We start from the raw sequence: 125,808 nt of genomic DNA, 5'->3' as shown, positions 1-125,808 counted from the left end.
GTCATAGATATGACAAGCTACTGAAATCCTTGCAGCTGATTGGCTGAGAGCAAATTTGTCATAGAAATGTGGCAGTTGTCACTGATGACAAGTTTTATGAAACGGGCCCCAGATGATACTCGCTGAAGAAAACTACCTATCTGTTCCAGATTGGCTGGGCGAATTTGGGCAAACGGCGGACGAATAAAAAACGGACACACAACGACAAAAACGATCGAACAGCCAATGTTCAACGAACACAGAGCGTATTGTCATACGCTTCGTCATCAGCTCAATATTTTGGATGTAATTGGTTACGACAATCTGCGAGCCTTTGCGAATAGCCAACGAATACAACGAATGTCAAACTGGTCACGAACGGCAACCAACGAATTTGTGCGGATCTCCAAATTTTCGAATTCATCGGGCATTCGTTGTCTCGATCCGCATTAGTGTGACTACGGGGCCTTATGGAGCAGGGGTACGATGTCACAATTATGTTTGTGCTTTTTCACAAAGAGACCAAAGAAGCAGTGCGCAATGTCACAATATTGCTTTATGATGTCACTAATAATTGCTTTGTTGTAAATTGTTACATCACAGAGTTAACGATACTGAGTACTACGCGAAGCATCCGAATAGTGCAATGTCAGAAGTGCTTTGTGATGTCACAATCGCTTATTTATGAGAAATTATTTCACATCTTGCAGAGAGATCGTGGGAAGCGGCGCACGATGTCAGATCTGCTTTGAGGTGTCACAGTTGTTTTGTAACATATTTTTTTTTCTCACAAATCGTGAACTATTTGTAAAAAATGTCGTCATAAGGAATGACGACATTTTCCAAATGATATACAATGGAGTGTCAAAATTAACATTCTGAAATAGTTGAAAAAAAATCCATAAACAATCATTTGAAGTTCTTTCAACCAATCACAAGAGATTCAATTAATTTTGATCCAAAATATAATAGAAAGTATATACATGTATGTCCTATAATCAAATGAAGCTAGAGGATAATTTTTGTTTATCCAAAATATAAAGGACAAAAACTTAAGACGATGATTTCGCTTCACATCAACGTAAATTGTTACTGCAAGCCTTGTTCCATTAGTACTATACTGCAGATGAGATAAGACAAGCTTTATCTTCGCCGCCATTGGGCCTAATGAAACTAATGTGTGGTCGTTGCGACCAGACTTTTTTTCTTTTTCAAATGGTATTTCATTTTCTTCCTCTAGCTATACATTCACAATACACGAAATAATACATTCTCAATACATGATACATGAAATGGTTATACTATTTATAAAACAAGACAAGATCATCGATACAGAACTGTATACAAAAACACTTCATTGCATCACTCAATCATCAAGAAAGAAAACACTCATTATTTTACTCTATTTACCGCTTGACTCAATTATCGGAAAAACAACCCTCACAATATTACAACCTAGATGATCATAACAATACACTCAAACTTATACATTTGAATCATTATTTTCCTCCCAAACCAAATAGGCCTGTAGTAGCTTACATTCGAAAACGAGGAAGATGTGAAATCATGTTTGCTGCCAGCTACGGCAGTAGACAAGTACACTGCTAACCGAACCAATGACGCGTAATACTATGGCGCATGCACACGCGTTGATACAATGTGTATGTACACCGATTATACTTGAGATACAGAGCAGCTGCAGAGCGCGCTAGCGGCAGCAACAGACGACGGGAAGTGAAAAACCCACAAGAAATATTTTTCTTGACTACAAAACTATACTAAAAAGCACAGTGGATACTGTGGGAAGATTTGGATTCGTCTAGCAGCATTTTAGCAACTAATTCCCACCATTGGCTCCATAACGGGCTCGCCGTGCTAGGTTGACGGTCTTGCATGCATCCACCACAGCGAAGTTTGTGTTTACGTAATGTCATCGATGGCCATCATCAGCAGATCAGCTGGGTAAACTTGTGACAGTGATAACCACGCACAGCTCAAGTCAGTGATTCATGAAACAATAGCCAGAGACAAGATAAACGACATCCGACATCGACAACAGGCAAGAAGTGACTTTTCATTTCGCTTTCATATTTGGAAAAAGGGCAAAAAAAGTTTGGAAAGAGTTTTTGAAGTTTTATTCTTATTGTATTAGGGTGTGTACAGTTCTGGTCGAGGTGAGGATCTGCTTAATACGTTTTGCGAGATATTCAGAAACCACTCTATGACTATGAGATGTCAAAGAGCATGCAGTTCTAAGGGGTATCAAAAGTTTATTCGATGAAAATCGGTTTTGAAATGGCTGCCAAATAACACGCAAAAGACGAGGAGTGAAGCAATATGGATGCTTAACAGTTACAGACCTGATTTTAATCACAGATTTTGGTGGGTTTTTGACGTAATTTAAAAAATAAAAAAAAAATCGCATAAATTTACAGATTATTGAATGAATATCATAGACTATGGGGATTCCTTATATTTTAGTTTTCATGAAGGAAACGTACACCCACCGCTGAAAATGACAACGACGTACACGAATAGGGTAGACGTGCAGCCGCTGTTGCTTCGGCTGCATGTATGACCAGAACTGTACACACCCTTTAAAGGGACTGTACAGTACTGGTTGAGGTGGGGATTCATGTTTTGACTGCCATTCAAATAACGCGCAGAAGATGAGGAGTGAGCAATACGGACGCTTACAGACCTGATTTTAGTAACGGATTTCGGCGAGTTTTTGACGTAGTTAAAAAAAAAAATCGCATAGGGCCTACCAATTATTGAATGAATATTGGGGATTCCTTATATTTTAGTTTTCTGCAATTAATAAAGATATTCATGAAGGAAACGTACACCCACCGCTGAAAATGACAACGTTTACTATAGGGTAGATGTGAAGCTGCTGTCCCTTCGCGACAGCGGCTGCGTGTAGTTTGGGCGTACATAAAATGCTACCATGGTACTTCCCGTTGAGCATTCGTGGTAGTTCGTTGATTTTGTGAATCATCGCATGATCTACTCCGAAAAAATTCAACAATAAGGTCTGGATACCAACAAAACACCAAATTCAACTCGACCATCAGCAAAATACGATGTAGATGAGTGGTAAAAATCATCCTATTGGTAAAATCAAACAAAATAAAAGGCATTTTAATGTGATTTTGCCGTCAAAAGCAATGGTCCTATACATGTACAACGTAAAAACACTGTCAGACTGCTGTGCTTTGCACAGCGGTCTGATCAGGCTAGGTCAATATAGCTGGTTGAGGTGAGGATTTAGCTTCTAACGTCTTGCGAGATATTCAGAAACCACTCTATGTCTGAGATGTCACTTAAAGAACATGCAAGACTAAAGGGGTATCAACAGTCTATTTGATAAAAATTGGTTTTGAAATGGCTGAGATATCCCAAAACAAGGTAAAACAAAGAGATCGTAATTAAAGGTGTGGCCTGTCACCTTTTATTATTATCACTTTTTTTTTGATATCTCAGCCATTTGAAAACCAGTTTTCATCACATAAACGTTGAATCCTTAAAATTACGTGCTCTTTCATATTTCATAAGACTAAGGTTTCTCATTATCTCACCGAGGAATGTTCAAGACATGAATCCCCACCTCAACCAGTACTGTACAGTCCCTTTCATCGCACATATTCCATGCCATTGGCATTGCATTGTCATTGATTGGTCCATGCACATGCAAGATTGCAGTGCAGTGCAGTATACCGATTAAGTTTACCAGTGCATTTTCTATTTCATTGGACATTGGTATACATGTAGACCCTACAGTACATCTAGAAAAGCTCTTTAAGTTTTTAACATGACTCGGGAGGTCCCACACAACATTTGTGACCCACTACAACAAAAGGATCCTAATGCCGCTGACGGCTAAGCCGAGAAAATTGAGTTTGACTTTGAAGTCACATCGTCAAAATTGGTCAAAACAACCGGATTTAATTTTTTTGGCATAATTCTGTACTCTATCATCTGCCGAAATTTCGAAGCTAAATGATCAAAGCAAAGGCAAGAAATCAGCGTTTTTCTGGGTCATGATTTTCCGACTTTCAACGTAACCAAAACGTGTCCAAAGATTTGGATTTGTTAGTGCCGCAGCTGGACTCCGCCCCTAGCAATGAGGGAGTGATCTTATTGGTCAGTGCGAGGCATCCTGGTTACTGATTGGTCGTTCATAGACTACTGGCTCTGAGCTTGAATGAACATCGCGGAGGTTGCTAGGAGCATACCTTCTATTGTCAAGTGGTGAAAACTATCTCGCCTCCCCTTGATCATGATAGCATCGAAGAACTTTGAAGGCGTTTTTCTCGAAATTCTGATTTCCTCAACCACTTGACATGCGCTAATCTCCGCAACCGAGTACTTTTATGAGTTGTGCTGTATAATATGAAATTGAAGTAGAAGAGTAAGGGAATGATGTCATGCAATTTTCACAAAATTGTCCTCCCCCGACTTTCAGATCCTTTTGTTGTAGCGGGTCACATTTACATGTATGTTATCCTGCTAGTAACACATATTCCCAGATCCCATTGACATCTGCAGGGGTCGCACTTAACTTTTTACTGTATTTTGGCTAGCCAGACGGACTAGTAACTTCAGAATTTTTCAATTTTTAGCTAGTCCGATGTGATTTCGGGTGGCCAATGGCCAGCGGACCATTGCCAATTTCGAACCCTGCATCTGCCCACATAACGTATAGAATCTACTTGGGACTAGATTTTTGAACTAAAATATCTTGTCTTCAACGGGTTAATGATGTTTATCACATATTGACAGAACAGTGTATTGTACGTCAAAAATGAGTGTGCATTGTTCTATTGTTTACTTTGACTTATATTCTTTGTCATGTTTAGTTCTAATTGCAATTTGTGTGAAGTCTCCATTAAAATAATTTTGAGTGTTTTGATTGTATACTGTTTTATGACTTTTGCATAGATTTTGGAACCGTACTTTGAGATGTTAGTTGCCATGCACATGGGCCTGTATACTTAGTGTGGAATATACCGTCGATGCATCACTTAAGACAAGATGAAGCTTGTAGTGTACAAGCATCTGATGATGGTAATATGTTGAACCAAAGAGCTACATAACTACCCACTTTGGATGAACCTCCAGAGTGTATGACAGCTGTAAAGAACAAAAAGAATGAAGCACGATGGACAGCAGAATGATTGACAAAAGGGTTGTACTTGGATCAGATACTTGTAAATCGTGAAAATGAAAGTGAAAGTTTAGTTATGTTTATCAGTATTGTCATGGCAAACATTTGATGATATTTGGGGCATAAACAAAGAACTGCACTTCACTGCATTGTTTGTTTGGCAGACATCATGAACAAGATTGACTCAGTTTATGATTTCCTTATTGAATGGTCATGTTGTACATTGTAGATCCTATATTGCTGTGACATAGGAGGCAACACTAACAGGATCCCAAGATAGAGGTCCCTTTAAAGCACATTGCTCTAAATAAATGCTTTTCAGTCTGCAAGAAAGTTATTTAACTGTTGTACTAGTGCTTGACGGATCTGCTTCGCTTCTTGCAAAGAGCCAACTTCACCTTGATAATATACTCTGCTATTAATAAAGGCTGAATTGTCAGTTGGCTCTGTGTGTAGTGCATGAGAAGGAATACACAACTTTATCATTTAGGGAATTGCATCTTTGAAGATGATTTGTTTAGGAGCCAGTCCATACAGGGAAATTCCAGTGTGCCCAGCTGAAAGTTAGTGTGAAAAGGAGTAGTGAGCAAAATTTTCTTAGCACAACAATGAAAATTTAATCAAAATCAGATAAAAATATGGAAGTTAATTAAAGTTTTGCTAATTTTTCAGGAAATAGTTCTTGAACAGTCTGAGTCAGTATGAATATATGCAAATTTAGAGAAGTGATGATGTCATCCCCTTGCCACTTGCCATGTAAATTTCTACCAAAATTCTGCAATTTTCTGATTGTAAAATTCCAACCATGCATGATGCAAACATTGCACAATTTTTCATTCAACACAAGCATGCCACAGTCTCAAATCCTAACATGATATCTAATTGATCATTATTCTATTAAAGTTACATAATTCATCCAGGAATAACATCACATTTTACGCTTTGATTTATACACATACAAATGTAACACTAACAGAAACATTGAATGTAACACTAACAGAAACATTGAATTTTCTTCTTTGTGTTGTTGTATTTGATCATTGGAAAATTGTGAGGTGATGACATTGTCAGCTCTGACTGTTGGCAGATGTAACCTCATGACAAGAATAAGAAAGGCTGACACAGTGTCTAGATTTCTTTGAATATGTAACACCCTTTTGTGTATCCTTCTACATGAACATGAATTTTCAAACAATCAGTATTCACATTTCTGGCTGTCGCTAAAACTAACATTGTCAAAGAGCTTGAAATCATATGAAAGTGAGTTCTTAGTGTATAAACATGCATTGTTGTTCCAAACCACTGCAGTGAATGCCTGTGTTATTGACACAATATAGTTTCAAACCACAGAATGTCTCCTTTTAAAAGGGCCTGTGATATGACCTAAAACTTTTCAACAATACTGTGCATTGCTATTGGCAGTTCTTGTACAATTGTGAAGTGAAATACAGTGTTTCCAGTGTGTGTGTCTCTGGACTCTACGTAGCATGTGATGGCTTTAGTGTCACATGGTCCCTGACAACCTCTTGTTTTATCTGTATGATAACATCCTGTGGGACAAGGCCGCTTGGCAAACCGGAGAATCACAACTACCTTGACTTCCCGTGTTAGTTCTTCGCTTGGAGATTGTGGCAGGACAGAAGACCCACACCGTACTATCTGTGTATCTAAGGTCCCAACCTTCACAAGTGTACAGTGGATACAATACTGTAGCTCCAACATTGTTTTAGGCTGTAGGTCATGTGACACGATGGAGGTGGCTCTGTCTCATGTGATTGCGTAGATTAATGCAGTGCTTTGTCACAGGGTAAGGTGTCATCAATCCTTTGTATAATATTCTTGAGTGCTGTCTGAGTATACTTATCCCCTTTTCTCTGTCTCTCTCTTTCTATGTATGCTCTGTCAGAAGTGTACATGTCAATTTTTTTTTTTCAAATATGACCAATTGACACTAATGTGTGACCCATCACTGAGAAATCTGAGCCTGATAAATTGGTTAATAAAATAAACATTGATCTTCTGATTGTGCTGATCACCATTACTGTAACCCCCTAGTCTCTAACCTTTCAAATGAATACCCCACTTTATTTCTTGAAACTTAACCAGAGGAAAAAGCAAAAATGACCACACTAGATATGGCCAGCAGTACGTGAGATACACATCAGCGTGGAAGTGAAGGTGCAGAGAAGTGTACAGGAGATGAAACACTCAAATGCAAACTGTGGTCAATTCAGAACAAAAACAGTAACATGCTTCATAGAAACACTAAATACCAAATACATGCACTTTGTCACATTGCTGAATTTCAACATGGGAGGTAAAATTATCCTTTTTATATTTGAACAAAGAGGAAGTTTTATTCTTTTTAACCTGCTTATTTACACCATACCCAATTACATTATTTTGCAGAATTTCTCATTATACCCCCGCCAAACGAAGTTTGAAGGGGGTATAGGAATCAGCGGACGGTCGGGCGGTCGGGCGGTCGGTCCGTTGCAAATCTTGCGTCGCGAACTACTTCCTCAGTTTTCAACCGATTCCCATAAAACTTGGCACAGATGTGTGCCTTGGGTTGTAGATGTGCAAGACATATTTTTTGACAGTACCCAAAAGTACGTTGCCATGGTAACGGCATATTATGGGCAAAAATGGGTACAAATCTTGCGTCGCGAACTCCTCCCACATTTTTGATCAATTTTTATGAAATTAGGCACAGATGTTCATCTGAATATGTTTATGTGCAAGACACATATTCCCGCAGTGGCAAAAAGTGTGTTGCCATGGTAACGGCATGTTATTGTTATTGGTAAAATATAGGGCAAAATGCTTCATGGCAAAACTGCTTCATCAGTGTTCTTCCAATTCTCATGGAATTCATATTGAATGTTTGTCTTAGGATATAGGTCAGCATGACACATTTCTTGACAGTGACAAAAGTATGTTGCCATGGTAACAGCTCACATATGAGCAAAAATGATGGAAAATTTTGTGTTGCATACTACTTCTTCAGTTTTTGCCGAATTTCCATGAAACTTGGTACAGATGTGTGCCTTTGGTTGTAGATGTGCAAGACGCATTTTTTGACAGTACCCGAAAGTACGTTGCCATGGTAACGGCATATTAATGGCAGAAGATCAAGGAAAGATCTTGCGGATTTAACTACTTCCTCAGTTTTTTGACCAAAGCTTATGAAATGTGGCACACACCTTGATCTTGGTGGGAAGATGTGGAAGACATATTTTTCGGACGTGTCGGAAGCTGCGTTGCCATGGTAATGGCGTATAAATGGCAGAAGATCAAGGAAAGATCTTGCGGATTGAACTACTTCCTCTGTATTCGACTAAAGCTCATGAAATGTGGCACACACATTGGTCTTGATGGGAAGATGTGCAAGACATATTTTTTGGACGTGTCGGAAGCTGCGTTGCCATGGTAACGGCATATTAATGGCGAAAGATCAAGGAAAGATCTTGTGGATTGAACTACTTCCTCAGTTTTTGACAAAAGCTTATGAAATGTGGCACACACAATAGTCTTGGTGGGAAGATGTGCAAGACATATTTTTCGGACGTGTCGGAAGCTGCGTTGCCATGGTAACGGCATTTAAATGGCAGAAGATCAAGGAAAGATCATTCCTTGGGTAAGACTGTCGTCACGGGGCGGGGGTATTAATCACCTTCAGTGATATTTCTAGTTTCTTATGCCTGTGACTGTCAGAGCATCTAGATGAAGGGCCAAATACAAGTATTCACTCCAAGACAGTTAAAACACACATTTCTGTGGTATGTGGCAATTGGAAATGTAAACTTCATCTACTGTGCTTACCCATTATATTTCACACATGACATGTTGCGGTATAGCGTTTCAGACTATCATCAATGCTATGATATTGAGAGTGACTGAAACCCCCTTCTTTCAATTGTGCACTTGCAGGACCATGGCTGAAACGGACAGTCTGCTCGAAGATGTAGACAACTTCAGCAGCAGTAGTAATGGTCATGTCCGTGGTAATCCAGCAGTCTCCATCAAATCAGGGAGAGCAAGAGATGCCGTCTACGACGCCTCCCCACCCGATGCTCCAGTAGATAGGTGAGTTTTGATAGTTAATGTGTTTTCTGTACTACAGTCTCTAGAACATATGGGGTACCAGCTAATTTGACACTCGCACCTTTTAAACTTTTGATTGGATGGATTTCAATATGTGCACTTCCTGTGAATGTGCCTGAATGAGGATTTCACCTTTGAGGTTAAGTTCTAGAGTTAGTTGAGTTAAATCATCCTCTCAGAGACTGTATTCCATGAAATGCAGAGTGCTGTAGGCCTAATACCCATTTTTTAAAACATATTCTTTTTTTCTTGTGTCTGTTGACATGATATGAAATCCACACATAAGCAGGGTCACTTCAGCTGAAAGTGAAAACTCCCAGGTATGTCAGTATGTGATAGATACATGTTTCCTTCACAGGTCATTAACCCGTTGAGGTCGAGTTCTAGTATACTCGGGCAAGTGTCTATGGGAAATGCGTGTTGTAGTAAAATCAGTCTGTCCTCAACAGGTTAATCATAATCATATATTCAAATATTCTGACAGTTATACCCAACTTTTTGCTGTACTTAGGCATTTGTTTTGAGCAGCCATGACTATATTTCAAATTTTAAAACCTTGACCAATTAAAGGACAAGTCCACCTTCATTAACATAAGGATTGAGAGAATGTAGCAATATTAGTAGAACACATCATTGAAAGTTTGAGGAAAATCGGACAATCCGTTCAAAAGTTATGAATTTTTGAAGTTTTTGTGCAGTCACCGCTGGATGAGAAGACTACTGCAGTGTATGATGTCACATGCATACAACAATATAAGGAAAATATAAAGAGAATTTCACAAAATTTCATCTTTTGAAAAAAGTAGACATTCCCTTGACTCATTACTGACATATGTTATGGGTAATATTATCCCCATTGTCAAGGGCTCTTTTATTATGCGAAAAAAGTGAAAATATGTTGAATTTTCTTTACATATTCTTTATACTGTTGTACTCATATGACATCACGAGCCTTAGTAGTCTCCTCATCCAGTGGTTCCAACACAAAAATTTTAAAACTCATAACTTTTGCATCGATTGTCCAATTTTCCTCAAACTTTCACTGATGTGTTCTACTAATATTGCTGCATTCTCTCAGTCCTTATGTTTATGAAGGTGAACTTGTCCTTTAAACACAAGTATTGTTTAGGCAGTGATATTTATGAGTCATTGAAAGTGAGTCTCTGATTAAAGAGCAAATTCAATTGTGCAATTTGCATGTACATACATTGTGGTATACAAAGTAAGTTTTGCGGGAAAATTATTATTACTAAGAATTCAAGTTAGAAAGGAACTTAAAAACATGGCAACTTTTCTGAAACATGGACTCCCTCACGTACCCTTTTTCTACTACAGTCATGTGTAACATGTCAGTGAGCTGTAAATTTCTGCAGGTCAGCTTGTGTACAAATACCGGGATATCCATAGATGTATAGTATGCTAGTAAAGCTAGTATTCTCAATCTTACCATAATGGCATGTCAATGTGACATGCAGGCTGTGATGTGTGATAATTGTCTGAGAAATCTGTTGAGAGGATGATTGTTGCTATTGCCAAGCTCATATGTGCTTCTCCTTGTACAATTTGTAGGTACTTCTTTGTGTATGCAGTATTCTACACCTTTGGAATGTGCTCAGTCCTTCCGTGGAATATGTTCATCACTGCTAAGAACGTAAGTGACAAGGCAGTTCATAGTGCATCATTATTTTGTTGTACTCATGATTGCAATGAATAACGTAGTTATACCATGTTGCTATTAAGAAAGTCCTCATTCTCTAAGTGTGTGATTGTTTGTGCGCTAAGCTTGAAGTCTGTTATCTGGGGTCCGCTCAAGGGTCATAGAAGCTCTGAAGATCTACAAGATTGTAGATGTTCTCTTGTGCTCTCTTTGCTCTTAGTTTGAAATATACAACCAGAGTGAATGAGCTGGAATGCAAGGATATATAGTAAAGCTTGTGGATGTATATGTGACTCATACTTTCTGCATGTCAAATCTTTGGTGTGGTGTTTAGAATGTCTGATGGTGGTTCAAGATATGCAGATCCAACTGGTTATGATTGTGCAAACAGCCGTCAGTTTTCTCTTTCTCTAAATGCACTATGATGTGTAGCAGCAGCAATTTAATTTTGCAGGTGATGGTTGATTCATGAAGATCCTGTATTGTAGATAGAAAAGGGAAATAATCTGGCAAAATCCATTCAAAGTACATACGTTATGCAGAGTAATATATTTAACCAAGGAGGTTCAAAACTTACGATCTCAAAGTAGCTGTTTACTGTTTAAACAGGTGTCTGTCTTCAATGATTGAACCAAAAAGATTCCACAGGTGCATTTGCGCCCTTGATGATTGGGTTTCAATACCGCATCTTTCTGGGCATTGTGAAGATTTGTATAATGCTCACATAATGTCTGGTATATTTTTATGTGTTTATTTACATAATTTCCTACTACACAGCATGAAAAAGTCTATCCCATCCATAAATATGTGCAGTGTGTCTGAGCTGTCTGTTATGTAAGTGTTTGAAACTGTACCCTCTGATTGGTAAACCAATTTTATCACTTTTCTGATTGATTCTGAAAGATGAAACTGATATGGTATAATCTGTGAATAGTTCTTCATAAATTAATGTATCAGATTATTGTCTAGACATGTCCAGTCTAGTGATTTTAATGTTAATTTCAATAATCTGTGCACAATTTTTATTCGTGCATCCCCATGTCTTTACAAGTGTTTACCGCTGATCTTTTGTAAGTAGGGAGGGCGAAATGTAATTGCCATCGTAAAGACATATCTGTCTTATATTGTGGCTGATCATTATGCAATGAGACATGAAAATTGTCTTCCTGTCTGTAGGGCAGATCTAGTTTGATGCATTGAGTGGCAGCATCGAACATGGGTTCAAAGGGAATAAGACTGCTGTGACTCCATCTCTTAAACATCCTTGGAATGTCTAGTGTGTGTTTTTTGTTAAATTTAACCCTAACTAGGCCATCGCGTGAAACGTTACGCGATGTATAGCTATCGCGAAAAGCTATCGCCAGGATGTTTCATGACTTTTTTCTTTCGAGTCTCCAGCATCTTTTGACACCAAATTTGCGATGCCCTGGCGCGCAGTTCTGAAGTTGTGCATAAATATGTACATGCATGCCAGACCAAAAATTGCTAAAAAACGTGAATTCGTGTACAATTTCAATGCAAACTGTGTTTACAGGCAAATTTCATAAAAGCATGATTATTTTGGGGTTTTATTGAGTAAAATCAATAAATAACATATTTTCTTGTTCGGAACAATTTTGCAGACGAATTTCATCGAAAAAACGATGAAAAACATAAAGTCGAAAAAACATAGAAATACATAAGAAATTAAAAAAACATAAAATACTTAAGAAATTTTTTCTGACTGCACAATTTTTTTCTCTTACATTTGCTAAGGACACTAAAAAGAATATAATACACAAAAAATGTGCCTGTTTTGAGCTGTATTTAGTGATTTATTCCAAATTGTCTGATTTCATGCATCATTATGCATAAATTAGCATAATTTAGCATAAATGATAATTCTTTAAAAAATCAACTTCACGGTACTTTAGAATACGTCATAGGCAATGTGTGTGCCAATTTTCGATCTGGAGGGGGGGCGCCTGGGAGGCCCCCCCATCATCTACCTAAATAGCCCGGCCTAGTTAGGGTTAATGTTGCAATCGATGAACATTTTCAGGTGCCATTTTGGCACACCAAAACCCGCCGTATCATCTACCTAAATAGCCCGGCCTAGTTAGGGTTAATGTTGCATTCGATGAACATTTTCAAGTGCCATTGTGGCACACCAAAACAGAGACTCCAACCCCAAGCACCTTCTGATCTGGAGATTCTCCCGCCTGAAACCCCTAGCAAACGGGAGACTCCAACTTGATGTGCGCGAAGCGTATATCATGAGCACGAAGTTCCTTGCGGCCGGGGTTCAGGGCCCGCTTTTGACCCTGGAAGCTCTAATGATTAGGGTTCTTGATGCTCTCTCGTGCTATCTAAGGCTTATTTTTCAACACACGAAGACAAAAAATAAGAAATCATTTCAAGCGGGAGACACAGAGCCAGGGCGGGAGAAATTAAATCTCAAGCGGGAGAACGGGAGATTTTGCAAATATGGGCTTTCAGCGGGAGATCTCCCGTCAAAAGCGGGAGAGTTGGAGTCTCTGCCAAAACCCTTGCAGACCACCCTATGTATCTCCTGTGTCTACAAATCGATTGCCTTTCAGTACTTTGACTTCAAGTTTGCACCAGCCGAAGAAAATACGACAAACACCGACACTGGCATAACGGCTGGCCCTACCCTGAAGCCTGCAACCGAAAATGACCTTGTGGCCATGTATGAGGCATACTTCTCAGTTGCTGCACAAATCCCAAATGTTCTCATTGTATTGGTGAATATGGGTATCAAACATAGGTGAGTCATCCTTCCTATTTAATAAAAATAATGATAGTGGCTACTTGTATTATAGCGCACAGGTCCAACTTTCAGTGCTCACGGTGTTTCAAAAATTAAAAGATAGATATATACAGTATGTACTTGTTCAAACATGACAACAGAAAAAAAAAGGCAAACAACAAACGAACACATACCAGATAAAAAAATACAATTGTTCCGAACATTATAGATAACAATTATACTAGTAGTCCTCAGTGTGAGAGGAACAGATACGTTTTAAAGACTGTGGGATTTGAACGTTTCTGTAGATGACAGTTGCCAATAACTGAATAGGTAATTGATTCCACAATTTTGGTCCCATAACGGAGAAAGCATGATTGCCCCATCCATGTTTTACTCTGAGTGTTTGGAGTAACAATGCATCTGGGGGGCGTTTCATCAACGAGTTCGTCGGAGATTTCACCGACAAATTTGCTATCAGCCAATCAGACCAAGGATTTCATTAGCTTTTAACAGTTGTCAGTGTAAATCCTTGCGTCTGATTGGCTGATAGCAAATTCGTCGGTGAAAACCTCCGACGAACTCGTTGATGAAACGCCCCCCTGATGATGAACCTAGGCTTCGTGTCAGATTGTATTTTTTAACACAGTCACATAGGATAAGGGGGGGGGGTGGGGATGAGGAGAAAGAGTGAACTGAATGATGTACTAATAAAAGAATCTTGAAAATAATCCTTTTTTCTACGGGTAACCAGTTTAAGGAAGGGAGAAGTGGTGATATGGAATCAAACTCATTAGTAAAAGTTAACAACCGGGGAGCAGAATTTTGCAACCATTGAAGTTTTGTGACATCTTTTTTTTTTTTTGGAAAATTACCCAACAACGAATTCGAAAAATCCAACCAAGAAGAAATCAAAGCATGAATAAGTGTCTCAGCTGCAGATTTAGACAAATATTTCCTTCTGAAACTGAAATTATGCAACTGATATATATCGAACATTCCACTGAATTTGAGTTTTTCAAAATAATTGAAAAGAACAGTTTTCAAACCGGCTGAATTAAGATATCTGAATTGTATGTGTGGATGATGTATAAACATATGTAATCCAGTGTTGTTTGAATTGATCTTTTGTAGTGTCTTTTGTTGTGCAGTTATTACCAAAAGTTTGTTATCACTGATCCAGATTGTACTGCACAGCACTTACATGTAGGATTGTATTGTTTTTAATCATTTTGCCTTCCTTACAGAGTGACCCTAAAAGTCCGAATGATAACATCTTTAACAGGGATGCTGGTCATATTTACATTTACAACAGTGCTCACAAGAATAGATACAGAAGACTGTAAGTACAGAAAGCTTGTATACTGTAAGTGATAACTTTTGCCATACCTGTCACCTGCCCAGTGTTTTATGGAAATTTGATCCTTTGTATCATATTACTTATAAACAATAGAATTTCCATTCAGAAACTTCTTCGCAATGAAATTGGCCTTTTTCCCCAATTGGAAAAGTCATTTTCTGAAACAAAAAAACCATCACCCGTAGGTCTTATAATTTGTCTACGTTCTTGCCACATAATATTAACCATTGTTATACCCCTGCTGCACGTAGTGTGAAGGGGGTATAGGAATCACTGTGATGTTGGTTAGGCGGTCGGGCGGTCTGTTGCAAAATCTTGCGTCGCGAACTCCTTCTACAGTTTTGAAGCAATTTAAATGAAACGGAGGGTAAATGATGATATTGAGGTATAGATGTGCAAGACATGTTTTTTGTGTTTGTCGGACAATGCATTGCCATGGTAACCATAATTTTACCAAAACCTTGTGGATTGAATAACTTACATAGTATTTAAGCAATCAATTTCAAAATTGGTATCTATGATGATCTATAGGTGTAGTTATGCAAGACACTCTTTGTGTTTGTACTCGACAAAGCGTTGCCATGGTAACCGCATGTTTTCTTCGAAATCTTGTGGAGTGAACAACTTCCACAGTTTTGAAGCAGTTGAAATCCAATTTGGTCGGCATTATGGCCTTGAGGCGTAGATGAACACATAATTTTTGTGTTTGTCGGACAAAGCGTTGCCATGTAATCATAATTTTACCAAAACCTTGTGGATTGCATAACTTCCACATCATTCAAGCAATTAAGGTCAAATTTAGTATGTATGATGATCGGGAGGTTTAGTTATACAAGACACCAATGTGTTAATATAAGAAAAATGTGTTGCCATGGTAACCACTCATTTTTGTATCAAATTGAACCATTTAATCTATGAAGGTGAAATTTGGTGTGTATGATGCTCTTTAAGTGTAGTTTTGCAAAATGTCCTTTGTATTTGTATCGGACAATGCGTTGCCATGGTAACCGCATTTTTTTAAAAAATCCCGTGGAGTGAACTTCTTCCACGGTTTTCAAGCAATTGAAACCAAATTTGGTAGGCATTGTGGCCCTGAGGTATAGATGTGGGACACATAATTTTTGTGTTTGTCACACAAACGGTTGCCACGGTAACCACAATTTTACCAAAACCTTGCAGATCGAATAACTTTTCCATCATTCAAGCAATTAAAGTCAATTTTAGTATGTATCATGATCTAGAAGTGAAGTTTTGCAAGACACCAATGTGTTAGTTTGAGGAAAATGTGTTGCCATGGTAACCACTTATTTTTGCATCAAAATAAACCATTCACGCTATGAAGGTCAAATTTGGTGTGTATGAAGTAGTTATGCAAAAAGTGTAGTTATGCAAAATGTCCCTTGTGTTTGTGTCAGACAATGCATTACCATGGTTACCACACTTTTTACCCAAACCTTGTGGAACTCAGTTTCAACTCTGTAATTGTACAGTAAACTAAAATTATTCTGTTTCCAATTCGACAAGTGCACAAACTTGGTATTAACGTCATTGCCCTCATGACATCACATACTATAAAGCAACAGTAGGGGCGGGGGTATTAATCACCTTCAGTGATAATTCTAGTTCAAACTATACACTGCTGTGAATATGTTTGGGATATGCAGCTTACTGTAAAGGGTAGGAGAGATACTGGTACTGTGTTGCTTGGCAATGTTAGCACTTTTTACAATGCAATTTATTACCACAATGTCGTTAGCATAGAGCTGTGCATTTTTAACAGTCAAGAAAAAAAAAATTTAAGGGTGTACCAGCTGTTCATGCTTGGCTGTAAAATGCATGTGACGCTGGTAATGGGTTAAATTCTACCTTATGGTTATATCTTGACTCGGTTTTCATTTATTTTAAAGGGCAGTACAAGAACTAGATGCATGTTCTACTCAGTGTTGCTCACACAAAGTTTGTAGCATTGCTGCCGACCTTGTGCAGAAATGTTACGCATGACCCTTCAATTAAACGTTTGATCGAGCAGTGATTAGTAGGCAGCATGACTTGTGAGCTGAGTACATGTTGCAAAAAATGAATGAATTGTCGTATTATGACCTGAATATACACTGGCCATTAGCCGTATTCTTTAATCTGTCTTATTATATTGTGCTTGATTTGAAAGTGTCCTTGTACGTGGCCATTTATGTATTGAAATCAAACATACTGATATAGTACATGTATGTCTGGCTTCCTTTTCCAGGGCAAACACAGTTCTTCATTGTCACCTTGGTCAGTGTGGTCGTCATTAATTGTAAGTAAAAAGACATGGATTTTTTGCTCTGATCTTACTCATTGCAATCTGCCAATACCTCTGTGACCTTGTCATCGTTTGTGCTCTACACACATCTTACTCTGCCTGTTCAATTTACTATAAAAGTTGATATTTTTGCATGAGTGATTTTTTGTGCTCAGCTGGGTAAGATGAATTTCAAATGTTTCTGATTCTGTGGAATCAGGACATTGTTACTGGAACATATGGCATGCAAAAATATTAGCGTGCTTTTTTTTTTGCACTAGTTTCTGGTAGCATGAAATGCTTGAAAATTTACCACACCGCGAAAGTTTCCACTTTTATAGTAGTTCAGTGCAGTTCAGTTCCAGTCAATCAACTTTACAGAACTTTGTGAAATTTCCATCAGGTAGATGCATATATATAAAAACATGAACAATAGCGTCAATCATGGAAACTAGTAGGGATAATAAAGCATTGACTTGGTTATCTGAGACATTCCATGGAATTCATCAGAACTGCTTTTTTCATTCTGTCATCTGGTACACCTGTAGGTTTTGTGTAGAGTCTGCACAATGGTGACTGTCTTGATTTATTCACTTTTCACTCTTTTTTGTTCTTATTCATGTTATTTTACTGACGCACTATGATTTCCCACCGAGAAGTGCAATATCGTAACAGTGTGAATTCATTACAAGGCTCATGTCAAGTATAAAACTGTGTATGCCATTCTGGGCCACCTGCAAAGGACATTGAAGCAAGAAGAAAATGGATGGAAGTTTTAAGTGCAGAAAGAATGATATCTCTGCTTTGGTTTTCATGAATTGTGTTGGTTCAGGTTTCAGTGGGATCTTCCAAGGCAGTGTGTTTGGTCTAGGAGGGCTCCTGCCAAAGAAGTACACACAGTCTCTCATGGCCGGCCAGGGCCTTGGCGGAATACTGCCAGCATTGGTCTCAATCATCTGTATAGCAAGTAAGTAAGTAAGAGGAGAATAGCCTCAAAATACACCCAATCCATCTTTGTTGTCATTTCAGTGGAGCACACTCTGCCTATCAAAAACAAAATTCCACATGGGACAAAAAAACAAAAACAAAAACAAAAAAACAGAAAGATGATGTGATGTTTTTTTTTAATAAGGATGTGTTGCTACATCATATATGTTTCTTTCTATACAAAGGCAATGTTTCATTAAAACCGGGACCTTGTTAGTTTGTGTTGTGTAGGATGCTATCTCTGAAACCAGAAGCTACAAGCTCAAAATAGTGATACCATGTAAATTGTATGAAATAAAAGGAAGAGGAAATGTCAAGGAAAGAAATGAAGTCCTGTCTAACAATATGTAGGCAAATATCACTGGACTTTGAAAGAAATTTTATGAAAGATCTGCAGAGGATTATGCTCCCTCATAAAGCGCATTTATTAACTGATTAATTCATCTGGTATGATAGTGACATTTTTTCAACTCTGACGACTGTGGAAAGCCGTTGTCAGAATCTTACCAATCTCTATGCCTTGGGATGTAATTTTTCCATGTCAAAACTCTTGTAGAGAAGTGAAGCTTGTGTTTGCAATGAAATACAGTACATGAACCAGGTATATGCAATAGAGAGACTTAGGACTACTTTTATGTTGTTGTATCTGGTATTGCTTATCTCTGTGAGTATCACAGGTATGAAAAGTTTACTTCAAATTGATTTTTATAAACTCTAAGGGTGTATTAAACCAAGATTCCAGAAGTGTATTATATATGTATATGTGGGTATGGGATGCAATATGTATTTTAAGAAATATCTCATCATGCTCTGTATCCGAGATACATGCCGCTGTCTTGATGAGCCATCCTTGTAAATTCCCAACTGTGTACTCTATTGCGAGCACAAAATTTCTTGTGTTTGCAGCAGGAAAGTACATCTCTTTCGTTGTTGCATTTCCATAATGACTTGTTATGCATGATTGTGACATTTCAGTAATCTGTCTTCTTGTGAAAACTGTACAGGAGACTTCTCTTAAAGGCATAATTTACCATTTGCAGATGAAAGCATTAGTGCTTTAAAATAGTTCTAAAATGTGAGTTAGGGATAGAAACAACCACTGTCAAAATTTGAATCCGTATAATCGATGTTAAGTGTTGTTAAATACACAAAATGTGAACAATAGTTATAATAAAAATGTTTCCAGACTAAACCGTATACAGTTATGGTTTACTGAGAAAAACCCTGATATCTCCTTATATTTTAGGTTTTATTACAAATATTTCATATGGTAGGGTGTTTTATGATACAACAGACCTACACATATGCATCAAATGTGATATCTTGAACATTTTTGAAATCACTGCTCCCAAAGGTAAACTGGACCTTTAATTTCCCCTCAATTTCTATCAAAAGATGGCATGAAATGTTAATTTGTGTCACACTTCTGCCTCAAATGGTGCATTTAGAAGCAAATTGAAATATTCTGTAGATTTTCTGTTCTGTGTGAGAGCTAATGTAGTTTTAGACCAAAAGACTGCAGTTAATCTAGAGAATGTTGATGATTCCCCAGTGAAAATTCTGTCATTACACTGCTAGTTGCCTAACATTGATTGTCATTTGAAAGTAGATTGAAACCATTCTGAATGAAACCCCATGCTCACAAAAATGTTGGACTGATGAATGCTGCTAACTTATGGGAATGTTTGTCATATTGTTTAGGACTAATAATTTCCTCAGAACTACAATGTATCCAAATCATTGCACTGAATTACAGTGTATGAGTCAAATTGACACATAATGCCTTCCTTGTTCCAAGTGAATACAAATATGCCCCAGATGAATGCCACACTGTGAAGGGAAAACCCCCTAGAACAGGTTCCGCTATCTTGTTGGTGGCATATGAATTTATGTTATGATAAGCATTTTGCTTCTGTGTTTGTAAATATGAGGGTTCCCAAACTGCTTTGATCACTCTTTAAACATTTTGTCAGTGTAGCATTGCAGAGATTCGAAGAAACACTGCATACTATTAGATGACTTTGCTTCCTTTTTGTTAGTGTTTCATTTTGTGTGTGGATACGTTAATACACATTCGGAAACAAATGTATGGTTGAAGAATTGTAGCATATCAGTGTGAGGATGAGTGGCTTTCTGAATGATTTATAGCTGTTTCGACCTGCCACCACCACTATCGGGTTTACAGAGCAAAGCATATTTATCAGGCTTTATGGCTACTTGCATTTCTTTTCTTCATTGTCACCAGCTATTGAAGACGTCTCACTTATAGGATTTGTGTACTTCCTGCTTGCCGTTCTCTGCATATTTTTCACTTTCGCTGCCTACCTCGTGCTACCAAGAAACCAGTTTGCAGAGTACTATCTCAACAAGCAAGGTAATCATGAAATTCCACACCGAGATATGACAAGTGTTTTTTTTTTTTTTTTTTTGTCTCTTTCATCTTCTTTGTCTTTGTCTTCATCTGTTTTATCTCCTATTTTTGTCATCTCGTTACTTCTTGTCCCAGGTTCCCCACCAGATAATGTCATGGGGCACTGCTGCCCCACTGCCCTGTGACTGGATCTGAGGTTTCACCGAGAGTGTACAAAATAGTCTTTCAGTCCAATAGTTATTTTCGTTTGTTGACCTGAATTTTGCAATATATCTACAGCATGGGTATAGAAAATAGCGATTAACACAGAACCTGCAACCTTATCATCTGTTGAATTGTTGCAACATTTGCAACAATTCAACAGATGATAAGGTTGCAGGTTTCCGAGATGGATTGGGCTGTATTTCTTCAGTCCATGAGTCCCCCCCCCCCCCCCCCCCAATAAGCAAAGTCTACTTGATCACTTACAAAAATGTCTTTCAATACTTGGAATGTAGTTTGCATTAAGTGGTTGTTGCTATGTCAGGCAAACCTCGGGCAAGCTTTCAATTTGTCAAGAAGAACCGTTGTCAGAAAGGCATGCATAAAATTTGATTATGGTAGTAAACCTGTCTATTGTGCAGGTTTTTTCTTGCTTGTTCACTTTGTCTGCAACATTTTACTTCCCATGATTTCAGGTCAGCACTTGAAAAAGAAACAAATCTGTCAACGCTGGGTCAAACAGCAGGGGATTAGCTCATGTGGTAAATGTGTTTGCAGTTCTGGCCCTTGGCCATTTGCACAATAAATCTCTTACGATCTGTTTTGCCCTGCACTAAGTAACAACATTCTCATGTCTGAAATATTCTGAAGTAGTTTCTTATGGTGATGGCTACTGAACACTATTTGAAGTGTCCTCGTTCTGTAATATGCAAAGCGCACTCATAGCTGTTGGCAAGTAACTAGTACTTAAAGCAATAATGATGTGCTACTACGTACTGACTTCCCACCTTCCAGATGAGTATGTTATATGGAAAATATGTGTAGAGAGATTGCTCAACTTTTGGTGACTTTTCTGTCCTTTCCGTCAAAATGCTTTCTCCCCAGCCTCTGCCTCCAACTCCTCCAAGTTGATGTGAGGGGATTCACTTTGAACCAATCATCAAATTCATAGTCTTTTGCTCCCTCACTTTCTCCTTGCTCCAAATTCATCTATTTTGGACAATATATCAGCTGCACTGCTGTATCGAACCCTTCAGAAGAACTGGGTATCTACACTCTCTCATGCTGTGGTTTTAAGCAATTTGGCTTGTCCATCCCAGTTTTGTTCTGTGATGTCTTTTAGCTCTTTACTACCCTGGGCTATCAGGGACCGATAGTTCAGTTGTACATGAATCATTCAGCAAGTTATCTTTAATATTGGAGGAGTGTGTAAACTGAGTCACAAGACTTCTTAGCAATCAGTCATAGTGGTTTCATCCCTTCATACTGGAGGAATGACTTTCTTTGATTCAAAAGAATGGGGAAAAAAAAAGGAGAATGTTCAACACAAGTTTTCATCATCTGAACGCTACATCGTGAGTGTGATCACCAATGCTATTACCAGTGGTGATTGCTTGATAGATTCATGCCTCTCTCTCTCCCAGCAGCGGTTCTTTTTGCACCTTGCAGTAATTTACCCTCACTCCATCTAATTCTTAGTTGCAATTTTGACCATGTGGAATTACAGACTCGAGGGGTGATTGCAGTCGCTCTTCCTGTGGAGTGTGAACATGCTGTGTTTTGTCTCCTGAACATTATTAACGATTTGGTATATAGGGGGTTATAGAATTATTAGGGGGAAGTTTCACATGAAAATTGCAACAGTACCACACCATGACAGTCATCTTTTTTCTCATAAAGTGATCACTTACATAATATCCAACCAAATCTCAAGACTAATCAACTGCATGATTTCCAGACTTGATGCATTTGCCACGTGAATCAAAGTACTTGAGGTGCTCTGTAAGTGTTGGAACAACTGGCCGAAAGATGTTATAATCATCAAAATGTATGATCATAATCTGTCTGCCAACTTAACCCTAAAGGGGCCGGGCTTTTTTGGCTATGCTCAGGCCGGGGGATGGATTCCGCCCCCCCCCCTGAGATCTCAGCCATCAGTGGCGCGATCGCGATGAAAATTTGCATGCGTGAGACCCGCGTCATAATCTACAAGATTGTGTCATAAGATTTTTTGAAACAATCAATTTCTAATTTTGATTAATTCATTATGCAAATTAAGCTCAAGATCATATTTTAGCCTAATTAAAAGCATTGAGAGTCTAATTTTTGGTCTGTAAATCTGTTGCAGCATATTCAACGATTGTACATCACAAAAACTTCCAAAATTCATTTCAATTCTTATGTATTTTATTGTTTTCAGAATTTCATACGTATTTCTTTGTTTTTCAACTTTTGTTTTTTCTTTGTTTTTTCATTGGAAATTGTCACTGACCACTTTTCTACCATAATTAGCACAGAACTAATCAATGAAAGTGATTAATTGTAAAAATAATCAGGTTTTTATGACTTTCACGACAGAGCACTGTTTTCCATAGGAAATGTACACAAAATCACAAAATTGTGCCCGTTTTGGGGCGACATTCCGTTACAAAAATGGGCGTGGCTTCGCAAAAGTACGCGTGGACGTCGCAAATTTGGTCTCAAAAGTTGCGCGAGACTTGAACAAACAAAGTCAAGAAGCCTCGCGACGAGGCCTTCTCGCATAACAGAATTATAGCGCGAAACGTCGAGGGGGGGGCGGATTCCGCCCCCCCCCCCCCCCCCCCCCCCCCCCCCCCCGGCCCTTTTAGGGTTAAGAGATAAGCGTCGATCTGATGAAGGTTTCCCTCAAGAATTTTTTCAAAAAGTAGCTATTATGAATGACAAGCAGAGTTGGTATGGTACCGTGACATCACAGCTGTGAAATGCCTCATTAGTGCAGGATGAAGTCGGACAGTGAAACAATACCATGCTATGAACCAAACCTTGTAATGAAGCCTGCGGCCCTGCGAAAAAAAAAATTAACAAGAATACACAACCAGTGAATAGAAAGTGAATGTTGTCGAACGAGAAAAGAATGGTCATGACAAACATATCTTGTGACACTCATGTAACACTTGTCAGTGTTTGCAAAATGAAGATATTTCAGTTTCAATGTCATAAAAAAAGCCCTTTGCCCTCCCTCCCTCCTTCCCTCCCATCTGCTTCCCCCATCTCTATGCAGGTTTGATGAGCAAATACTAAGCCAGTAATGCGTAAAGCACCAAGAATCATGCTCTGTGACATTGCTGTGCTCACTCTTGTTATCGTGATTCTGTTTGAAAACTACAACCTTTTGTGGCGTTCTTTAGACTTAAGTCTGTAGCTGCCTAAAAGCTTGCAGGTGTTATGGAATCTCAACAGTGTCATTATGAACTTATTTGTGTCGACATCCATGTCGTACTTCTGATTTGTGAGCGCACATCTTGTTAATGATCTTTTTGGGTACATGCGGTAGAAGACTAAAACTGCTTAACCGTATGTGGTGGAAAATGTGTATATTGCCATGGTGGTGTCCACAGGGCAAGAAAGATTGGGGGAAAAGCCTGGTAAATCAAACATTATGTGCCAAGATACTAATAGGTGTAATTTACGGTACCATGTATTTTCTTCAGCAGTCAGTTCATCCTTCCTGCGCTTTGTTTTCAGATTGGCATGCATCATATCCCTGATCAGCATAGATGTCGGAAAACTAATAGTCTATAGTCTATGAATAGCGATTACCTAATCCTAATATCTCTTGTGCACCAGGGTTTTCCTGTTGGAAAGAAGCACGTTGCTACCTTTGAGTGGGCTTTCTAATCTAAATATTGAGAAGGCAGGTTTGACTGTGACAGGCTTTATAGAAAAGCCCTCACTGTGAAACTCAAGGTAGATATTTCTGTTTTAGATTACTAGAAAATGCTTTTTGAATCATTTCCTGTACATACCAGGTGTTAATGTATCAAAGAGTACATGTCAATATGCAAATTTATCAAGAATACCGCTGTTCAAATTGAATTCAACAACTGTGACAATGATATATCATTTTCGTGAATGGTAGACATGTTGGTCCCACATGCTGTTGTTTGTGCTGTTTTTTTGTTTTTGTTTTGTTTTTTTTCACCTTGTCGTGCAATGGGCACTGTAATTTGCATCAAGTATCCCAGGTCACATGATCAGGAATGTGTGAATATGTGACATCAGACTTTCATGAAGGGTAGCGGGAATTTTAGTAACAAAATGCCATCAAATTCCTCTTTCTTTTTTGCTCCTTCTGTCCTCATTAATGTTCTAGTTACTACAGAGGTTGATAATGTCGGGAATCTGTCAAGATCCTTGAGCAGCAGCTTCGAAGAGAAAAAAACCCCGAAACCACCATTTTGGTTCATATTCAAGAAGGTATGATCATGTGATTTCCTATACATCTTTTTACTTTAAGTTTAATGTACCCTTGGTTTGTCCTTTTTCCATGGCAGAATGACAGTCTCAATTTAGCACTCCATGGGCATGTTAATTCTACATCTCTTATACTCTATTTTTCCCCCTTCTTGTGGCAAATGATGGTAGCCAATCTTCAGCTTGATAATGAGGGTGTAAAACATTGATATTTCGAATATAAGTTTGATAGGTCAAAATCCATCCTTTCTATAAGAGTTTAAAGTTTTGACTAAAGCACATAGTAAAAGTGTATTGATTGCAAATAGTAACAGCAGGTTTTGTTCAATCTATTTCAGATATCTAATGCCTGCATGCCACTTTAACTGTGTTTGTATCAAACATTCAATGCGTGAGTGATGTAAGAAATAATTGCTAATAATTTGTGTGAAAGGAAGATCATTCAGAAGGACTTTTATCATGACAAGACAATCACAAGATTATGTGTACATTAGTCTGAAAACAGTGGGGTCAAATAAACACATGGTGTGCCAAACATGTTACTAGGAGAATTGATAAACTACTAATAAGACTAAAGAGCTGCAGTCTTTCAAGTATAACCATCACAGACCTCCCAAACATTCTGTATTAGGAGGAAAGAATATGAATTTTGACCTTTCCCAGCCCTTGTTTGTTTGTTTGTTGTTTTTTTTTATGATTCCACTACACACTCTCTATGTATAGGGACTTTTGAGCCAAATTATCCCTATTTTTAAGTTAAGAAAAGCTGGGAGGTCTGCTACCATCCAAGTATTTGGTATCATATGTCATACTGTCATAGAAAGTATGTGCCCTGTATATAACCTGTATATAGTGACCACCCAGGGGAAACAAAAAAGTGGCCGTTGTAGACAGGTGGCTGCTATAGACAGGGTTGTTAACATGGCTTTTCTCTTGGGGGGATTTGTGTTTTAGTGGTCGCATACGGCAGGTGGTCGCTATAGATGGTGGTCGCTATAGACAGGTTTGACTGTAGTAAGTATTTTAGAATTCTGAGGTGCTCAGCTTTGATGTTACGGCTTTTTCCATTCACAGATCTGGATTCCGGCTGTCATGGTTTTCCTCACCTTTGCTGTAACACTGGGCAACTTTCCGGCCGTTGTATCCCAGATCCATCCAATGCATCATTCAGAGTTTACAGGTAAGGTTACAGTATAACCGTTTGCAGGTGAGATTACAGTATAACCTGGTGTATGATAAGTTTATATAGAAATGTATTCAGAGAGGAATTCTATGAATCTTACGATTTTGTATTTTGATTGATTGATGAAGTCATATACAACAATCTTGTTTTGATATGGGTCGTGTAGAACATTCCAAAGTATGTGAACACCCTGGTCAGAACCTTGATAAGACCATTTATTGGAGTAGTATGGAGTTTAGAGTGTGTGATCATATATTTTTGTTTGTTTGTTTGCTTGTTATTGAGAGAGATCAAATCTGAATGATTACTCATATGAGATATTTGTCTCTCTTATAAGAATATGCATTCACATACACCTCAGTCTCTCTGTAGGTGTATTTGTCTATCCACCTGCCTGATTTTATTTGACAGTATGTGTGTGTGTGTGTGTGTGTGTGTGTGTGTGTGTGTGTGTGTGTGTGTGTGTGTGTCTGTTTTCTCGGAGAACAACAAAATACATCCGATGAACTTTGGTCAGTCCTAGCAACTGCTTCCCACAGATCAGAACACTGTTGCAGGTTTTTATGATTGCGAAAGTAATTATTTGCCAGTTTATGCTGTGCTGGACGAGGTGTTAAAAATCTTCATAAGTAATTGAGAGATCGTTATTTTAGTTTAAATCCCACATTGGAAGTGCATGAGCTCGAATGCGCGATACCAGGTTGTGTGTCTCACAACATGCAGTTGTGCACATCTCTTTCAAGCAAGCCTGAAAATACAAGAACGTGAAAAATTTTGCTTCCTATTGGTTATACTGGTTCATATTTTGATTCCGCAGAACAAAAAACTGTTGTTTCAATAGGGCTGACGGCATGGTTGAAAGAGATGTGCACAACTGCATGTTATGCAATGCTTAACCCTAAAAAGACTGGGCTATTTTGGTAGCTCGAAAGACTGGGGGGGGGGCCTAAAGGGCCCCCCCTTAAGATCTCGGCCGTGGATCGCGCGATCGCCGCGGAAATTTGCACAATGGTAGTGTGCGATGTAATCTACAAGATCGTATATTTAAATTTTACAAAATAGTCTTCTTTTATTTTATTTTGATTAATGCTAATTTATGCGAGAAATCAGACTCTTTGATCTAAATCAGTAAATAAAGCTCCAAAAGTGCTCATTTTTGGTCTAATTATTCTTTGTGGCATTCTTTGCAAATATACTTGAAAAAAAAAATTCGGTATCAAGATTAATTTCTTATTTATTTTATTGTTTTATGAATTTCTTATGTATTTCTTTGTTTTTTCAACCTTTTGTTTTTGTTGTTTTTTTTTAACAGAATTTGTGGCAGACACTTTCTGAAGCATAATACTCCTAAAACAAATTAATTTTAGCCATTGAGAGTAAAAATAAGCATATTTATATGAACCATGTGAAAAAACTCAATTTGCATTGACTTTGTACACAAAATCACATTTTTGAGCCATTTTCGGCCTCACGTGCATGTACAAAAAGTTATGTAACTTCAGAACTGTACCCCCGGGCGTCACAAATTTGGTGTCAAAATGTGCGGGAAACTCGAAAGAAAAAAGTCATAGAGCATCGCGGCGAGAGCATTGCGTGTTGCAGAGTAATCGCGCGAAATGTCGAGGGGGGGGGCCTTTTAGGCCCCCCCCCCCCCCCCCCAGTCTTTTTAGGGTTAACACTTGCACCAGTCTGAAGGTCCAAGACCGGTAAAAGTCACTGTTGGGCCGGTAGCTTTTCAGGAATTGCCAAATTTACTGGACGTGACCGCAAAAAAAAATAATTGAAAATAACAATGCCGGGGCTAGTTAAGAAAAGAACAGGATCATCAAATATTAGGTTTTGACTCTTAAAAAGGAAAAAACTGGATATCTACTAGTCTGAGAAGGAAAGGTCAGACCAGTAAAAAGAATGGGTTAGTGTGCAACCCTATGTTATGCATGCAGAATGTTTCAGTAAACATACAAGTTACTTCACCACTTGCTGTATGAGAGCAAGTAATGTGTGTTGATAAACTTGATTACCTATTAAAAAAGATTCAGTCACTGTGCCTGTCCATGATTTATAATGAAATCCACAAGTGTCCTGTGGTATCAGTTCAATTAAATCCAGGTTATACTGTAAAAGTAGAAATTTTCACATTGTTGAAATTTTCGCACATTTCAATGCGCGCATCTAGCCTGAAATATAAGAATGTGAACATTTTTGCTTCCTATTGGTTATACTGGTTCATATTTTGATTCCGCAGAACAAAAAACTTTGGGAAATTCACTTTACCCGGCCAAGCACGAAAAACTACATGCGTGAAAATATCCACTTTTACAATACTGTCATTATGCTATTAACTTGTGTGTGTGTGTGTGTATGTATACTTATGTGTTTTTGTGTGTGCATGTATGTACTGTATGTATATACACTCAGCAAAAAAAGAAAGTAAACGCTTTTTCAAGTTATGATTTCTCATTGAATATTTGGCTGAAAGCCGATGTATTATATACCATATTAAAGGTAATTTAATTGGCTATCGACCTGGTAGGTCATCAAAAAGGGAAACTTAACGCATGAGTGAACACCATTGTTTTTCTCTTCCAGGGCACAAAAGTAAAAATTGTAAAACTGAACAAGTTGTCATTCATGCGTATGTGCTCTTCCATAGAACAATAAGAACAAACAACAGATTTCACACAAAAAGAAACATGAGTTAAGTTGCAAAAACAAATCTTTGATCTCTATGGTATCTTTAAAGCCCAAAAGACCGATGAAGGCTAAAAATAATGGAGGAAAATAAAGCATCTTATGTCAAATCTAAACTCAAATGAAATGAGAGAAGTAATAATTAACAAAAATGCTACAAATTTGAGCTTTTTCTTTCAAATTAGGAAATTGTAAATAATATTTGGTTCTTGAAATTGTCACATGGATTTTAAATCACTAGTTTAAAGGAAATAAATAAAGAAATTCTGCTCATTTAACCATCTTTATGCTTTTTATTCCCTATGTCATTTGAAGTTTGACTTGATCGAAAATTCTTATTTCTCCCCTTTAGTTTCCCACTTTGTTTTCTTATAGGTAATAAAGGGATAAAGAGAACAAAAAATTATTTTTCCTATTTCATTCATGTCTCTCATTGTGTTAAACTGGTCTTTTGTTGTCAATGTTATCGTGAAGAGAATTTGCAAATGAAAGAGAACATGTCAATTTTTGCAATTTTTGATTTTGTGCCTTGGAGGACAAAAATGAATGTGCTCACTCATGCGTAAAGCTTTCTTTTTGATTAACCCATGAGCTTAATAGCCAATTAAATTACCGTTAATATGGTATATACTACATTGATTTTCATAAAAATCTTCTATGAAAAATATGACCTCGAAAAAGTGTTTACTTTCTTTTTTTGCTGAGTGTATGTATGTATGTATGCTTGTGCTGTTTAATTTTCATACGTCAGAATTGCCAAGTCAGATGATACAGCTTTAGCTACACACTGCAAACGGAAACATGGAAAGACAAAGCTATAAAAGAAAAATGTAAGAGAAAAATCTTGAAAATTTGATTGTTTCAAATCTATCTCAGATTTATCTCAAAGATGTATCTTTAAACACATGTTTACCATGGAAGCTGTTGACACTATTTCTATGTCTGATTGTTTAAAATCTATCTCAGATTTATCTCAAAGATGTATCTTTAAGCACATGTTTACCATGGAAGCTGTTGACACTGTTTCTATGTCTTTCACTTCTTCACAGATGTATACTTCACACCCATTTTTTGCTATCTATTATTCAACACAATGGACTTCCTTGGACGATCCGTCTCAGTCCTACAAGTTGTAAGTAGAGTGATCAAGATTGTATTGCGTGCCATGATGTCTCCTGTATTTTGTTAAATGAAGTCAGGTCTTGATTTGCATTACATGTTTAACCCGTTGAGACGAGTCCTGAGAATACTCGGGGGGGGGGGGGGGGGGGGGGGGGGGGGGGGAGGGGGTCTATGGGAAATACATGTTATAGGAAAATCAGTCCATCCTCAACAGTTTAAGAGTGTGTGATGGAGATGATTTGGTTCTCCAATGCATGTTATAGAACTGTACAACCCGAGAAAGATGGTCAGCAGCTCTGTGGGGCAGACTGCTTTTTTTTGTTTTTTTTTGTTGTTGTTGTTGAGAAGACTAGTCCACAGCTAATCCCCAACAAGCCTTTCCGCGTGAAACGGTAACACACTGTGGAGTACTCATTCCATCCCTGTAATACCAACTCTGATTTGAGCAGTGTTAAAAATCATTGACTTTTCATTGTACACATTGGTCCATTCACATTAACCCTTTATGTGCGTTGAGTGTTGATTGGCACAGAAATCCCCATAGCATTGTATACTCTGTCCAAAGTCCATGGCACAGAAAGGGTTAAATTTGTTTTGCTCTTGTAAGCAATGTCTGTTCAGTGTTTGAAGCTTGATTGATAACAATCATATATTGTATAATCTGTACTCCATAAAAGATATTTGGTTCACATTCCTTGGATTCAAATAGAAACTAGAAATAGGACAGATTGAGGAAATAGCAGGGTGCTGGATGCTTCAAAACTGTGTGTCAGAGTGCTTTCTTAGGTCAGTTTTATGGGAGAATGGCATCATTATGTGTGTTAGGTTTTGAAATTAGATATCATTGTCAGAACCATAGAATATCTAGCTTTCAGTGCCTTTCATCAGTATAAGCTGCAGAGCCACTACCAATGCCTTAATTGTTGCCTTAAAAGGGGACAAATCCTGTGGAGAATTCTATTAATAAGTGAGAAATCCAGCAACTCACAGACCTACTACACACTTTTGTAAATGTTGCTTCTTTGAAGAATTTGTTATCCATGATGTTTTATGTCTATTTGTCATTGACAAATATCCCCCTGTATATGATTAGTGATCAATAAAATTCAAGTATAATATGTGAACATTCATTTAACGATGAATGGCTACATGCAACTACAAACGTGTTGTAGCTGCATGCATAAACCATCTGTTTGCCACTAAACAGCAGTAACAAACAGTGATGAGCTACATAATAACAATATTTGTATGGCTCAACTCTTACTCCTTTCCTTTGGTCAATCAGCCGGGTCAGAATCGTATGGGCGTGCTCAGTCTGCTGGTCTTGCTGCGGCTGGCGTTCTTTCCGCTGTTCGCTCTGTGCAATGCCAGCCCTGCAACGAGGTACTCCGAAGTGGTCTTCACGCACGATGCCTACCCCATTGTCTTCATGATTTTCTTTGCATTTTCTAACGGCTACCTGGGGTCACTCTGCATGATTTATGGGCCGAAGTAAGTGGAAGCTCTCTTGATCACAAACCCCAGACATTTTTATGGTTTTGCGCTCTATCTACTTATTATGATTTTTACTATTAATTGTTACGGTTTCATAGTTTAGAGAGGGAATAATCGAGCTCTTTCATTTGAGTCATAAGTTGTTTGCATGTTAGTGTTCATTTCGATAGCAGGATTTTTCAGAAGCTTATAAATCACTAAATTTGTAAGTGATCCTTAAATTGGCAACATGTTCGAGAAGAACTTCGAGAAGAACATTTTATTAACAACTGAGATTTGAACTTGTACGGCCAGGATTGCTTAAATGTCAGCTTAAGCTCAACTTTGGATAAACTTTGCTGGAAAAAAAAACCAAAAACAAAACAAAACACTACAACAACGACGATGGACCAGACAGAGACTCTGATAGAGATTTCACTGCATTGATCTTTCCTTTCACAGATTCGTGGAGTCAAAGTACCAGGAGACAGCAGGGAACATGATGGCATTCTTCCTGGTGCTCGGTCTGGCCACGGGCTCCTTCCTCAGCATTGGTGTCCTCCGGCTACTGTGAAGGCACCCATGGATGAAAGATATATTCCATGTGTGTAGAGGCAACTAAAGCCTTTTTTTTTTCCCTTCATTTATTTTCTAATGAAAAAAAAAATATCAAAGGAAGATCTCAGGAATTAATCTGTAGGAATTCATCAAGAAATAGAAACTTATCTTCGATATAGGAACTCTCCCCCACCCCCTTAAAAAAAACAAAAACACCACACAAACAAACACCAAACTGATATCTGCTTCTCTCTGGAAAATTAAATTCCATTTTATAGTTAATATTTAGTTGTCTGTGGTTGCTGCAGTGCACTTACAGCATTGTGGCATTGAATTTGTCTGAGTTCACTTCCTTTTGTTGTAAAGAGGCTTTCATATTTACCTTTGCTTGGAAATCTGTTTTTTTTTCTTCTTCTTCTTCTTCTTTTTTTCCCCTCTGCCCATCAGGGTTGCCATGGCAATGTGTGTATGGATTGTCCATTAGTCTGTCTTTTTGTCCCACATCCTCAGTATTGTCAGATAGAAAAGAAAAAGCTGCCCAATAAATTTTCATGGTACTTGGCCCGGGTATGGTACATGAGGTGTAGATTTTGGCAAAATCCCTTGGGGTCAAAGATTTTGATTACGAGTCACTGAACATTAGCTAATAATGGTATTAATAATGGTAATATTGGTATATTTTTTTACCGTGACTTGCTGTCAGAGTGTCATGTGGTAGTATCTAGTATCATTTGCTAGGGATGGTAAAAATAATAGGCAATCATTTCCATGAAAGTAAAGGTATGTAAGGTCAAATGTCAATTGTCAAAGGTCACTTTTGAAATGAAAAAAAATTGTCATTTCCTGTCATTACTTCTCCTCAGAATGTCAGGTATTGAGGTAAATTGGTGGACAGGACAGAAATAAATCAACAGTCACTTTCCCAAAATGACAGGAGTGAAAGGTCAAGGTCAAAGGCCACCAAAATGTTCCCAAAATGTAATTTTTTGGCCGTATGTGCCATCTGGTTCGATAGAAATGTTATGTGGCGTATGGAAAGTAATGATTTAGAAAACATTTCCTTTTCTGCAGAGATGGTTGAAGGTCACATCTTCAGCTGGTGGTCAAGATTAATGAGTGGTCATTGATTTTTTATGAAAGGTCATGCAATTAAAGTGATAACGTGAGAAACTGCCCACTGTCCTTGATTCTGCTGAAGGCTTCCTAAAAACTTTTATAGCTCTTCACATCTAGCTAGATAAGGGAATACCAAAGTCTTCCTGTTTCAGGAATTATTTTTGCCCATGGAGTTGCATGCCACACAAAAACACACAATGTCTCTCCATTGCTCTTCAGAAATGCATGCTCTTTGACATATCATAGAGTGGTCTCTGAATATCTCGCAAAACGTGAAAAGCTAAATCCTCACCTCGACCAGAACTGTACACACCCTTTAAAAACCATGACAATTACCGTAGGCCTACCTTGTTATAAGAGGGTTTTACTGTATCTTCCACTGTACAACACAAGATGAGAGTCACTTACAGGGATATTATACAGGTGACTCTCATAATAATGAAGTCCCTAGAATCAGCAGTTTTCTTTTTTCATACTGAAATCAAGTTATAACCGAAGAAATAAAATATGAAGAGTTTGTTCGCAAAAACCGGTAAGTCCATTTTTGAAGATTTTGGAGTACGGTCTCTGTCATTAAGTACAAAATAATACCTTTTAAATGATATATTGGTTACTACATATAAAGGTACATTTTTGAAGTTACTGTCAAAAGAAGCAAAAATTGTCTAATTATTCTCATTAATTTTTCTTGACCTTTAATCACAAATATCTCCATTTGGCAAATATGGACTTATCGGTTTTTGTGAACAAACTCTCCATATGTAATGAAAATATGCATACCATACTCGCATTGCGCTGCATCTTGTTTATTGTACACATCATACGCGTAAAGGCAATGTTAGATGCGTTACTATCTCATTACAGGTAGTTTTGTTTAATCTGTCATGTGAGAGAGAGCATAAAGTTGTTTGTACTCTCACGTTTAGAGAGTGCAAAATGGGTGCAAAATTGAAAACGTATGTACAGAAAGTGATGAAGAAGAGTGTGGGACAAATTTTATATTCACTTGCCATCTGAATCTCATGATTATGTAATTTAATATATTAACACTTCAAATAGCTTTGTGCAAAGGCAGCTCGCTATAATTTGAGGACACACACACACACAGCAGTGGACTCGCATACACAGTGCACGAGAGGTGAGCTCCGATCCAATCACTGTGTGGGTGCGATTTCACTGCTCGCTGTGTGCGAGTTCATTGAGAGCTACCTTGACAAAAGGTTACACTTCAAGTGACTTTTCGTGCACCCATTTTGCACTCTGTAAAGTGTAAAAGTAAAAACGGTTTTCATGGTCTCTGTGTTGTAAGAATTTTTGAGAGAATTTTACTGCACAGACTGTGCAGTTTAGGATTTCATGTCTTTCCTTCTCACTCCCCACTTCACTTCATATGAACCAATCATCAAACCATTTGAGACACACCTCTTCTCTGCTCAGGTGCTAACCTGATGCATGCATTCCATAAGCATTTCACATGTCTTTCCCTGTCTGTTCGGTCTCTTCAGGTTCAAATCATAAACTGCACACTTGCACATGGCTACATCTATGGTACATTATACACTTGTATCACTTGACATTACACAACTCGTAATTCTTCTCAGAAACGATATGGCACAGGGAGCAAATTGAGCAAATTCACTGAAATGTAAAATCTTCGCCTACAAAAGGATACTCTGTAAATGTTTGTTTTGCCATGTAATTTCGTAAGTAATTCGCATTATGTTATGATGGAGCATATTGTGTTTTTCTTTATAGTATAATATGTACTAGGAAATGACTTCCATGTAACAAGAATTTTGCAAAAACCATGTTCTTTGTGAACAAATTATACACCATAGACTTAAAGGGGATGGCTAGTAACTGATCCATGGGAATCAGTGGGAATGCTGTGGGATGATTGTTCCAATCCTTGTGGGATTCATTTAAGAGTACATTATGTATCTATTGTTGTGTGAAAATTATTTGCTTCAGAAAGGTCGCATATTCAAGTAGTGTGCAGTTTAATGTTTCCAGGTTAGCATGCCTGTACAGTGACGGGGCGATGTGTGATGCAATTACACAACCTCTTGGTTCCTTGATTTTGTTCCAACACACTATGTCTGGACTATGTCTGGAATGAAATGAAATACTGCTTTTATGTTATATGCCTGAAACTGTTAATGCCACAATTACATTTAACTATTCATTTGATTTAAGCTTGAAAAACTTTGAGCATAATTAAAAAAAAAATGTTTTTACTGTACTGAACTTCATTTATAACTGCCATTTCATTTAAGAGAGAAAAAACTGGTGGTAATTATCTACAGGTAGTACAATAAATCACGTGTAAGTCTTTCAATGTAGTGATCCATGTGTGTTGATTTGAAATGATAATTCATTGTACCCGGCTTAGCATTCTAAACTGCTACTTTATGTGCACATTTTTTTGTTCTTTTGAGGTTTGAAATGAACTTTTGACATAGTATGATTGTTTTAATGCATTTGCCAGTTTCATATGAAATTTCATGAAAATCTCTGAATTGCAATGGTTTACTGTTATGTGCCAGTACACACCCATATACTCATGTGGAGTAGATGCAGAAAGAAAGGAGAAAAGTCGATAACAGGGATACCTACATTCATTTGCAATTTTTTTGTGGTTAAAAATTAACTCATACTTGGGACTGATGTTGCAATGAAACCATTGTGTGTTAAAACTGCCCAATACCTTTTGAGAGCAACTTTTTTTGAAGAAAAAAAAAAATCTATCTGGGCTTCTTATCATCCCTAGGTTGTTGCACACAAAGTGGGCTGGGGGAGCAAACCTGTGCTCATGCTGGGTCTTCTTTATGGAACTCACTCCCTCAATTGATTAACCCACTGTAGGCTAGTCCCAAGTATACTCGGGCAGGTGTCTATGAGAAACGTGTGTTACAGGTAAATCAGCTTGTCCTCAATGGGTAAGCAGTTTTGTTGTACATGTATTAAAAAAAATAATAATTTCAAGAAGTTCTTCTGTTTAACCGGTCTACAATACATGTAATTGATTACCATTATATTCATGATATATGTACTGTACTGTTTCACTTTGTCCGTTCTTTTGCGTGTGTAATTCATATTTTGCATGAGTTGCGCCTTCAGCACTTAATGATTGAGGATTTGGTGCCTTATTAATTCCATTATTGTTACTCTCATGACATGTGTATTAGTATTTTTCTATCATTGGTGATGGTAGCACTGTGTTTGAATGTGGAGTTATTGTGCTTAAAATCTATGAAGACTTCTTGATATGCTGTTTCTGAAAGTTTGCCCTTTGACATTTTCATGCTTTTAAATCACTCAAAAAAAAAAAAAAACCCAACAAAACAAAACAGAAAGAAAACAAAACTTGCCTGTACCCATTGCTGCCACCATGCCTGTGTACAAATTACCAATAGTTTGTTTTGCATAGAAGTAAATAGTATATTAATAACCATAAGAAAATACTAATATATGGATGCAGCATTTTACGAGGCCAAAACAGTACGCAACATGCTGAAATTACTACTACATGTACAGTAATTACTAAATTTTATGAATAGTTTGGAGCTACATGTACCCCTGTGCTGGAAAAGTTTCAGTTTATTTTTAGATTCCAATGAACAGTACCATTTCTACACTTTGATAAGACCACCCTGAGAATTATCTGTGATCAATTATTCAATAATAAAACAAGGCCTTGGACATGTTGCAAAAATGATATATGGCAGGTGAATGAATCCCTGGGTATAATGTGAAGACCACTCGCCATTTTGTTTTTCAAGCATAGTTGCCTTCTTTTTGAACATTTAACCTGGTGTCCTTTCGGGGACACATTGTCATTTACATCTGATACACAAGTGTGGTTAGCTCTTGTTGAAGTACAATTATCACACTCGTAGGTCTTACCTCTATCCAGATGCCTAATTGTCTTTGATATATTACACATGCTTCTCCACTGTTCACTTCCCAGAAGAGTTTGCAAAATGAATGATAGTGCCATTCATACATTCACCCAAAGCTCTGAGAGCCCAGGCCAAGAGATACATTATACTGGCAAATGAATACACAACAGTGACAATAAACAACTCGCAGTTTCACTATTAAAACAATTAGTCATATCAAATAGGCAGACTTTTATGAAAGTAATTGAATCTAGTTATGCATTATGAAAATTTAGAGTGCATAAAAGGTGTGACACATGTTTGCCCACAGAAAACTGATAATGCATGCACCATGACAAGAATGTGTAAGCAATGCCTATTTTGCACTTGTGTAGTCCATGCACTGAATGATAACCATGGCTTTGATGCTCACTACCTTTACGGAACTTGGGCCGTCATATATATATATATATATATATATATATGAACCATATACATGTACAAGATACTAAATATTTTTGAAATAATGCAATGCAATGTACTGTATACTATGTATTTAGACTGTAAATGTATATTCATCTCAATATGTATACATTGTACTTACTGAATATTATAAATAATAAACTTTTAATGAATACATGTGTAAGTAAAAAGGACAATTTGTTTTGTTCTACCAGATGCCCTCTGAGTAAAAATGCTTGATCTCTCTTTATGTGCATGAATAACATGTACAAAATCTGATTTGATTTTTACTTGTGTTTTACACTAAACACCGAAGGACCAGTTTCTTGCACGTTAACATCTGTTCACCATAGGATGCGTAAAATATCACATGGGTGTACATGTTTGAGATTAAACTGTCAAAACATGGTACATGTACTGCTGGGGATGATGGAGACTAGGCAAAGAAACACAGAAATGGTTAACAGCTACCATGGGCAGTTGATTTTTTAGACGGATAGCCACGGATAGTTTTACACTTTAATGCTAAAGTTATATATTTTTGGACATTAGTGCACTCCCGTTATAACAAACAGTTACACTATACATGTGTAACAAAATTTCAGATACAATGAAGTAGAATTCAGGGCCCAAAGTCACCATCACAATATCTTTATACACTTTATTTGTTGGATTTACAATGTACAGTATAACAAAATTCGTTATAATAAAAGAAAACTGCCGGTTCTGAGGACTTCATTATAACGGGTCACAGAATATCCCTTACAATGCGATGCACAGTTAAATTGTGGCAATTGAAGAGGTCACCATTTTATGGAAACATTGGGGTTTTTTGCCCTTGTTTTGTTTGTGCACAAAGAGATCGTTTCACTGAAGTATAAGTGACTTTAATCAGCTAAAAAACATGAATTCTGAGCACCGAGTCTTACTCATGTTTGTTTGTCTCAGGATCTGTTTTGTAAATAAGACACAATCTTTCACGAACTCCCAATACATTCATTCTCAACATCCAGACTGAAAATAGCACACAAAACAAAACTAGTCTCTAGCTCTAATGCAATTTTATTGAAGCCAATGGCTGAATCTTATCGAGACCAAGCAAACAAATCTTCAATTAATCATCAATAAGGAATACAGAGTTTCACAAAACTGAAGTAAGACATAAACATTGACCTTGTCCATTTACTTAATTACCTCCGCCAAGGGAGGAGGTTATGTTTTCGTTACCGTTGGTTTGTGTGTTCGTTTGTTTGGTTGGTTGTTTGTCCGTGTGCAAAATAACTCAAAGTAGTTAACGAATCTGGATGAAACTTGCTGGAAAGATTTAGAATGATACAAGTAACAGATGATTAAATTTTGGTAGTGATCCGAGAATTTTGGGGGAATTTATGAAGGATTTTTGACATTTTGGCAGGTAGGGTCAATAACCTTGGGAGTTCAGGCTGCGCCTATTGAGGTTTGCATGCGCGCACTAAAGTGCGTGCTCTAGTTTCTGCTAGGTAGGGCGAGGTGCGCCGCGCAGCTGAGGGTTTATGACGTAACAAAGGCTTCTATACACTGTATTGGGAAATCGGGCGATTTTTCAGCATGTATACCTATGGGTGGAAATCACTGATCTCTATGAAAGAGCCCAAAGAGCTTTTAAAATCTCTTTGGGAAGAGCAAAATCACCGGTGGAAAGTAGCTGCTTAGCGGAGCTCTCAGAGTGCTCTTCTAGTTTCATCTAATTTTATTTTAACCGGTTGAGGATGGGCTGATTTTGCTACAACATACATTTCCCATAGACATTTGCCCGAGTATACTCGGGACTTGTCCTCAATGGGTTAATTTTTATTATTTTTTTTAATGTCCCAAGTTAAGTTTCCCTACATTTGTGGTTTTGTGGCAAAATATTATCATAATACACGGCATAAGCAAGTTTTCTCTTACACATTGGTTAGAATATGGGCTACAAGACTAAGCAAGTTTTCTCTTACACTTTGGTTAGAATATGGGCTACAAGACCAGACTGGTTTTAGTAATGAACTCGGTTCATTTCCTGATAACAGCATGCCTTACTTGTTCCTGAATGGATTCCTTAAGCGTGTTACCTTCAATAAACCAAACACTATAGAAAATGGGTGATGAAACTATCCCTTTTTGGTTCGGCCTAAATGACCTTTAATTGTCAGCGAACAGTACTAACTATGCATACTGTGGCCTGAAGAAGTAGAAGAATGAGAAAAAGACTGAAGTGGGTATCTCATTGGGCTGGAGACTAGTTGGGGACATGTTGGCAACTCAAGCTTCCCTAGTCGCAGAGATATCTCGGCGACGTCTCCTGGAATGTAGCCGAGTCCCAGGAGAGTCACAAGAGAATCGGACACGTTCAATTTCTTTCAAGTCTCCAGCAGAGACTGGAAAGAGTGTTGCAGAAATGTCGCACAGTGACGTATCCCACTAGTAGCAGCCAAGTCACAGAGAGTAATTTCATTCACAACTTCTCCACGACTTTGCGGGGACCTATTGGCAAACTACCAGAAACATTGCTGAGACATCTCCGTGACTGAGAAGACGTCTTGGGAGACTTTGCGGTGACATCTCTGCAACTTCCGGATGGATAAATCATCACCTTATTTGTAGATGTCTCTGAAGTAGCTGTGAAGTTGCCTTTGCAGTGAGAGTGCCTTCATTTTTGTCTTTCAAGTCACAAGAATCACGGCAGTTGCGACAAAGTTTCCTCCAATGAGATATGCCCTGTATGTGACAACACAGAGGCAAAGGGGATGCATGGCATGAAAATGACCCCCTTCAACTCCCCCTACGCCATTCTTGGTACAATACTACAAATACCTAAGCTGTCACAGTGGTTTTTGGTTTTTTTTTTGAGAGAGAGAGCTTTCGATGGAGCTGGTCCAAAGTCCAGCTGTGCATGATTTTGATCTCGAGGGTGGGCTCTCCTCGCAAAAGATCCCTGTTGCATTGTACGCAAAGCCTAAAGTCTCATCAACACTGCCTGCAGTTCAAGTCACATTATCTTTCCTCTGCTGTCAGTCCAGTAGCCACCTTGGCACAAAAGAAGTATGCTTGCAATGTCTGCATATGTTTTGTAATCCAAGCACTTGAAAGATGGTGGCGAGTATTGCAGGAAAAACAGCATCAGCGCCTGAGAAAACATGCTTCCACAGCATCTCCCACCATAACTTGCTTGACCAGTCATTTAGAATCTCGGGAGCAGGCTCATTTCTTCCGGTTCTTGGAGCTGCCCGACAGAACATCCAGGAACTTTCCTCTTGTCATCTCTCTCGCTGCAAGGTTGACACAAAGAAAGGACAGTATCATATGGAATGTTGTTACTTGAATTACACGATGACTGCTTCTGCTTGTGAATAATTCACCAAATAAATGAGTACTGGGTAATAAACCAAAGGGCCTTTCACAGATGCAGTTAATGTCAATATACATGTGTTTATGCTTATAACTACATCCATCCCCTGAAGAAATAAAGGTACGTACATAAACTGGGGGGACTTTTCAATTGATTATCTTCTTGAATAATTCCAGAATTGTTCATTAAACAAATAAAAATATTTAGAAATATATAAAATATTGTATAATATATATAATATATGAAATACATAATATATTATATACTATATTATAAAAATATATTTCAATTCAACAAATACCAGAGCCGTGAAAATAATAGAAAACATGGGAATAACAGATATTGTCGAATGTTTTGAATTCTGTAAAAGTTCTGCTACGTAGGCTCTGTCAATAACGTAAGTGGTATCGCTGACACTGCTCAAGCAATCCTGCAGTTGTACCGTAATTGTGATTTTGATAAATTTTGTCAGGCCCAGTAATGGCTTGTAGTCTGAATCTCTATCCACTAGTAAATCCAGTTAAAATTCTGTGCTTCAGTGAAACGAAAACCAAACATGGATTCTGCAATTTCTGTGATCTCAGTAAAAAATGAAGAAAAAGAAAAAAGCATTTCAGTCTATCCATGGGGATCTTTGGAATTACATGTATTACAATAAAAAATGCAACAAAAAAATAACAATAGAAAAACTTCTGGCAAACAACATACCTTCATCCAATCCGAGCTGGTATGCTAGATTTTGTAGACCTTTCACTTTCTCCATCAGGTTAGCTGTTGTAAGGCTTCCCAATTCTAGCACAAGAAAATGAAATTACACAAGAACAAAATCATCACAAAACCGGATGCGTCAGAGGAATTACTAGCAATACAACACACAATTAACCTCTTCACACTGCTCTATAATATTGTGGACAGATGTACATTTGAATAACAAAAATATGTACCAGTAGGCATTGCTGAAGAGCATAAAAAGTATGTTAACTGTGGGATTGGTGCTATCATAATGTAAGATGTTCAAAATGTATTGTACCATACAGAATACAGGTAACTCCCCTTTACATTCAGTACAACAAATTTTTCAGGACTGGCAGTTTTCTTTCGTTATATCCAAATTTTGTTATTGACGAACAATAAACAACCAGCATATAAAGATATCAATTACAATTTTGGAGCCCAAATTTATAATCTGTTGTCACAAAATTTTTGTCATCGCCGTGTTTGTCATAACAGGAGTGCACTATATAGTACATTAACAAACAGCTATCTCCATAATTTCTCACAAGCACTTTCTCTTTCAATTACATTGCTGACATACAAAATGGCTCTCTTTCGAGTTCCTTTCATCATTAGGATATTTCTCATTTCTGTAACCATAATTAATAACTAACAGAGAGCCTCTTCATCTGGGCAATGATGCAAATCTCAACTGTTAGCTCAATGGAAGAGGACAAAATCCCTGTATCTGGGAAAGTTTAATTGGGACACAGTTAGCTGCTGTACATAGCAAAAACAACAAGTTTATTAAACACGTTCAGCAAAATATTGAAGAGTATGACATCATCATGCCATTATTCTCTCTTCAGAGTGCTTACCATTCAGCATGTCAATATCATTCTGTTCAAGATCGGCTTCCCATGGTGGAGAATTGGCATTATTAAAGGGCTGAAAGAAGAACAGAAGTTAATCATGATGAATGCCACATTCTTTACTAACCAGCAAATTCATTTCTCACTATTAACTGCAATTTCTACTTTTAAATGTTTTTGAGCAACATCCTCCATTTGCAAGACTGCTAGGGGGGTTTTGATCAGGATTGGACTGATTTATCGTAGCTTGAAGAGATGACTCAAATTTGATCTCATGTTACAAAACAAAATTATATTTACTATTGTAAGCAAAGAATTGGGTGCAGTACAGTAAAAGATGTGAGGTAATGACTTCGTCAAGTGTGCTAATCTGGGTATATGGTTGAGACTAAATATTAGTGTTTTGCGAAAAGCAAAAAAAAAAAAAAAATGGAAAATGGAAAATGGAAAATTGCATAATACCCTTATTTCGGGTTCAGTTTTGAATGAAGCATCTTACACATTTATTGTGACATACAATAAATGCCTCATAATAGCAAGAATTCAAAGGAATATATCACTACACATGCATCACATAATTCCCCATCAAGAAGACATGATTACACAATAGAATAACTATACTTACACTCTTGATGTCTGCAAAGTTTGAAACACCAGGAACTGAAAATTAAGATGGAAAAAGTGAAAAGTTTTTATTTGATTACTTAGACCCCGTTTAAAGTGAATGAAAAGGCCGTGCTCGGCCGCGGCCGAGGCCGGCCTTTTCTCACTGTAAATGCAAACTGGGCCAAATGCAGTATCAAATTTAGTCTGGCTTCCAGACCCTCTGCCCGTACTATTTCGCTATTCAGGATATTGACTCCCTCACCATCAAAAACTAATATAGTTTAAGGTGGTTTTGGCCTTTGCCTTTGGCAAAGGCTGCGACTTCGTCACGGGGCGGCGACTTCATTGCTGCGGAGTCCAGTTGGCAAAGGGTCTGGAAACCAGACTGTACCAAATTGCGACTGGCGCGCTCCCAATAATAGTTGTTTGTTTACAAGCAGAGCACCACTTCGACAAAATATTGAAAGGTTTGAATTAAAATCCCGGGCCGAGCCCAGCACCGTAAACGGACAAAATTGCGGGGCCGAGTACCGCAATTGAGGCCGGGCTCGGCCGCGGTTCGGCCCGGCCCTGCACTGTAAATGGGGTCTAAGTGTCCAAATATAAAAATATTATAACCAGTCAAAAAGACAAATAAAGAAAAAAGGCAATGTAAAATTCTTGCACATAGTGTTACAGTACTGTTGCAGTCCTATGTCATAATATTGAGCATTCCTAGACTTGAATGATTTTACATTGTACCTACAGAATTTTGCACAGAAAGCATACTAGTACATCTGTATTACAATTGTACTAGTACATCTGTATTACTACTTGTACTGGTATTTACAGCTATCTTGACTACCTTGTTGCAGATAAATTTAACTGCTACAGTGTATCACATAAAACAGGCCAAGAGAATGGCACTGACAAAACTGATTTGACAAAAAGAGAGTGAAATGACATACATACTAAAAGCAGAGAAAACAACACGAAACATCTAAGACTCAAGCTTTATCACATTTAGAAGCTAAACAATCACTTGGTGGATCAAGCAACCAGTTTCCATACTTACTCTGCTCTGGCCAAAGCTCTGGAGAAGTTCGGTCTAGCCTTTCAAAGCTCAGCAGCGTAGCCTCAAAGTCTGTTAAAACAGGGAATTAAAAATTTCATATTCATTCATTTCCCAACTGAAGAATGGAGAAGTATGAATGTCAATGTCATTACATAAACTAGTGTTGTACAAAAGGAGACTTTAGTATCAGTATTTTTTTTTTTCAATTGCTGGTGGCAATGCATGGCACAATGCATCATCATCACACATGCTGCAAGTGGCACACGAAGGATCTGGCCTAGCTAATACAAACACCAATGGGATACACATAAAGATTACAGACTAAAAAAAGTGTCTTCGAGACCGAGTACAAAGATATTCAGTTGACCCCCTATTAAATCCTAATATTCTAGGTTCTAGTAACGTCACTGTAGATCTAGTGACCTTTCTCAATGTCGATGGTCACGTTTCTTTTGAAACTGAAAGGCAGACAATGCCCCCCCCCCCCAGCATTAAAAAAAAAAAAAAAAAAATGTTGCGTTTCACTGGTTCAATACAGATACCCTTCATCGTTGACATGCTGGTAGAATCTACTACTATACGTGATTGAATCTAGACTCTTGTGCCAATAACAGTTGTGAGTGTGACTGGTGGTAGTCTGTTTGCTTGTTCGTTTTCCATCAAGTTTCATCCTCTACCTGTCTGCTGAAACAAGATTTCAGTTCGTTTACAACTTTCCATGTATGGTTGGACCTACATGTACTACTCATCAACCGCCTAATGTTCATTTGCTTAATAAGAATATTTAACACTGAAATTCACATAAAAACTTGACCTACGTGACTGAGAAAAGCCAGCACTATCAAATGCTGTTGTTCCCTTTTCAATTCGAAGTTTCAGTGCAAAAATATCGCCGTCGAACTTGCGTGGCCTCTTTTCAGCTCCCTGCGGTGCCACTCCTTATTTAGATCGACCGCTGATTTTGCATTGACAATGCACACAAACCGAGTTGTATTGAACACCGTGTTGTACGAAGCCGTTTAGAAACTTTCATAGACATTATATTACGATTTGGTAAATATATTCATGCGAAATTTCGTCCTTGATTCAAACCATTAATGAACAGAGAATTTTCGCGTTTTCCCACACATCCTCACCAACAGTCAAAGCCAATCCATTTTTATGTGCTCTGCGCGCAGTGAAGTGCGTTCTAAGCGTTCTGTGCGCCAATACTACGCGGTCGGTTCCAACATAAGGGTAGGCAAGGGCAGTCAATATGTAGTAGGGTAAACATACAACAGTACAATAAGAACCCACCTCCTAATGTTAGATCATGTGATGTAGATAGATGTTTCTAGTTCTACTAGTTCTAAAGTTCTATTAATGGGTGCCATTCCTTTCTTTTGCTTATCTGAGTAGGCCTAGACTCTAAAATCGTGCTTATGATACGTGTATCATTGTATGTACAAATTGACAGGGAGGTGATTTTGCCTCACCTCCCTGATATTGACTAGAATTCTAACTGTTAACGTTAGATCTATTCTAGGTTTTTTTTTTTTTTTTTTTTTTTTTTTTTTTGCTTTATCATTATGTCATAAAGTGGGGAAAAACACATCACATAATAATCAATAAATAGAAACAACACATAGCCCGACCAGCTCCAGACGCTGTGCGAGGTACAGCGAATAACAACGTTTTCAACATAAACAGGTAGAAAAGGGAGCGGAGGTGGAAGCTTTTTGAGGAAAGTAAATCTCCATTTTCGGAATACAATCAGCGCCCTCTCTGCTCTCTGTCTCTCATCACACGGTGCTCTACATCCACTCCCCAAACATCATCCGTGTTGAATGCCAAAATGGTAAATGGGTTAATTTACACGAAGTTTTACAATGAAAGTTCAACTCTGTCTAATCTCTGACATACCAACAATCACGTAAAATATGACAACTTATATCAAGGGAAATTTGTTAGCTCCTTACGATACGTATATGGTGCGAAATGAAACACGAAAGATCTACTCAAACTCAAATTTACCCGCACTGGGCGACGCCATTGCCATCTTTCTGATTCTGAAGGATATTTTGTAAGAAGGCCCCCTCTCTTGTCGACTGTCTACACACACGGTCCAGTGATCGTGAGCACAGAACTCTTACACAAGAGTTCTGTGATCGTGAGTGTACCGGCATACAATACACTGTACATAGATACTACAGTACGAGTAGGCCATATACTAGTAACTCACGGCTTTCAATTCATCAGCGGACGGCCACGGCAGCGGAGCGGCAGTAACTGGCGGCTGTCTCAGTGTTTTATACTGCCTTGACGAGGCTTTCTACGACGACTCGTAGAATGGAGTCGAAGAATGATTGTCACCGATTAATGGCAGGTCGAGTTGAAGATGCCAATGAGGACACTTTCCAATCATTTCATCGAAACGTTACAGACGCAGGAAATGAAGAAACTGCACTTCTCTCTGCTTCCGTACAGGTACGACTTGTAACAGTCCCACGAGTTCTTATCCGTGCTGCGTATTGTCTGGCCTTTCTGTAGCGAATTCGGAATACAACACGAACAGTAAATTTAAACTAAGTTAAACTACAGTTAGCCTACGTGCAATATGATCGTGAGCTAATGAGGCGCTAAATTAAGAAGTCGCAAATTGTTGATGTAAGCAATTTTTCGCATCGATGTGTCTTCTGTCTTCATATATCACGGTGTATTCATCACTCCACAGCTGTTCATATGGCCTGGCATGATCTAAATTAGGCCTAAAAAAGCCCTAATTAGATCTATATAGTCTAACACGTTAGCGTTAGACATGATAGAAAAGATCTAACGGGGGTAACGTTAGTCCTGACATGTTAGCCTAGGCCTAGCTAGATATAAATTTTAAGCCTTTCCCAGTTTCTCCTGGTTTATTGGTAAATTAACGCTTTCAATTGAAATGCAATGCCAATAATGAGCTTGAGCGCAGCTTGAACACTTGACTTGAATTGAGTTGTGTTTCTGTGATGGTGAACATGGCCGGCGGAACCGGGGGGGGGGGGGGGGGGGGATGTCGGGCCCCCCATTTTTTTTTTTTGCACCATACAAAGGAATGCATATTAGTTGTCCCCACTTTGCCCCCCCCCCCCCCCACACTTTTCTTACCCGGAAGTGCGTCTGCCGAAGTGGCACTAGAAAGAATAAATAGATAGAAATCTTGAAGTGTGAGCATGGTAAGGTTATATTTTTGCACTGAACCCTGGTTTTTTTTTCTTCTTCTTCTTCTTCTTCCTCTTCTTCTTCTTCTTCTTCTTCTTCTTCTTCTTCTTCTTCTTCCAAGTTAGTGCATCCCTCTTGCAGAGTATTGTCACACTTAATTGCTTGTCAGCTGAAGAAAAGTGGAATGAGAAAGATGAGCTGAAGACCTTTTTTTTTTTTCTTTCTTTCTTTTTTTGCTTGTCAGCTGAAGAAACCTGGAAGTGGCACCAGAATTCAGAAGTGCACTGAAGGCCTTTTTTTTTTTTTTTTTTGCTTGGTAGCTCATGAAACCCGGAAGTGCCCCCCCCCCCCACTTTATCTGTAAACATTCCGACAGCAGTGGTGAATACTGTACAGTTATAATCATGATTCATGGTGAATCATGATGTTGATTTACATCTATATATCAATGACTATTAATTTAGAGTTTTAATTTCAGTAAACTGGCCGAGAGGCTGAACATGAAAGCCAAGTGTAGATCCAATCCTTGTATCTTAGGCAACTGGATCAATTTAGACTTACACGTATACATGTATCTTGTTGGATCAGTACTTCTTTGTTAGCAGTAAAATCATTTGACTTTTAACTTATCCCAAATTATAGTGAACATATTCCTTTATCTGTGATGCTGATGTTTAATGACCATGGTTATTTACAGGTTGGTACTTGGATCATAATCATTGTTTTGTTGGCACCAAATATAATTTGCATTTGTAATCAAAAGACGAACCTATTAACCCGTTGAGGACGGTAGGTATTGCTGGGTTGTCAGACAGCATAATTGACAGCAGCCAGACAGTAAAAATACCGAGATATTGGAAACCGCTACAACGGTTTGATTTTGCTACAACACGCATTTCCCATAGACACTTGCCCGAGTATACTCGGGACTCGTCCTCAACGGGTTAAAGAAAATCCAACAAGTTAGTTTCATTTTGCCTTTAAAGGTAATTACACTCAAATAAAGTTCTAGAGGGCATACTATAAACCAGAAAATTCCTGGCATGAAACTGTCACAAATTGGAGCTTACAGCCATTTTCATTTGGCACCATGAAGCTTTCACAAATTGCCATTGGCACTGAATACATTGTGTAGAAAAGAGACTTTTTCTTGCATTTGATTTTCGTAAATCTTGGTAAAGTTGGCTCCTCGTGAACTTTTCGAAAAGTTTTGTGCACGCAAAAGTGTCTGTTTTTACAGTATTGTCAAGTGTCATTCACCATATATTTCAAAGATTTATGCCTGGCCCAAGACCTTAAAGGTCTGGGGCCAGGCATAAATCATGTTGTACAGTGTCGGGGCGATCGTTAACGATCGCCCCGACACTGTACAAGCATGCTAACCTGGAAACATTAAACTGCACATTACTTGAATATGAGACCATTCTGAAGCATATAATTTTTCACACAACAATAGATACAAGCTGTATATCATTGATGTACTCTTAAATGAATCCCACAAAGATTGGAACAATCCTCCCCCAGCATTCCCACTGATTCCCACTGATCAGTTACTAGCCATCCCCTTTAAAATAGCCCTTGGCCTTATTTGTGCAATCTCTTCCTGATGACAGGAAATTGGTTTGGAGAGGGTGAAACGTCCTGTTGCAGGCAACACTTCTTTTGGCCTCTCTGTCTTCAATCTCATGAATGCCATCCTGGGCAGTGGTATTCTAGGATTGCCCTATGCCATGGCACAATCTGGGATCATTCTCTTCAGGTATGACATTTTTGTTCATAATTCTTTCTTATTTGGGGTCACTATTATGACCATAACAATTTCCTTCTTTGATTTGGCCTTCATTTTCTGTGTGCAAGTAGTAATGCAGGCAGTGCTTTTTAATGCAGGGTAGTCATGATTTGCACTTCAGTTTATGTGTACAAATTTCTTTGTTTATTTGAAATGATGATCAGCAAAGCTATGTTGCAGTGCTTAGAGAATCGGTATGTGACTCAAAAGTTTGGAGGCTATTTATATTTACCTTTGAAACCTTTTGCAAACATCAGATAACGAGGTATAAAATGTGTGTGCCAAAAAAGAGGCAAGAAATGTGTTTAATATATTTTCTGTTATGGACTGGGGATAATTTACCTGCAGTTAAATGAAAGGAAATATTGAAAAAAAAAATGTTCCAGATAAAAAGGGTAACTTATCAATCTTCATTTAAAGCAAAAGTGTCCATGCTTTGATATTAATATACTACAAAATAATTTGTTATCATTTTGCCCTAAATATAATCCAAATATAGTCATCCACATATGATAAACAAACCCAACCTGTAGTGCATCTAACTCAGCTTGTCACTTTTTGGGATTTAATATGAGTTAATGTTGTACAGAGGTCTGCTGTAACAGCTCCCAGGTTCAACCCCTCAAATCAAGGAAACAAATCAGCAAACAAAAGCAGTCTCACACATAGCCTTGTTGTCATATCTTTGTATTGCATACTGTGAATAAAATGTGTTTACATTTTTCCTGGCACTGCTGCCTTACCTGATAAAGGTTTATATTGTCATAAGTCCCAATTGTTGCTGGGTCCATGCTGCTTATCTACAATGTACACGATTGTAGAGCAGGAACTATCCATGATGCTGCACATGGTCATTTTTACATTGTGTATGGTGGTGATAGAGTAGGACTTCATTTTCAAAGCCCAGACCAAGGTCATATATTGTATGATACACAAAGAGCTCTCATGAAGTGGGATCCAGATCGTCCTTTGACAGGTTTCCACCACAAGTTTGTATAGTCAATTGCCATGAAGTCAGAGTTACAATAGAGTAGAATACAACAGAGTTGCAATTAATACTCTTATTTTTTTCTTTTTTCTCTTTTGATAGTTGTGCAAGAAAGCAGCCATGGAGTAATTGAGGGATTTTGTTTTAAAGGAACACAGAACAAAGGCATGTTTTAGAGACCAGGCTTTTCGCATTATCTATTCACTGTATTGCCCACCTTTACTCTAAACCAGGCTATAAAGGTTTGCTCTCCAAGTCCAATGTCTGAAATGGCTGCTTAAGTACATGTATTTGATTATCACACTGTGTTGTACTGATTCAAGGGTGTTTCATCTCATGAGATGAACAATTTCTTGCACCTGCCTCTGTGCCAATTCAATGTTTTACAAGCTGATCTTGGCTGTGCATATCATAGATAAATATTGTTGTGTTGTTAATGCCATGCCAAAACACATTGCAATAAATTATATTTTACACCCAACAGAAAAGAGATCGAGTGCTCTGTAATTACATCTTTCACAGTACAGCAACCAGAAAATTCAGTGAACTTAACAGTCAGATGTACATGTATGATAAGAAAGTGGAATGACCCTCTCAATGTTAGAGTATCAGCTAATGTTATGACATGTGAGCTACTCAACATAGCCACCTTCTCTTTCACCGTAGGCCTCATTTACTGAATGCACATATTGTCGTCTGCACAGCAGGATGACCCTGGCAGGAAATTTCATCCCGAAATCAATCTGTTTGTGACATAATTTGATAGAGTTTTGAAAGCTCTTTCATGTGATGCAATCATTTTGTGTGTGTATGTGTGATTTCAGCCCACAAGCCTTAGAACCCTTCTGCTGGCTGGGGAGGCTGAATTGGTATCATGGTGGCATGAGGAAAGGAGACAATGTACTCAGAGATATTTACGGCTTGTGTTCCATGGAAGGAATGCAAGTACTGCTACATTTTGGGAGAAAAAAAAAAATTATATTTGCAAGATGTCATGTAACCTGTACATGATATCAATTTGCAGTGTCAGCTGACCAAAACACATCTATCACTGTTGCAGAAAGAACTGTACACATATTATTTTGAAGTGTAGATTTGTTAACCCCCCCCCCCCCCCACTTTCAATATCATCTATATTGATAAATAATTCTACAAGTATATCTGGATTGACAATTGTCAATCAGCTTTGTAAAAACATCTTGATGGAAGAATTTCATGAATTTGAATATATCTGGATAGTTCAACATTTGTATCCCCTCTCTCTACCTCCCTGCTCTTACAAGTTGTTTTCACCTTTCATACATAGGTAATGCACAACTTGTAGTCAGTCATGCTGCAAACAGACCTTCAAATTGATTAAACAAAGTGTGATATCATAAGGGCCGCTGTTATCAGACAAGAATCGGGTATGAGACAGGTGGCTGTGATCTCAACCTTGCTTCCATTCTTGAACTCCCTGGTTGTTTCATGCTATCACTGTAGCTTCCCATGAAAACCTTGTGTATAGCTCAGCCCTACCATACATGCAGATGCCATTATAATCAAGTTCAAGTTCAAGTTCAAGTTCCAAGTTTATTCAAAGTTTCCACAATACAAAAATTACATAAGAACAATAATATGTAACAAGGAATACATTGTTGAATATATGCGATTAATACAATTTGCAGAATATTTGAATATAATCTGTACTATTTGCGACTCTCAGTTCTACACTGCAGGTGTATAACTTTCAAGGATGCTGCATACATAGATATGGGGGATATATTTGTTATCTCAGATGTTATAAGAAAAAAAAATAATATGGTGATGATAATGATCTTGATCCATTAGAATCAGGCAGTGTTGAGTGGCGTAGATAAGTACATTGTAGATGTGCCTTGTACCTGAAAAGTCTAGGCTATTGCAATTATGTTGAATAGCTCATAACGAAATGATTCAGACATGAAAAAAATAATACTCACATGACAAAAATCACATTGAATGACTTTGAAAGAATGACAGTGGAATAGAAGCACTGTATTTGTTTTTGTTCCTGTGAAAACAAATAATTAAGTGTGGTGTGAAAAAAATCAAGCTTCTTCCTTCACATTAACCATTGTTTTCCATCTCTGTACAGTTCTCTTTCTTTCTTTCTTTTTCAGTTTTATGTTGATGTTTGTGGCAGTGACAGCCAACTACTCTATCCACCTCCTGCTCAAGATGTGTGAGCTCACAGGTCACAAGTCATATGAAGATATAGGTCACAGAGCTCTCGGTGTCCCAGGCAAGGTTAGCTCTATGTACTTCTCAAGATGCTTTATCACTATTCTCAGTATGATGGAGTCAAAGGGGGCCTGAGCTTTTGAGTCTATAGCAGAATCCTTGTCAGAGGTAAAATGACAGACAAGTTGGGAAAGCAAATAACACAATGAATTGTAAGGAGCAAAAGGGATGAGTTAGAAGTCAAAGGCAGGGGGACCAACAATTAACCCTAACTAGGCCGGGCTATTTAGGTAGTTGATAGAGCCGGGGGGGGGGGGGGGGGGGGCCTCCCAGGCTCCCCCCTCCAGATCTCGGCCGTCGATCCTGCGATCACCACAAAAATTGGCACACATATTGCCTATGATGTAATCTAAAATGCCTCAAAGTAAATTTTTCAAAAAATTATCATTTATGCCAAATTATGCTAATTTATGCATAATGATGCATGAAATCAGACTGTTTGGTATAAATCACAAAATAAAGCTCAAAAGAGGCACATTTTTTGTCTAAATATTCTTTTTAATGTCCTTAACAAATGTAATAAAAAAAATTGTGATATCAGAAAAAATTCTTAAGTATTTTATTGTTTTTTAAATTTCATATGTATTTCTTTGTTTTTTCGACTTTATGTTTTTCATTGTTTTTTCGATGAAATTTGTCCTTGACATCGCTCCGAACAAGAAAATATGTTATTAATTGATTTTAATCAATAAAACACCAAAATAATCATGCTTTTATGAAATTTGCCTGTAAGCACAGTTTGCATTGAAATTGTACACGAATTCACGCTTTTGAGCAATTTTTGGTCTGACATGCATGTACGTATTTATGCGTAACTTCGGAACCGCGCGCCCGGGTGTCGCAAATTTGGTGTCAAAAGATGCGGGAGACTCGAAAGAAAAAAAGTCATGAAACGTCGCGGCGATAGCTTTTTGCGATTGCGATACATCGCGCGGAACGTCGAGGGGGGGGGGCCTCGGAGGCCCCCCCCCCCCCCCCCTCCGGCCTAGTTAGGGTTAAGGGAGGGAGATTAAAAACGAGGGGATGAGCAGACAAAGGCAGAGGTGGGCCGGTGATGATTCCAAGGATTATAGAGGGCAAACTTTGACTTCTAACCCACCTGTTATGTTTGCTTTGTCTGGGCCCCTAGCCCTCCTCTCACTGTACTTGTTGTGTGTCATCCTTATACATGATTGCTTTCCATACTTGTTTGTCACTTTGCCTCTGACAAAGATTCTGCTAGCATCAAAAGCTCATCAGGCCCCTTTTGACTCCATTTTACTTCATTTGCTTGCACTATTGGATAAGCAGTTTTCAGCAGCTTTTTTTGCTTCATTTACTTTTAAGTATAGTTCAGTCTTGTAGCAGTAAGATGAGTTAACATTCCACATTATAAGACAGTAGGTCAATTGTTGCCATTTTATGTCATACTAACCACTGAAAACAGGGTTTTGAGGGGTTGTCCGAGGAAAGATTGCTGGATGTGATTAGTGTTGACATGCCTTGTGATAATACAGCTACTCACATCAATATTTAGAACTATCAATAATGAATGAGCATGCTTTGAGATGCCACCTCTAACATATTGATAATGATAATAAATGTTTGCATTAAAAAAAAATTAACTTCACTGCCATTTCCCCCTCCTTTCTTTCTGTTTTTATTCAATTCAGCTAATGGCAGCCTGCTCAATTCTTCTTCAGAATACTGGAGGTATGTTTCGTTGTTTGTTTGTTCTTGTGTTACTCCATTGTGCAGAACAGTTGCATTTTGATACCAAACACAAGACCCACCAAAAACAGCGGGGCAATTACGTATGTATTTGAGAGCCTTAACAAGTTGATCATTCTACTAAAAAAAATATGGATGAATAAGAAAAGGGCATTACTTTGTAGTGTTACCCCGTCCCCGCGAGGGTAAGGGGAAAATATGATGAGTCTGGAATAAAGGAGAGGAGGCAGTCAGTTACTGTTGTTGGTGAAAGTCTCATCAAGCATAATGATCAAAATTTATTTCAAAGATTCACTGAACATTTGTCCAAACATGTGAATCCATCATCACTTTCAGATCATATCTCTTCATTTCTTTGGCTTTACCAATTATAACACTCAATCAGGAGTCATCACAATCTAACCTTATGTTCAAGAAAAATCATATGTGTGACTCTGATCGTCTTTCTACTCATGACATGATAAGGCATCTGAATTATACTTGACAAAATCCTCTTTACAAAACAAGTACGCACTAACGTCTACGAACTACATGTGTATCTATCATAAATGTCTTAACTAATGACACGTAGCCTTCTGCCTACGATATCTCACAATTACTTTACAAAATACATCCATTTCTAATTAAAGCAAAAATATCTAATAACCTCAATCTGTTACTGTGCTCTGTGGTACTTGATATGAGAATCCAATACAGAGATCAACAACATACCAAAAACCACTTAATGTTAACTTCAAATCCTATTATAACTATCCGTAATCTTCATTATACCAATATCAATAACCTTAATTTAATTATCACAATACCATTAAAATATAATAATATTCTTCTATTTATTCTCCTTTACATAACATCACAACTAAATACACCTTATTATTATCATTATTTTATTATTATTATTATTATTATTATTATTATTATTATTATTATTATTATTATTATTATTCGTATTCTAATTATATCTGTGACATATATTCAATTCGTCCACAGTAATATATATGTATCCCGCTTTAACCAAGGACTCTAATCTCATAAAGCTAGTGATTTCAACCTGATATTGGAACAGAGTTTATCAACACAATTCGGTCCATTTGTAATTTAACCTAGCACATTTAATCGTTCCGAACAATGTTCACTATTTAACAACAATGTAACACTAACATCTGAAGTTTCTAAGAACTCGAAGGTGCTATACCTATGCTCAGCTTGTTATCTCTCAGACACAACTTGTCCATTTACAAACATGGAGCTACGAGAGAGAGAGAGAGAGAGAGTAGAGGGAGAGACATAGATCAGAGAGAGAGCGAGAAAGGGTGAGATGGAGGGGAGAGATGGGTAGGAAAGAGAGAGAAAAGGAGAGAGGGAGATGGAGAGAGAGGAGAGAGCACAGCTTGATGTTCCCTTTGCTTGCAATATAGGGTACAACTTGCCTTGTATCATATATACACTGTACTCCTCTTTCTGTTCTCTTCGTTCCACTAATTTTCTGACTTTCTCGGCCAGTTGGTGGCTTACAGCTAACCTACATGTAAGCAAGGCATAAGATTATTCACAAGATAACTTTCCAGTGGCAAGGCACTCTTTCCTTGCCTGCTAGAACCACAAGCTCAACAGCATCTCTTCTTGCAGGCATAAATGCAAGTGTGATTACATAACCACCGTGGGGTGGAGCCCTCTGTTTACCCGTACTCCAACCCCATCTAATTCCAAAGTCCTTAAAACAAAGAAACCAGTGTCAAGGCAGGAAGTGCTTGGCCACACAGCCTTATCTTTATGGCTGCCGCCGCTGGGGCGGGCATTCATGCAGCTGTATACAGCTGGCTCCTTTGGTTACTTCTTAACGGTTAACTTCATTCTATGCACTAAATGTGAACGTGCCACTCTCACTCCAGCATAGTGGCTAATACTACATGGGTGTTGTTCACACGTGCTATTTAAGCAGAACTTCCACATTGCTCTACAGACTAACTGTCTCAGCTGTACATATATAACATATAACATTTAACATAATTAGATGGCTGGAATATAACCTAATCATTTCCAGCTCTACATAGATATGTTTACCTCATCTCAGTAACATACAATTATATCTCCTTCTTCTTTTGTTTCCCCATTCTCTGTATATCACTGCTACTTCCAGTTACTACACCGATACTCAACTAGAACTTTGCAATAACATCTCACTCATTACACGCACTCATCCATTTACACAATAACTTAGAAATACATATCAACTGTTATACTTCATGACACTTTATATTACTTTGATCAGGAAATAATGGGTAGGAAAATATGTTTCTTACCTGGAATAAAGGAGAGGAGGCAGTCAGTTACTGTTGTTGGTGAAAGTCTCATCAAGCATAATGATGTTGACCCACCGGAGTTGACTGGCTCCTTCTCTCTGGAGTTAGGTTTGGATTACTCCACTATGGAATGGGGGTGTTTGGAACTTTTTAACTTGGAGGGAAAATAACTGTTAGCTTGGATTTTTAAAATTGGGGTGCCCGTTTTTCACTCTCCAATCTCACATGAAGTATTACAAATCAAAAATATAGGGGTGCCCAATCTCAGGGCCCTTACATCAGTATGTGGTATACCTACTGTGTAGTACCAAAGAGGATCAGGGGATGGAGTCACAGGCACAACAGTTTTATTCCCTTTGAACCAACTTTGATATTGCCATTAAAAAGTACCTGCAGTATGTGTCAAAACTTGATTTGCCTTGCTAGTTACAGATAGTAATTTCTTTTTGCCATCCCTTAAGTAAAAAATGAGTGGTACATAACAGTAAAGACATTGGAATGCACAAATAAAAATCACACAAAGATTGATGAAATCAAAATCACAGTGACATGTTGTCTAAGTGTACTTATCTGGACACATCCAGGCACTAATTTGACATCTTGATTGAAATTATAAACAGCTATACTCTGAATGATTATCATATATCATATTAGTATTATTGACATTTAAATCAATTGGAAAAGTGATAATTTTGGCTTTCAAGGAAGGTACAGTTTCAAACATTCTCACAACAACAGATCTCTGATTACTCACTTTTGGACATATTTCTGGATGGGATTTACTTGAATTGTATTATGTTTCATCATTAGGTAATATTTCATTTCATTGAAGGATTAAACAAACAAAATATACCAGACATTATATAGCTCTTGAACCTACTTGGTAGTAAAGTGTACCACGCTGACATTGATTTTAACTTTGGGGCATTTTTAGAGTACATGTATGAATTCGGTAGTCCTAAAGCTGTTAATGTGACTTCGTTACTAAAGTAAGCCCTCAAATTGGCAAGAGCACAGCTTCTTTATGTGAGATTCATACATCACATGGTATTGTGTCTTTTCTTCTTGTTCATGTCACAGCAATGTCCAGTTATCTCTTTATAGTGAAAAATGAAATGCCAGCGGTGATTGAAGCATTCACACATGAACATTTTGACCGCAGGTGAGTGACAGTTCAGTGTAGATTATTAAAGTATAGCAGTTACAGATTGTCTTGTTATCCTATTATTTGTGCATTTTCATTTGGCATATTTGCCTGTAGTCCTTTTTGTCTTTACCTTAATAGTGAGCAGTTGTATCAAAGACATAACCAACTCTGCCAGAGGCACAAGTTACAAAAGAAATTCATCATTAATGCATTTTGATTGTCACTATAATAGTATTCATATCTGTACCTTTATGGTAATTGCTATCCTTAGCAGGACGTAGTATGTGTGGGATGGTTCTTCTCGTGTATTAAAGCCTTACAATCGTGGTGAATGGTTTGTGCGGCACGGAGACGAACGCAACACGCTGCCTCCCCCCATTCTGTATCAAATGTCGTGACACTGAATGAGAATAGCGCTGGCTCAATGGGTCAGCGAACACACGCTGGGCTCTAAATCACCTGACCCAAAATGGCTGTCCGAGCCACGAGAGCTTCCGATCAGTGCCGAATGGACGCACACTCACAGTGCGCATGCGCATGAAGAGAGGCCAAAAGAGCCTTGCGTCTTTTGGCCTCTCTCTTCCAATCACCACAGCTCGCGGTCACAATGTTTGTGTATGATGCGTACACACACACACGTGTCAGTGGCAGCACTGTCCCCCACGTTAAATGGATAGCATTGCAGTCTGGCATTGTGCAATTGCATGCACAAATTTCGTTCGTTCAGAAGAGTTACACAATAACGTACCATTAGGGGTGACGATCGTCCAACTTTAAGTAAAGGTAACGTTGACTAGACAGAAGCTCACTTCAAAGTACAGACTAGAGAATGCTCAATGAAAAATGATGAATCTGAAACATCTTTGATCATAGTATTTTGTCACAAATGTAAGTAAAGCAGACTGTACCAGCTGCACTTAACCAAAACAGTCGGTCTCCATGCAGAATGGTAACCGTCACTATTTCTAAGTCCAGGGCCCCATTTCATAAAACATTGATATGATAGCGACTCTTGCTGGAATGGCAATTTGTCAAAGTAACAACAAGAATCCAGCTTTATCTCCTGATTGGCTGTTGCTATTGGAAATTGCCATTCCAGCAAGAGTTGCCAACCTAAGATCTTTTATGAAATGGGGCCCAGTTGTTTTGTTTTGTTTTTGTTTTTGTTTTTACTTAAGATTGTTTGTCTTTCTGCGTCTATATAGTGCCTGGTATCTGAATGGCACCTACCTGGTCCTGCTCATCGTCGTAATCGTCATCCTCCCCCTGGCTTGTCTGCCCAAGATTGGTTTCCTTGGCTACACGAGTGCCTTCTCCATCCTCTGTATGGTCTTCTTCACAGCAGTCGTAAGTGTTGTACCCATCATGCAGCTAGCTTCTCCAGAGTTACACACAATGGACAGATTCCAAATCTCACCAGGTCTTCGAAACCCTCTGTACCAGACATGAGAAAGGGAAGGTATTTGTTGGCAGCAATGGGCTCATTCATTTTCTGTCAGAGGGGAAAAAAAATGACACACATTTAAGCAATCATAGACAAAACATACAGCGCGTAGTAGGCCGTAACAAAACTTGGAGGCTGTCCATAGTGGGACCCGACAGCAAATATGGCATGGCCTAGCTTGACCAGATGCCTGTCAGGATGGCATCTGGTAGCTACATGTCCACTGGAGCGAGGACTGGAAGGAACAAGACTAGCATATAAAGAAGGAAAAACAGGAGAATATCTCTCCTACTCACGGCGCACTACGTTTCAGACAAACTGGGCCGCAGTGGCTGCATGGAACATGGTGTAAAATGTAGGATAAGCGAATTGCCAGTTGGATGGGGGATCTCAAACATCAATACACGCTGCCATGATTTTGTAGGTAGGAATGGGTAAGGGTGAGTGCTTTTCAAAGATTTTAGAGATAGTAGAAAAGACTTTGAATCAGGGAAGGATAGCCGGTAAACTAATCTATATTCAATGGAATATTCAAACTAGGAAGGGAATGCTGTCATAAACTTGTTTTGCAGAGTTAAAATGACTTTCTAAGTGTTTATGAATATCATGTTGTAACGATTGAATTGATAAAACAGTATGGCCACCATGATAACTAGGAAGATTCAACTGTATGGGACCTACTTTTTGCCAAGATCCAATGCACACGCTAAAATTGCAATCTTTCAGATCATCTTCAAGAAGTTTGGTTTTCCGTGCCCCATCCCGGTGTACCCGGGACATAATTCCACTGGGATGGACTTGGCAGTGATGTGGGACGGGCACAGTGTGGCCAGAGAATTTGCAGTCCAAGCCTACCAGGATCACAGGAATGCCTCAGAGTGTAGGGCGAAGCTCTTCACGATCACCCTGCAGGTAATGCCGTATTGTCATTTAGTTTTGCCCCTTTGGATGATAATGTCTGATGACCATCATGATGATTATGACTGCATAGTAAGCATCCAGTTTTGATGTCCGACATGCATCATGTAGATAGTCAAATCAGGACTGCCACATTCGAACAAGACCTGTCAATTCTTTTATCACAAATCCACTAACAAATCTTTGTCGTTTCTGAGTTCAGGTTTTTACTTAAATGTCCATAATTCTCATTGACCACTCCTTAACTTGTTGAAGACTAGTCCCGGTATGCTCGGCAGGTGTCTATGGGAAATGCATGTTAGAGCAAAATTAGCTCGTCCTCAACTTATGAGAAGAATGCCTTTTATCACAGTTGATTTGACGGCATACTTATGTAGCGATACATCTCCAATGTGGCTTTGCAGTTGTAGGACCTATACCTTGTAATTGAGATCCATTGTAACTTAGTGTCTGCTCCCAGAATGAGTAGATTTTATGCCTTTGTTGGATCTAACAATTGATCCTGATGATGACAGAGTGACATTCCAAATTTCTTGATTAAAGGTGAAATGTGGTTTCTATTTGACTGCAGAAAATGTTGGTCTGTGCTCTAAAATGGGCTGATAAGCATAAGAAATGTGTGAATTAATGCTGTGACAACACAATTTTAGTTGGGTAATTACAACAAAAATGTGAAATATCACCTAAAAATCTCAGAGCATTTCTGCTTGTGGTTTCTACATGATGGTTTATAATCAATTACATCGATTTCAATATATTGGACCATAGCAGTATCCATCGAGTGAGAGTGAATTGCATGCAGCTTGTTACATTTAGCTGCATGCAATTCAGTACTACTGCTAGGGCATGTTTTGATCATCATGTACTTGTGAGGCTCTGTGTACCCGCTTCTGAACGGGGAGAGCGCTTCAGGAACAGAACTCGGGTACACCGACTTTTATTATCTCACCCTTTTGATCTCTAAATACTCCACAACAACTCATTTTGCTAGCAAGTGACTTCAGCCTGACAAGTTTCTTGGCAGAGCCTCTCAATGTACTGCAAGCAAGTTCCAAATGGTGGAAGATGAATTTTTATACCTTCTGAGAACTACACTGTATGTTTTGTCAGTGAACATAGTAGGCTATTCCATCTTCCATCTTCCTGTAGCACATTTGTACGTAGTATTTTCCTTTTTTTGTTTTTGTTTTTGTTTTTGCAGACAGCATACACCATACCCACAATGGCATTCTCCTTTGTGTGTCACACTGCAGTTCTACCAATCTATGCAGAGCTGTCCAAGTAAGTTTGGATTTCTTTACAGCCAACCTTGAAAGTGGAACTTTCTCTTGAGAAGCAGTATGGTCAGTTTTCTGCTTTGCTACTTGGTTAACAAGCATTGCATTGTCATTTGTAACACAATCAGCTGAAAGTAAAATTGAGTAGGATGTAACCCCCACATATTGCCATGTGATATCCTAAATAAAGCTGAGCATAGAGATTTTATATTTAACGTGCAGTTGAGTTTAAACAACATAAGACAAGTTTTATAGATAATGGGTGTTTTGACTGACTTGTTTGTTGTATTTACACAGGCCAAGCAAGCGGAGAATGCAGAATGTAGCCATAACATCCATCGGTATCTGCTTTTCCCTGTACATGATAGCGTCGCTGTTTGGCTATCTAACATTCTATGGTGAGACCTGCTTCCAGCGTTTTCTAGTACAGTCAAAGATGTGTAGGGCAACCACTGAATGGAAACTGTAGGGCACTAGGCTTTAAAGACAAAAGGTCACTGTAGACAGGTTGGCAGGCAGACTGATTTTTATCACACAGTATCAGTCCATGTCCATGACATGTATGTCTGTATAAATATGAATATGAAATTTTCTTTCATGTTACTAACTGTCATATCTCAGATGTTCATTGGATACTAGGTGCTAGCTAGATGTGTTTTAGTCTCAGTTTCTCCTAATTGTAAGGCTACAGGTTGGGCTTCCCATGTGAGAAAAAACAGACGGTAGCATGAGATTCAGAAATGGCAGGAGATAAAGAAGTACAGTTGAACCTCTCGTATCCGGACAAGTCGGGACCGGGGCTCATCCGGATAAGGGATTTGGCTGGATACGGGAGACTCAATGCTATATACATGTACATATACATACACATGTACTGATGTAGCCCATTGTAGTACCACATGTAGTAATGTGTATACTGCAACCTTTTCATTGTTACACTCAGTAACAGACCCCAAAATAGAGGTGTATGTTAATGTTGGAAGTAATATGTAATTCATGTGTGTTTGTGTAGGAGTTCTCAAGGAGTTGGGAATCCCCCTTTCCTCCCGTAATTATAAAAAAAAAAAAAAATCACGGCGAGATTGCATCCGTATAATAGAGAGATCCGGATAAAGGGAGGCCGGATAAGAGAGGTTCAACTGTAACTCGGTAACTGGCATATCAACACTTAATGCTGAATCTTTGACTGCTATACACTGTGACAATGTAGACCTGAGTTAACTGTATAAACCATATATTTTGTTGCTAGTACAAAATTCACACATTGTGTCTTGCAAGACAATTTCAATAGGGATTGAATTTGCTATACAGTGACAACAGTAGAGATTTCAGTATCCCTTTTCAGAGAAAAAAGGAGTGATTTCCCACCTTAAAGACTATGTACAGTACTTTTGTTGTGGATGGCAATATTTTTAAGAGTTGTTAACTTCACTAATGATAGTTGACTTGCAAAATTATAAACAAACAAATAAACAGACACCCCCACACACACACACACACACACAACACACACACACACACACACACACACACACACACACACACACACACACACACACACACACACACACACACACACACACACATGCACACATCGTGAAATACAGGAAGTGTACTCTAATAGGCAATCAAAAATGCAACAAGGTTAATGCTATACAGGCCCTTTTTAAACTATGTCCAGAACCTGACTGTGAGTGTAAGAGGAACTCTTTGTGGCAGAAAGGTACAAATGTACCTTGACCACTCACGACATTCAAGGGCCAAGTTCATGGGAATATTAGTTGCAAATAGGCAGCTGAGGCAAGATGTAACCAGATATCGCAACACTTGCTATCACAGCAAGCTGAACGTTTGGTTGCAACTGTGGCCCTTTGAATAAGGTGTATTTTTCCCCTGCATGCATAGATGACCCTTAGTACTTGTCGATCATAGCACTTGAATCCAGCACCCAGAATATACATCGTAGATTTCTGATGTACAGTGTAGAGTACGTATGTGTCTGGACTCTTTCAGCTAGCGTTATGCTGTTGAATGCTAGAAGAGACTCTATTGCGCAACAATTTTGGCTTGATCATAACATGTTCTACATTGTCAAAAATATACAAACAAACAAATTGCAACCAAGGGTGAAAGCCAAAAAGCTCCTTTAGTGCTGCCATATAGACTCTAGTAATGATGCCGATATTGTTCATTGTCAAGGATATTCTAGTTGAAAAACAAAAAAACAACAACAACAAACAAGCAAAAAACTCAAAGAGCTCATGGAATGCTACCATGGGGAGTCTATAGTGATGCTCATGTTGTGCATTTTGTTGTGTTTTCAGATGCCATCAACAGTGAGGTCCTCTATGGATACAGCATGTATAATCCAGACGACATGCTCATCCTCATTGTGAGAATAGCTGTTGTCATAGCGATTGTCTTCACTGTGCCCATCATCCATTATCCGGTAAGAGGTCAATCACTCCTCCTCAACGGTTTGGTGAAGCAAGTGTCAGAAGCCTTTTCTTGAGAGTTTCTTACCCTGTTTTCGTCATAACGGAAAGAAAATATCGCCCCCATTTCTCTCTCTCTCTCTATCTCCATCTCCTTGTTTACTTTGTGGAAGATTTTTTTTTTTTTAAAGATAATTGGTGTCACGGGGTATCACAAGTGCCAAGTTAATTAGTTTAGACTTCACCTCAGGTCTGGCGATACATGATGATGACATTGCTTGAATTCCTTTTTTGATCCTTGAATCCATTTTGCTGATTTCTCAATAATGAGCATAAAACAATGTTAATTTCTTGTGCAAATGTGACATTCATGTGGCCATCATTGATTTTCGAATGTGACAAATTCTCATATGATGAATTGCAGCGAGCAATCCTACAGGTAAGAAATGAAATTGGAATAAATTCACCCACCCCACAGGCAAGAATCGCCCTGCTCATGATCTTCGGTACGGCCTTTCCGTCATACTCGAGGTTTTCATGGATACGGCACTTCCTCTCCACAGTCTTTCTCCTGTCGGTCGTCTGCACACTGGCCCTGTGTGTACCAACTATCAAGCAAATATTTGGCATTACAGGTAGGTTTTGTCATTGTCCATACATTACCTGACAGTCAACTAGAATATTCAACTCTTTTTTTCTTCTTTTTTTTTATACCCCCGCCAAACAAAAGGTGAAGGGGTTACAAAGGAAATCTTTGTGTGGTCGGTGGGTGATCAGTCTGTTGTACATGTTTTCAAACTGCCTTCTCCAGTTTTTAAGCAATTCAAATGAAATCTGGCATACATGTTGAGCTCAATGTAAAATTGTGCAAGGCACATTCTGGAAAAAAAATTGAAAGCCTTGCAGATGGAACTTCTTTACCAGTTTTTAAGTGGTTCATCTCAAATTTGGTACACTTGTTGAACTTGATTCATATTTGTGCAGGACAAATTTTCAAGAGCAATATTAAATGGAAAGTACATTGGCATGGTAACAATACTTTATGGCCCCCAAATCAGGAAAAAGCCTTTGCAGATTAAAATTGTGATTTAATTTTTAAGCAATTCAGAAGAAATTTTGCACACATGGTGATTGTGATGCCAATTTGTGCAAGACCAATTTTTTTCTTTTTCAGAAGTAGGAAAGTATGATGCCATTGTAGCAGCACATTAGTTGATGTTTATTATTCTTGCCAGTATACCAATTGAGAGATGTTACTATAAGTTGGATATCAATCACCTTCAGTGATATTTCTATTTATTTTTCCAGTAAGCCCTCTGCATGTGTGATTCACTGGGTCTACCTACCCAGTATATTTGTAAAGACCATTGTTCAATGTTTGGTGCATAGAAATTGGACACTCAGGTCATGACCAGAATGTTATTGTAAAAATTTGTTATGACAGCAGAGAATGGTCTGCATGCTGTCTTATACTGTGCCAGCAGCTTTGCATGCCAAGCTTCTGGATAGTAGTCTTCATGTGCTAAAGTAACATGATAATGACCTTAAAGGGACATTCCACACGATTTTCATAATTTCACATCATGTAGTACATAAATTGACAACTCCATGTATAGATTTGTAAAATTTATTGTGGTTCTTGAACTGAGAAACAATACTTCGAAAAACCTTAAACAAATTACACTGAACAAGGATGATGACATAGGAGGTTCTCATATTTCAGAAATGTAGCAGTGTAATTCCATTACAATACAGCTTGCTTGCGAGTTCACCTGTGTTATAATCTCTGCATGCCTTCTTCTTTTGTTCTGCTTCCTTGAGCCCCAACTCATGCATTCTTATAGTGACTCTGCCATGTCATCATCGTTGTTCATTGCAATTTGTGACCCGCGACAACGGTTTCAGGCAAAAGTCGCAAGAGGAAATTCCCTCCTAGGCGGGGTACAAAGATTTTGACCATTATTTTTGTCGATTTGGGTTTTTTGCAGAAATTAAATCTTTGATATGTTTACTACATCTACACCAAATTTCGGAGCATAAGACAAAGTTTTTCCTATCGAAAATGGAATTTTAAACACCCTATGTTGGATCGCACTCGTCAGCTTCGATGTTCTTTCGAACGCCGCGCCAATATGCCCAGTGTTGCTACGGAGCGGCGTCTCGCGTGCGATTGGCTAGTGCGTCGCATACATTTACATAGTTCGGCTTTCGGAGATACGTCTTGCAGCGTGTCGGAAATGTTTTGTCCACGCGTGCGTGCTCCATTGTTATTGCTACAATAGACACCTGTACGTTCGCTCTCGTGTATGCTCTTCGTTTGGCTTTCTATCAGAGCGTTTCTACCGCGTTTTCGACAACGGAAATGAAACAAAAAGTGAACACAACACTAAACAGCACTGACTTCCAATGTGAAAACAAATACGATAGGGAACATTGTTTGAACGCATCAGAGTCGCAAATCGTGCAACACGTGATCGGAAACTCACTTGATTTTCATGCTTGTAGTACGACAACAGGTTGACTCAGAAAGACAACAGAAGAGAGGAAAAGGAGCGGTCATAACTGACCAATATTAAAATACACTGTAGGGCCTAATAAACATTAAAATTGAACCAAATTAAGTAGAGCCGTGTTTGTTTGTTTCTTTCTTTCTTTATCGCACAATGCAACACATGCGATACTTGAAAACAAAACAAAGGGTCCCAAATAATGAAATTTACAGGACAAATCAACCGCAATGATAATGTGATTTGTAAAGATGTGTATACGAATGCGCCACCCGTTCCTGTGACGTGAACACACAGGCATAGCGTGTGGAGGCCATTCGGTAATACATGCACATTCACATGTAATCAGCAAGCTTGCAATTATCGTATCCGCCATCTTGAAAGACGTTGTGTACGTACTGGCAAACCACAGAGAGTTCTGTGTGGTAAACCAACCCGAGCGAAACGCATTGTGTATTCGGCTCCATACGCTGAGTTCCGAGGAAGGTGCCCGGGAAATTTGACTCTCTCAGTGAGCCAATCAGAAGCCGCTGTGGTTGCTAGAGGCGGAGCTTAATCTCGATTGGCACCATCGTACGGATGGGTGATTCTCAACTCGCATCGCCGGTCGGCATTGTCTTCGAGCAAGAGGTGAATCTTCAAAGCCCGTTTTCTCGCAATTTTGTCAGGCTAACAAATCAAAAAGTGCACTATATTTTGCTTTATTTGACCACTTACGGTGCCGGAGAATGCAAGTGTTTTATATCATTGTAAAGCTTAAGCCCCCGTTCCACTATCACGATTTGGACCCCGATCTGTCCCGATCTAGCAGATCGGGAGAGAGCGGCAAAAGCGTACGGGGATCGGAAGCATCGTAGCAGCAGCGTGTGGAGGTCGGGGTTGGAGCGGGCAGTTTTTCAGATCGGGAAGAAATTTTGAACCGGTTCAAAATTTCTTCCCGATCTCCCCGATCAAAATTGACACATTTCTAATCGTACGGCAAGCGGGGAGAACGTAGTGACAGCGTAAACGCAGCGGGGAGAGCGTAATGACGGCGTAAATGCAGCAGGATGAGCGTAACAAGGTCTTTCTGAGCGTAGTAACATCGGCACAAGAACGGGAAGTAATTTTAGCTGTAATTTTCGAAGAAGAAGAAGAGATGAAGAAAAAGAAGAGAAGAAAGCAGCGAAGCAGCTACCCAGAAGGCGAAGAAAGAGAGACTGCGCGTGATGCTGAAAGAGGAGGAAGAGGACATAGCAGAATTTTGAAGAATATGAAATCATCTACAACTGGAGGAAGACGGACTATAAAAGCAAGGACATCAAGAAAAATCCTTTGAAAAATCAGCACGTCTGTTTATACAATGCATTGCTGCAAAAGAACCGTGAGTTGAGGAGGCTCTTCAAGTTCAAGTTCAAGTTGATTTATTTCACTTCCAACAAAAAAATAATAAAAAATACAAAGAAACGCTCATATACACAGACGTCATGAAATTAGTACCACAATGCGATGAACAGAATAACATTGTAAAAGAGATACAGGCAAATAACAGAGATACAAATAACAGTTACGTCACTGTGGTAAATGCATACAAAATATTGCTGGAAATGGAGGGGACTGCTAAAAAGCAGAGCTTGTAGTATTAGAATGCAGTCCCCTCATAGAGAAAAATATGTAATTGCAAAAAACAACAACAACAAATTTCCCTAAGCGGTAGCAAAAAAAAAAGACAGAGTAATACACACATACATGCACACATACGTACGCACATTAACAAACACATGGCGGCTCTCTTGTAAGGAAAAATTGATGAGAGGATAGAAAGATAATATCTTTCTATCCTCTCATCAATTTTTCCTTACAAGAGAGCCGCTATTATATTATAGTAGTGAAGAAGGTAGTAAGTCCGAGGTGGACAAGGGGGGGGGGGGGGGAGGGGAGAGGAGAGGGAAATGGTGGGTCATAACCAGGGCACTGGAGGTACAGAAGCACGGGCTCGCTGATGAAAAAAGAGTAGTGAGAATAACGAAGCAACAACAACTTTGAAAATCAAAAGTAAAAAAAGAAGAATGAATCTTCGAGGTCCACAGTATATTTCTTCGGTTCTGCATGCTAATAAGTTGACTGACTGCTGACCCACAGTCGAATCGGGGTACATCGGGGCACATCGGGCACTTTTCAGCTCTCTGAACGGGGTAACAGCGTGATAAGATCGTATAGATCGTTCAGAGCGTAGATACAGCGTGCATTGATCGGATAACATCGGCAACATCGCACTAACAGCGTAGCTACATCGTTCTAAAGCGTACCGGCAGCGGCAGAGATCGCAATGTCTAATTCCCGATCATCGTAGTAAGAGCGTAGCAAGCACTTGGTAGTCGTAACTGCAGCGTACTTAGAGCGTTCTAACATCGTACTGTGTCCAGATCGGCTCAGGTTTTACCCGATCCTTCCCGACCTGAGAAAATTGTCAAATCGTAGCGAGAACGGCATAGTGGAACGGGGGCTTTAGGAAATGGGCAATGTGATTCAATTAAAAAATGCATTTTCAAAATTCCCGACTTTTGCCTGAAACTGTTGTCGCCGGTCACATTTGTTCTAAATTTTGAAAATGTTCTTATTCTTCATCCCAATTTTCACAAATTCTGAAACTCTGTCCTCAGTATAACTAATTTTTAGTTGTTCAAATGTACAAATCTGAAAATCATCCGGAGGTCCCCTTTAATCCGTTGAGGCCATTTTGAACCCATTTTGACATAGGCTGACTATCAAAAAGTCATGATTTGCCTTTTGGAATTCACTCAAAATAGGCACAAAGCTGCTGCTGTAATTGCTTTTCTGCATTCACTCGTGGTTTCCTAATCTTTGACATAAGCTTGTCTCTTTAATGTATGGAGTTTTGAAAGTTAAATGCGTAATTCAAGGCTGCATTTGCACCTATTGCCATACCAGTAGCTCTCGTCTTTCAATCAACAAATCATTAGTTTTATCATCATTCTTTTTCTTTTTTTTTTTGTATTGCTGTAGGTGCCACTGCCTCAACAAGCCTAGTGTTCTTCCTGCCTTCCCTATTCTACCTCAGACTGGGACGTGAACCTTTCAACTCGAGACCAAAGATCCTGGTGAGAGAGACTAATAACACCTACTGTAAAAGTGGAAATTTTCGCGGTGTTGAAATTTTCGTGCATTTCGCGCAACCAGAAACTAGGGCGAAAATAAAAGCACACGAATAGTTTTGCTTGCCAAACGTTCCTGTAGTTGACGGCTTGTTTCCGCGGAATCAAAAACATGCGAAACTCTTTTTACCGGGCCGGGCGCGAAAAATTAGTCGTGTGAAAATATCCACTTTTACAGTAATGCCTATTTACAGAAGTTAAATGAATAGGCTTAAGCACTTGTAGCCTGAAAGAGGTTCCAACTATTTTAAATTTGTTATACATTTACATTTGTACACACTCTGTTATTGTTGTTTTCTTTTCTTTTTTACTGTGTACTTATTGTGTACAGTGTATATAATGTACTTATTTTTTTATTATTTTGTTTTCAATGCGGAATAAATTGAACCTAATTGAAATTGAAGTAGAGTGTGTCAATTACTTCTAGAATGCTTCTAAAATGCAGTCAGTGCTCAAGTAATGTGTGTGTACGTGCACATTCCCCTTAAGCTTTAGAAAAGTACATTGTTGCCTTTAAGAATAGGTTATTTGCCAGCGTGGGTTCCTTGCTCATAGAGATATTGTCCTTCTAATGATGCAGATATTATGTAAAGCCTCGACGGGATTGAAAAGGCCCTCACAAATGTGATGACTTCTTCAAATCAATATGTGCTCTCACAGTGCCCTATATAATAGAAAATTGTTGTAATTTAAGGGGGGGGGGTGGCAGTGGCTGGAAGTAATGATGAATGAAATCAGAAAATTTTTCCTGCTCAATTATCAAATTCTATTCCTATTACTATAAGCTGCAGTCAAATCTATCCTGTATCACTTTCTGGCAAGATGAAATTGATGATTGAAGATGTACATAATTCTCTTGTCTCAGTATTCTGACAACTTGCTCTTATTGTCATCTTTCGATCTTCTGTCTTTTAGTCTAGCAATTTATCCATTAGATTATATGTGGAGTAATATATCTGTCAATCTTTCTATTCACATCTATATGTCACATTACATCTGAATGATTATATCTATGCCTATCAGCCTACCCTTATATTCATCTGTATATCTATCCACAATCTGTCTGTCAATCTATTTATCTATCTACGTATCTATCTATCTATCTATCTAGTAGCCTTTCTATCTGTCTATCTATCTGTATGTTTTCTGGGAATTACAAATCTCTCTCTCTCTCTCTCTCTCTCTCTCTCGCTCTAAAAAAAAAAGAAATAAAAAGAAGAGGAAAGATTTCTTTTGAGGATTTCATCTTTTAGAGTACGCAGTGTGAGATGATTACAGGTGTTTGGTCAGATTAGTTTAATGCTTTTTTTTTCTTGTTGCCAGGCAACATGTCTCCTTGTGGCAAGCATCATCTTCCTCGTCCTCAGCCTGTCTACCATCATCTATGGGATGGTCTCCACTGATACCTCAACATGAACTCCACCCACCCTCTTCTCTGGGAATCAGCGGTTGCTATGATGTTTTGAGATGCAAACTGGTTTGGGTGATCGCTAGATTCAAAGCTTGTCTTTTTGTCATATGCAGAACAAGTCGCAGGTACTGTAAATTATTTATGGTTTCCATGGATACCACAGAAGAAACTTGTCTTTTGGCATAGTTTCTGTGGATGGTTTAATGTTGGCCCCTCTCCTAACATCTACAGACCATTAGCCAGTGTATGTCAGATACCTGTGCCTGGTTTCATTTTCCTAGCAGCCAGTGCCATTTTTGTTTTCTTGGTCACATTGCAATGTGCTGTGTTCCACAGGGTTCCCCCTTGGGCATTTGAACTGCATTTGTAATATTCTATTCACTTGTTGTTTGAACCAAAGAGTACCAGGGTATGTTTTGGTTATGCTCTGTATATGTCATATTTCAGGTGTTATTCTTTGTGGTAATGTAATCTAAACTTCGTCACTGAATTTCATCAATTTGTATGTAATCAAAACTAATATCTGCCATTATCATCAGGGTCCCTTAAGTGCTGAATTAATTGAAGACTCTGTTTATACAGCACCTTTGTAACCTACGGGAATTCATCACCTCTTGCAATAGTGCAATTGATATTTCATCATGTTTTAAGCTATTGATGTAATTTTCTCTCTAATATAAATTACTGAAATATTTGCATAAAGTTATGTATTGCTCCATGGTTTTGCTATTTCATACTGTATTCTACATTGTGTGCTTGTGTCTCCTTTACCTGAAAAAATGCCTTTTATTAGTGAATTCTTGAGACTTTCAGTAAATTAATATTTGTGGATAAGCTAAATATATACTTGGTTTCATGAACACACAGGCTTTATTCTTTTCCTTGTCATTTCTGTGGTAGTAGTTGCCAAGTGTATGCATATGCAAGGACTAACACTTTTGTGCCAGAGTCTGTGAAAAATCTAATGACTATTGTTTTGTTTTGTTTTTGTTGTTTTTTTCCTGGTGAGAAAGTGTGTTTGAATCTTTCATTTAGAAATTACATTGTTCATGTGATGCCAGAAATTAACTATGCATGTCTGTAAATGCAATCATCTGCCTTTGCACCCTGCCTTCTTTCATATCCTGTACCATGACAATTTCATGTAGCATCTTTAATGTCAATTATAAAATGGGTTCAAGAATGTAGCCAATTGGAAGCGCTGAAATGAGTCACGTGTGCGTGCATTAATTTCATAGTAAATGCACTAAGAAGAGTCTCTCTTCCACCTCCTTGGCCTGACATACGTCACAATGTTTACACTAGCAGTGCGCACTCAATCAGTTGTTACAAGTGCGTCACGCACTACTATACGCGCTGTCAATCCTGTAAACAACTTCTAGTTCGGGCCGCGGGCTGCCACAACAGCCGGCGGCCTTTCTTGTGCATAACACGTGGCGTACAAGGCCGGCGTACGTATACTCTTATACGTACGTACACTACTTATGTGCGGGATTTCCGAGTGCGACGTGCGTAAATGTTTGGGACGAACATCTTCGGACATCTTGACTTTTGAGCGAGTGCTACATGTAGCTGACTGGTATTGACCCACAAAGGTACGTGAATAATGCTGTTAGTTTTCGACCCATTTTATAAAACAAATGATGCACAGGATTATTTCGTGGTATAGGAGTATCTCGAGTATTGACAACGGTTGCAAACATGCACTCGGCTGCGCCTCGTGCATGTCGCACCATTGTCAATACTCTCGAGCGCGCCGCACCTTCACTAACACACTCTATCCTGTGCATCATTTGTATAGTAAGGTATGTGTAATGCACACTTTATGATTCCTGTATCAAAGTATGCACTCCTCCCACACATAGGCAGTTACTAAAAGGCACCTGTTTTCAGAAATGTAGACCCACAATGCATCCAGAACATTTCCTTTGCTAACTTTTAGGTAACCTGTTTTCATAATGAATGTAGATCCACAATGCATCAAGAACATTTCCTTGCCTAACTTTTAGGCAACCTGTTTTCATATTAAATAAATGTAGACCCGCAATGCATCCAATACATTTCCTTGCCTAACTTTCAGACTATTAAAATGTCATTGACAAACCAGTTAGAAAACATATAAAAACTGACTTCTACTGATTCGCTCCTTCATGAATTCCTATTATCTTTCATTCTATGAATGCAAACGAGGTACGTTTTGTTTAATTTGCAACCAGCTTGCACTTCAGAAGTTTTCTTTTGTGTCACTTCTGTCTATTGAGTGTAGATTTACATGCACCTTTTATCCATGGCATATTTCACAATTGACAGAATTCACACTGACTGTGCCCTACATAAGTGTGGCATCTTAGATGTAATCAAATTATTATTATTTTTTTTTTCAAAACTTATGTATTTTGATGTTATTTAGGCAACCCATCTTTAAGCAGTTGGGCATATTTTTTTTTTGTTAAGTCAGGCTCACATCGTGCATACATCACCATTTTCTTTTTAATCAACTTCTCAAATAAGTCTTCAATTTACTTCTACAATGTACTTCTTTTAATTCTTGTATTCCAGTAAAAATGGGTCATATGATGTATACTTCAGTAGCGTATCAGTTCTTGCATAAGCTGTCTAAATCTTTGACCTTCCCTCATCACATCATGTTGACATTGGAAAGGAAGCTTTGATTGGTTGTTAATCTAAGGGTGCGTTCAAGCGCTCTAAATCAAACCAAAGCGAACTGAACCAAAGTGTACCGTACCGAACTGTGCCAGTTTTGGAGCGTTCGAGCATTCTGTCGAGAAAGCGTACCTCACGAGTTGTTTTTAGAAAAGGTCACACATTTTTGTAGCAAAAAAATGAAACCATGTTTAATGCAGCAAAACTCAAGTGATGGGGAGGAGCAGGGGGAAACTTGAACAGTGAGAATGAAATGACACTCTGTCAGAGGGTTATTCAAATCTGAGTCACAAAAATGCTAGTTTAGAACAGTAAGCTCATGATGGAACTATTAAAACAATTGCGATAATAATGAAATTGTTGTTAAACTATTGATCTCAATACAAGATATTTTCAGTTGAATTTCCAGTACAGATGAGCTTCTACTCTAATAATTATGATATGGGTCAATACTGCACTGACAGTGCCCTGTGCATTGCTGTATTTAAGGAACAGTACTTGTGCACATACAATGTATTTCTACTACTGATCCTATAAAGTCTATTTTGTCACGTTTATTTACCCAATTATGCATATACATTGTACTATTTCATCTCCATAAATGTATTCTTCAGATGTTTTGGGATTCATCAGAGATATTCCTTGGATTGAGACTATCGAATAAAAGTTGCTTTTATATTTGTACCCGTGTCATATGAGTCCTTGCCATTTGTATTGGGTAATGAAGGCGAGAATATGCAATGAAGCATGTGCTCACCAGTAACAGCCTACTCCAATCAAGATTTTTCCGCGTTGCGTATAAAAGATACATACAGATCAGTGATAAAGCTATACACAATTCGTCACAAAGATTCTCGAATATAACCGAGTCGTACCAAGGTATCCCCATGGTACCCGGTCTTTAAAGGGATGATAAAGTATTGGTTGAGATGAGGATTGAGCTTTTGACTTTTTGTGAGATACTGAGAAACCACCTATGAAATGTTACAGAAGATACCATTCTAAAAGGAATTCAAAGTTTATTTGATGAAAATTGGGTTTGATATGGCTGAGATATCCAAAACAAAGCAATCCCAGTAAAAGGGGGGAGGATCCCACCCATTATTAGGATTCTTTGTTTTGGATGTCTCGGCCATTTCAAGACCAATATTCATCGAATGAACATTGAATTCCTCTTGGAATTACATGCTCTGTCATATTTCATAATCACAGACACACAGTCACCGTTAATAAGAGGGGCACAAGGTCATTAATCTAAAATGTCATTTTTATTTACAATATATAAATCTTCCACAAGTTATGTGCTATCTGTAGTTGGTCCTGTGCCGCTGTAGAGTGATGGCACCCATATATTTTCCTACAGAGTAGTAATGGTTATGTGGGAAGTGTTAAATTGAGCTTAAAAGCCTGGACATTCACTCAAGAATAGTGACAATGAAATTCAACCATTTGACTGAAAGAAAAAAAAAAATGTATGATGTAGCCACTCAATTACAATACACAAGAAAATGTGGTTGCAAATTATACTGTAGATATTTATATGCATTAGTTTGTGGTTTGACAAACGAGTACATGTACTGAAAAGTGAAACAAACAAACAAAAATCCACACTAGCAATCATACACTAGTAAGTACTATAATCAGCTGAGTATTACAAAGATGTTAATGCAGCTTTTCTTAGTTCCAACACCATTCTTGAATCGAATTAGCATCTTTTTAGTTCCCAGTTGATTACATGATCATAAACTACACACAGTTTAGGGTCTCACCTGTACAATACACTTCCCCTCCCACTCCCAAAAAGAAGAAAAAAAGATAGAATGGATGACACAAAAGAACACAGGTAAGGAGTTTCCTCTAGCCTAGGATCACCAGTCTAAATCTGCTTTCCAAGATATGGCTGAATATATTTGCTGCCAAAGGTCCATCTAAGCCACAATAATCTTGGTCAGCCAGGATAAGTACCTCCTAAGCCATCTCATTGCTTTTACAACATCAGCTTGGCATAGCACAAGGAAACCCCGTTATAACAAGGTTGCCGAGACCACTAACTTTACCTCATTACAACCAGTACTTCATTGTAAAAATACTAAAAAAGAGATCAGTTAAATGCAGTAACAGAAAGTAAGGACCACCAAAGTCACCTGGTCAAAAGCAATACCTCATTATAAGCTAGTGTAGCTTGTTATTAACAGGGTTTTCCTGTATTAAGTTGTTTATTACACCTTTTTTTTTAATTTTCCTATGAGGTATGCTGTTTTACAAATATTCTGTATGGCATACAATGTGGCAATGCGTGATAAGTTGATGTCAGGGTGGCTAGTTAATGGTCTCATCAATTTCAGTGACTGTTACTGATTTTCACCAGGGGAAAACTTCCAAATGCATTTGTACATCAAAACATTGCAAATCAGAAAGAAACATTTTGTGACATGTCTTGGCAGCAAGACACATATGATTCTCTCACAAATCTGCAGTAAAATGAAATCAAACACACATGTGAATTTTAAAATATGACTGCACTAATTATCAAAAACTACTCATTCTTACAAGTAAAACACTAAATCAAAATGAAATCATGTCACTGTCATGCACATCAGCAAACATTCATGCAGTCAAACTCCTGAGTAATCCACCATATTTCACACTGGTCCCTGAAAATGCCACGATGAATGGCTACGGCCAGAATCATCAGAAATGGTTGAAAATCACCGTTCTTTGGCAGACTGGCTAATAACATGTCAGTGGAAATCTGAATAGCAACAGCCAGAATTGTCAGACATGGCTGAAAATCACTGTCCTTAGGCAAACTAGCAAATGATATATGTCAGTGGTAATCTGAAGTCCATCAGAAGTGTCGAAACACGCTGTTCTGAGTAAACTGGCTTTGACTTCTCTCTAGCCGTGGTCTCTTGGCATCTGGACCGGTGTGCTTGCATGATGGACCAGACACACTGGCCGAACGCTTCGCCTGCAGCAGGGTCAGTGAGAAAAAGGGATTCGCAGATCAGGGTCATTTCATTCGTAAATCATTAACACATCACAGTCATCACTGTACTGTCTATTCACAGATCCTGAAGAAAGGTATCGACTTAAGAAAAAAAAAAATGTCTGCTTGAGTCAAATACTGAACCAAGTTATATGATACATTAGGCACCTTCCATATACAAAACTTGAACATGCAAATGGTAAATAGATGTATAACATGCATATGTGCAAACAGTTTACTTCTATGAATGCATGGAAGAATGATTCAAGAACATACAGAGAATGACTGTGTTGCTAATGTGTGCAAAATGAAGACTGCCAAAAGAGCATATCTCTAAACCATGTGGGTTTCAATCTTTGATTGCATATCCTGATGCATTGGCATCAATCTAGCAAATGCCTCTAATGTTATCGGTGTAAAAACAATTGTACACCGTGGTTCTATAAAGTGATCCCACTGTGTTTTATTCCACTCACCTTTGGTGGCTCACTGGCTGTGTTGCTGTCTTCGTTCATGACTGCCTCCGCCGACTGGAATACAAAATTGCGGTTGTTCCTAGGTCCCTTGGGATTTGAGAGGGGTTTCAGCATGGATGCCATCTTCTCTAGGTCATTCTTGCTCCTACTGAGGAAAGAGCCCCTCTTGGTCTGCAACACAGAAAGATAAAATATACTCATACATATATTCATATACACTGTACATTATCAGGAATTCACTTTGATGTGTCCTTGTTTAGACCTCAACACACACTTCTATTATGAAACGTTAGAGTATGGAATCTCAGAATGACATTTAAAACATGCAAGGAATTTATACTGAATTCACGATTTTTGCCCCCCCCCCCCAAAAAAAAAATAACAACAACAAAACAACAAGCAAACAAACAAACACACACACACAAAAAAAAAAACTGACACATTACTTTGTACTTGGACTGTACCAATGTTTTATACTTATAAAATGATGTAACAAAAGAGAGATCAAGCAATTTTTTTTTTTTTTGCGCTTGTGATTACTGCCTGCTTCTAGTCAATCATTTCAATGTTAAATCATCACATGTCAACATATCTACCATTCCTCATCACTCTGTTGTAGCTAATAGTTCTGAAACAAAATTTCAAGACAGTGTTCACAGACATAAAAGTTTGATCTTTCAACCATATACCATACTGAGAGTATTCATCATTATCACAACCTTTTTTAGCATCAAACATTTCTACACAACAATTATATCATAAAAAATAATATCAATAGCATCTCTGAGGGCTGAGAAATGAAGACCAGCATTAGAAACAAGAAGTGTAATTTTGGGGATTAAAAAAAAAAAAAAAAAGCAGGACAGTACAACAATCATTGTGTAATCATACATACCATTATCTTCAGTGGCTTAGGAGTGCCAACTTTCTTTTCTTTCACCTTTTCCTTTTCCTGGACTTCCTGTGTGGGCGTCTCAGCTGCAAAACAAAAACAAAATGTCACTTCACCCATGACTTCTCAGAAACCACATTTCCATAAAATGGCCCCGTATCTCTCTATTTGATTTTTTTTTTGGTACTCTGTAAGTTTTTCTTTAAAAGTAGAGTAAAATAACAAAACATTGCACCTTTTATTGTTTATACATAATTGTATGTAAGCAACATTTTCACTGGCTGTTGATTGCTACAATTTAGCTGATTCTTATACTAGCTACACATACAGTTAGCTCTTCATAGGTCAAAGTCACATGAGTCAAACTTCGCCTCAGTCAAATCAATCATACTGTAAAAAATATTTTCGTGGCATGAAATTTTCGCGAATTGGAGCCGACAGCCTTTTTCGCGGCATGAAATTTTCATGAGTTGCCTCTAACATTCAATGCATATAGTGTAGATGAGAACTTTTGCGTGCATTTTAATTTTGTGACTCTTGGCTCTCGCGAAATTCACAAAATTAAAATGCACGCAAATATTCCTCGTTTTACAGTATTTTACCAGACTTTGCAAACATGTACTATTTACACTTCTTAAGTCAAATTGTGCATACATTGAACTATTTTTTGTGGTCCCTACAGATTTGATTTATGCAGATAAAGGTACCTATATTAGAAGAGCAATGCTCTCAAATTAGATTTAACCCGTTGAGGACGGTTTGATTTTGCTACAACATGCATTTCCCATAGACACCTGCCTAAGTATACTCGGGACTCGTCCTCAACGGGTTAAGACACACAGCAAAATTCAGAAGTGCCAACATGGTGATGGCAAGGAATTGATTTCTACACTCAGCAAAAAAAGAAAGTAAACACTTTTTCGAAGTCATATTTTTCATAGAAGATTTTTATGAAAATCAATGTATTATATACCATGTTAAAGGTATTTTAATTGGCTATTAAGCTAATAGGTTGATTAAAAAGAAAACTTTACGCATGAGTGAGCACATTCGCTTTTGTCCTCCAAGGCACAAAATTAAAAATTGCAAAAATTGACATGTTCTCTTTCATTTGCAAATGCCCTTCACGATAACATTGACAACAAAAGACCAGTTTTACACAATGAGAGACATGAATGAAATAGGAAAAATAAGTTTTTGTTCTCTTTATCTCTTTATAACCTCTAAGAAATACAAAGTGGGAAACTACTGTAAAGAGGAAAAAATTTTCTGTCAAGTCAAACTTCAAATGACATAGGGAATAATAAGAATAAAGATGATTAAATGAGCAGAATTTCTTAATTTATTTCTTTTAATCTAGTGATTTAAGAGTCCATTTGACAATTTCAAGAACAAAACATTCTTTACAATTTCTTAATTTGAAAAAAAAAAAACCTAAAATTTCTACCATTTTGTTAATTTTTTACTTCTTCTCTTATTTCATTTGAATTTAGATTTGACATAAGATGCTTTATTTTCCTCCATTATTCTTAGCCTTCATTGATCTTTTGGGCTTTAGAGATATCAGAGAGATCAAAGGTTTATTTTTGCAACTTAATTCATGTTTCTTTTTGTGAAATTTGTTGTTTGTTCTTATTGTTCCATGGAAGAGCACATACGCATGAATGACAACTTGTTCAGTTTTGCAATTTTTGCTTTTGTGCCTTGGAAGAGAAAACCAATGGTGTTCACTCATGTGTAAAGTTTCCCTTCTTGATGACCTACCAGGTTGTTAGCCAATTAAATTACCTTCAATATGATATATAATACATTAGCATTCAGCCGAATATTCGATGAGAAACATAAACTTGAAAAAGCGTTTACTTTCTTTTTTTGCTGAGCGTATTTGGCAAAATTCCTGCCAAGACTTGAAGGGTTGGTGAAAGTTACATAGTGTATGTATTACTAATGTGATACTAACATCAAGTTAAATCATTCGGGATACTCAATGAAATGATTTTGCAGAATTTACACTGAAAAAAAAAAATATAATAAGGGTTGACACAATCACTGAAGTGGCTTTTCTGACATTTTGTTTGACATACCAGGTGATCATGCTGCATGCATCAGAAAAATTTGAGCAATTCTGAGCAAAATCTTCCCCATCAATCATCCCTGGTGGACTTATTATTTTTTTTTTTCCTGATGGGCCACTGGCTGGAGTTTCCAGAGGTTCTATCAAATCCAAATGCAAAGATTGACCTCTGTACTCACCTCTTGGTTTCCTGCAGACGGCTGTCCGCAGACATTTGGCAAACTGACTGTGCTCATCAACGGTCAGGATGTCGTTAGGGGTCACCTCTGTCGGCTTCTCTGTACCCTGCATCAAACAGCAAATGACAACATTGTTTGCTGTAACACTCCCATTTTGACTAATGCATGTCATGTCATGTCATGTACATATATCCTTTCTTCTTCTTTTTTGAGGGGGGGGGGGGGGGCATACAAACCAAGGTAACACAAAGACTAAGTTGTAGTGAATTGAAAGGTCATAACAACATTTATTCATGCCTTTATACCTTATCCAAACTATCAATATCAAATTGGATAAGTAACATGAATCTTTGACATGAAGGAGAACAGGTATGGCAGAGTTATTGAAAAAAATATATAAACACTTGTTTTCATTTAAACAGTTCAAACTGAAATACGGTGTAACCATTGTTTCCTAAGCTTAGGTGAAAGCAATGCTCAAAAGAAGTGGAGGGGGAGGATGTGTTTTTAATCCTGTGCAATCAAAATAGAAATAGTATTACATATAACTGCGTTATTTGTTCAAGCGCTAGTTTCATGTCGAGCGAAATGAGTGAAAATTTCCACTTTCAAAAAACAAAGGAGTTGCGCAGCGCGCCTTTTCATGTATATGAACCAGCGAATGTGATGTTTGAGTGGCTTGGCACGAAAATTTTAACCGTGCGAAAAATATTGATGTTAGCATTACCTCCTTCTCCTTGAGCCACTGTTCCCGCTGGTATCTCTGCAGTCTCCACTGTGAATCCTGGTCCTGCTGGAGCTCCTCCTCCTCCTCCTCCCCATCGGAGGCTGGCTGGAACATATCCATCTGGGAGTCTAGGGAGTCACAATCAGAGCAATATCTCAATGAGAAGGGAGAGGCACCACTGCATGCTGTTCACTACCTGCTTACTCGCCGCATGCATGACGGATATCTTCTCCATTATTATGAATTACTTTTAATCGCTACTCTGTGAATTCCACATACTTATTATCACACTTCCCTAAAACAGATATTCAAAAGCAGTATTTGACTCTGCTGCATTTTACATTTCTTGATTTGGCATAATTGACTTGACACCTATTGATAAAATATGACGTAAGTACATGGGAACAGTTTAACTTTTGGCTGAGTTTATGACATCATTTCCACATAATTTGGTTTCCGCTCTTGAATGACACCAAACAAAACATTGCTCTGTGTAATACCTCACACATATTTCACATGCCCAGTAATATGAACTTTCACAATGCACAATCTCCTGCAGCAATATGAACAGTTCTCCATAACAATCAGAAAATTTGATCGTCTATAGAGACAGAATAATTATACTTTGCAAGCATGTAACATGGAGAGATATAACAAGGAAAAGTATCAGTTTCCATACCCAGATGTTTCCACCTGAATCGCCTGGTCCTCCCTTTGTTTTCTGAATGCAGATCTCCATCGGGAAGATACATCTCTTTATAGATCCTCAACCGCCGTGCATCGTCGTCGTCCATCGTTTTCCTGCCGCAACAAAACGAAACGAGACAAAAGTCATGAATGGGAAAAGGAAATGGTGACACTCTCGCCCCCAAGGGCAGAGATGGACACGGGAATGCACAGGATTAAAAGTTTTGAGTACAGGCCACAGCTACTAGTATTTGTCACGTGATATGACTTCACCTGTGACTCTTGAGATCACTGTGTACAGTGCACAATTCCCAGTGCTGTGTATCATCATCATAATCATCATCTTCGTTGTCGTCACTCTTCAGGGCCTATGTATTCCTTGCATGCTCTCATGGGTTAGGTTACAATTACTCTATACATTATGATTAAGCTTCCACATTATGAATGAGAGCTGCTCAAAGATACATATATAGTTGATACAGAATTTCTAGCAATTTTTCCCCCCCTCGTGAAAGGTGTTCTCCCTCTTGCCACTAAATACTGCCCAGGGGTGGATCCAGGAATTCCGTAAAGAGGGGGCGGGTGCCTTTACAAAATTAAAGGGGGGGGGGGTACATGCATCCCACCCCCAATTTTGTTCTTTTTATTTCTTTTGTTTTGACAAAAAAAAAAATAAAGGGGGGGGGGGACCTCGATTCGACTGCTGCCAAATATGCATACTTCATTTTTTTAATATCTTGTGAACAAGACAATGGTTAACCTTGATGAAACTGCCAACATTGTTGGCCATTAGCTGGCCATTTAACAGTGTCTACTTCGCTCACTTGTGAATGCATAGACACAACATAACGTGTCACACTGAAGTTTTAGTAGGTGCTTGCAAACAAGATAACAAAATATACATTAACATGATCCTTATCTCACCCCTTCCCTACCCCCCTCAATAGAAAAAAAAAGAAGAAAAAAAGAAAAAAGAACAGTGAGGATAATCAATCTCTTCATGAAGGCTCAATCTGCTGAAACATTCCAGCAAAATGAGAAATCTCAACTCACATGTGAACTTTGTTGACCTGGTTCCTGAGTTCATCCTCGTCGCCCATCTCCTCATTGATGATGCCTTCCAGTTCTTCATCGTCAGGTTCGTCCTCGGCATCGTAGTCCTCGTCGCTCTCCATGTCACTGCCAGATAATTCTGCCTCCTCCTCCACAAAGTTGGCCAGCTTGAGCTGTCTGTTTTGGCAACAGCAATGTAACACACAATGCAAATCCTTGAGTATCGATCACACATTGGCATATTCATACACATAAATAATAAATCTATCTACACATATTCATGATTTCATGAACACATGCACACATACACAGTTAGTATCATGTGCATACTTACACACTCGTGTACCTAAGCATGTGTATGAAGTTTTGGCAGACCGAACACTTTTCAGATGATGTGCAGCATGATCTTCACATCAACTCATTTATACAGGACAAGATGATTAGTAGGACATAATTTCATTTTCATAAGTACAGTTGAACCTCTATTATCCGGCCTCCCTTTATCCGGATCTCTCTATTATACGGACGCAATCTCGCCGTGATATTTTTTTAATAATTACGGGAAGAAAGGGGGATTCCCAACTCCTTGAGAACTCCTACCCAAACACACATGAATTACATATTACTTCCAATATGATTAACATACACTGCATCAAATTTCCTTCCCAATTGCTTACCTTCAGACATTTCAACATCCCGAAACATCCCCAAATGTAACAATGAAAAGGTTGCAGTATACACATTACTACATGTGGTACTACAATGGGCCTCATCAGTACATGTGTATGTATATGTACATGTATAAAGCATTGAGTCTCCCGTATCCGGCCAAATCCCTTATCCGGATGAGCCCCGGTCCCGACTTGTCCGGATACGAGAGGTTCAACTGTAATGAATAAACAATATGTATGACAAGTCGGGAAAAGTCTTGACATATCATGGCTATTGGTTCACACAGCTCTGTGAGGAATGTGGTTTATGTAAACTTCTCACATTGACCGCCTGAACTCTAGACAAGAAGTGGCACAAATAAATAATAATATCCATACAAAGATCTATCGCTAGCTGCAGACGAGCAGCAAAATAAGAATGGCTGTGTGCAATTTCTCTCATACCTTCACACTTTTTTATGTTCTTCTCTCTTTTTTCTTTTTTTTTTTGGTTCAGGTGAGAAGGCTGTGTATTTGACATCATGTGTAACATTACTCACTTGCCATAGGTGTGCCCTTTGAATCGCCCGCTCTTGGCCTCAAAAGCAAACTCGCTGTCCACATCAGAATTCTCTTCATCTTCATCATCCTTGGCATCAGCTTCTTTCTCTCCCTCCTTGTCCACTTTGTCGTCGTCATCATCGTCGTCCTCTTCACTATCATCATCATCATCATCATTGCCACGTTTGCTCTTCCTCGGAGAGTCTTCATCGCTGCTGAATCCCCTCTTATTCTCGTCGTCATCGTCGCTGTCGCTGCCTTCCGGGTCGGATGCGATGTGGAAAGAGACTGTGCTAAAAGCCTCATCTGCATCAGCCTCGTGATTGTCTTCCTTTTTCATTGCAGGATCTTTCACGTGCAGGGATGGCATATTCTGTGACCGGGATTCCACTCTATTACGTGAAGAATAAAAGAAAAAAATAAAAATAATATTATGAAGTGAAATGACAACATATTAGCATAACATCACATTGCATTTTATGACAATTTCATGTTTTGTCCTGAATGAAATTTCATGTTTTATAATATTGTTATGTCATTCTATAACCATATATAACAATATATTACATCGTCATGTTATATAATGAAACAACAAAGGCAGACTAAAATGCCAACAGACAAAAAAAAAAAACATGGACTGAAATGAGGCAAGCAAATGAGATCCCAATTAGGTAGAACACAGTGAGGGGAAGCTAAAACATGGCAAACATAAGTGAGGTCTTGAAAAAGGTGATGAAAACAGCATGTTGAGGTACATGAAACTGTAGTGAATAAAAAAATAACCAAATGCTCAACAAATTCATTTTAAATCCTTCTTATGACTTCCATGGCTGTGTGAATACATCTGAAGTCCAGACTATAAATAATAACATAATTTCATAACCCCTTGAAAAGATTTGAAGAAAAGTATATGTTTTATAGTCTGGTAATAAAACAATACCAGCAAATCTTGGCTTATAGATCATCAAAATTCGTGCTGTCGAGAATGATTTAAATATATACTGCTACACCTAGGGAAGGCACGCTATAACTTAAATCAGTAACTTGAGAATCTGGTTAAGCCTTTGAGTCCGTAGCATATAATTATTACAAAACTTACGAAACACAAAACAAGCACATAAGGGTGTGATGCTCACTGATGGACACGCTAGAATAAGACAAAGCAGAGCAATCCTTTGGAATCCCACACTACTTTGCGATACAGCGATAGTAAATTTAATTCTAAACAAGGAAAAGTAGAAATTACGCGGCGCGTAATATATGTCCCCGCCGGAACTAGCATTTAGTAGCAAAATGTACAATATAGGTAAAAAGATGAAGGTCACAGGTCAAAGAAGTCAAAGGTCAAAATTCTATGTAGAAGTTTTGAAGCCCTCACCTAGTGCCATCACATAAATCAAACGGAATCGAAATCGGGTTAGAAATGGCGAAGGAGTAGCATTTTGTAGCCAATGTACAATATGGGTAAAAAAATCAAGGTCAAAGGTCAAAGAAGTCAAAGGTCAAAATTCTGTGTAGAAGTTTTGAAGCCCTCACCTAGTGCCATCACATAAAGCAAACGGAATCGAAATCGGGTTAGAAATGGCGAAGGAGTAGCATTTGGTAGGAAAATGTACAATACAGGTCAAAAATCAAGGTCAAAGGTCAAAGAAGTCAAAGATCAAAATTCTGTGTAGAAGTTTTGAAGCCCTCACCTAGTGCCATCACTTAAAGCAAACGGAATTGTAATCGGGTTACAAATGGCGGAGTAGCATTTTGTAGGCAATGTACAATATAGGTAAAAAATCAAGGTCAAAGGTCAAAGAAGTCAAAGGTCAAAATTCTGTGTAGAAGTCTTGAAGCCCTCACCTAGTGCCATCATATAAAGCAAACGGAATCAAAATCGGGTTAGAAATGGCGAAGGAGTAGCATTTTGAAGCAAAATGTACAATATAGGTCAAAGGTCAAGGTCAAAGGTCACACCTGAAATTCTGTATAGAAGTTTCAAAGCTCCCATGTAGTGCTATCATATAAAGCAAACAGAATCAAAATCAGGTTAGAAATGGCGAAGGAGTAGCATTTTGAACATTTTGATCACACACGGACGCACACACGGACGGACGGACGGACAGACACACGGACACACACACGTACGGAGCCCGTTTCATAGTCCCCTGCTCGAACTCGTTCGGCGGGGACAACAAATCACCTGACATATAATTTTCTGCATTTTTGCTGATCACTGCATGAGGCAAATCTCTCGTTTGAAGAAGCTACATCCCTGTAGACAATGCCAGCGTATATCTTGGCAATCAAGGACTTAAAAACCAAAGATATAAAACACCTGTTTCTTGACCCTGGCCTAATCTAAGCATCAGTCACCGCCACAGCGGGGGGGGGGGGGGGGGGGCAACCCGCGAGAGGAGGAGATTGTTTTGGTTTTGGCATGGGCTATGTAGCTCCATGGTATACATGCAGGTGGTCGATCTGTGTACGCATACATTGTCAGCATCGGCAAACTTCTACAATGCTCTCCTTCTTATTCCTGTATTTTCGTTATTTATGGGTCAAATTTTTTTGTTCGAAATTTAAAACGGATGACCATAGAATTTCTCAATAGAATATAGAATTAAAAACTTTAGAAAGAATAGAAAAAATTGAGTTCACTTTGAATGGTCTGCCACAGGCAGATATCCTTATCATGCTCTTACGTAATATGACAGATGTTGTAGTCATTAAACCCTGGCTTGGCCTCCAGGTTTGCCACGCCTGAGTAGAAAGTTATTTTGCAATGGGCAAATACATATCCTCCCACTTCTCAAACGAGGACTCGTTAGGGGGGTATAGCACCCCATCAGCTTCGTTTGCCAATGAGGTCTCGTCTCAAACGGGGGTTTGATGGCATGGGATAGAATTTATCTATCAAACAGAGTTAGCACCAGTGATGTTCTTACCCAGTGAAGGTCCCTGAGCAAAGGTCCAAGAGCTCGTCCATGTTGGCCTGGGTTCCCTTTCCCTGGGACACCTGAGAGAAGGGGCCGGGTTTGTCATCGTCCGACTCATCCTTGGCTGCACATGGAGACATGGAAATCATCACATTTATTTTTTGCATAAAACTTTACAGTGAGATCACATGGGGCAAGAAAATGAGAGCAACTACGTGAGATCCATCCCTGATAGTTTTCTAGATAGGCTTCTAAAAAAAGACTGAATTACTCAAGACTGAAGTACCACGTAATAATAATAGTAGTACAATACATTTATAAGGCGCTTAATACGGATGTTTCTAAGCGCAGAGTTTACCAAAAAATTAATTTTTAGTTCAAAATGGGTCTGGAATTGATTGAAAACAAGCATAGCAAAATAAACTGACACAGCTTTCCAAGAACTGAATCATTAAACAAACTGCAAAGATCTTGAAAAGATTACAGCTGTCACAGAAAGTACATGCATCACCGAATTATGTTTCTAAAATTTTGCAAAAATATTTTCATTCGACTGAAATCCGGAGAACATGAGTACGGAGGATTCTTTAAAATATTTCAACATAATGTTGATCTCGACAAACTATGAAAAGGATTCACTAACAGAAAATCAACAATGTAAAGGCAATGAAAAACTGGTTTATTCCAAGCTTTGCTTCCCAATGGTAACTAAGTGTTAGAGTCACACTGTAACCATTCTTGTGATTTGAAGGTACAAAATAAAGTAGCTCTGTGGATGAACATGTATTCATTCAACACCATGCAAGCATCAGAGAGTGGTGAGTGTGAAAAAGGATGAAAGTTTCAAATTAGAGGCTGACCCTGTGTCTCTGTGAACTGCCCTGAGCAGAGGCCCAAGAGTTCCTCCATGCCAGGCTGGCTCTCACTGGAGTGGGCCTGGGTACTGTTGAACAGGGTCGCCTGCTTGGAGGATTGGCTCTTTGTACTGGATGGCTTCAGGTTCAGCAGACTGTGAGGTAAAAAAGATGCATGATGCCCCATTATTACGATGGAGGATGGCAACAAAAAAATCCCCTGAGCACCTTAGATTCACACTGTGATTCAAATCAAACACATTCAAACTATATCACTTCAGATTTGAGCCACTAAGCCAGCCCTAATAACTGTCAATGAAACACAACAAAATATCTTTGAGATGATTAAATGAGGGCATTTACATTGCTTTGGCAATGACTGCATCCTGATGTGTTAAATGACATAAAAATACTAACTAAGCATCCCTGCCATAATTGCCTGCCCAACCGTAAAAAAAAAAAGAAGAATTTGAAATGCATTTAAAGATAATCACATAGAGTGGAGGAAAAGACATCACATACAGTGAAAGTCAACTCCGAATGTTGGTGAAGGCCACACTTGGCCCAATAAATACCTTTGAGATCAAGGCTTGTTCTAGACAACTACGGGTGAATATTTCTGGAAAAGTATCAGGCAGCAATGACTTTCTGAAACTTCCTCACTCTTAGAGAGTGGGAAAGACAAGATATAAGCCGGATGCCATCAAACAGTATGAGGAATTAAAAATGCAACACTAAAAGAAACACAGATGTGCATATCTATCAAACACAGTAACACAGTACATGCTTGTTTGTGTGCATTGACTTCACCCAGCATTGCATAAAACCTGTTATGCAACTACACTAAATTGGAAAATGTAATATCATGCTAATAAATGGTCAAGCTTGACTCACTTGTTTACCTAAAGGAGAATTATTAGAACATTCAATATATGTAGTCTTAACGCCATCCCAACACCAGAATGTCTGGATCGCAATGAAAAATGTATGCACTGTATGTGTAAATTCCAAATGCAGTGTGCTGGAAGATGCACACAGAATGAGCCCTCACCCATTTTCATCAAGGAATTGAGTCTGCGTCTCGTCCTCGAAGGAGAAGTGGAAGCTCTGCGACTCGCCCACTTGCTGAGAATCGGTGATGGTCGGAAGGCGGGGCGAGTCTTCGCGGAACAGGTCCTGGGAGTCTTCCACCGGCAGACTGAGATCGGTCCTCATCATGCTCTGCAGGGAGAGATGTGGAAGCATTGGTAGCAACGATTCATGGCAAACTTTGAGGCATTGTGGTCTAGAGCCGTGCCTCTCAAACTTTGTCTATGTGAAATCTACTTTGGCTACAACAAATGATTTCGAGGCCCACAGTTAGATGAAATGTGAATCTTTTTATTTCATTTTTGGCCGACATCGTGGCCCATCTGCAAGAGCTTCACAGCCCATCAGTTGAGAAGTATGGGTCTAGATGATTGTGCATTGTGCTTTGAAAGAGGAGGTGAAGGGTTCAAGCTCTGCTAAGACACTGCATCCTCAAGGAAGACATTCTACCCATAAGCTAAATTCTCTTTACCCAGGTGTATATAGATGGGCATACTTCATAGCCAGTAGAAAGTTGAATGTCATATTTTGCATATGTGCCACAAAAAGGTGGCCTGGCTTCTGGCTAGCATGTTCTCAAGGATTCTGATTATGCACCATGGGTGCTAATTTGATGTCAGCGACTAGGGTAACAATACATGGACATGCATCTTGTAAACACATACTCCCCATAAGCACCACACGGTGGAAATGTTCAATATCAAAAGCAGCTATCACTATTCATTTTTCGGTCAGGACACTGACCATAGGTACGGTAGTAGTCCTCATCTATAAAATGGTGGCTGGAGAACTGAAATGGACATGCTGGTGACAGCGATTAGTGGTATGGATGGCATGGCATAGTGGTCAAACCATAGTCATGGTGTCACATTCAACTTCTGAATTGCAGTGTAAACCCTTTCACATATAGTTAAGCGGAACATGCCTATAAATGCAAAGCAAATGGAACAAAGTTCAATGAGTGTACTCCTCGCTTCCAACCGATATCACTCATGGGTAATTTGAACAATCACTGACCACCTGCTTTCCCAATATCAATTGACTAGTGAAAGACAGCTTCTACTAGTATCAGCCTTTCAATGTTAGCGTAACTAGCACTGGAAAACTAACCTGAAAAAATATATATACATATATATAATCATTTGACTGTGACAACACATAATTTGGTAGTGATTGGTGACATACTACTAAAAGTTTGAAAGTTAGTTTGGAAGTTGTTAGTGTAAGTAGTACTGGAAAACTAACCTGAAAAAAAAAAAAAAAATATATATATATATATACAATCAATTGACTGCATACACATAATCTGATAGTAATTGGTAACTTAAAAATATAGACCCTCTAGATAGTAACTTCCTAGAATGTTTGGAGCACATACATATGCATTAAAAAAAAAATCTAACCAACCAAAACTAGCACTTACACTCATGAGTAAAGAAGCTACAAGATTTTAACATAACTAATAGACATAATAAAGGGATATGATATGATATGATTGCCTTGGAGACACCATACCTTGGACAAGTCCCCGAGGAAAGATTGATGCTTGGAGAAGGGGATAAAGCCCTCCTTGGTGGAGTCCACGCTGGCTCTTCCAGACTTCCTCATCCCTCCTTCTGGCTGGTGGGCTGGGATGAGGGAGGTGATGGCCTCGAAGCTGGTGTCCATGCTGTTTGAGCTGCTGTCCTGGCGGATGGGGATGGGCAGGGCAAATCCGGTGCTGTCCTTGCTGGAGTCTGGTACAAACCATCGTTGGGGAGCGAACAGAATGTGAAGCAACCGTCCAGTCATGTGCATTTTATTTACCCAATGCCAGAAGCATGATTTGCATTCAATCCATCATAAGATTATTGTTCAGGGGAATGAAGACAAAGTTTCAACTAAAGTATATGATTCCTCATGTATAACCTAAAGTAAAAGCTTAGTTGGGATGATAAACAGAGCCTTGACTGTACCATGCATCCCACCGATATGAGGCTGATTATGTTCTGATCTGATTTCACGAAACAAACTCCCCATTCACAACATACATATTTGAATCCTTGTAATTATTTCCCTGCGAAGCTAATTAACCAGCAGATTGAGTCATCGACCATTTGCTGTTAAAAGGGAACCAACACCCAAAGAGTAACATGATTTTCTTCAGCATAAATACGAACTGGCAGACAGTTCCAAATCTAATTTTATGACTCATAAAAAGATTTGCTAGTTAGAGAACAAAACACCCCTTTCTTGCTTTGTTTGCTCGCCCATTCAATACACAAGAAAGGGACGCCTTCAGAACTAACTGGCCAGTTTAGTTCCATAAGCATTGGTGATAAGTATTTTTTCTCTAATTTCCGAGTGGTATACTAGAGTTATAATGTGGGTGCAATATATGACTGACAGTTCCAAAACACTGGAACATATGTTATTTTCAGGGTGCTGGATCCATTAAAGGACCGTGTGGCTGTCTGCTCAATAAAAGATACATTGTCACTTTGCCTGAAAGTGTCAACAGCCAGACCTGCTAGGGATGTATTTTGCAACTGCTATTTGTGGAAAACTGTCTTGTCTGTCTTGAGTACACGCAACAGGTAAAGGGAAACGTGTATGTGAAGAGGACACTGCATCGTCATCTTCATCAACAGGTTTGAAAAGAATCAGAGGAATGTGGAAAGGAGCAGATGCTTACAACTGCAGAGGCCCTCACATTGATTTCGCACCCAACCTTATACTCTATTCAAAGCTCTGTTTTAATACTTGCAGATGATTTTTATTATTCTATTATTTTTTTTTTTAAAGCTATGTCAAATATCAAATTAAAACATTGTCTTACATACCTGTGTCTTTGCCAGCATTCCAGGAGACTCTCTTTGAGCTGGAGTCCACCTTTCTCGGCACCTGGAAGTCGCTGGTCACAGTAGAGTTGGTGCCGCTATCAAACATTTCCATCGTCTTACTGCTGTGATCGAGAGCAGTGCCAGGGGTGCGCACAAGACTTCCAGACATGAATTTTCCTGAATCTGCAAGTGAAATCAGGATGGAAAGATAAAAAAATAACTGTTTCACTCATGTCAGAGCTGCATTGCAAATTCTCAGGCGTTGAAGTTAAGAAATCAATCGATCGAAACTTGAATATCACACAAGCAAAACATACAGGTAATGATGGACCTTTTATCATAGACTCAACATTATGACTGAGCATACACTGTCTTCAAAAGTATGCACTATATTGTAAGTTGATTTATGTTTTATTATGTATCATCAAACAGGGCATGTCTCCACATTCCTTATCAGTTTCCTCTAAATGGAGCTGTACGTGCACCGGACCTCGAACATGTTTGCTTGATTCTCACCTTGCAAACAGTCTGCAAGCTCAGCATCAGTATCATCTGTATCTATGGACTCCAAACGCAGTTTTATTGGCTTGTCCTCAGGTACACTCCCATCACAGTTATCGTCTTCATCCTCGTCCTCCACCACCATTGCTCTCTTCTTGGTCCTCCCCTTTCTACTCGGCGATATCTCATCATCACTCTCGACTGCCGAATCCTTCTCAGATTTCCTAGCTTTCTGCTTGGATTTCGTCCGCGGCAAATCATCGTCTTCTTCGTCTTCATCCCCTTCTTCCTCCTCCTCCTCGTCATCACTCTCTGCTTCATCATCTACAAACTCATTCTCGACCTGCGAGTAGGTCAAAATTGACAAAGACCATTGGAGGAAAGAAATTACAGTGGACTCCCGTTATAACGAAGTCCTCGGGAGCGGCAATTTTCTTTCGCTATATCGAAATTTCGTTACAACCGAATGAATAAACAATAAAAATACATAGAGTTGACAATGTTGCGGCCCTAAATTTTACTTCGTTGTAACCGGAATTTCATCATAACCGTGTTCGTTATAACGGGAGTGCACTGTATTGCCGAGGTTCAACTGGTTTTGCTAATCATCTAAAGAAATTGTGTTGCGTGTTTCAGTAATTGTTAAATGGTATTACGGGATTTAGTGTTCTCACCTTATATTTTTCCTTTCTACCCTGAAAGTGTCATGATACGTCAATTGTCAGCACAGTAACCAGTTATTTGTCCTGCACTAGTGCCAACAAGAAACTGAAAAACTGGACAATCTCCTTTCTCAAAGGCTATTGTTCTCTTGTTAAAGCTTTCCCAATTCTCACTCCCAAATCATGTGCAGATGGTATGTAGCATATGGATTTAGCTTAATCACAGCTTACGCTATTAACACGTTTAGCAAGAAAGTAAAACTGGATAATTTACATATGCCGTGGTCAATTCATTAATTCTTCAAAGGTTTTGATCAAATTGTTTTTCTACTGTTCTCTTTAATTAAATTTGTTTTGTAGACACCTTGTAATCCTCATCTTCCTCATCATCATCGCCATTTCCCATGTTCATCACACTGTCATCCTCGCCCCCTTCCTCCTCCTCGGTCTCGCTTCCCTCCGTGAGTTCGGCATCATCCTCGTCGTCTCCAGCGAATCCTTCCTCGTTGTCCAACTGGAACATCTCTTGCCGCTTCTGCCTCTCTGACTCTCTCCTGACTTTCATCTGAGCTTGCAGGTTCTCCTTGAGGTGGACCAGCTTCGCACCTGCCAGTGGGGAAATAAAAAAAAATCCCACACCATTTATGGGTTTGGCCTTCATCCAATCATCAATGACCCTCCTGACGGGCAAACTCTGAGTGCAGCTTGCATACAAGAACAAAGATTGCTACCAACCACTACATACGGTACAACAATTACAGTACTATTGCATGCATGTAATTACCAGTCCTGTGTGCGTAATCATCTCACTCTACAATTGTTACTCCAGTCAATTACATATCGACATAAATACTTCCAGTTTGTTTCCTACACTGGTTGTCACTTTTCTGTGCATATACATGTATACCTATTTGATCCATTTCTTAGATTCAATGTTCCTTGCCCACAGTAGCCCTATGCGTGCCCTTAAATGTCTCACTCGCAATTGGCTATAAGACTTTCCCTACATGTTGCAAAACATGTTGCAAAATATTCATTTCACAAAAACTAACAAAAGAACAGACCAAAACTTATTTGTAATTGTTTAACCCTAAAGGGGCCGGGCTTTTTTGGCTATGCTCAGACCGGGGGGGATGGATTCTGCCCCCCCTGAGATCTCAGCCATCGGAGGTGCGATCGCGATGAAATTTTTGCATGCGTGAGACCCCCGTCATAATCTACAAGATTGTGTCATAAGATTTTTTGAAACAATCAATTTCTAATTTTAATTAATTAATTATGCAAATTAACCTCAAGGTGATATTCTAGCCTAATTAAAAGCATTGAGAGTCTAATTTTTGATCTGTAAATCTGTTTTAGCATATTCAACAATTGTACATCACAAAAACTTCCAAAACTCATTTCAATTCTTATGTATTTTATTGTTTTCAGAATTTTTTATGTATGTCTTTGTTTTTCAACTTTTGTTTTTTCTTTGTTTTTTCATTGGAAATTGTCACTGACCACTCTTCTACCATAAATAGTACAAAATTAATCAATGAAAGTGATTAATTGTAAAAATAATCGGGTTTTTATGACTTTCATGACAGAGCACTGTTTTCCATAGGAAATGTACACAAAATCACAAAATTTTGCCCGTTTTGGGGCGACATTCCGTTACAAAAATGGGCGTGGCTTCGCAAAAGTATGCGCGGACATTGCAAATTTGGTCTCAAAAGTTGCGCGAGACTTGAACGAAGAAAGTCATGAAGCCTCGTGACGAGGCCTTCTCGCGTTACAGAATTATAGCGCAAAATGTCGAGGGGGGGGGCGGATTCTGCCCCCCCCCCCCCCCCCCCGGCCCTTAAATATAATTATAAATATTTGGTACCTACAGATTTGAATAAATATAAAGCCTGTGATTTATCACTCAGGTATACATGTACCCTCGTTGTATTGAAGGAAAAAACTACAATGAACAGATTGCTAAGTCGGGGTACTACGGAGGATAAATAGTTGTGTATATGCACTCTGTCACATACCATGAGACATAATTATTTTCTGCTTTGAGAAAAATTCACAGTTGGTATGTGGATATTTCAGTAATTAGCATTTTTCAGTAGTGTGCTCTGCCGTCACAACAATTGTGCTAGAAAGCTAGTCTGCAGATGTGCTGATTGGCAGACATGCACAGGAGGGTCAGACTCAAAAGCTCTTTCGTAGGCATACGTATGCACTGGGGACACACCTGGTATCTTGAGAGCTGGGTCCAACTCCTCCTGTGTGGGGTCCAGGCCAACACAGATGGAGTGATGCTTCAAATCCTCCTTGCCATCCTCACCCTTCTCTTTGGTGACAACACTGGTGGCAGAAATGAAGGGAACCAGAGAAACCATAGAGGATACATTGCATATATCAAAAAGAATTTTAATAAAAGTGAAATCATCTTTTCCTCTCTCTTTTTTTTTTTTTTTTTCAGCGAGCCATTCAGAACAATATCAATGAAACAATACCCAGCCAAAAATGTTGAAGTATATACAGGTGACTCCTGTTATGATGAAGTCCTCGGGATTGGCAGTTTTCCCTTGTTATATTGAAATATCATTACAGCCAAACAGCCAAAGTATATAAAGATATATAGATGATAAATTTAGGACATGAATTTTGACTTCATTGTAACAAGAATTTTGTTGTCGCCATGTTCATTGTAATGGGAGTGCATTGTATGTTGAAATATCACTTTTACAGTGTAAAGAAAGAACAATGTACATTCTCTTACTTAATTTGGACTTCCTTGACTTGTGTGGGTTTGACGTGTGTTGTGTGCTTCACAAATCTCTTCATCAGCTTGGCCACACCTTTCTCCTCAGCTGTGGGCTCCGCCCCCTCGTCCAGATCGATGGTGGCCTGGGGCCCACCACTCAGCTTGGGCTTCAGCCCCTTCAGCTTCTTCAGGGACTCCTGCAGGAGCTGCATTCTCCGGGACTGGGAGGAGGAGGGGGAGGGGGTTGGTGGTAGGGAAGGGGAGGCGGTGGAGGGCACCTTGAAAGTTGGCGTATCCTCTGCTCCAGCATCATCTTGCGAGAGAGCAGATTCAGCTGGTCTCGGAGGCGGTGGTGTGGTTTTCGGTTTTTCCTGGCTTCCTGGTGAGCTGCAGTCCATCCTGTCATTCTCAACATCAGTCCTAGCAGGAGTGAGCATCTCCTCCTGAGCACACTCCTCTGATTTTTTTGTCCCATCCTCCCCTGATGGTGAAGATGATGCAGCTGCACACTCTTCACCTGCAACTTTGTCTCCATTTTCACAGCTTGGTTGCTGTGAGTCTTTTGATAGAGTCTCTGCTTCAGAGTCTTTCAGAGTGTCCTTGGTTTCTTCTGCAATCTTTTGAACATGCCCAGAGAGCATATCGGGTAATTCATCATCTGATTCTTGCTTCTTCTGCTCTTTGGTTGGTTTCTCTTGCTGCATTGCAGCCATGGTCTTGGACATTGCCTTTAGTCTGAAGTGTAAAACAGTGACAATGATGTATCAGCCGCATGGCAAATACTGACTTATAACAACCCTATAACAAGTTGTACTACAAAAACCTGGAGCAAGAAATGGAGAACTTCAGTCGGGGAATGCATGGCTAAACAATCAATCTGATACGCATTTAGCATGTATCTCAAAATAACAATGATCAAATGTACATATTAAGGAGCATCAATATCAATTCCTTTTAATTTTTGCTTTTTTCAATACTTCAGACATATCAAATACAAACCTGGGCACCCTTCCTCTGATTGGTTTGAGTTTTGATGGGGACGGTTTCTTGTTGAACAGCTCATCAAGACTGAGAGGTTTGGGTTTGTGGTATGGAATGCTGATTGATGACTCTGCAGGAGATGGGAGGAAAGAGATTGCTTTACCAGGTACAGAAAAAGTGGAAATTTTCGCAGTGTTGAAATTTTTGCGCATTTTGCGCAACCAGAAACTCGTGCGAAAATAAAAGCAGGCAAATATTTTTGCTTGCCATATGTTCCAGTAGTTGATGTCTTCATTCTGCAGAATATTAAAAACACGCGAAGCTAATCTTACCCGGCCGAGCGTGAAATATTAGTTGCATGGAAATGTCCACTTTTACAGCATTTTCACTGCAATTGTTATTTGCAATTTTGCACAATGACACTACAAATAAAGAGATAGTTTGTGTCACATTTGATGATTTTGCCTGCTCCTTCCCCCCCCCCCCCCCGATATCACCAGTCACTGCATATAAATACAGTGTGACTGTCATTAGTTAGAGGGTAACTTATCAACCATTTTCTGTGAATGGGACCCCCCCCCCCCCCGAAAAAAAAAAAAAAAAAAAAAAAAGGTATTGGGATATTGTTCACAATTGTAACACAACAACAAAAACTGGGGCTTACAACAACAAAAACTGGAGCTTACACCACCACATTATTCTTACACATAAAATTGAAGAAAAAAAAATGAAGATACTTCCTGATATTCATAGAATAATGTGTCAAACATATATTAGAGAACAACTGTCTATAATGTCTCCACAGTACTCCCTTTGAGCATTACTATCGCCCAAAAAGGAAGCTTCCCTAAAAGTAAAACTTACAGTAATTTACCTTTGAATCAAACACTGTGACATTAAACTGGCAAGTCAATGTTTAAATGCACTGGAGATAGATACACTGGTAAAGCACACACACAAAAAAAAAGACTAAACAAGCATACCTCTGACAATGCGCTGAGATTCACTGTGTATTTGTTGAAGGTCTGCTTTACAAACTCTTCTCCTTCTCATGGACTGCAAGACACAAAGAGTCAAATGTACAAATTCATTATTTGGCGGTAGACTTGAAGCTCTGGATCACTCTTATCAAAACCATTGTAATCGCATTTGACTTCACTACAAACAATGTTCTTTATAGGGTACAGCCAGGCAAAAACTTTGCCTTGCTACCTTGTAGCATGTACATGTGAGAAATGCACCAATCATAAACATAGAGTATTTCACAATTTCTGTCCTGAAGCAAAAGCTCTCCTAACAGTCTGAATTCAGTGGAGCCTATAATTTAGAAGCAATAAGCATTGAACGCACGCATTTCATGGAAATGTAGATGCAAAACGAAAGTTATGCACAGATATTGAGAGATCCCATTTGAATCTGGGATCAGCCCATCAGAAACAACTAGTTTTCCAGGACTCAAGATGAAGGTAACTTTCACTACAGCTAAGGAAAAATGTTGTGAAATGCCTGTAATATCATGTATAAATTTCGGCAATATTGAAAAGATACACAGAGATTCTCTGTATATATGAGAGCAATAATGGATTATTCAAAATATGCTCTACATTGGAGACCTTAGGAACTCCTCTTGATCATTTACTATGAAAATATGTTGTAGACACAATATTTGTATTTATTTTGTGCATGAAAAAACAAAACTTTTTTTTTTTTTTTGAAGGTGCAAAGAATTGATTTCCTGTGATCCTTGATACACCTTGAATCGAGTCTTTGCTGAAAAAAAAAACAACAAAATATGGAGACGTTCCAAGGAAAACAAAAAATCTGGCAACAGCAGAAGAAACCTCACCCTTTCATCACTGTTTCCACCTTCCACTTGCTCAGCTTCTGGAAGAGGCGAGAGCTGGAATGCAATTTCCTCCTCTTCATCAATCCCATCATCGCTGTCACTACTGTCGCTGTTGTTGTCGTCCTCCTTTTCATCATCGCTGTCAGGAATGCTGTCATCCTCTTCCCCCTCTTCCTCACCAACCCCACGGCCTCTTGGCAATTCTGTGCGATTTTCTTTCCTCTCGTCACCAGGGGTGGCAAAAGGTGTGGTTCTGGGATCGTCATCATTCTTGGTCTCCTCTGAGCTTTGCTCCACTGTGGAGAAGATTATTATTTTTGTTTTTCAAATAAAAGCACAATTACTAGAAATTTGGCCAACTAGCTGTCTCTCAATAGTCAGCAAGTGAAATCCGTAGAATTTCACCTGCCCCTCCTAATTTGATGAGTTGGGTGGTATGCAAGCCTCATATGCATTCTGATTATACTAAAACAGTGAGCATGGGCATATATATATCTGGCAAATGCAGGGCATCTCTAGCAACTTAAGATATTTTGGTCACATAAAGTAAAACATTAAATATCATGTCACACTTTACACAGTCAACATGCAGTACAGCAAATGATTACTTTGGTTTCAACTCGCTGAGGACACGCTGACTTTGTTATAACACATTTCCTGTAGACATCTGCCTGAAAATACTAGGGACTAGTCTTCAACAGGTTAAAGAATTAGTTAAGTACCTGCATCAGACAAACTGTGCAATCCATTGCTGTCGCTCTCGTCGTCATCATCACTCATGATTAGTCGAAGTGACTTTGTGGCTTTGGACTGCTTGGGCTTCAGAGTCCTGACGATCTGATCCTCCTCATCACTGTCATCATCGGCATCAAATACGTCACTGTTGAAGAGAGAGCCAGTCTCCTGTACATGTGGGTTGGATGATGAGTAGGATAAGATAGCAAAGGGACATAGACAAATGTGAAATCAGAGGTAAGTGTCCAGATCTATAGCAGTATAGGTGCTTTTCTAAACAATTTAATAAACTCTCCTGATAGGTGAGGGATGTTCATCCAAACCTAAGGACGTCTTTTTGCAAAACATTGTCTCAAATCAAACAGAAATAGAATCACGTGTGACAGCAACTCTGGAGTAACAAGTGATAGTTCTCGATTGACTCATTGAGGTAACTAAAACTCGTAGGCCTATACTGGTAGGCCTACTATAAAAGAATTATGCATGTTGCCATGCATAGATAAAACTAGAAAGAAGATACTTAAATACAAGAAAGCTAGGCCTAATGTTACAATTACTAGAGCTAGGCTCTATTCGACAGTTGCATTAGAAATTCTTCTTTGTTACTGTCCAACACCCCTTTGTAGGCATTGGTAGCTGGGCCAACCGGACAAGGGGTGCGCTGATCGATAGATGTTGGTAGCATGCATGGAGAGAAGCTTAGGAACTATCTCTATGGGGGAATATTATTAGTTGCTTTGCTCTCTTGAGTCTTGGATGTAGATCTATATGGAGCCATATTCATATATTGGAGGGTTGGATGTAGAATCTAGGTCTTGTGACCAGTTGTGTGTATGGATGGTTGCAGTTTTGAAAGAATCCTTGTTTAAATTGTGATTATTTATTCATCATCAAGACTAAACTGTAGTGTTGTTATTGTTAATAAACACAAAATTATCAGCTCATAAGAGTCTTACCTAGCCCTTCTTTGACTCTTCATGAAATCTAATGTTAGATGTGGTTCTAGAACTAGAATAGATTCTAACAGTTAAATATTAACCGGCTGTACACATGGGCTGATACATGGCAGATGAAATTCAACACTGAGAAATGTTATCAATAAAATCATATCACATTCTCCCTTCGTCATAAAGCCATCAGAAATGCATACACCCTGGGAGACACTCCCCTTGCATCTGTACCACTTCCCAGATCTCCGGTATCTAACGTAGTTAGGGCTAACTTTTTCATCCAACCTATCCTGGCAAAGTCACACCAACAACATCACATCCCGGGCCAATCGGATGCTAGGACTAGTCAGCAGAAACCTACGAAAGACCTCGTAAAGGATCCGCCAACAAGCCTTCTTTTCCCTTGTGAGACCACGCCTAGAATACATGCAGCTCAGTCTGGAACCCACATACACATACAAACACGAAACATGACAAACAAACACATTTCTCAAATAGAAGCCATCCAAAGGCGAGCAGCAAGATTCACCCTCCAGAGGTATCACCGTCCAGACAGTGACTCTGCCATGATTGAACAGCTTAAATCATGGGAAAGTCTGGAGAGGAGAAGAAATGCTGCTAGTCTCTTCCTCATGTACAAAATTGAGCACAACATGGCAGCCATCAATGCACAGCACTAACCGTTACATATCACCCATGTGATTGTTAGCAACACACGACAGTACATTATGTACCATCCAAACAAGATGCTGGCGATTCCCACCGCGACCCAACTCTATCGGAACTCATTTTTTCCGCGCACAGTAACTGCTTGGAATGGGCTTCTTAAAAACGCCCTTTATTCAACTTGTTAAACCACTTCATTGGAGGCCTTCAATGGAGCGCTTCCACTTGGCATCTAGACTGAGGAACTGAATTTTTACTCACACCACATTTTTTTAATGCACCAACAAGCATGCCCTGCATTAGCCCCGGAGACCGCGCCGCAAGGCGCGCACACTTCGAGTGGCGGCTGCTGTCGCAGTTAGCCCTGCATTTAATGGGACCTCTAACAGTTTAGTGTTAGTGGCAAGTGCAAATGAGCACCTAAGTTCAATTCCTTACTGACGACCTTAGCACTAGAGTCTAGGCCCTACATCCTGACTTATGGACCCTGCCGAGTATCTTCGACTTTGGAGAAGTCAACGTTAGAAGAAGATTAAGATCTATGACCGTCGTTACTCACCATTATGTGAGGGGTTGCTTCGACTCCCAGCATGTCGGGTTTTGCTGACTGCAGCTAGGAATCAATGTCCGACTCAAGGATGTAACGTAATCACAATCCAAACGTGACAATCTATAACGACATTTACCGTTGCTTCAGCTTGGTAAAGAAGACTTGGTTGACGTTGGGACCACTGCACTTCTGGCGGGCAGCTAGCTAGGTGTACATCATTGTATCATGGATTGTATGCATGCTAAGTAGATAATTAACGTTAGAACACAATAACAGCTAGATTTCTAGTGGTGTAGATAGCTTAACTTGAATTTGAATCACAATCATGACAATGGAATACAGCAAAAGGGTCGAAGGCCACACACAATGCAAAATACCCAATGCACAGTTCATATTTTCGCGGGTACACAGTACGATCCTCTCCTACACAGCTTGTTTTTCGCACGCACCAGCTCAATAGCATAGCACAGCGAGCGGTTACCGCAGAGAGGAACAGCAACACCCATACGATCGGCGCGGCACCGGAATAGCGCGGAGGACATTATTTTGCGCGCGCACGATCAGCTGGAGCTTGCTACACAGAACTCTACCCACACACAGAGCCTTCTGACTTCAGATGTATAGCGCCTCTTACGGCCGCCGCACTAAACAAAGCGACCAAAGAACTGAGCGGAACTGAGCAGTTGTGTGAAAGTGTTTTTTTTTTTTTTTTTTTTTTTTTTTTTTTTTTTTTTTTTTACTGACAGTATTGTAAAGTTGTTACAGTTAATCTTTACCGAATGGGAAAATACCGCATAAGCATCGTTTTTCAAACTGTTCAGGGCACTGAACATTGCATAAACGTTGAGAACAAACAGAATCAGAAAAATCATATATATATATATATATATATATATATATATATATATATATATATATATCTTCCAAGAAGCAAATACAAATATATACACAATATGCCCTACACTTTAACAAGAGAAAAATATTTTGCTGTCGAATATACTACTTGTTTTGTTCACTTGTTACTTACTTATTTGTAAACTGTTGTATCTCAATCGCAGCTCCCTGGAAGCGATACCAGGATGTAAATCAGTCCCATGCCAATGAAAGGGTCAACGTGTCAAGTTTGTGCTATATCTCTAATGTCACGTGTCTCATGTACAACAAAAGAGATTAGAGTGTTTATGCAATCAGTGTCCCCTAGCTTCTCTGCATTCCCATTATCTAATCAATATTATTGTGTGATGCAAGCATTACACATGTTAGTTGATAAATGAATGAAGAAGATATTATGGACGTATATCATAAGATAGAATTAGGCTGCAAATGAGTCTCTCACCTAGACCCCAAACAGAAAGTTTTACTAATATTGTAATCTACTTATGAATGATATACAGAATAAAAAGGAAATCAGAATGAACATGATCTGTTTAATCATATGCAGAGGATTGACATCAGAATTTTATGCTGCAATAATGTTTGACTGCAAGATTTTTCTTCTACAGTAATTCTCTCTCTCTCTCTCTCTTCCATAGGCCTTGTATAGCCTTTATTCATATATTACAAGTTGAAGAAACTACATTCACCATACTTGCTATATTCTTGCAGCTGACAGATATGTTTCACACTTGGGTCTCACAGACTGCAAACAATACATGTTGCTGTAGTTCTTCACTGTTTAATGGAATGGAGGCCATGCTAACAAATAAAAAAAAAAGAAAGAAAAAAGATTTGAACATGATGCCAGGGGTTCTTGTTTATATTTTGATTGAGATTGTTGGTCTAACAAACGAGGTGAAGGCAACTGAAACCGCTCTCCAACTGTGAGAGTCATTGTTTGTAAGTATAAGATACAGTTGAACCTCTCGTATCCGGACAAGTCGGGACCGGGGCTCATCCGGATAAGGGATTTGGCCGGATACGGGAGACTCAATGCTTTATACATATACATATACATGTACATACACATGTACTGATGTAGCCCATTGTAGTACCACATGTAGTAATGTGTATACTGCAACCTTTTCATTGTTACATTTGGGGATGTTTGGGGATGTTAAAATGTCTGAGGGTAAGCAATATGGAAGGAAATTTGATGTAATGTATGTTAATCATGTTGGAAGTAATATGTAATTCATGTGTGTTTGTGTAGGAGTTCTCAAGGAGTTGGAAATCCCCCTTTCCTCCCGTAATTATTAAAAAAAAAAAAAAAAAATCACGGCGAGATTGCGTCCGTATAATAGAGAGATCCGGATAAAGGGAGGCCGGATAATAGAGGTTCAACTGTACATTCTTGTGATTATATTGTGTGGTACATTAGTACATGTATGTGTATATTTCAATCTAGGGCATTATCACATTGTAAGGTCTGCATGTTTCTGAACATATGGTGCAGTACATGTATGTGTATCTTTTATTTACTAGGGCAGTACATGTACAATGCATCACATAGTAAGGTAGACAATAAATCCAACGTCTCTCCAATGGACACAGGCTCAGTCATGTATTTCTTCTATCAAATATCAATGCTGGTAAAACATGAGCTACCTCATCAGCATTACAGAACACTCTAGTCACAAGTCATCGGGATTAGTTCCTACTTGTAAAGTAAGAGATGTGCTCAGCAGCGACATGATGGTGCTCATTTGAAATGTCTATAAACAAGGGGCACTTTGTAGAAATCAATTTTCTCAGATAGTCATCAAACTTAGCTAAATATCAATCATGCAAAGCAACCACGGACACGACAACTCATTCTGTGACAAATTACACAGGATAAGAGTACATTTATATTTATAATCAGTGTTCATTTATTACATGTACAGAAGTTCATATAAAATCAATATTTACATGATTTTACATTAGTTTCTCTACAGATATCTACAGTCCATGATGAAATATTCTAGTGGACCATCAATGAAAGGAAGACTCAGGGTAAGAAAATTTTGTGAAAGAAAAAACTGAGCTGAGAAAATGACAGTACCTTGTACATGTTTATTAAAATAATCCACATTACAATATTTGTTTTCCTGTCTTCATTAACTAAGCAAGGTGAACAATGCACTTGTACGAAATGTTTCCCCCACCTGATTACTCACTCCAGTGGGGGCATTTCATGAAGCATTTGTCAGATTTTTTTTTTTCCTGACCAACTGTTATATGAAACTAAAATCCTTGCATCTGATTGGCCGAGGGAAAATTTGTCAGGCAAATCTGTCTGGCCGAATGCTTAATGGAATGCCCCCCCCCCCCCCACCCCCGGCATAATGATCATTCTAATTTCCATAGGTGTTAACAATTTGGAAATCAATCTCTCTTTTAAATTTTCAGAATGCACATTTTTAGTACATATGCCTTCCCCCCCCCCTCTAACTTGCATATGATGAATGCGCTTTAGGTGAAAAGGGTTAATAGTGAATATTTCTGAGATAACAAGTGTGCAATGAACAGCTTTCATTACGAGATTGATTAATACAAATGTATTGATCTTAATTATACTTACAGAAGAATGACACATCATTGATTTTTTTTTTTTTTCATGTAACATTTGTTTTTTGTTTGAATCCTTAAAAAAAAATGCACATTGTGAAAACAGTGGGGTAGCTGAGATGCAAGTTTGCTTCTCAAAACTAAACAGATCTATTATGTCGATGGGGATTGATTTCCTCTTTAGAGCAAAGTTGTTGGAGATGTTAAAAAAATAGAATAAAATCAACTTCTCTATAAAAGGAAATAGGGACACTGACACAGCTTGTCTTAAAACAGGATATTAGTCTAAAACCATTATAGAGTCAACCTTATTTAAGTTGACCTTGCATAAGTCAAGGAATTGTCCAAGTCGAAGGTCTTTTCAAGTCCTCTTCTCTTTATATTCTATTGATTTTAATTCCTCATAAGTCAAATTTTCTCCAAGTCGCAGCTATTTTTTCAGTCCAAATAGATTTGACTTAGGCAAAGTTGACTGTACATGTATTTACAGTGTACAGATGCTAGGCTCAGGAGAATTCCTTGACTCTGGTACAGTATTTCATTAGCACTATGCCACCAACTTTCAAGAATATACATTGAAGATGGAGAGATTGACAAATTCAATTGCACATGATTTGTTGAGATCTAAACCTGACTTTGTTTGGCTGTATGTCAGTGGTGCAGCATATTGAACAGATGACTCTGCAACAAATCTTAATTATTTTATATTTGATGGGATTAAAGGAAGAAGAAAATTCAAGTGTTATTACGTTCGGCAAGAACAACCTTCTCACCACTAGTTAATTCAGTAAATCATTCCTATTGTGCCCACATCATATCCTGAGGCCAAAACATAGAGCCACTTGGGTGTTGATATGTTTAAATCACTGACACACCTGCCTCCAAACTTTGTCTTTGTAATTTGATATCTAGAATTCTAAGTACATTGTATTGAAGTATATACCACAAGTTTGCACTGTAGATAAACTTGTGAGACTGACAACTATGAAAAAAATAAATAAAGCAGGTGTATTTTCAGCACACCACATATAGTATACTGTACAACAATATGACTGGTTATGGATTTCTACATTATGGAAAGATTATGCCCAAAACATCTGAGACTTGTGTTTACACAAAGGTTATGGCAAAGTCAAACTGTCTATAACATATACTGTATGTTGCTCCTGTAATATCTATATGGACAAAATTCTTGATTAATATTCTTATACAAATAACTCCACATTTTCTTCCTTTGGCACTGTGCCTAAAGAATGCATTCCAGTTCTCTCAATAAAAGTACATTGTACTTTATCTCCTTACTTTGTGGCTGCCATTTCGGAACCTGCATATACTTTGCACTTACAAGAAACTTATACTCCCTACACACTATAAAAAATCAAACAAACAAAACAAACAACTTAATAAACTGAATAACTTCCTCAATAAAAATGTATATTGTAAAAAATGTATATTGTATGCATGTAGATTTTTATATCTACAGTGTATATATACACAGAATGTGTATGTGTATCCTTTCTTCTTCTTCCTTTTTTTTTTTTTTTTTCTGCTATGGAACGATTAAAAATCAATTCACTAATGATAACCAAAAACTGTAAAGCCTTCTCAACAAGCGGGCAAACTGCATTGTTGACCAGCTACTAGAAAGATTCACTCATTAAACGTGAGTAACACAGGTTTGACAAGTAATAGCAATATCACAGCAATCTAAACTATTCTGTCATGGCAATTGCACTGTTTCAATAAAGGTACATAACAAATAACTTAAGTTGTGCTTCAAACTGTTGGTACATGTACATAGTACCAATGAAAAAGAAAATCGTAGTTAGACTTTTTAGATACAAGCAGGAAAGGACAAAAATTGATTTTGTCAGAGGAGGTCTTTGGACAATTTCCATGTCATGCCAACGGGGTGTATGATAAATAACAACTTAATTTGTCTATATCTAGTGGAACAAGGTTAGCCAAAGTCAATGTCAAAGTTTGGCAAACTAGTACACCATACAGAAATTGTACAGCTTCATGTGCATCTTTGTGACATACATGTAGGTAGTTTAACTTTATTTCTAGGAATCTGTTGGTTGCCCTATACTAGCCCATGAAGTACCATGGGAAGTTCATTTTATATGACAATTACAATTATGGACTGCTATTATGGTCTGAATTGGTCTTTAGAAGCAAAATATGTAAAGCTGTTGGGAACTTGTTAAAAATTGCAACAAAAATCAGACCAAACACAAGCAACCCATAGATAAATTAAGGACCACAGGTCAGCACATTGTTATGGGAACAGAAATTACAACTCCAATCAACCAGTATATTAAATCATCTATAGTCCTTTAGTAAGTCTTGAGGAAGAAGAAAAAATATGAGAAACTGGAAAATGTGGTCATGAATGACCCATTGGGGGCATAATGGCCATAACAATCGACCACTGCCCAAGAGGACATGTAAGGAACTTTAACTGAAGTGGTACGATCTATGTAAGGAGAAAATTCTTGTAGTAACATGCAAAATAACTTGCATTTCTACACTCGTCAAACAAAAAATGGCATGTGACGTGCTTGATATTTGGTGATCAAGACCAAAATATCACAGCTATGGTCTGTAGTTATGGAAATTACTGACCGTACTGATGAAAAACATAGCTGTCACAGTGTAAAAAAAAAACAAAAAAACCTATTGATCAATGACAGCACTCATATAGGTAGAGGTAGACACTGACATGGAATTGTAATACCCCTGACAAAAGTGATGTGGGGTGAAGGCCATCACCAAGTCGTGACAATCCCCAAAGAAAAAAGTAAAACACTAAACCCCTCCGGTTTAGATCTCAGTAAAAGTACATAAAATCAAGATACGTGAGAGCATCCTCCGGTGCTGTTGGGCATATTCAGTGATTCAAATAACCGGTTGCTGCACATCTGCATGTGGTCACAGCCGTCACACCTCGGTATTAAATTACAGAATTGTGAAGCATCTGCAAAGCCAGAGCTCCTGTGCGAGTGGATGTGCCACACGGTGTTCTTCAGATCGGCTTTCCCGTGGCTCTGGATTACAATCGCACTTCTTTCGTCAGAGGAGGAGGGATCGAGGAATGTCCATAGGTGGCTCAATCTAACGGAAAAAGGCCAGCTTCCCCTTCAGCCATTCTTCTGTGAAATCCTCCTTGTCTCGCAGTTCCATCACCTAGGTGGATGGGAAACAATGCACATAGTGCAAATATATATGTTTTCATGAAATAAAAAGTGAATTTATTCAAAAGTAGGTAGATTTATAAGCATTGTTCCAAATATTGGGTAAAATAGCACATTTATGGTTTGATTTTAAACATTGCACTTAAAAGAAAAATAATTTAAAATCAACACCATGATGTAAAGGATATCAAGCTTGACAACGTGACAACAATAACTCAATACCCCCCCCAAAAAAAAAAAATAAATAAATAAATAAATAATAATAATAAAAAATAAAAAATGCAATAACGCCCTCCTGGTTCTCAACTGATGATATATATACACATGATATATCAGGGCTTGACACTAATTTTTTTCTTTTGCTGGCCCTTCATCTATTTCTGGTGAGATGTTGAGCCCTGTATATTAACATAATATATTGTTTACCACACAAGAAAAACATATCATGCACTAACGACATGTACATATATGTACATAACATCAGCACATTCATCTAAACAAAAACCCAACACCAACCAAAACTGCATTTTATGTTATTCCTAGCAGTCAATTGCCCTACAACAATAACTTTCATCTTGTGGCATTTTGACTCCAAATTCACACTAAGTTAGGTTTCAAAATAAAATAATTGAATGCTCCTCTTTTATTCCAATTTACACTGACTTTTTCTTCATCATCTTGTTGCTCACAGAAGAAGATACATGCCATTCTTGTAATGCAGGTGCTAAACAATGCAGGCAACTGAAAATTGAATAAAAGTTTACTTACAAAACAGGGAATTTATGTCAATATCTATTTTTTTTTCTATACCACCTTTAAATTAGAGGAATTTAGATATTAAGTTTGAGGTTCTTTCTGGAAGAACTTGTGCAATGTTTTTACAGGTTTGTCTCAATAAGATTTTGTCATTTTCTAATTTTAGTTGATCTGGGGATGTTCTGCTAGACAATTACACATACAAACGTACCTTTGTCACTTCCGTTTCCTGGACCAATAGGTTTGCACTTCCACTGTACATCATAGCCATCTCAGGTTTGCATCCTGGGAAAAGACCAGAAACCATTAGAGGAAGATGTGAAAAAACAGAAACTATAATCATAAAAATACAGGATCATTCTTTTTACTTTTCAAACTAGAAAGCACTTGAAATTTCATCCCATTTTCCAATGATAAAGGAGCCTTGTGATTACCTCATCAACCTCCTGGACAGCTGCGCGGTGTGCACCTTGAGCAGAGTAAGCGCCCCAGTATGCGTATGCAAACCGCAAGTATGCGCAGCTTGAACTACCAAGTTCATTAACCCTATTTGCCAAAATATTAACAAAAATCCATAAAAAATTCTAACAAATTTCCGGATCACTACCAAAATGCAATCATCTGTTCCTTTTATCATTATTAACTTTTCCAGTAAGTTTCATCCAAATCCGTTCATAACTTTCTGACTTATTTTACAACCAGACAGACAGACAGACAGACAGAGAAACAGACAAACCAATGCCAGCGAAAACATACTTTCCCTGGTAAAGGTAATAAATAAATGAAACACAGCTCCGCATTCAAGTCAATTTTGATGACTGGAGAAACCTCAGACAAGCACGACAATAATTCTTTGGTTGCAATCAATCCTAAAATTCCCTTAAAAAGTTGTACAGTGTCAAACGTTTGACAAATTTCATGAAATATAACTTCAGTCCTCTGATTTGCATGTGTATCACCACTTGTGAAAACGTATGAAACTAAAAATTGTCAATAGTAACTATCTCGGATTTGGCTTGATTTTTACACAACTTCCACCATTCTGAATGTCTGATTATATCATATCTATGAAATTCAATGTGAACATGGTTGGGAATTTCAGTTTAGTGCTAAATTGAGAATCCTCCTGTTTTGTTTTGTTTTGTTTTGTTTTTTGTTTAACAGGTTAATTGTTCATCTTCATGTAGGCTAATGATGTCATTCTATCATTGTTTGCGTGCAACTTCCTGTGCAAACAATGATTTTGAAATGTTGTGCATTCATTTCAGCATGCACAAAATGTTTAATCAAATCTGCATCAAATCACATGCAAGAGAGTTCTCCTCACCTTGTGGCATGATGCGAATGAGGCAGAGTGGGTAGGATATCCTGCCATCGTCATGCTTTAGTACATAGCTGTACAATACGTATCTCGGCTGGTGACCTGGAAGTTCTTCCTGCAGTTCGTCGGGCGTCATATCCTATATAATGACAACACATAATGGCAGAGCATTGAACTCTTTGACATTGTACACATAATGAGTTACCAAACAAACAAATCCACACCTTAGAATTCAGTGCTAACATCACAACTGGATAAGAGACTGGATGTTATAATAAATTAACTTATTGCAGACACCATTATAACATCTTGAAATCTTCCCTGCTGTTTTGAATAGCTGCTGTTGTGGTGGTTAAAGATGTATTGTAGTTACAACTGGGCCCTGCCATATGTGTCAGTACAAATTAATCTAATGATGCGATATTTGGCAACAATACAGTCCATCTTGCCTATCTGTGAGTTAAACTATCGCCGGTGCATACACTGCTACGTGTACACCAAAGACGCTTAACTGAAAAGACAGGAAAGTGCGTGCTAATCCTGTACAAAACGAATGGACAGCGAGCTGTCCTCGAGTGTATTGGGAACATCACCTGAGACGCGCTGTCTTTGAAGTTGTTGTTGTTGTTTATCAAGTGTCTTTGACTGTTTTTAGATCATGTTGTTGCCAAATTTTTACCTCCACGAAATAATCCTTATTACTTTAAAATCTAGTTCTTCAAAATAATCCCCTTAATCGCAAAAAAGCTATGACTATAATTTTCAAATCTTTTTAAGATAATGAAAATACCACTACCTTTGGAAATGAATGATGTTTCTAGGTGTACTGAGTTTACGTACTTAGCTCTCTTTTGTATCGTCATGTAGGGTAGCCATTTTGTTTTGTTTCCATTATTATCACACGCCTTCCTATCTTCCTCTACTCTACTATCTTTGGGGTACACTATACTCTCATTAGACATTGCATGATGGATGTAACATGTACCAAGAAAGTCAGATTCCCTCTTCACTGTTTCATGCATCTCTCTTTGGTCCATGACCTTGCAAGAAAATTACTGAACTGGTAAACAGATGTATGACATTGAAGTTACTAGGGAAGAACAAAGGAAAGGTCTGAAATCTAGCATTCTGAGTGCAGCTATGCAGTAAATGTAGGGAAGAGGATCAACAGACCACACATTGAGAATACCCAATGACTATTTAATTGTAAGTACTGGTATAAGACAAAATTCATTGCATTTGATTCGATGACTTAGAAACAATGGGGAACAACAAGAACAAACTAAATCAAAAGACAGACATGACTGCTAAACACTTTGCAAGTAATGGGTACACGTTATGACATCTGAGCATGACAGCTCAAACTTTCACTAACTGTCATTCCTTTGTCACTTACCCTCCTTCATTAAATGTCATAAATCAATCTGATAACAACTTCAGCAGCACATCCTCCAACCACCCCCCCCCCCCATCATAATGCACAATTTACTTCACTGCATGTGTGACATACGCCTGTGGTAAAAATCTGAATTCATTGTTGTACATGGCATATCAGGGCACTCCCCCTCCCCCCCCCCCTCATTCCCTAGGGTAAGGTTAAGGGTTAGAATTTGGGTTAGGGTTAGGATTAGGTTCAAGATTAGGACTAGGGTTAGGGTTAGGGGAAGGGGAAGGGCCTGGATTAAACTTACAGGAACGCTTGAAAATGACACAAGTAACAAACGATTACATTTTGGTAGTGATCCGATAATTTTTTTTTTTTTAATTTATGAAGGATTTTTTATATTTTGATAGGTAGGGTCAATGAACTTTGGAGTTCAAGCTTCGCATTTTGAGGTTTTCAAACGCGCACTAAAGTGGGTGCTCTAGTTTCTGCTAGGGCGAGGCGTGCTGCGCAGCTGAGGGTTTACATGACGTAACAAAGGCTTCTATATTGGGAAATAGGGCGATTTTCAGCATGTACGTGTATGTATACCTATGGGTGGAAATCACTGATCTCTATGGAAGAGCCCAAAGAACTTTTCCCCAGTGGTGGAGAGGAGAAAAATCTCTTTGGGAAGAGCAAGATCATCGGTGGAAAGTAGCTGCTTGGCGGAGGTCTGCGCTCTCAGAGTGCTTTTCTAGTTTCTAAATGAATTATCAGACTGCATTCAACTGAGATATCTTTCAGCTGCCCAGCACCTCGCCCAAGCAGAGCACACCCTTTAGAGCGCATATATATGCAAACCTAATTTATGCGCAGCTAACTTCAACTCCCAAGTTCATTGACCCTAACTGCCATTTATGTAGTATCAAAAATCCTTCAAAAATCAAAGAAAAAATGTAACAAATTTAATCACCTGTTCCTTGTGTCATTATCAACTTTTCCTGCAAGTTTCATTCAAATCTGATCACAACTTTCTGAGTTATTTTGCATACACACAAACAAACAAACCAATGCAAAAGAAAACACTACCTCCTTGGCGGGAGGTAGCAATGTTGATACTGAATGGTGCTAAGAGCATAATGATGCCTGGACGAGAAATACACCTTGCCAAAAAGTGTTTGGTGAGAAAACCTAGCAAAATACCAAGGTAGTGGCGCCCTCCATGTGCTTCTAACAATTTCAATGCATTATGGTACACTGTATTATAGGTGGCAGGCATGTGCAACAAAGCAAAAAACACAAGCACAGTCTGCATTACCTCATACTCCTCATCAATAACAATCAAGAGCTTGGCCGCGTCGATCTTAACTGTTGGACAAAAGCAAAGAAATGGAAAAGAAATTGCAAGCAAATAATGCATCATAAATCTCAGTGCGAAATTGTAAAAATATGACAGAAAAACTGGAAAACATGTACATTGTATATACAAATTGTATTTCTTTTTAGACTAGTTTGAGTTGACATTAAACAAAAAGAGACACAAGTATACAAATGCCAGGTTCATGCAAGGACATGATTTGGTCTATTTCCTTTAATTATTCCCCATTCATTGATTCATTCATTTTTTTAAAAGTGTTTGTTAGAATAGACTGTTCATCATATGTCCACTGCATCATGGTATTTTTTTTTTTTTATAGCTGATATGTTGAGTACATGTATTACACTGTTAGGAAAATAAAAACACAGCTCATAAAAATGTGGTAGATTTTGTGAATCCATCAAGAAACTTACACACGACTGCTGCATTGTTTTTCTCCTTCCTGAAACGAAACTTCTTTGCAATATCTTTCACGGACTGGTCCAACTCACATATTTTCATCTCGCTCGACTGTAAGGGAAAATGGAGCAAAATTAGACATACATTGTACACTGTAGGTCTAGACCCTAGGTTATTTTAGAGATCTTGACAGCATGTTCCAATATACATGTGTAATAACAAGGAATACACTGTAGTTTTCCAACTCAAGTTTGATTTGTAATTTCAGCTAATGAACAATATTTCAAATGGTATCCTAGATGCATTTCGATGGAAGAAAACTGCTACACAATAGATACATTGTAGTTTGTGTAGCAGTGGTATACATGTATGCAAAAATGCACTGCAAATTGTTATGCAATGCCAGGAAAAAATATTCCCTGAATAAGCCACTTGCTACCAGTATTTAATCAACTTTACTGGTTACCCTTTGATATTTTATTGCATAATAATGAAATATGGAAATTAAACTACATTGTGCTTTTTGAATTCCCAGTGCCTTGTGTTACAAAATAAACAAACAAACAAACAAACAAACAAACAAACAAACAAACAAACAAAAGGTTTCGCACATACTTCATCAACCAATTCATGTATTTTTCTGTTGGCACTAAGGCAGTAGCCTGGTCTGTACCGGTACACTATGTCATACACTGACACTATATACCCATCATCAATGACAAATATGGTGTTCCATCAGTCAAACTAAATCTATCACAGATTCCTTTAAGAAAACATAAATAAAACAAAACTGTTAATTAGTGTTATGATGATCTCATTGTTATGGGATCCCTCAGTCAGATATTTGAGATTCAACAAAAACTATGGGGCTGAACTAGTGCATTGTACATGTAAGTATCATTCTAGCATATGTAGCATACAAGATAGCAACAAGAAGATATGCTGTTAACATACAGTATGCACTGACTACACAGATTTGCCTGTATCATCATCAAATATTGTTAGAAAAGTTCAGCTGATTGATACCTTTTCACTCTCAGACTCAGTCACAAAATCATGAAAACAGAGTGGTACGGTCTCAAATCATAATCCTGAATGACCCACTAGACTACATTGTATACAGTGCGTATCAAAAAAGAAAAAAAAAGAAAAGAAAAGAGGTAAACCAACTTTGGAGGGCTACCATTTTCATTATTATCAGCTATGAAGAGCACAGTGTTGGTTGTGAAGAAAGAGGAACTCTTCAGACTCTTTCCATTCAGTGATTGATACTTACTTGTGGACAAATATCATGCATGACTGAGCACATGAAAAGACAACAATGACAAAATTGCACTTTTTCCAACTTTCCATGTTGAATGTTATTGTGAAGGAGCAATGCATGTCTCACTGCATGGATGAGATCTGTCAATGAACAGGGGCGGATCAAGGAATTCTGTAAAGGGGGGCGCAACTAATATTTCTGGTGCCACTTCCAGGTTTCATTTCATTTTTTTTTCTTTTTATTTCTTTTGTTTTAACGAAAAATAAAGAGGGCGTGTGCACCGGCTGCGCCCCCCTCTGGATCCGCCACTGATGAAAGTGGTCAAATCATCAATCCAACTTGCCTGACTGCAGGTTCGTGTTTATTCTTCCTGACCTTATATGGTTCATAACCTTCAGCATGGCTACATTGTCGATAACTTGGTCCTTCCTGTAAAGGCTAAACCTGCATTATCCATTTTAATTCTTCATATGAACTCATGATATTCAAGACATGGTTTGCCATTTTGCGAGCTACGTGTTGAATACGAACAGAGAAAAATGGACTGTTTGGGTTGGCCTCTGTTGGAGGGATAAGTTACAAGACAGGCAGTGAAGGTTATGAACCACAAAATGTCTGAGAAACCCTGAACATGCACAAACCTGCATTCGGACAGACTAGCCTATTTGGCCACTTTCAGTTTCATTGACAGTTCTCATCCATGCTCAGCTGGCAGCCCAGCCGCTGTAAAAAAAAAGCTTCGCACGGCGTCTGGTTGGGCTAATCCATGCAGTGAGACTATTAAACTATATACACAGCCCAGTCGCTGTATAAATAGTGACAGGGCTGTACCGGCACGACCCACAACACAAAGAGAGCTCAAATATCACTTTATGATCGCTTTGAGTTTTGATACTTGACATAATTTTTTTGTCACCTCAAACTCATTAAATGTTATCTTCATTAATGATACTACAGTATGTTATCGATATTGACATACACATTTCACAACTGACCAAAAATGAAGATTATATGCAGAATGTGCAAACGGTATATCTGATAATTGGGAGTTCACACGATCGGACCGTGCCTGCTGCTACCAATCAAAGAGTGCACGCACGCACTAGATATAGATTGCTGCACTTCCAGCCAGTGCTGTTGACTCTGTACGGCACTGCTTCCAGCCACACACACGCACGCATAATTTGCATTAATTTTGCTGAGTGGTGGTCAGTGCGCCATTTTGAATTCTGCAATGATGAACCCCGACGGCCGGGGATTGTGCTATAGAAAGTGCCATTTGTTTGTTCAATGGACTTATTATGAGGGCTCTCTATGGACTTAAATGTAACTTCTGCAATAAGCATGCACTTTACGCGAGTATGGAAATGTACAAATGTCTAGATCTGTAAGTAATCACTAATGTATAAATTGTTATAAGTTTTGTAGTTGTGTCGTGGTTCTCCACTTTGATGCCGAGGCCCGGTGTGTCGGGCTAGCACTCTCAGCAGTGAGACATGCATAATTCAATTGTTCCTTCACAATAACACGCTAGCTATAACTTGGAAAAAGTGCAATTTGTCATTGTTGTCTTTAAAGTTCATGTGCTCATTTGTCAACATAATTAGGTACCAATGGAAAGAGGAAGAGTTTTTCTTTCCTCACAACCAACATATGTGCTCTCCATAGCCGACAAGTATGAAATAGTAGCCCTCCAAAGTTGGATTACCTTTTTTTGATACGCCCTGTACACTACCAAATAAGAGTCTCTACACCATCTACTAACATACAACTATTTCAGAGACCGGCTTTTGCCTTCGGTTACTTATGGCTTACCATGATTTAAAAATTTTACACGTTTCCGTGACTCCTGTGCTGATTTCAAGTCTTCTATCGAGTCTTTGGTTGATTCCGCGCCAATCAACTGTTGTCTTAGAGAGGGCAGAGAAGGTAATCTGCTCAGCTCAGATGATTGGAACATTCGTAGTCGCCGACAACCATGCATAGACAGACACACCACGCCTGCGACGCCCACTGTTATGTTGTGTGTGTACAATGAGCATGCACCCCGGAAATGCAGGACCCTCAGCTCCCGACCAACTTCACGCAAGCACAAGGAGCATGTATAGCCTAACTTTCAGACTGATATCTATTATTCTCTAAAAACAGTTTAGAGCGAGCCACAAGCTGGTTGCACGGAGGCCTGTAGGACAGCCTAATAGAGCTGGCCTTATAAATATGTGGAAGTTCCGCATGCATAATTTTGTATTTCAAAGGAGTTCCCTGCACAGAACTCTTACAAGAGTTCTGTGGTTCCCTGACGCCAACCATTACTTGTCGACATTTTATCTCAAAGATCTGATTTCTCTCCGCTCCGGCCGCCACTTCAACCCGTTCTCTAGGTTAATGGTCACCTTACCTGTAAATATAGGAGCCTTATATTCTCCTGCAGGTAAACGGTGGTCGGGCTTTTTCTGTCATTTCTCCATGTCTTTGGGACAAAGTCCCTCTTCATATTCGAAATGCTGAAAGTGTAGATGTGAAAGTTTAAATCATTGCTTAAAACTTATCTATCTACTCAATCCTAAATTTTGTTGTTGTTGTTATATTATGTTGGGATGTACATATTCAAATTATAACGCTGTATTTTAATTCAATATTTTTCCGTATTTAAAGGCATAATTTACCATTTGCAGATGAAACAAAAACCCAGCATTAGTGCTTTAAAATAGTTCTAAAATGTGAGTCGTGGATAGAAACAACCACTGTAAAAATGTGAATCCGTTTAATCGATGTTAACTGTTGTTAAATATACACAAAATGTGAACAATAGTTATAATAAGAATGTTTCCAGACTAAACCGTCTACAGTTACGGTTTATTGAGAAAAACACTGATATCTCCATATATTTTAGGCTTTATTGTGAAAATATTATATGGCAGGATGTTTTGTGACACAACAGACCTACACATACGCATCAAATGTGATATCTTGAACATTTTTGAAATCACTGCTCCCAAAGGTAAATAGGACCTTTGAATGCACTTATTACAGAAACGTCGGTATTAAGCGCTATAGGCCCTACAAGTGTTATTTATAATTATCATTTATATTATCTGCTGATGGAAGGGGTATGCTGTTTTTATGAAAGTAATTATGTTGAATAACGTTGTTCTTAATTTCTTTCTGCACCATAGAGCTCTATTATACGTAAATACAGCTCTATGTTCTGCACCCATGCACTATAGCAGTGCTTATAGCGCCCCCCCCCCCCAAAAAAAAAAAAAAATTCCTTTCGTGATGACATTGTCATCAGCAGTGAAGTCAGCTGGAATTATAAAGCTTCACACAATACATGAATAATGTTATGAGTACCCATGATGCATTATGCATAAACCTGCTTGAATTCAATTCAATTCAATTCAATTCAAAGTTTTTAATTTCACTTCTTTCAACAGAATACAAAAAGTATAAATTCGACATGCGTTTGAAAGAATGATAGCCCTACATAGGTAGCAAAGAATGACATTTATTTTGTCTTCATTATATAATTATAAAGTGAGGCATTTTTCATACAAACATATTTATACATTCTGCGAAAAAAAAAAGTGGAGGTACCCACTCAAAAGACTGTGCTTTTACTATGTGGGCACCTCACAGGGAAAAAAATAGGTGAATAACTTAACTGAATGGCAAGAGAGGTCTCACAGAACTACACGCTGCATGATAGTGTGTTTTGTTTTGCTTTTGGATTGGATTGAGACGTGTATATTATGTAATATCATATTGGGTCTATCAAGAAAAGATGGCGAATTGGAAATGTTGTGAAACCTGTCTTGTTATTATAAGCTATTGTGAACCTGGTTATGGCAGGGGCATATATGTATTATCTTGCATTAAAGGAGAAACCCACCCCAAAAATAAATAAACTTCAAAAGAAAGAGAAAAAATATTTTCTACAGAATGCTACAAAGATGATAAAAATCGGATAAGAAATCAGGCAGATAATGACATTTTGAATTTCCACACTTTTTCGGAAAACATTTCTTGACCAGTCCTTATGAATTAATGAGAGAGTTGATGATGTCATACCCTCTCAATTTTTCACGTTTGTTATAGATGAAATTCGGAAAAAATTGTTATTCTTTAGCTAATAAAAGTAAAAGCATGTTTCCATACCCAAGATATATCAGAGTTAACACTAATCTTTGTTCTTTTTTATTTTTGGTGATTTTAAGACAGGTTTTATATTCATGCATCTGAAATATGAGATTCTTTTTCATTTCTGTACATGAAATGAAAGAAATATTATTGTGAGAGCATGAAATCGTCAACTGAATTGCTGATTTGAATATTTATGAGAACTGATCAAGAAGTTTTCCGACAAATGTGAAATTTCCCAAAATGTCATATCTTCCATGTTTCTTATGCGATTTTTATTTTTTATTTTTGTGTCGTTCTGGCTGTAGGGAATATTTTCTCTTTCTTTTGAATTTTATTCATTTTTGGGGTGGATTTCCTCTTTTTCATTTGAGTTTACTGTTGATGACATCACAGACAACAGAAGGAAAGGAAACTTTTTGGCGACATACAGGCACAATTTGTATTACAGATACAAATTGTAATAGAGTCAAATAATATTATTATTCAGTATAGCAGCGGTCATCACGCCTGGGCACGTTACCGGAAGTGCATGACATGAGGCCATTGAAGTTGTTTGTTCGATATAGATATTTTCAGGGGGAAAAAAAACCCAACCTGACATTTTTTAGAGATCATTCGAGAGTTGTTATGTTGTGATTGATTTCCTCTACGCCATGATCTGAAAATATCATTGATTCCTTATGATCATTATAGCTGTATCATTATAGAGAAATATATTTCAGTAGATTCTGAACTTTACAAAAACAATTTTTAAGAGTTATGAGGCAACGCTCGATTCTGCTCATTTGATTTGCATGTAATGCTATACGTAGGAAATTGTGACCAGCATCCGTATCTTCTTCCTTTTCTCTATTTTTTTTTTTTTTTTGGTGAAAACATGACTTTGTAAGATTCCTTATTTGCATTTCTATTATTTCTTTTTCACCCGATATCGAAGAATTTTACAAGCATAGATATCGGTATGATTTAACTCTATGAATTTGAACATGGTACAGAATTTCCCCCTGACTCTTAATGGATGAGGTGAGAGAGAGCATGAAGTACACTGTCTTTGTATCTTTATTTTCTATCATTTTATTTCTGTAGGCCTATGATTTTATCATGCTTGTGTTATGCACAACAAAGATAGCTTTATCACTATCGACAAATATAATGCCGGGTGGCATGGGTATGCACTATACACAAGCTATACTGATTTTTAATGGTTTCCTTTGTTTAATCAATTAACCTGTTCGCCAGATGGGAGGGAGGTCATTCGGACCCCCCCCCCCCCCCGTTAGTTACTGGCCTGCACCCTCACACATCGTCACACCTGTTATACGCAACCACCCACACACATACTGCATGTATAACACTTCGTTGGCTCATGCAGCGTCTCATGAAGACGCAAAGATGTATTATTCTCCCACTAGTCCCAGTGCACCAGGCATGTTGTCATGTAGGAAAAGTAACCCCTGCCAGGACGGAAACTACCTATTTAAAAACTCTACTTCATAAAAGGTACAAAAACTGCCTTCGTTATCAATGGATAACTACATGTATGAATGTCATTAAACTTTGTTCTTGCACTGGAAAGTGATTCTTGATAAAAATTGATCATCTACGGTCTTCAAGTAACCTTTTTCAGTATCAATCGTAAGAGAAGATATTAAGCATCCCCTTTCATAGATTCAATGTCATGTTTCTCCAACTCATTTCATTTGCCACTAGGACTATGTTTGCTAAATCTATATTTTCTTTTACTGGCCCCAAATTCTGGAACACTCTCGATAATAGTATGAAACAAGTTCTAAGTTTAAACACATTCACATTTAAACTGAAGAAGTTGTTCATAAATATTTATATAGTTGAATGAGTTATATTTTAATTAGCCTTAATTTTGAGCTCTCTTTTATATTCGTTATACTCATTCTTTTATCTATTCCTTTCCTACATTATGTACATATACCTCGGTGATCCACCGCATCATGTGCCTCGCGTGTGCTGGTATAGACCTTTCATCTCTTCTCCTTTCTCGCCTTTCCCTGTCCTCTTGTCTTTTTCTGTTTCTTCTTTCAAAATAATTTCCTCTTTTCCTCTTTTTCCTTTACTGTGTTTTGTTTTTCTCTCTCTATCTTTCTCTTTACAAGAGAGGTTACTTGTGTTTGTTTGTCCGTCTGTTTGTTTGTTTGTTTGTATGTATAGGTCTGTATGTGTTGTACACCTTTTATATTATGTCTAGCTAATTGCTTTTTGATGTTATTTCGTCTTTTTGTCCACGAGGAGACTGCAAAATACAAGCTTAGCTTTTTAGCATGTCTCCTCCATTTCCTGCAACTTTAGTTTTAATTTTCATTGTTTACTTTGTTTTTGTGATGCGTAGTATTGTCAACTTCACGTATTTTTCTTTGTTACTACATTGCATTGATGTTGTATTATTTTGTGTATGAAAATGTTGTTGGAAATGAAATAAATGAAATGAAATGAAATGAAATGAAATGAAATGAAATGAAATGAAATGAAATGAAATGATAACTGAACGACCTTTGATACGTGTAACCATACCTACAATTTCAACTCACCTATACTTTCATCGGGTAACATGTATAGATTATGTCCTAATTGGATATATCATAAGGTCTTCTTTTTCTTTCTTTTTTTAACCCGAGTTAAATTTGTAAGGATGGTGGCTCTGAACACGCTGACTGTGTCTGGCGCCCATGAGTAGCTTCACGTATTGACCTATCCCCACTTGGAAATCAGTCATTGGGCAATAAATCCTTTATCATTTTTCCTGGGTTTACAACACTTCTTCCAAATTGTGAATAATCCAGCCCATCCTAGCCAGAGTGTGCCGATTATGCAGTGATTCTCCCTTGCACAGTGATAATTCATATCCTATCGTATGGAATACAGGGACCACGGGACGTTTACTTGAAGGTGGGGTGGGAGGGGCTGTGGATTGGTTATAATATCTGTCGCGTTTGTAGAAAATTGGACCATGCGTTTTTAAAAAGAAGACCAAAATGTATGTAAAAGCTGGCCCCCCAGTTTGATCTCAGCCCCTGGATCTGTATGGCATAAAGACAAACTCGAAAGTACACTCACGATTATTATTTACTCAAAGCATGTTTGGTTTTATGCCAAGGTGTTTTTTTTTTCTGTTTTTTTTTTTTTTTTTTTTTGGGGGGGGGGGGGGTATTCTCTAATGGGGGAGGGCATGGTGCCCATTTGGTATAATACATTCTATTACAGTAGCGATAATACTTGCGAAGTTTGTTGACAAATTTGACCATGCATTTTCAAGAATATGTACCCCGATCCCATTCAACGAGGCATCCGTAGATCCGAAATGAACAAACTGTAAAACTGCATTCAGAAGCGTATCGTTTATAAGTTTTATCATTCTCCTGGTTTTATAGAAACGGATTTTTCTTTTTGAATTATTAACAGATTCTCCAATACGGGGATCCTGATGCCTTTTTACAACTATAATATAAATAATTCTATCACCCTATAGCAAAAATGCCTGCCAAGTTTGGTCTAAATTTGACCATGAGAAAATTTTCAGGAAGACGATGAAAATGTGAAATTTTGCTCCTAAGTTCCCCTCCCCCCCCCACTTCCTCACTTGCAACTTCAAACTATAGTAACCAATGTGCCTCTACATACTATATCATTAAAATTAGCTCTCATTGTCTGGTTCCAGAGAAGATTTTTAAAGACTATGATGGTGGGGGTGGGGTGTTAGAGCATGGTGCTCATTTGAACAGATTGAGATTCTGTTGCCTGGGGATGCTACTTACCAAGTTTAGGGAAATCCTTTTTTCAAGGAGTAAGCGTACGATTGACGAGGATGACGGATGACGGACGACGGACGACGGACGACAGACGACAGACGACGCAAGCCGGACGATGATTGATCGCATTACCTCACTTGAGGCTCACTTTGGCTCACGTGAGCTAAAAAGGAAAGATCATTAGCCGTGCAAATACCATCCTCTATATCGTTATAATAATTATATGGCATATCGAGATTGGAATTCACCGCCTCAAGTAAGCTCGTCGGAAAATTGCGATGGCCGTTGGTGAAAGGAAACGAAACTATCCAGGCGGACATAAGAATACCAATCTAACACGTGAAACCGATAAGGGGTTTACTCCCCCATAGTTCTTATGACCCTAATGTGTATGAAACAGGAAAAGGATGTCGTCTGCATGTAATATAGTACAGTGACGGATATACAAGCAGATCATAATTTCGATGTGACCACAACCATGCAACATGTCGTATAACAGCCAATGGTTTTGATCGGGTTCATATCTGATATTATGTCTTGTGTTGTGTATGGATTTTGACCACTATTACCATTGCTAATTGCTATTGCTAAAAAAGGTCTCATTTCCTTATGTTACATTCCAGTTTGATTGTAATTGTTTTATTTTCTTGATTGTATAGGACCTCTGAAAATCGAATACATATAGAAATAAAATCAGAAATAAAATGATTAGAGTTGCGGGATTTTTCGCTTTCATGAACACAAGCAGCCATACACTCATATAGCTTTAGGAGATCGTTCAGTCAATAAAAGGACAACAAATAAAAAAGACATTACAGAGGCTCCTTACAGGAGACAGAATGATGAGGATCTTGCGAAACACATGTGAACATGTGAACGATTCTAGACAAACTTAGTCTGCGGACAATCTTTCGGGGTTGCTTTGAATAATTTAATACAGAACCATTGAAAGAAAACAGAGACAATTCTCATGAAATTCTAGTATAAAATTCTGAACCACTACCACAATTATAATATGCTCTGGCTTTGCTACATGACAATATGTACATATAATTATCTAGAATTCTATTTCGTACCTCTTGTCTGCAATACAGGGCATAAGTTTCGATCATATCGAAGTTAAAACAGACTGAGTGATACCAAATGTGATGAATTTCATCAGACGTACAGTAAATGTAAACACGGTAAAGGCAGGCAAAGTACATGACAACATCAAGATTTGTTTGGGTTTTTTTTTTTCTCCGATAGAGATGTATCGTGTGTTTACAGTATATAGTAACAATACAGAGTAACGCATTTCTCTAAAAAATCAAACACAAAACGAACTAATTGAACAACCTTGCTCCACAATCCATATTGTGTTACATACAACGCAATATAATTAGGCAAACCTTTAGTATTGATGAGGATAATTATGGTAATGAATTGAATTGTACTGAATCAAATTGAATTGAATTGAATCGAATTAAAATGAATTGAATTGGATTGAATGGAACTGAATTGATTTGCAATGAATTGAACTGAATTGAATTGATTTGAATTGCATTCGAGTTTTTGCGAGGAGTTACTTTCCTTGCAGATTTACTGCCAGCATTATATTGCTGTACACTGTTTAATACCTGTCCCAAGAGGTGAACACCATCGAATAAAAAAAAAAAAAAAAAAAAGATGTATTCTAACGACGAAACAAGTTGTATTGTCATCAAGTACCTTTTCTTCATCTACATCACATAGAAATCTAATTACTACTTGAAACGCGGAAGTACCAAAAAGAGGGCAATAAAGTTCAGTGAGAGATACCCAGCCCCATGCCACGGATACTATAAACATCAAGAGTGGCGGTTTAGTACACCGACTATACATTCAAGGCCATCCTTGAATGGAAAACTGACAGCAACACGCCACAATAGTGACAACCATGACAATGATTAGTGAACTCAATTTACTTAGATGGCGTCGGAAGATGTCATCTTGTTGCCATTGCGTGCAGGCCTATAAAGACCTTTTATTCGAGATGGTCGTGGATATGAGAACGTGTAGAAACCTTGTGTCATTTAAAGAGCAAATCTTAAAACGCATAATAGATTGGGTAGCGATTATCTTGCGATCTCGGCTTTGCCATAGTTACCTTATGCACACAATTCCAACTGACGCACTCAGACCTGTGCGTCATTTGTATACTGTACAATTTTCTTTTTCTCTCTTCCAAATGACATTATATCATCATATCACAAACAACTGAACAGTATATCATCCGAGGTACTGATCAAACACACATAAGACATCATTACAACACAGCCGTCTCGTTCAGTCTCTTTTATGCGACTTGTGATAAGTGGTTCCTTGCAGAGAGACACTTGGCTTCACATTGGCTTTGCAATTTGCAAGTCATTGTGAATGCAAATAGGGGGGGGGGGTGGTGGAGGATAAAAAATAACAGGCCTAATGTTGATTTCACATAGTCACTAATGATGATAATAATAACGACAACAGTAACGATAAAAACATTTATATAGCGCTTAATACAGGCGTTTCATAAGCGCATTAATACAGAATAGAAAAGTTTAATCAAGATACAGAATATAATTAATGAGATATCATAACAAGGTCAAAAGAAAGAAATGACGCTCAGGTCACAAATCGAGCTCTTTAATGCCGAGGCAAAAGAAAAGAATTGAAGGAAAACTCAGTTATATACTTTGACTTTCTGTATACCCGCAGATGATGTGAACGAAAACGGAAGAAGGCATTAGCTATCCCCTTATTGGTTGCTATCTCACGAGCGAAGGCAGATGCTTTCTGCGACGTTCCAGAGGAATGGAGGTACTCATTCTCCTGTGTGCCGCCTGAAACACAGACAAACGAACAGACCGACAAAAACACCACCACCACCACCACCACCACCACCACCACCACCACCAACAACAACAACAACAACAACAACAACAACAACAACAACAACAACAACAACAACAAAACAACGACAACAAAGTCTGGTCCTTTCCCCGTCGGAAGGCACGCTATTGTCGTCGCTTTCACTTCAAACCTCCTTTTATTGGGATTAGATGGGTGTCTGTTGACAAGGGACCGTCAGTGTAGATGACAATGGCCATTTCTATTGGGAAACTATACTACACACCGACACACACAAACACGTACACAAAACCAAACAAACATATTAATAACAGTCAAACAAATGTAAGTCATCAGAATGAAGACATCGCTTACAGTGGAACAGGTAAGGTTGGACTTACATGGACTATTACAGACATGACAGCGGCCAATTATGTGGCGCTGTATAAGGATTTTTTTTTCGTTTTTTTTTTTTTTTTGTTTTTACTTAGACAAGGTGACGATAAAACCTGCTCCAGTAATAACTGTAAAGAATGTAAAGCTGCCTTTGCAGAACGTTTGAAAAGTGATAAAAAGCACATTTAAAATGTCATCTATGATGTCATGGCAGAAATCTACTTGCGAAACGATTCAGAAGACATAAAATGAACATTACCAAAGAAGATAAGCTGATAGATCAGAATAGCAGTATTACTAGAGTAATACATGTCAGAAATGCAGCATATTTGTACAGCGGATTAATGGAAAGATTTAACAGAAATGATATCCACTTATATTGAAAAATCTATCTTGATGATAAGATAACAGTATTCATTTTACGGATATAGGACTGTTTAAACAAAATTCGTTTCTTTCATTCGCTGTT

The 125,808-nt window shown here is 38.4% G+C and overlaps 5 protein-coding genes across 5 annotated transcripts; 2 read left to right on the top strand and 3 right to left on the bottom strand.

The window, feature by feature from the left end:
* The first annotated feature begins 9,086 nt into the window (after positions 1 to 9,086).
* LOC140228487 (equilibrative nucleoside transporter 1-like) lies at positions 9,087 to 33,845 on the top strand. Its single transcript, XM_072308706.1, has 12 exons — positions 9,087 to 9,238; positions 10,826 to 10,907; positions 13,493 to 13,680; positions 14,910 to 15,004; positions 17,268 to 17,318; positions 18,136 to 18,270; positions 20,536 to 20,664; positions 24,998 to 25,101; positions 26,173 to 26,278; positions 30,022 to 30,104; positions 31,380 to 31,585; positions 32,030 to 33,845. The coding sequence occupies exons 1-12, from the start codon at positions 9,087 to 9,089 to the stop codon at positions 32,139 to 32,141; spliced, it is 1,443 nt and encodes a 480-aa protein (XP_072164807.1). The 3' UTR covers positions 32,142 to 33,845.
* Positions 33,846 to 38,628: 4,783 nt separating this feature from the next.
* On the bottom strand, positions 38,629 to 46,286 carry LOC140228480 (protein lin-52 homolog). The gene is made up of 6 exons (XM_072308696.1): positions 46,211 to 46,286; positions 44,198 to 44,266; positions 43,163 to 43,197; positions 42,544 to 42,613; positions 41,660 to 41,743; positions 38,629 to 40,871 (listed from the first exon to the last, which is right to left on the bottom strand). The coding sequence occupies exons 1-6, from the start codon at positions 46,233 to 46,235 to the stop codon at positions 40,804 to 40,806; spliced, it is 351 nt and encodes a 116-aa protein (XP_072164797.1). The 5' UTR covers positions 46,236 to 46,286; the 3' UTR covers positions 38,629 to 40,803.
* A 239-nt stretch (positions 46,287 to 46,525) lies between these two features.
* Positions 46,526 to 71,084, top strand: LOC140228468 (probable sodium-coupled neutral amino acid transporter 6). Its single transcript, XM_072308686.1, has 13 exons — positions 46,526 to 46,663; positions 48,994 to 49,139; positions 52,299 to 52,425; positions 54,072 to 54,111; positions 57,513 to 57,594; positions 58,785 to 58,926; positions 59,750 to 59,935; positions 61,143 to 61,222; positions 61,516 to 61,616; positions 63,543 to 63,667; positions 64,132 to 64,288; positions 69,167 to 69,261; positions 70,639 to 71,084. The coding sequence occupies exons 1-13, from the start codon at positions 46,526 to 46,528 to the stop codon at positions 70,729 to 70,731; spliced, it is 1,512 nt and encodes a 503-aa protein (XP_072164787.1). The 3' UTR covers positions 70,732 to 71,084.
* Positions 71,085 to 74,639: 3,555 nt separating this feature from the next.
* On the bottom strand, positions 74,640 to 98,968 carry LOC140234966 (claspin-like). The gene is made up of 21 exons (XM_072315007.1): positions 98,823 to 98,968; positions 98,101 to 98,396; positions 97,238 to 97,310; positions 96,273 to 96,384; positions 95,289 to 96,008; positions 94,758 to 94,870; positions 92,895 to 93,136; positions 91,884 to 92,211; positions 91,368 to 91,550; positions 90,061 to 90,281; positions 88,508 to 88,677; positions 87,463 to 87,611; positions 86,612 to 86,726; positions 83,678 to 84,070; positions 82,468 to 82,644; positions 81,407 to 81,528; positions 80,728 to 80,855; positions 80,001 to 80,106; positions 77,751 to 77,833; positions 76,856 to 77,026; positions 74,640 to 76,361 (listed from the first exon to the last, which is right to left on the bottom strand). Exons 1-21 carry the CDS (start codon positions 98,878 to 98,880, stop codon positions 76,239 to 76,241), a joined length of 4,083 nt encoding a protein of 1,360 aa, XP_072171108.1. The 5' UTR covers positions 98,881 to 98,968; the 3' UTR covers positions 74,640 to 76,238.
* A 5,294-nt stretch (positions 98,969 to 104,262) lies between these two features.
* LOC140228457 (glia maturation factor beta-like) lies at positions 104,263 to 116,162 on the bottom strand. Its single transcript, XM_072308675.1, has 6 exons — positions 115,984 to 116,162; positions 112,919 to 113,015; positions 112,446 to 112,495; positions 109,768 to 109,900; positions 108,652 to 108,725; positions 104,263 to 107,676 (listed from the first exon to the last, which is right to left on the bottom strand). The coding sequence occupies exons 1-6, from the start codon at positions 115,984 to 115,986 to the stop codon at positions 107,605 to 107,607; spliced, it is 429 nt and encodes a 142-aa protein (XP_072164776.1). The 5' UTR covers positions 115,987 to 116,162; the 3' UTR covers positions 104,263 to 107,604.
* Positions 116,163 to 125,808: the final 9,646 nt, after the last annotated feature.

The sequence above is a fragment of the Diadema setosum genome, chromosome 1 (genome assembly GCF_964275005.1).
Source record: "Diadema setosum chromosome 1, eeDiaSeto1, whole genome shotgun sequence".
NCBI classification, from domain to species: domain Eukaryota; kingdom Metazoa; phylum Echinodermata; class Echinoidea; order Diadematoida; family Diadematidae; genus Diadema; species Diadema setosum.
This window is presented reverse-complemented; position numbering and strand designations above follow the sequence as displayed.

Excerpts from the sequence above, each read along its gene's own strand:
- LOC140228480 (XM_072308696.1), bottom strand. The coding sequence starts at position 46,235 with ATGGCAATGGCGTCGCCCAGTGCGG. Across the intron at positions 42,614-43,162 it reads ACTTTGCAGACATCAAGAGT|CCCTTTAATAATGCCAATTC; the intron begins GTAAGTATAGTT and ends TTCTTCTTTCAG. Across the intron at positions 41,744-42,543 it reads TGATATTGACATGCTGAATG|AATTGGGAAGCCTTACAACA; the intron begins GTAAGCACTCTG and ends TTCTTGTGCTAG.
- LOC140228468 (XM_072308686.1), top strand. The coding sequence starts at position 46,526 with ATGGAGTCGAAGAATGATTGTCACCGATTAATGGCAGGTCGAGTTGAA. Across the intron at positions 49,140-52,298 it reads TCTGGGATCATTCTCTTCAG|TTTTATGTTGATGTTTGTGG; the intron begins GTATGACATTTT and ends TTTCTTTTTCAG. Across the intron at positions 61,223-61,515 it reads ATCTATGCAGAGCTGTCCAA|GCCAAGCAAGCGGAGAATGC; the intron begins GTAAGTTTGGAT and ends GTATTTACACAG.
- LOC140228457 (XM_072308675.1), bottom strand. Across the intron at positions 109,901-112,445 it reads TTATTGATGAGGAGTATGAG|GATATGACGCCCGACGAACT; the intron begins GTAATGCAGACT and ends GTCATTATATAG. Across the intron at positions 108,726-109,767 it reads CATTCGCATCATGCCACAAG|GATGCAAACCTGAGATGGCT; the intron begins GTGAGGAGAACT and ends GTCTTTTCCCAG.
- LOC140228487 (XM_072308706.1), top strand. The coding sequence starts at position 9,087 with ATGGCTGAAACGGACAGTCTGCTCGAAGATGTAGACAACTTCAGCAGC. Across the intron at positions 15,005-17,267 it reads AAGAATAGATACAGAAGACT|GGCAAACACAGTTCTTCATT; the intron begins GTAAGTACAGAA and ends TTCCTTTTCCAG. Across the intron at positions 20,665-24,997 it reads GTACTATCTCAACAAGCAAG|TTACTACAGAGGTTGATAAT; the intron begins GTAATCATGAAA and ends TTAATGTTCTAG.
- LOC140234966 (XM_072315007.1), bottom strand. The coding sequence starts at position 98,880 with ATGAGTGATGATGACGACGAGAGCGACAGCAATGGATTGCACAGTTTG. Across the intron at positions 93,137-94,757 it reads CCCAGCTCTCAAGATACCAG|GTGCGAAGCTGGTCCACCTC; the intron begins GTGTGTCCCCAG and ends CCCCACTGGCAG. Across the intron at positions 90,282-91,367 it reads GAATGCTGGCAAAGACACAG|ACTCCAGCAAGGACAGCACC; the intron begins GTATGTAAGACA and ends GGTTTGTACCAG.